At 39.6% G+C, this 144,179-nt stretch overlaps 2 protein-coding genes across 7 annotated transcripts; both read right to left on the bottom strand.

Annotated features, from left to right (window-relative positions):
* Positions 1–17,602: 17,602 nt before the first annotated feature.
* On the bottom strand, positions 17,603–27,042 carry AQP4 (aquaporin 4). 3 transcript variants are annotated; one of them, XM_030486300.1, is made up of 5 exons: positions 26,685–27,042; positions 22,277–22,691; positions 21,192–21,356; positions 20,742–20,822; positions 17,603–18,180 (listed from the first exon to the last, which is right to left on the bottom strand). In XM_030486300.1, exons 1-5 carry the CDS (start codon positions 26,714–26,716, stop codon positions 17,902–17,904), a joined length of 972 nt encoding a protein of 323 aa, XP_030342160.1. In that variant the 5' UTR covers positions 26,717–27,042; the 3' UTR covers positions 17,603–17,901. The 3 variants fall into 3 exon arrangements, with proteins under 3 accessions (XP_030342160.1, XP_030342170.1, XP_030342179.1); XM_030486310.1 differs by having other exon boundaries at positions 26,798–26,982; XM_030486319.1 differs by having other exon boundaries at positions 22,277–22,694; positions 26,800–26,982.
* Positions 27,043–45,079: 18,037 nt separating this feature from the next.
* Positions 45,080–131,548, bottom strand: CHST9 (carbohydrate sulfotransferase 9). 4 transcript variants are annotated; one of them, XM_030486268.1, is made up of 6 exons: positions 131,495–131,548; positions 130,707–130,838; positions 126,026–126,085; positions 123,839–124,046; positions 61,427–61,464; positions 45,080–46,613 (listed from the first exon to the last, which is right to left on the bottom strand). In XM_030486268.1, exons 4-6 carry the CDS (start codon positions 123,936–123,938, stop codon positions 45,525–45,527), a joined length of 1,227 nt encoding a protein of 408 aa, XP_030342128.1. In that variant the 5' UTR covers positions 123,939–124,046; positions 126,026–126,085; positions 130,707–130,838; positions 131,495–131,548; the 3' UTR covers positions 45,080–45,524. The 4 variants fall into 4 exon arrangements, with proteins under 4 accessions (XP_030342128.1, XP_030342118.1, XP_030342137.1 ...); XM_030486258.1 differs by lacking the exon at positions 131,495–131,548 and adding an exon at positions 130,949–131,231; XM_030486277.1 differs by lacking the exons at positions 126,026–126,085; positions 130,707–130,838; positions 131,495–131,548 and having other exon boundaries at positions 123,839–124,089.
* Between the last annotated feature and the right edge of the window lie 12,631 nt (positions 131,549–144,179).

Here is a 144,179-nt window from a genome sequence, read left to right as displayed (position 1 = left end):
ATGGGGAGAATGACATCCCTTGCCCAGGACTGCATTCAAAGGAGTACAAATGCACGGCATGATCCACACACCCTGATGACCAGCTAGCTGGGGGTGTTTGTTGCCAGAGCGTTTGTAGTGCACCACGTGCTTCATCTACCCTGTCACAAATCTAAAGCAAAGAGTGTGTCTATACAGCACTTGAAAGCATTATGCAAAGATATATAAGCAAGCTTTTAGTAACTTTGTTCAGGCATTGGGATCTGCTATTTGCAGTGGAATAAGTTCACAACAGTGCTGCTGTTAGACTGTCCTCATCACCTGAGTTAGGTCTTTTAAAACTTGTTGCTGTGTACCTCCTTCTCTGAGGCAGCTAGGAAAAGATGGAGGAGAGGTGGAGGGACTGCGTGTGGCCTCATTTCTGCCTCACAGAGGCAGACAGTTACACTGGGCAATGCTAATGGGGTGCTGTGAAGCTTCCACGCTCCCTCATTTATCCACAGAAAATCTGTCCCACATACTTAAATTTTTTCTATTCTTGCTTTTAACTGCTGAACCAATGCAGGTAGGATGCTTTAAATATCTTCAAGATCTTATCTTCAACAGCTGCCGTGATGGCTTATACATTATGACAGTATTCCTGGTTGGTGGTGGAAATCAGAGAACTTGCTTAGAGTGATAGTTCCAGAACTTAAATATAATGACCCACTCTTGCCTGAACCCTCACTATTTTAATAAAACTTTTTGGATTTCCATTTTTTATTGACATGTCACTGCAGATGACATTTTGCTTCCTAGATGTACACAAATCCATAGACTTCATTACTAAAAGAAAGGAAATTTGTAGGTAACCTCAGATAAATTAGCATAGTCAGCATCATGAATGAACACAGATCCATTATAATGCGATTTTCACAGCAAAATGTCTTCAGGATAAAGCAGATCTTTGCTTAAAATGAGCATACACAAGTGGAACACACACAGAGAGGCACACACTAACCTTCATTGGTTTTAAAAACACATAGGCTGCATCTAGTAAAAATAAAAAATTAGATCATGATTAATCTGCAACATTTGTTGAAGTTTGTGAGGCACCATACCACCACACAGGTGTGATTACAGGACACATCACCTCTCTGGGCCACAGTTCATCATCTGAAGAACTGTGATGTTTTCTAGAAAGATGCTCTGTGAATATTGACACAAACAAAGAACTCCCTTGGAACTTGTCAGTGGTGCGAACAGTTGAGGACATGGAGCCAATGCAATGCTCCAGCTCAGCCATAACACCAAAGTATCCTCACTGTGTACTCCCCACATCAGTATATTTTCAAACAGCACTTGGCCCTAAATTTTCTCTGCTTTCTTCTTAAATTCAGAATTGCAGAGGATTGTTTTCTTCATGATTTTGTTAAGAACAGGTCGATGCATGATTTCAATTTTGGATGAAGTCCTTTAGCAGGCCACGTATGCATATTCTGCAAAACGTTCTTCAACTCTCATAGAACATACTAATTTGAGTGTTATCCAGTATCAGCTTGTTTATATCCCTGCAGATATATGGAGAGTTTCCCAGCCTTGAAAGCAAAAATCAAGATGCTAGAATTGGCAGCTATTGGCACTCGTTTGGGTGAGAGCTTTTCCTGTTCCTTGCACAGGTCTATATTATTTTTATCCTTTTAGAATTCATCCTTTTATTTTGGGGAGCGCTGGAGGGAAGCTAAGGAAGAAAACCAGAAGCCTTAAGGTAATGATTCAAGAAAGAGCACTCACATCTTCATTTTCTATGTGTGTTAAAACAAGAAGGAAAAAATGAAGGCAGGCAAATGCAGTTAGGGAAACCAATAAATGCTCACCGAGAGCTGCTGGCAGCAGAGGCAAGAGCAGAGTGATGGGCTTCCTGGCTAGGACACAGCCCCTTCATTTTATCACTGGGGTCGACAACAGGTGTTGTCACACAGATCCCATCCCAGGGAGGGAGAAGGTTGAAGGGCTCTGCTTTGTGGGTGAAGCATGGTCCCCACAGGCAGCAGGTATACGGGCAGGGTGCAGGGGGAGGCAACCGAGAGGAGGACTCAAGGATGAACAAGGAATTTCACTGAGAAGGATAGGGAGGGTATGATGAAACAGGAGGAAGAAGAGGTATTGTAAGGCAAGGTCTGTTGGTAAAGAGCAGGTGAGTGTAAGCTAGCCAGGAATAAATTCAGGCTAGAAATTAAGAGAATTTTTCTAGCTTTGAGACCTGTAAGCTCTGGGGCAAGCTTCCAATTAGAGCAGCTACAGAAAAACCACTTATAACCTTAAGAAAGGTTTATGTGTTGAGTAGAAAGCGCTATGTTTTATGGTTACCGGAGACAGTAAAGGACTGGGCCCTGTAGCCTACAAGAGTCTTTCCTGGTCTGTGTTCCTAATTAAATGAAGCATTTGTTTGCTGTGTATCAAGCTGGGGATATGTGAACGAACACCTCAAAGACACAGAAACCTTTCTGTTCCTCCTAGAGCTTCCCCACCAGCACAAACCTTGCAAACAGTAAAACAAATGTGAGGCTTGAGTAGCAAACAAGCATGCACCAGGGGGAATGATGTTAAACAGTGAAACTCTCAACTGCTTCTGCACAGGTTAATATGAAGGGCCACATTCTGACATCCTTGCTCCCTATTTACCAGAAAAAACATTTCTTCTGACATAGAAAACTGCAACTTGGTGATGGAAGCTGACTTAATTATAAAATTCCTGTCAAATTGTCGAACAGAAAGTACAAAAGGAAAATTTAAGGGTCATTGAACTGCGTTCCCAAGTGCTGGGCAGAAGTGCTGTAACTAGACAGCATCACCTTACAACTCCTCATTTCTAGGGCAAGCAGGAGCAAGATAATTGTCACATTTTGGATAGCTTTATCACAGTTTTTCAGCACCATTCCAGTGGGTTTTGGTTTGGTTGAAATCCAAAGTGAGCCTGCAGGTTGGTTTCTAGTTTCTAGATAACCTCACCTTTTTGCAGCAAATATCATTGATCTTAGTGTCAATAATCATAGTTATTGGAACTGCCTGATTTTTATATTATTGTAAGGAAGGACAGATTGTAGGAAGATCAACTGCAGCAGAATGAGTTGCAGCAGAAGCTGCCTGATTGACAGAAAAAGCATTTAGACCATTTTCTTATTTGTGGTTGGTTTTTTGTGGTGGTTTTTTTTTTTCTTCATGTTAAGGTGAATGGGCATGCTGAAGTAAATATAAAAGGCAATGAGCCAGAGGGAAAGTAGAAACACAAATACATTGCAGTCAGAAAAAACAGGGTGTGCGTGCATGGCTCCTGGGCACCATTATCAACCTGCACCCCAGCACAATGGGTCATCCCAAGAATAGTGTGTGCTTGGAGCATACAGTGTCATTGGCAAGGACTTGCATGTACCCCCATGTGGTGCCAGGTTTTATTGTGATGGAGAAGCCAGGAGCCTGGCAGGGGAATGTATTTATTTTCTTCATGCACATAAGGTTAGCTCAGCTTTGGAACTGGAAACATGAAGTGGTCAGAGTATATGGGATCTTCAAGGCCTACCAGGAAATTGGGGAAAGGTAGAATTTGCCCCATGCCTCTGGTTTTCAACAGTGCCAAATCACTGCATTAAAAGATATTAATACCACAGTTGTAATGCTTGCCTTGAGCTCTCAGGGACTTCTGTGTGATTTTAAACAGTCTGTGAGAAAGGGAAAATATCAGATAAGCAAGACTGATGTTGCTGTTCTGATACAAAAGACATGAAAGGATGAGCTGTATGAGTCACAGAGTACTCCAATGATGATTTTGTGAGCTGGAAAATGCCATGAGATGGGGACCATCTTCAGTGAGCAGAGGAGGAGAGTCCTGCTGGGAATACAGGGGAAGTGTAGGAGTGCTGCATTGGATCCCAGGTAGTGGAGGGGGAGAGTTTGAGAAGAAACAAGGGAAAAACTTCAGAGGAGAATAAGGTACCAGAAGCAGAGGAAGCCATGGGAACACAATCTTCAAAACAGGTCTAATGACAGAATATTTACAAAATAATGACAATACTTTAGTCATCCTCTTACTCGAAATGCTGTAGTAACACAGAGGAGCATGAGCAGAGCCTGGCTTGCAATGGAGCCAGCGTAGAAACAACTTGATGTTTTCTGCTAAATGCAGCACCTTTAACTGACAATCCCCTTTCACTTTATTATGTGTTGGTATGAAAGCCATATGCATCATCAGCAAATCCTAAACTCGATGACATTTAGCCTTTCTTTCAGTTTTGTTCACTATTTCATCTTCTCTGGCAGAGGGGGCACTGCTTGATGCTCTGGATGTGAAGCTTCAAGCCTATTTTCTAGACATGCCACAACATACAGATTTAATACTTTTTTCTTATGTATCTTTTGCAGGGAAAAGTAAAAGAGAAGAACAAAAAAATCAAAGCAACCCCTGCATCTCTATGCAATGCCATTGTGCAAAACTGAGAGAGAAAGCAACTGGTGTTGCCATGAGAGGGCACACTGCAGCTGTAGCTTCAAGACAACCCAGCAAATCTATCCCAGGAATGAGAAGTGCCAGTTGCTTTCCTCCGAGACTGTACAGTGTGTGTGTGTACTGAAGAAAGTGTAGAAGGCTTTCTATTAAGTTTCCCAAACGTTTGCTTGTCTGCTGGCTTCTCCCTCTCAACCCTGCCTCTCACCCTTGCAGTCTTTCTTTGCACTGCTTTCAAGTGGAAGTTTCAAAGTTTGCAGAGTTGTTGTGTTTAAAGTTAGTATTTCTGGCCACGGTTTTAATGAATCTGTAGTTTCTCTTGGTTAGTGTATTACATCCAGGGAGCACACAACACTGTTTTGGAGACTGTACTGTAGTAAGTGAGCAGAAGAGAGCAGGCATATGCAAAGACATCCTGCCTTGGGGTAAAGAGAGGTAGATCTCTCAGAGTATACCACAGGTGCCACATCAACAGAACTTTTGCAATGAGTCCTAAGCCTTATATCACTAAAAAGATTCAGACACTATCCATATCAGGAGTGTGGACAAAACCAAAAGAAAACAATCAATGAGCTGAAGGGATCAATGTGTAAATCAAGGACAGAAGGTGTTCATTTGGTTAAAATCATGTTAACAGAAACCCATGATATTTGTAGGCCATAAACTTACAGGGTAGAGAGAAGCTGCATAGCTTAATAGAAACAGGGTATAGGAAAATCAAAACAAGAAGAGGCTACTACAAATCTACTTCTGATTTTCAAAGCAAGAACAGTTACAGGTAGGATGGAGGAGTATTAATACATGAACTGTGGGAAACAATCTGTCCCTGACAAAGTACATTGGATGTACTCAGCATTTTTTCCCTACTTGCTGAGTTGGATAAGTGTACAAGGAAGAGTTTAAGGATGAATTACCTTTGGATTCAAATGGTACTTTGCATTATAATAAAGGCTACCTTTTTTTTTTTTTTTTTTTTTTTTAACCAACCAGAAGCCCAAACACAAATTCTGTGTCATTCCCTTTTCTTTTTGAAAAAAATCTGGAAACATACCAAATTCTCATGTGTGTCCATAACATACATACTAAGCTTAAAAGTTCAATCTACTGGGAAATTTCTTGTCTCAGTGAGGCATTTAAGAAACTTGAAGAGAATCTCCTGCAGCTAACACCTGGTTTGATGTGACCCTTGTTTTCCTGGCTGTCTCTGCACTGTTTCATATTCCCTCTGCTCTCTAGGGCTGTTTGTTTTATCACCTTTCTAGCCAATAGCCCTATAGTTTGAGTGCCAGGCTACTGGGACAGACATGATTTTTTGTTATACCTCCACACTCTCTAGCACAATGAAGCTCCAGGTCATCATACTGTTTTTAACTCCTAATAATGATAATCTGAGCTGCTGGTACAGAATTGCATGTAATAAAATGTGATAAACACGTCAAGGACCAAAATTCACAGCCTTCCTAAACCAGCTGACAAAGTTACCTCATCTCTGATTGATTGCTAGAAATGCTACAGCTCCTGTACAGTGTTATCAGCCTGGTTGTTGTCAAGAAGGTGAAACTGGTGTTCTATACCAAGGGTCCCCTAAAAATACTTGGGTAACACTTGTTGCTTGCAGACACTGCATGATATTAGCACACACTGCATGTTGATTTTCTATCCAGCTGACTGTAGGAATGGTCAGACATCCTCCTGAAGAAGAGTCTAAGTGTTACTGGGCATCACTGCCATGTTGTCCCTTTCCTACCTCCTGAGCAAAGCTCCTAAGACTGATCATGTCGATGGTCTTCAAACACATCAGTGCCAACTCTGTCAGCTTGGAATAAACAATTGCCATAGACCACTTAACCAAGGTTGCTTTCCACAGAGGAACACTAGCTCTTCTCCAGGTTCTGTGGGAGATGGGTAACTTGGAGCAAAGTGAAGTTATACACAAATCTACTCCCACTAGATCTCTGCAGACATGTCCAATTATCTCCTGAAGTCCCTTAGCAGCAATTTCCATTCATATGAACACTAGAAATATTTCAATCTTTGGCACAAGCGAGTGCACTCAACAGCAGCATACACAAGGATAAATGGCTTAAAACCAATTGCCTGAAACCCATGCAGGTGAGCACAGACTGTGCCTATGCTTGTGAGAAGGTCAGTCATTCAAAACATGCGTGTTGACAGATTCTTCTCCAGATCCCACAGCCTTTGCCTGTGTTGATGATAGAGGAAAGGATTTGCAGAACTTTAGGTCCAGAGCCCTGACATCTAGTTTCAGGAGGTTTGCTTCTCCTAAGGAGCTTGGCTGCTTTATGGAGCACACTCCAATTGGGTAACCTCAGTTCTGGTAATGAGAACATAGAGCACATCGTATTGTCATTTGAACAGTTTATTTTTGCTGTTGCTGGACAGGGTACTGTCTTATCTTTGCAGCACAACATTACAGCTTTGCTTCCATACTTTAGTTTGACTGAGTAGGAGCAGCAGAAGAAGGAGATAATTTCTTAACAGATTAGAACAACTTATTGCTGCCTCTGGGACTGTGAGCTCATCTTTGAGTCGTCCTTACTAATTAGCAACATAAACTTTTGCTTCCCTTATGAGGTTGCTTTGCAACTGGATTTTGACAGAAGCTCTGAGGGTCATGTAAGAATGTTCTGAGGGACTACTCAGGATGATAAATTAAAGAAAAAGAACTAAAATACAGTGCAGCTCCTAATGTGAAACACTTAATGTGAGATATGGTTTGCTGTGAATGTCTTTTGAAGTGCCTACTTTCATTGTCTTTATTTCACCATCTATTTTTAAAACAAATTTTATTCTTAACACAAACATTTTTCCCATAGTCTCTTCGAATTTATGTTAGCAGGGTCACACTGTACAGAAAACACACCACCACCACCACTATTGCAGCATCTCTGGCAGTTTATATTAACCATTGTCTGAGACAGCTTCCGAGCCACCTGAGGCTACCTTCTATTATGCAGACCAAGACTTCTGCTATCAACAGATCTAGCCCTATCTAGAGGCTTTTCGATCTCCCTTCCGTTGCTGTGAGAGGCATAACCACCCTAATCCCATGACAGCATTTAATCCCTGAGTCATTCCCAGTGCAGATACTTTGCATGCTTCATTTGTTACAGAAACACAGTATCATTAAGAAGAAAGGGCTAATGCAAGTGTATAGCACTATTGCTGCTCATAAATTGTTTCATTATCAGCCCAGGTGCATACTTTAAACCCTGGAGTTTCAGATCATGATGTTTCCAGCTCTCACAGTTGTAACAGATGATTACATGAGGTTTAAGAAAACAGACAAACAAAATGTTTTTAATTTAAAACTCATCTGACTTTAAAAAGAAAATATTGCGATTCTGAGTCCTACCACACAACTGGTAATATTTTGGATTTGGCAGTTATTGTAAGGCTTTCCCAATGCTATTGCACATCTGGTCTTGCCTTGTTTTCACCAAATGGACAGCACAAACCAAATTAAACCAAGACAGACCTAACCTTCCCCCTGTTTATCCGCAGCTATATGTCCCCAGGTACTCATTAATGATCTCTTTCAATCCCAAACTCAAATGTGTGGGTCTGGGGCAGCTCAATAATATCAGAACACCCTCTGCAGCCTTTTCAGTTAGGAGAGCTGGCAGCACAGAGCAAGGGAAGGGAGCCCTGTCTCATCAGCCAAAAAATCACACCTGTGACTGAGCAGGTTTTAAAAGCCCTGCTACTGCCACTAAGGAGGGACAGCCACAATGTGAATGTACATAATCAAGATTGTACTTTCGGCATCACGCTTTCTTTGGGTTCCTCTTTAGGTCTGTAGGAGAAAAACAGCTGACCTACAGAAAGCACCATGCCTGGGTTATGCAGATGTATCTTAAGCATCAACCTCACTAGTAAATTGTGGTCTGAAAAAAAAAGGAATTTTAAAATATCCCTGTGATTATTTTTGTCAGTGGGTTACCACTGCCAGAGGTACTCCAAGCAGACAGAATTCATACACACATGGGGGGGGAGGGGAAAGGGAGAGAAAAAAGAAGGAAAAAAAGAAATGTCTGTATTAGTTCAGTTGATGTGCTGAAGAAAAGGATCTGGCAAGACCTACAACCAATGGTTGGAAACAAACAGGTTGATCTTCAGGACTTCCTGACCTAGTTTGCCTTCAAGAAGGTATAAAGCAGGCAAGAAAAAAACCATCAAGTTTCAGCAAAAGCAAGTTGTATTACTTTTACTCTGCAGGTGTAATTATTTGATACTTATGGAGATCATTCGTAGCTTTATGTTAAATCAAACCATAAGGAAAATGCTTTTGGTGTAACAGCCATGAGAGCAGACAAGACTCCCCCTTTTCAGATTTATCTGCAGAATACACACTTTATATTGGCTGGAGAAATATTAACACTTGTAAGAGAGAAAATTCCAATGTTCAGAAAAGAGGGATGGAGTCAGGGTGACTATGTTATCTTTCCTGTTAAAGTTTACTATTAGATCTGTGGCATAACCAGAACATTTCAAGACTGCTTAACCATTTGTAATGTATGTGTATATATCATTTACATGTACATACATGTGTGTATATATATGTAAAAGAATGTATAAATATATATATCTATATTATATACATATATATAATGCAAATTTTAAAACTACATATATATAGGCATATATAAGTGTAATAGTAAAAACAACTTTATTTCCTCAGGACTCAGTATTTGAAAGCTGCTTTAGCTATAGGATTTCCTTCTGAGAATTGGAAAGCTTATTATTACTTAGATCCTTCTACCACATCCTTTCTTGGAGGTGGGGGTAAGAACTCTGTTTGCATGGCACTACAGGAGATGTCTCTGGAGCAGCCCAGAGCAACACAGGTCATTTCTTGATTTGTCAAGTGTTCGCCCCCTTCTTTGCCTGCCCTCAGCTTGCCTCCTCATCAACTCTGGCCCCTCAGACACTGAAAATGAGAAACAAATGGAAGAGAATATGAGAAACACAAACGTTATTTAGGCAATTGTCTCAAATATGGAGATCTAAATGGTAAATTCTAAATAATTAGCAAAATGCTGAGAAAATGAATAAAAAAGGTCTGGACTCTGCAGAAAAAATTAGGTCCATCATGAAATAAAGTTCATGGAAACTGTGTGTTTATTATGAAAAATGCCATCTGAAGTGAAAATGAAGAACCTGATTCAGAAATTCAGATGCTTAGAGCTTCGCTGTAAAAACCTCAGCAGTTGCCATAGGGTCCCACATTCATTGAAGGGACAGCTGTCTAGGCAAAAAATATAGACAAATGGAGACCATGTGATGGAGAGTGACATCAGATCCTGCAGAGCAAAGATATCAAAGATCCAGAAAAGTTAAAGCATCCTCAGATGACATTCTTTGACAAAGTTAAAAAAAAGGATAGTGACTTTGCTAGATAAGAAAACGAATTATTCTACTTCCATAAAATGTTTGAGGATTCAACCTCAGAAAAGATAAAATAAATTGTGGGCAACCTGAAAGAAATAGAGCTCTGTAAGAAGAAAAAAGACCAACATGCTCCCTCCCAACAAACACACAAAGCAATTCTTCCAACTGGGAGTGAATAAAATTATTTTGCTTTGACCTTTTCCTCACCACTCAGGCACAATAGCAATAGCTGCTATATATAAACCTTAGATGCTCTTCAGCTGCGTTCAACCAAAGGATATTTATTTGAACTCAGAAACGCTTGTGGTAAATGAAGTTGGGGGATATTTTATTTACGCAGTGATAAATTAACGTATGAATTGTTTCTCTAAGGGTAGCTCTAGGAATGATTAGGATGCAGATGGATCCAGATGGACTTTTTGACCTCCTTTGTTAAAGCTCCCTCCATGGTGTTTGCTGGGCTTTTTCAAAGCTAAAAGGTTGGACGACACAAAGCTTCATTCTCACATTTTAGTCTTGAGGCTAGAGAAGCTTCTGCCCTAGCAATGTTTGCCTCCAGTAAATCTGAAGTATGTTGGGCAGCTGTGGAAGGAGAGAGGAAAAACAAAAGCCTTGTGTATGAAACATTTGTGTTTGTGTGCATCTTACCCTGTACAGCTGGTCTGACTCAGCTCTGAGAAGATGCTGTGCAGCTGTTTCTCTAGAGCAATACCTGTGGGCAAACAGCAGCAGAGTCCAGCATCTACGTATATCTTCCTGATCTCCAGAGTTCATTTTGTCCCTACTCTTGTCATCTTTAATCATGAAGCATTAGGCTTTTTCTTACTGGATATTCATGTGCATATGTTCAGAACTTACAGGGCCAATCAACCGTTGTTCCAGTTTTCTTGCAAATCAAAGCCCAGGGACTTGCCACAAGCTGAAATGCCATCTTTTCAAAATTGATTACTTCTTTGCTGGGACATTGTTTACTCTACCACAATTGTCTAAGACTGGGTTTGGCTGGTGCAAACCAATTTAATCTCTTCTGTGAAGCTAAGACAGGATTTAGACTGTGTACTCCACAGCTCCGGCAAACCAACGCAGATGAGATGAGATGAGATGCCTAGAGAAAGTGGCCTCAAGTCCGAAGTGGCAGTAGCATCTTGAAGAAGCTCAGAGGAGGAGGCTCTAGAGACTAAGCCATCTCATTCCAGCTCTGATGAACACATTTGGCTGGAAAGGCAGGGAATACAGCTAAACAAAACAAGCATGCATTCCTATCTGAAGATGGGACCACCAGGCAGCTAGGCACTGAGATACCATGCAAATGGAAATAATCAAGCACTGGAACAGAATAGTGGAGATATCACTGAATTATCAAAGGAATTTTTTTGAGGAAAAATGAATGAATATCCAATGCCCTGAGATTTGCAGTTCCAAAGTAAAGCAAAAAATCCCCACAGAATAAATGGAGCAAAACCTAAGGTAGGGTGGGATAATGGTGAAATGTTTCTCATGCTAGAAGGTTCCAAAATGTGTAAGGTAAAACCATTTTTTAGACGTCTTCGGGGTGGTGAAGGGGAAAGCCTTATGGCAAATGAACCTCGTGAGGAAGAGCAGCAGAACCCAATCTGCTGCATGGCAGTAGGAGACAAGCTGAAAGCCATATGGCTCAGAAATAAGTGGAAATAAATGACCAAGTCATTAGGATCCCAGTGGAGCATGCAGCAGTCTCAAATGGCAGCTGATCTCTCATGGTTTTTCCCACTGATCTTGTCCACTGCTGGGAAGAAGTAAATGCAATGGCTGTGCAGAGTTATGCATCTCTGTGCACCTTTTGCACACATGTGTACACACATAGTCTATTAGTACAAACTTTTAGGCATACTGTGAATTCCAGAGCTTTTAATGAAAATTCATATGAAAAAGGAGGTAGGGATGAAACATCATAGGAAGGTCACTGCTGGGTGTGAGTGGAGAAGAGCAGTTAGGAACTCTGTTTGCCAGCCACACGTGCAGATAGCCTCTACCTCTCCCTACCCACATGGCAAGGTGAGAGACAAATAATGTAAGCTCTTTTCACTTTTCAAAAGAACCTTGTGATAGCTTTTTAAGACAGATTATGCCACAGACTTTGTACTTGTAAGGATTGCTTTTCTAATGAGGCAAGAAAGGTCAAAAGAAATTAAGAGCCAAGATAACAGTTATCAGTCTGATATAAACAAAGCAGCTTATAACGTTTGCAATACACCACAATCTGCAAGAGATAAGGAGTCTAAAGCTAAAGGAGGATTTAAAAGGATGCCGATATTGGGAATATCTACACTCTGAGTTCTCTTTTGAAGTAGATGACTGGGCCACAGTTGCTGATTGTAGTTGTCGCTGCTGAAGCCATAGTTGCCAGAGAAGTTTAGAGTAAGGGTATCACTCACCCAGTATGGCTCAGCCTCTCCCATTCGATGGCTCACATGTGATCCACAAGCCTACGTGCATGTCCTCATACAACAGGGACCATGTTTTAATCCCATAAGTGACACCACAGTGCCAGTAACCACTGAGTAAGAGGTACATTACAAAGATCTCCTTTGCTTGCACTGCTGCTTTCCTGTTCTTCACAGGACCCTTTTTCCTCTTAACCCTGCAGGCAGCTACATCACTCCTTGTTTGTCTTTCTAACTCTTCAGACAGCTAGATTCCTCTTTGTGATTCCTGAGTGTATTAAAATATTAAAGTCACTCCTGCCTTATGTAATTGTTACCCCAAAATAATTTTACCAGTTCTGCCAAAATTCCCACAGGAACTTGTTTCATCAAGGTACGGACCATGTGTGTAGCAAGTTATATGCCATGCACAGAGGCAACACCCCCCACTAAGCATCTTGAGAGATGCCTCTGGAGCTTGGATATGAAGAAGCTGAAAGCGAAGAGCCAAACCACTGTGAGGGGTGACTTTCTGGTGTGAGTCTGCTCTCAGCCCTTCTTGCTGATTAGATGCTATCCTAGGTGATGGGTTTTCATATTGACGTCATTGTTTAAATCCAGCTGGCAACAAAGTACCAATGAGGTTGAGATAAGACCCTGCGGGTTGAGATAAGAACAGTTTAATAACTAAAATAAAGTACAATATACTATTACTACTAATAATAATAATGATAAGGGAAATAACTAGAGGAGAGAACATAAAACTAAATGGGCAAAGAAAAACCAACAGTAAACACAAGTGATACACAATACAATTGCTCACCACCTGTTGACCAATACCCAGCCTGATCCAAGCAGCGATCGGTCTCTTCTGGGTAACTCCCCCCGGTTTATATACTGGGCATGACGTTCTGTGATATGGAATACCCCTTTGGCTGGTTTGGGTCAGGTGTCCTGTTTCTGCTCCCTCTGGGCTTCTTGTGCTACTCCTCACTGGCAGAGCATGAAAGACTGAAAAGTCTTTCATCAGGGTGAGCACTACTGAACAACAACTAAACCATCGGTGTGTTATCAGCATTGTTCTCAGACTAAAGCCAAAACACAGCACTGCACCAACTACTAGGAAAAAAATTAACTCTATCCCAGCCAAAACCAGGACAATTAATCATTGTCAGGATCCTAGTTTAACTCCAGGAATGTCATATGTGTCTTAAGAGCTAAACTTTGCATTCCAAGCAAGGTGCCACACAACCAGAAATGTAATTGCCACAGGACCCAATTTCCATTGATGAAGTAGCTCACGGGAGCTTGGTCTCACAAGCTGTGCTTTAGCGAAAGAAGTCTGAAGTACCAGTATTTTCAAAATCTTAGCTCTTCACTAGTCCTATGAGTTTTAAAACCATCTGACAAAATCAGTGATGTACATATACCAGGAAAGTTTTTGCTCTAGCTAGTTTAGCTCATTGCCATAAAGATATTAAATCTCTTTCACAATCAACCTCTCTTCACTGACAAATATTTTTCAGCAATAAATCATTCATTCTTAGTTGCACACACTTTTAGTTGCACACACTTCCAGACTCCTGTTAGACGTGTTCTATTGGCTGGACTGGGCTTTTTCCTTGTATTTCAGTCCTGAGCTTTAAGATCATTAAATGTTTCCAATGATCACATGATGCCTTTTTTTTTTTTTAACAGAAATTTATTTGCAACAGTAGTGTGAGATGTAGAATACAAGTGGGAACTAGATAATCATGTATTATTTCATAGTGTATTTTTCAGTAGGTTATTGCAAATATTAGACATGGAAATTTTAAGTACTATAACATTAGTTCTGATATCATGGTGACTAAGCATTTCAATGAGCAGTCCTGTGGAAAAATCCATGTACATAGTTTGCTTTACCTCATTTGTCCTAAATTACAGACTGCAACAGTACTGTTTAGATCATATAAGTTGGTAATAAACAGTTCAGTCTATATTTGCATCTTGTCTATTTACTAAGTCATTGAGAAACTCCGTTACACACAGGTTGATTTGAGATACAAAAAAAATTGCGTATGGTGTTTTCATCTCTCACCATGGAAAGAAAGGTTCACAGTGTAGATTCTCCCATATTTTATTGAGATTAAAAATACTGGATGGTGTATTATATCCTGAATGTGTTACACAGACTGCAGATAAAATGCTGCAGAGCACAGCAGCAACTGCTCTGCCACCAAGCATTAGAAAGGTAGAAATTTGAAGGCTTTCTAAGCAGATACTCTGACACTTATTAATAATCAGAAACAAAGCACATTTTGAAAAGCTCATATGCAAATACACGTGACAAGCCTAAGCAGTACATGAGATGAATCTCACTCCTGCTTCCACTGAATGAATGAAAGACACAGCTCCCAGCTACTACAATAGGAAAAGGGTTATGATGACAACTCAAATGCTTCAGGGTTAATTTTTTCTTTTCCTTTTTTTTTTTTTCCTGACAATACTTTGAATTTGGCTGATGAACTCTCAGAGTTCACACAACCCTAAAGGTATTTGTATACCTCAGCGTAACCACCTTTAGCTTCCAATCTTTCTTTTCTGAAATCCAGTGATTAAATATTTTGAATGTGTTTGTTAAAGTACAAATATAGCATTGGAAACAATCATGCCATTATGGAGGAGTACAAGACTCTTCCACTGATTTTTTAGTACCCCAGAATGCTGACATGCCTGGCAGACTTCATTGATATCCATCCACCATCACAAACAAAAGATATTTACCATTTCCCACCCCAACCAAGAAATACAATACCAAGAGAACACTAAGTTATGTTATGAGGTGCAATTTACAGCTGCATGTCTTTAGAACACTCAAGCAGCATTAAAATACGTCTCTTAAAATCATATTAAAGCAAAAGACTTTTGATACATAAAAACGTTATGCTAGTCTGTTTTTTAAGCAAATGTGACTATTGTACAGTGATGATACCACTGCAAAACAACTTAGAGAAGCACATATCCCTGCAGGTCAAAGTTAAATGAAGACCTAAGTGATACTGAAGGATGATGCTCCCTTACATGAACGGTGATCTGTTGGAGTGGGGCAACACCATCTGTCATGATGGCCACTCTAAGGATTTACTTTAGGGTGGGTCATAAAACTCAAGTCGAACACAGCTCCTTCCAGAATTCAGTATCTTGCTGAAAGACACGGATTTTGGAAAAAATACATAGTGAAGTGCATGACAGAAGCCACTGGGGCCCCTCAAAATCTCATTATCATTTCCATTGTAGTCAATGAAAAACTCCTCCATGAGTCTCAGACTATGAGAGCAGGAGCAGACCTTCCATATTTTGCTTTCCCAGTAACATCCAATGGCATGGCAACATCCTTCACTGTCTAGTGGTCTCTATTTTAGCGTTCCTTATTTTCCCTAATCTTTCCAGAAGCCTCAGTATCTTATCCCTGATACTCTCTGAGTGAGGTCTCCTGGGACTGGTTCTGAGTGTTTGCCACACTTCATTAATACAAAGTGTTTCAAGGAAAGATATCTTCCTAAATGAGGTGGCTGGTGCTATGCTCGTGTTATGCTCACCTCAGCAGCAGAATCAGGCTGGTGAGGAAAATATGCATCAAGCCATTTGTGTAAAGGACCCTTAAGCATAGAACAAATCACAGCTTCTTATTTAAATAACACAGTACCATGCAAAATTCACAAATTAATAACTTCTAAGGAGTATCTTTAAATACAAAAATGCAAACCTTTGCTTAAAAATCCACCAGTGGTACGTGCATTGTTCCTTACTTTACCTGTTTAAGCTATGCAAAAAGTTTAATCTGTGCCCCCTTAATAACTACAATATTTGAAGGGTAAAAAAAAAAAGGAAAAAAAAAAAAAAAGCCAAATGAGTATGGCAGGACATGCTGCGACTATACAGTGCTGCAAGTTGGGACAGTAGAATTGCCCTTGGATTACAGTGCACAGATTTGAGTGTAACAGTGGTTTATTATCTCATTAGAAACATCTAATTCCCTGTAATAAAGATTGCATGCAGAACGTGTCAAAGAACAGACAAGTCTATTACAGCCCACAGTCAGGAATAATGATTTTCTCCCCTCTTATTGCTAAATAGGCAGGAGTACCTTTCCAATTTCAAAATAAAAACTATATAATTACAGTAACAATACCATGCTCCTGACTGCTCTTCAGCTGCATATTGTAAAACTCAAAGCCACTGCTCAGAAACAAAAGCAGTAAGTCAGTAACAGCTTTACAGAAATGTTCTGCTGGGGTGATTATGTCTGTCAAAATACTTCTATAAGGGAAGGACTGTTTACAGAACATATTTCATGTCCCTTTACCCCTAAAAACCCCTGCAAGTGCTTGCATCTTTTCCTAACAACAAAGAAACCTTTGCCAGAGGTGTAATTAAGACTATATGAACACCGTAACAAGCATGGATCCCATTCAAATAGTTAGGCATCAGTTACAACAAAAAGCCAGAAGGAGTCTTATTTTTATCATCTGTTATAAAAAAATATTTCCCAATCAGTGTTTCAATACAGTTAAAAGTTCAAAACCCTCTACATTACTAATAAATTAAAAAAACTGTATCTCCAACCATCTTGTAAGAAAATAGGTAAGTAATTTAAACCTTTAGTTTACACAAATTAGCACAGAAATGTGTGTTTGAACAAGTGCACTGAAAACAGATATGCCTTCTTTTCTTCTGATATCTTTTATTTGAGTTATTAAGTAACAGGAAAGCCTTTATATTCTTTGCATGGCCTTGACAGTCTACTAACACTAAATGGCCAATAGTCAAACCCCAGGAGAATGGTTTGCCAGATAGACAATGACAAGAAGGAGCATAAAGTACAGTCAAATGCTTTGCAGCCTTATTACAGTAGACTTTAACATTCAATTTCAGTGAATTTACTCTCAAAGGGATGAAGGGAATATATTAATATTGCAAATCACAGTGAGTGAAATTTGAAGGGGTGATAGATTTTTTTTTAAAATGTATTAAAGTACCATTTTTTCAGAGGTAGGTAGTGATGTACATGAGTGGAAACAATACTCCTTTGCTTGACTGTGGATGAAACTCTTAAATACTGTTGCTGCTGTCCCTGAACCTCACAGAGAATGCTTAATGGATGAGATGTTCTAATCAGAGCTGACAACAGCCAATTAAGTGTCAGAAGAACAATCTGATAAGTAGGTCTTCGTGTCTATAGGCATTTCCTGATATGTCTTAACTGTCAATCTGAATGTTGAACATCTCTATCTTTATCTCATTATTGACTGATTTATTAAAGAAGCATGCTTCCATGTATTTTCCACTTTTTTTTCTTTTTTTTTTTTTTTTACTTTGGGGTTGCTCCAGAAAGAAGGAAAAGGAAACACTAGGAACAATTCTTAATTTGGAATAATCGATGGGGAATCCTAATTATACAAAGTCCTAATCTTCCAACTGAGCAGGAGCATGGTTTGGTGACACCACTACCATTCAGCTGCCCACACCATACCTTTTCAGGAATGGCAGATGCTCAGTCTAGAGGAGATCTGTTTCTTTAATAGGTGGAAGGATATCTGTGGATGTGCTTGGAGGCTGCTCTCTGTTTTCAGTGCTTCTTGCTAGTCATACAGAAGACAACACCTCACTGGACGCATCTCTTCCCTTCTTGTCCTCACCCCTGTCGATATCAATCACATGAACTATGCCAGGCTTCAGGATCAGGTCATCGGTCTCTACATGGCTCCTGTTATCATCCACCTCAATGTACTTTCCTTTGGATGGCTGGGTAGCCTTACTGAAGACATCTTTAAAATGGCGCTTGAGTTCAACATCTGGGCAATAGACATACTCATAAAGAGCACCAGCAAGGACTGCTCCTATTATTGGTCCCACCCAATATACCTGCAAAAAGAGGCAGGAAAAAGACAGGCATTAGGCTCTAGAGCAAATAAAGAAGCCAGGGTCTCAAGAGAAAAGCATGTCACTACAGACTTCACCCAGAAAATTTTCTGCAAAATGCCCTGGCCCAAATGCTAAACCCAACTCTCCAGAATTGCATGGTCACATAGTCCCCTGGCTTTCATGAACCAGGGGACTATCTGCCATCGTATCAGTTTATGAGGCAGAGAAGTTTAACTACCATAGGTACTACAGATGGTGACCTGGAGCTCAGCAATTAAGTGATTGCTGTAAAATCACATATGAAGTTGGTCAAAAGGCAGTCTCTTAGACAGTTACTGCCATTAGTCCTAGGTAATTATTTTTTTCTGCTTCCTCCCAGTCTCTCTGTCTCATTTCACCCCCTTCAGAAGTACTTCCTAGTCAGTTTAAATCCAGTCACATCCTCGGTGCGGCTCTTCCCTAAAAATTCTTCTCATGCCAGAGTTTAGGGAATCACCAGGCAGTGGACCCCACAGATTAGAGGAGAAGAGGGACTTATGCTGACATGTCAGTGAGGTACAGTTACTACTTCTCTGATGTCTGAAAAAGGTTTCAGTCTACATGCCTGGTTACCAAAGTTCTGGGGCAGACCGGCTGAGTGGCAGTGAAACTATGGACACCTCCCATGGATAGACACACAGGCATCCTTTCTGGCTGCCCTACCTTTTCCTGTTAATAGAAAGTAGCTTTTTTCCCCTCTTTAAACCTTGTCCAGTAAAACAAAAGTACAGGTCCTTCATTATCCTTATTTGGATCAATGATAGCTGTAACATTTCTTGAGATAAAGAAAGCCCACAGAGCCTAGTTGGATCATGTGTGACTTGTCAAATAAAGCTCTGTAGTCACATACAACATATAGTTGGTCTGGCATAGCTTTGCTTTCAAACTAGCAGGGTAAGATGATCGAGAAGCAGGCCCAGATCTTCAAAGATAAATCGTTTTGTCAAGTTTTATTGATCCATCCCTTTCTAAGAGGCCTCCTCTAAATTTTAGTCACTCATTGACAGCTGTAGACAGCATGTATGGACTGTTTGCAAGATGACACGCAGAATAAACACCAATGTAGAAAAGTGATTTTCTTTATGCATTTTCACTCAAGGTGACAATGAACTTTTAAGGAAACAACCTTTCCTAGTATATACACAGATCTAGTTCAGTATTTCAGACCTACATTTCCTAAAAAATCCAAATTTGGCTTCTAATCCCACAGAATCCAACAGGCAGTCAGCTGCCTGATTAGATAATCTGAATAAGCAAATACAACTGACATACACAACTTTGTAGGGTACCTATCTATTTCAGCATGACATGCAGTAGGTGCAGAAGCTTCTGTCAATGGCATGCTAATGTCACTGCTCTGGAGGAGGAGAAATGGCCATCTTTCCAAGTGGCCAGGACACTACCTAAGCTTCTCCTACAAGTTTCTCCATGGTACATTTGTTTATTGTTTATAGCTTTAGTTATAAATTACAGGCTCCCTCAGAGTATGGATAATTAATCTTGTGAAAAACTACAGCAGTGTTTCATATGAACAATCCCTTCACTGATAACTGGGGAAATCTGCCTCAATAGGATAACTCTTGGGAACAAAGTTACACATGGTATCGTGTTTGCAGAATTGAAGCCTTAGGGCCTGAAGACAACGCTATTTCTGTTATTAGCTGCAGTGGGAGTAATGTGGGCTTCATACTTTAAAAATCAAGGAAATCCATACATGCACTGTAATATACAGCTCTTACAGTTAGTACTGAAAGTGCCCCTAGAAGTGCTTTCCCTGTGTATAACTAGGTGAGGCTGAGCTGCAATCCATCTCTCCCTTATAAAATGTGAATATGTGAATTGGATTTTAATAAGTTTAATAGTGGGATGCTATAGAAAATCACTGCATCATTTAGAATCTGTTTATCAAATAGTTTCCTCCACAAATACTCCTAGTTAAGCTGATGGTTTCAAATTGAAGCAGGTAACATCTGGCCTGGTCTGCAAAGACCAGACTGCAACCCCTTCATCTCTCACTGCAAGCATTTGCTGAGACAGCTTGTCCCCTGGGAAGCAGATCGCAGAGGGTCCCTGCTCTCATTTTATGTGTCTGCCCCAGTTTGCTGCAGAACCAGGTGAAACGTGAAGCCAACAGAACTACTTCCATAACTTCCCACCAGTGTGACTGGGGGGGTTGCAATCTGCCTCAGAGAATTTTTCTTTCTAATAGTTCAATTCTTTCAGTCTCTCCCTGGATTGCTTTTTTTTGTGTTTTGAATTTTTGATATGATTTCCTTTCTACCCCAGCTACTACTGCCACAAAATGGCCCCTGAATAGCAAGATGCTGTTCCAATGTGCTGCATACTGCATTGCAGTCCTAGGCGAGGAGCATAATTACACCTAAACTTGTGGCAGGTCAGCACCTGTCTTCCTCAGGGATGGTCTCTATGGGGCGTACTGGGATAGGTAACTAAGAGCAAATGACGTATGGAAAATCCTGACAGCTGTCGCTGTAGCGAAGTAATCATGAAAGCAAAGTTACCCATTGGTTTTCCCATTTCCCCATGATGACAGCGGGTCCAAATGATCGGGCAGGGTTCATACTGGCACCGGTGTAATTGATCTAAAGCAGAGACAAAATGTCACCTATTATTAAAGTCTTGAAGGGAGCTATTCAATTTCTGTCAGTCCTTGTACTATGGGAAACCTTGGTTTGTTTGGCTTCTCATCTTGACATTGGGTATTGTCACTCTCATAAGTCTTATCACAAAATTAACAAAGTCATTACGTAAAGAGGCAGAAAAGTTCTGATGCAATACCCTACCCAAGGAGACCCCCACGCTACTCTAAATGGTTTTGGTGTGGATCCATAAAGAATATAGCAGCTATATAGCTATAGCATCTATAAAGGCCACAGAAGTTTGCATTAACTTCTGCAGTAGTCATAAAGAGAAAATAGGTCTGTTTTTTTAAAGAGAAGCCATTAACTTACAGCAAATAAATGTCCAATTGCAACAGAAAATCCAATTGCTAAAGCTACTGAACCAGTGACATCACTTCGTTTTGAATCACAGCTGGCAAAAATAGTAAAAACCAGCTGGAATGTAATTATCAACTCCACCAGGAGTCCATGGCCAGCGGAAAGATCTCCATGTACCTGGAAGAGGGGAAAGAAACACCAGAAATGAAGAAAAGGTGATATTGTAAATAAAAAAGCCACCATGTACATTAATTGTATTTCAATTAAAGGTATTTCTAATGGTGCAGAGTGAAACACACCAATGAACTTCTAAAGGTACATGTCATCCCATCCCTTTCCCCCCTTAATACGTTTTTTTAAATTGTTTTATTGTTTTTATTTTGTGAGCCATGGAAAATTACTTCTGGACAGAGAACAGAAGGCTCAACAGTAACATCCAAAAAGAACTTCAAAGTTAGATTGCAGAAGTATAGTTTATTTTTACACAGGGATTTGCAAATGCTGCACTTCCTCTTCACCATTTTTTTCTTGGGAGCACTGTAATTTACTATTCAATTATAAGTTCATTAATTAGCCCTGACTTAATTAATTTAAATTTCAATTAAAAATTAAGCAGTGTGTGGCTCAAGTGCATTTTTAATAAGTCCTGCAACAGGGCTTACTGATGGCATTCCTTATTAGTTTAGAACAAAGCTGAAATCTAAGCCACAATCTCTTTCAAAAGTATGTCATTTTAAATTGATGGTTTTTCAATCCCCATCATAATGGCATAGAATTAATTTCCCCCTCCCCAGCCCATTAAAAAAAAAAAAGGCATTTCATGCATATATTATTTAAATTTTGTATGTAAATTAACATTACCTGCTGTCATCAGATTTGGGGAAGTTCTAGGAAAGAGAACTTCTATAAAAAGAACAGCTAAAGATATTATGCTGCATAAACCCATCCTAAGGAGAGATTTAAGCCCTGTCTAGATGTTGTAAATAAACCAGCAAACTCTCAAAAGCTCTACTTGAGCTCTCTTTATTCTGCATGACACTGATTGCATTTTCTTAGGCTCTAAGCTAGTCTAGTTTACGAGTCAGAGAAGTGATTACCGCAGTGACTCCCAGGCCTCCTACCACGCTTGGTGGTGTGATGAGGTAAAGGATGCCTGCGCCTACGATGGCCCCCAGACACTGGGCAAGAATGTAGAAGACGGACTTGGCAAGGCTGATCTTCCTTGTGCAGACCATTGCCACTGTCACAGCAGGGTTAATGTGGCCTCCACTGATGTGTCCAAAGCACTGCACCATGGTTGCAATGCTGAGTCCAAAGCAGAGGGAGATAAGGACCATGTCTACAGGCAGGGGCTTCTCTGCTCCACCCCAGTTGATCGTGGAGCCGAGGCTGAGGAGGACAAAAATGAGCATGGCCAAAAATTCTGCTGAAACGGCTTTCCAGAAGGGCTGAGTCCAGACCCCCTTAAATGCCACCATGATGCTCTCACACTTGCAGAGACGACCACACTTACTGAAAAGGAAAACAAAGCTTCATCAGGAGTCAGCAAATAAGCCTTACGTGCTCCTGTTAAGGGTTGCTATCCAGCCAGCTTTCGGAGAGAACATGTTGAGCATCCTTAGGCTGGGACAACCACAGACTGCACTCCTGGCGCAGACTGCCCTTAGAATGTGACCACTGAGTGTCTGCAGCTTCAGTTCACACAAAAACAACCTCTCTATCTTTTGAAATAAGTGAGTATTAAAATAAGTATATTCTTCTACAATAGTTGACCTCTGCCTGACTTAGAGGCTGTGCAGCCGTACCACTTCCAGTGGCCTGCTAACTATCATGCTCATTAAATGAGTGGGTATCCTCTTTTTCTACGCAAATCTGTACTTTTCACAAAGCAGGTACAATAATTCAATAAAAAGCAGTATCTTAACCAAACCCTAATGCTTTTGATAACAGTGTGGTGTTGGGAGGTTGTCCTGCGAGCTATAAGAGAAAGTCTATTTGTTCGAACACTTACACAGACTGGTATTTCAGTTTATATTTATGCAAAGAACATTTTCTTCACTGTGGATGTAGGGTAAAAATTGAATACAGCCAGGAGAATAGATGCAATCCTAAATTCTGGCCTTGAAATCAATCATGTAATCAATAACGCGTTTTCCTTTGGGCTGAGGGTGCCAAGCTGTGGAATAGCGCAGTATTTTCTGTATGTGTGGTGTTTAGAACTCTATGTGGCAAAGAAAGAAGAGTCTTGATTTTCCTCTCTGTCTGGAGATGCTATTTGTTAGTCTACACTGCCTTCCTGACGCGTTACAATTTTGCTAGATGTTCAGATACCTATGAAAGTGGGTCACCAAAGAAAAGTTATTTGTGGTATTAATAAATTAGGAGAATAAGCCAAAAGGGAAGTATTTTAATGAGTTTCTAAGGAATGCTAACAAGATTCTTCTCTAAAAACAAAAGCAAAAAACCTCCAACCCCTCCAAAAAGTAGAAAACAAAGGAAAGAATATTCAGCTGCTACATTTGGGAACTGAATTTCAAATGGAAGATAGATGATTTTATGCTCAGTTATCTAAGGTAACTGAGCTAAAATGCATATTTAATACCACTTAGATAAGAAAGAAGCACAAAAGGCATGTCTGCCCTTTTCAAGTTATTGCAAGAGGAATGGCCCATGAATTTCTTAACAGTTGCACTGAGTTAGGGAAAGGCAATTTAATCCTGTGACTGAAGCAAGTGATTTTTTTTCCTGTCTCATTTCTTATGCTAATTTACTGAGTATTTTGTCATTATTAGGTCATTTGAACTCTGTCTCAGCTCTCTAGACTCTCAGATGAGAACAAGAATTACATTCTCTCCTACAAATGGCTGTTGCAAAGTGCTTGTGAAGTAATCTGAGAGACTTGAGCAGGACTTGCTTTCCTAGAGAAGAATTGAAGCTAGAACCTCAAAAGACAATAAAATCACCCCCAAAATCTTTTGATCTTGGGTCAAACTCGAGACAAACAGAAAGATGTTTTTGTAAGATCTTATATTAACAGTCAGTTAATGACCAACTATGTAGACTAGACTTTTTGTTCAAAATGGCTCCAAAATCATTGCCTTCCCAATGCTGAAGCTCACAGGTATTTGGTCATCCTTACCTTTGAATTCTATGCCCAGATTCTCACTGAAACCTAAAGGCTTACCTCTCACACCCTTACTACTTCCTCACTAATAATTTTAGTGGCCTAAGACACAGGTGCTATATCCATACTGAGAAAAGCTCATTTTCCCAGGGCATACCCCAAGTGAACATTTTATATAGGGATGAAGTGCATCCTGAAGCCCACGGAAAAGAAACCTGGATGCACAAGGGAAACAGCACTCATCTACCCTTTCAGCCCCAGCTCAGTCGCACAACAACCTGGATTTACCTAAGCATTCACTTGCTAAGCAAAATGCAAGCTCTGGAGTTATATTACAGACTTCTGCAAAATTCCCAACCAGCAAGGGCTCTATGGAGGGAATGTAGGTTTTTGGAGCACGAGATAGAGGCACATGGTGGCTCTTGACTTCTTTGAGTGTGCCTGGCCATCTCCTTCTGTACACAGAGAAGAGTGAGATCTGCAAATTACTTACACCCCTTCATCCCATAGAATTGGACAGAAAAGGGTTTTTCTATTTGGTATTATAATTTGAGTTAGCTTCCCTTTAGTTATGGAACATCATGAAAGAACACATTAAGAGTGAGTGTGTGTGTGCATGTGCACACACATGTACGAGAGGGACGGAGGACCCAGAAGATCATACCTGCTGAACTGCTGATGGGCTTGTCTAGCAGGAGACTACCACTAATAAAGAGTAGATCTCACACTGTTTACCCAGCTGAGATGATGTCCAATGAATTCAGACAATATTATTTACAGCCCTGAAAGTGCAAAACTGCTGCATGCAAGCCAAAAGCATAACTCAAACACAGAATCTTGCTCACCAACATAAAGAAAATTTCTGTTCTTCTAAAACAGCATACTACATGGAAAAAAAAAAATCAAAATGGCAGAACTACACCCTCAGCCATACTTTGACAGTTAATGATCTAAACATCTATTTTTAATGCACACATGTTTCTCCGAAGCAGCCTGCTTTTCCAAGATTTCAACACCCAGCAAAATACACAGATGTCATGGCCAAATTTTTCTTTCTAAGTGCACACCTTTCTTCCCCACAGCAACCCCCTCTACAAAGGTTAATAAAAGCTTAATAGTTGCGTTTGAGCCCTGAGTCCAGGTTTTCACTTACATCCAAAGGCTATCAGCAATTCAGAAATCAACACCAATATCCAGTATTTTAGCATGCAGTCAATTTAAAGGCTTGAGACGGAAAGAGGGTGATGGCTGTGCCACGTCTGCAACCAAAATGGGACTTTCCAGCAACTAAGATTTGCAATCGAAGTTGCAAAACAATTTCTTTGCCTTAAATACAACAGAAAACCAGAAAGACACTTCCATGTTATGGTCACACATCAATTTCACATGTGGCCACACTTGAAATTCTCTGGTCTAGACTAAAAAATTACACAGCGGATTGTGTCCGATTGGATGCAAGGTGGGTTTTTACAGGTCAGGGTGCCATCAGGGCTGCAGGCGTGATTATGACCTCAAAGCCCTAACAATATAAGTAATAAAAAAGTCTTCAGCAAAAAAGTCAAATGGTATTCTAAAAAATCTTCCTTTTCTAACTGGTATCATTTCAAGGAGTGGAGCAAACAGCCTGGACGGTGGCTTGCAGCCAGCCACTCCACATGACACTACTTTCACACTGAAGGTTTGAGTGTGCGGCAGCTATTTACAGTGGCATCTCCACAGCAAATTCACATATGCCCCGACCTGTGCTGGCACAGCCAGCTGTAGCTCAAATGGACATTGAGCACTAGCTTGCCAGCTTGGGGGGAGAAGAGGGACAAGCTACAGTTGCAAAATAAATACACTATCGCAGAACTTGCTTATAACCATTATGCCTCATTTTCCAATATGATGTTGAATGGGTGACTGCCGTGGGTATCTACAGGTCGTGGGAGCCTTGGGAGCATGTTACTGCAGTTTTTTGGTGGTGCAGGTGCTGGACTTTTTGCACACACGTCTGTCCATCACAGAACCGCAAGTAGCGAATAACACAAAGTTTTAGGGTGTGGAAAACCAGAGATATTTACAACCCTCTGCCCCGCTTCACGGACGAAGGACTCCAAGGACGACCGAAAAGCTCCGGCGGTGCCTTCGGGGAGGGGGAGCCCGGTACCCTGGGAGCCATCTCTGGGTGCAAAACGCCGGGGCAAAGCGGTCCCGGCAGCGCGCTCTTCCCGGGACCGGACAGCGAAACCGGGCGCGCAGAAGGTCCCTCCCGCAGCCGTGCATCCCGCTCCCCTCTCCCGAAGCTTTCCCATAAACTCATCTTCGGTTTTGGGTGCCTGCCCCGCTGCCTGCGTTCCCTCCTTCCTCCCCCAGAGCCCCGCGGAGGGCCGCGCACTCACCCGCGGCGCGGACCAGCCGCCCCGTCGCTCATGCCTCACCGGAGGGCGCGGGTGCGCGGCTCGGGGCGCGGGGCGGGGGTGGCACCGCTCCCGACCATGCGGCCCTCCCCTACCTGCTGCTCGGGCGGGCCAAGGCTGCCTTAGAAACTGCTGCCGCAGCCCCAGCCGCGGGTCATCTGCGATCATGTGGGTATGCAGACTGATTCAGGGGCTTAAAAGAAGCCCGAAGCGAGCCCACTGTGCTTCTGCAGCACGGGGAAGCATTCCCAGGTTTCTCACTTTTTTCTCTGCCACGCACTGTGTGTGAAGGAAAAAAAAAGGTCTAAACAACTCTGCAGCCAGGGAGCTTTATTCATCTAAAATGCCTATTAGGACCTTACTAGAACTCTACTGGTTACAGAAGAGACAAAGTGGTTCTATTTGTTGGAAGCTGCTAAATTCAACAAAGTTTCGCCTAGTGAGGAAAGCTGATGGAGGCCACTGAAAACTGTTGAAATTACACAGGAAATTCAGATGGTCGCCACATTGAGAGAGACTTTTTACAAGGGCATGTAGTGATAGGACAGGGAGTAATGGCTTGAAACTGAAATAGGGTAGATTTAGATTAGATATTAGGAAGAAGTTCTTTAACTGTGAGGGTAGTGAGGCACTGGAACAAGTTGCCCAGAAAAGCTGTGGCTGCCCCACCCCTGGCAGTCTTCAAGGACAGGTTGGATGGGGCTTTGAGTAATCTGGTCTAGTGGAAGGTGCCCCTGCCTGTGGCAAGGGGTTGGAACTGAATGATCTTTAAGGTCCCTTCCAACCCAAGCCATTCTGTGGTTCTATGATTCTATGACCCTGCAGCACCAAAACAATCCAATGAAAAAACAGCCCTTCACATAAAAAGAAAAAAGCAAAGTTGCCCAAATTTCCAGGCACAATTATTTTGTTAGACAATGCATAGAAACGGTCACTTGAAGAAGACAGGGGTGAAAATGGAACAAAGTATCTAGATTTTCCCCCTCCCCAATGGCTTAGACCTTTGCATGCAGTAAAAGAATCTTTGCATAAGTTATACAAAAACATTGTAAGGGACATGTTCGAGTGTTAAATGAGGTTAAAATAGCACACACAGAGAAACTACATCTACTGCTGTGCATTCATGCAGCAACAGAGAAAGAATCAAAGTTTGTCATAATGGTCAGGCAGCCTGTACAGGACAGACTGTACCATATAATCCTTCTGACCATTAGAAAACAGTGCAAGATCTGAAGAACTACTTTGGCCATGGAAACCATGGACAAAAGGCCTTGCTTTGTAAGGGATTGTGGGTAATAATTTACACCAGGGAAAAACAAGTATAATGTATAACTATCAGTTCAAGATGCCCTAGACAAATTTGTACACACAGCAATAACAAAAGTCATGCCCATGTGTTAAATACTTTCCAATCACAGTTTGTGCTAAATGCAGGTGATCATAAAGTGCAAAAGTAGGTGTTTCTCTAACGTTTGCCTGCTCTTCCGCTAAAGTCATGTCATAAAGGATACCAACTGACATTCACAGGAGGTGCAGTCATCATTACACAGCTCTGTTCTTTCAGCTGGTGCATTTGTTTTTCCATCTATGCCCTTCACAACCTGCTACAGTGAATCCAGAGACTTCAAGTCCTAACACTGTCTTATTGACACATAAACCCATTGAATCCTTCATATACTCACAGACCAACTTCGTCCATCAAGGCTGCAGGAGGAGTTCCTTGCAATGAAAGGATTTCAGTTAGGATGTTCCTCTGCATAATATTTTTTTACCCCATTCCTTTTTTCCCTTCTGCTACTACTGTATAAAAAGCTTATTTTCAGTGCTCTGTTTCAAACACCTGTGGCTTCCCTTGATGTGGCTTGAATGTGCCACATCTTTTCCCACCTGCATTTTGCAATGTCATTATCTGATTATTTCAACCTTTTATGCCACAGCTACCTCTGCCACACAAATCCTTTCCTCTGTTTTTCTAAAAACTACGAAAGGTGCCTATATAAACCTCAAATTTCTTTCCAGTTTTGGAGCTGGCTCTTTCAAATCAGGGCTGAGTTTGCTTTTGTAGCTTTGCCCTGACAACACACTTATTCTTTGGTGCTTTGTGGACTCTGCTGCTGCAGCTCGATAGTTTGTTCACAAACAAAATTCACTTAGCAAAGCTAATAATTGCTTTTCCTTTTCTTGCAGATTGCATATATCTGCTCTTTTTGGTCCGTAGAGCAGATCACTGCCACATGGAGAAGCCAGAACATTAATAGCTTCTGTCACTGCTACCATTCTTATTGTGATAGATCTTCTGGAGGATTAGACAAAGGTTGTGGCCACATAAACAGAGAAAGGCAATGCTTCAGGCACAAACCTGCAGCAAACTGCACTGTGCCAGCTTTGATCAAACAAACAGACTATATTCTGTTGAAAACAAAGAAGGCAAGGAAGACAGCCCTTGAGATGGCACTGAAAACCAGAGGAAAGCTGCCCCAGTTTGTCCAGGGATAAATTTGTCAATTTTGGGAGTTGGAAACACATAAGGTTTTTTTTTTTTAATTATATGTTTTGATCTTTGCAAAACCTGGGTTAACTCATTTTGGACTTCTGTGCAAGGTTGAAATATTTCTTCTGCTGCTGTGCTCAACACAGTTAAAGAAATAACTTACAAAAGAATATATATGAAAAATTTAAAAATGGTATTAAAGCACAATCATGCTGGGGAAGGGCAGACAATGTGGGTATGTGTAGTGGAGTCTCCCTGTCCCTCTGCTTCTCCTTCACTGAACATTAAATCTTAGTTTCTACAGTAATTTTTAGGGCATCATGAATTAAAGATCTCTGTAGGAACACAAGCCATGGTAAGATGATGCTGCAACACGTAAGACACATCCTCGTTCTGAACTAGGACTTCCCAGACAGTTGAAGCGTGTTGGATCTGAGAATTCAGTTTGGTCTGTTATGGAGGAGAGGGCACACTGCCAAAGGCGGAGAGGAATGTGCAAGCAGCTAATTCCAGTTAAAACAATATGAGGGCAAGAGGCAGAAAAACTCCCTGCAGTAGATTCTGTCACCTCACTGAATAATGGTGTGGGAAGTGTCCCTTTGCTTCTATGGCAAGTCTCATGGTTATCTACCCTGGTCAACTCTGTCAGACTGCGGGGTTTGTTAGACAAGACTGAAGCAGAGGAAAAAAAAATCAAAATTAAAAAAAAAGGACATAATTTAGAAGCACTGTGTGTTTTCCCAGTGCCTCCTTTTCCACTTGTACCCAGCAGATCTGGACTGTTCTCCCTTACGCTGCTGTTGCTAAGCTTCTCAGCTTGCTCTGCTCCTCTCTCAGCACCACTTCAGGCTTTCAGTTTCCAAAACCAATGAGGCTTACATGCATGCGTTTGCTCTCTTCCTCCCTCTTTCTCTGGATATTCCTGCCCTTTCCACCAGGTCTTGAACCCATCAGCCAGCTTCAGCTACAGCTGATGGAGGATCAAAAATCCCAAAGCTGTTTAGGCTCCTGCCAGCCCCAGAAGCACAAGTGGCTGCAGGCAACCATGGCAAAAGGAACGCCTGCTGCTGTTGGCAGGAGAGGCTCCAGGAGGATTTTCAGAAGTGCCTGAGTGATGGAGGGACTTAGTTGCTGTTTTCAGAGTACTGCAGACTCCTAGGAGACTAAATTCCTTTGACCTTCCTTGGCTCCTGTCGACAAGAGTGGGCTATAAGCCTTTCAGAAACTGTTGACGCTTGCAGAAACTCTCAGACTTTCTTTTCTGGCTGATTGAAAGATTCATTCTGTTGCCACTAATAAATCCCCCTCCCTTCACCAATTTATGTTTTATAAGTTTGGGTTAAGCTTTGTCTACTAAAAGGATCTTACATAAAACACCGCTTACTGAAATGTGATCTTTGCACATTTCTGAAGTTTTAATTTTCCTATGCTGTAATCTTATTACTTAGGTCATTCATTTTGTCACGCCCTGCTATCAGCGTGGTCCAGGTTTGGCTGCAGGGCTATGTTCTCCTGACATTTAGAGCAAGAATTCCCTGGGAAATCAGTCAAGAGATTTGACATTGCTGCTGGCCAAGCTCCAGCGGGTTTAGTTTTACTCTCCTTCCCTATTTATTGTGGAATCTGTCTGTCCACAAGCTGCACATTGAGTTCCGTGCTAGAGAAGGAGAACTGAAAGGGACAAAATGGCCATTCATGTGGGGATTCATTCAGGCTTTTCAGAAAGGTTTTACAAGAAGCTGTGACGACTGCTGAGCTTCCTTAGCCCTCTATTACCCCCCTTATGAGACAATTTGGATTGACTGCTTTTTCTTTGCTCTCTCCCCCCATCTCAATAGGCAGCAATTATTGTTGGAAAAGCCACATTAAGACCTCGGTAGTGTAGGAACCACCTGGGGGCTTTTCATCTTTAGAAACAGTTGAATTTCACCACGGCATGGACAGGCCCTTTGCTGGGAATATGAAAAAAAAAGTCTTTGTTTTTCTCCCCTCCTGCCACAAACTGCTTCAACTCTTATTGCAAAAAGCTGCATCAGTGGCAGAGACAGCCAGAATTTGATGTACTGGAGGGGTGGATCAGGAAAGCGGTCCTGGGCACTCATGTGGGGTACAGGAGAGTTGGAGGAAGAATTCCAAATCAACTGGAAATGAGGGAGAGAAATATAGCTCTCTTGTGGAGAGGGGCAGTGAAATGCAGCAGCACAGGCCAGGGTGCAGGAGGCTCTGCATGTGCTGGGAGGGACAAGCAGCACAACATGGTGGTGGCCTGTGTCTGTGTGCAGTCTTAGCCAGTGGGGCCAAAGGAATTTGTCTGTCTTTTCTAGGTGAGACACTGGAATTCAGCTAAGTGCTCATGGATTTTATCAGCCACATACAGTGTGGCAGTCCAAATATACCACTGTTGTACACTTTTTAGCATCTACCCATGCTTTCCTGGCCAATCTGAGTTACAGTCCTGCTGCTGTTTCCAAGCTCCTCAGTTCCAAATACTCAGCCTCTTTCCTCACTGCTGCTTCAGTTTCCTACAGAAACAAACCTCAAAGAATCAGGGAGTTTAAGACTAGATGGCAACATAGCTTTTTCTAGTTAACTTCATATATTATAGACCACTACACTTTACCTCATGACACATTTCATGAGTTCAATAATTTATACTTGGTTAAATGTATTTTACAAAAACCATTCTTGCTTGATTTGAAAACTCATGGGATAGAAAATCCACCCGTTCCCTTGGTAGCTTATTCCCAAGACTAATAATTTTCATCACCAGAAATGATCTTTGCCTCTAAACTGAATTTGTATGAATTCATCTGCCATGTAGTGGTTCTTATTATGCTGTTCTCTCCCAGATTAAAAAGCCTCTTCTACTTCTACTGTCTCCCCATGAGGGTACTTATATAATGTGATCAAGTCATCTCTTCATCATACTTTTGATGAGCTAAGCAGACTGAGCTCTAGAAGTATTTCACTCTAAAGAAATTTCTCTTTGGTTTTTTCTTTTCAGTTCTTGATTGTGCCTTCACCACTTTTTCAACATGCTTTTTAAAATGCATTTTTAATATCTGACTCCCAGCAGTCATTTTCTGAAATAAAAACATTTCTTGTAGCACACCTAGGAATTGAATTACCCATTCTTCTTGCAGTATCACATCGAGGAAGCATTCTTCCTTGCATCTCCACAGTAACTCCTCAGACCTTCTCTTGATATAGCCCTCATTCTTCAGGTGAGTCTTGTTTCATTCTGAGACATGAAATTTAGGAGACATTCTGTCTGACAGAGATTACACTAGAAGAATCCATTCTGCTCTGTTTGACCATCCTTTTCTCAACCTACTAAGTCATGTTCAAACTATACTGGCAGCGATTTTATATTTACTTCCAGATTTACTCACTGATGAAAACCCTGAAGCACATGAGGCCTTGCAACGATCCCTTCAGATCCCTCCCAACTGCTGCCATGACTAGTCCATTAAGTACTTTCAGAGATCTGTCAAACAGGTCTAAATGCATTTACTGCTCCATGGCTAACGTACAACAGTAATGCTTTAGCAAATGTCACTCAGTATTGTGGTAAAGCCTCTAGAAACACTCAAACACATTGCTCTGTACAGCTACCTCTGTCAAACCGTGTGTAATTTTAAAAATTAGATCTGACCTGTGTTGTTGGTGGTTTTCTTGGGGTTTTTTTTTTTGGCAAAGATGAGCCTCAGTAGCATTGTATATTTGACATGTGTCCCAGTGCTAGAAATTTGTTTTGTCCAAGCAATCTGCTGTATGCAATATAACAATATACATATATAGCTTCATATTCATAGGATTTATACACCTAGTGGAAATGTATGCCATGAATGGGCTTATGCAGCATGTTTTGAGAAAGACAATTTTCCTTCAGATCATTCAGGCTATCTTTGTAGATTACAATAGTAACTGTCTTCTTAACACTATGTGTTTTAGAGGGGTTTTCTTCCCTCTCAACATAAATACCTTCTAAAAGCTAAAACCTCAGGCCATAGAAATGAAGATGTTGATCTTTTTTCTATGCAAAGGTTCATCTGATAAACATCAACTGAAAAGCAGGATCTGACTATGAATATTTACAAGTTCAAGCTTTTTTGTCCATAAGCTTCTAAAAAAAATCTGACAGCATGTTATTCTTGAAATCCTTTGTAGAACATTAGTTTCATTTCTCACATTTTTTCATGTTTGCAGCTTAAAAAAAAAAAAAGTCCAGTAACTTTTGATACAGGTGCCACGTTTTTACTTGACTAGGAGAAAGGCTTTAAACTTGAAATGGAAATTGCAGTTATTCAGTCTTTTATGGTAGAAGCTGTGCTGCTTTAGGGATTTTTGTGTTGAATCAATTGTCAACAAAGATAATAGAGATTAATACAAAGAAACAAACACTTCTTGATGCCATTTTCAGCTTTACTGACACCAGCTTATATCCATTGCATGGATGGATGGACTATTGGTTTGTGAACATGTGAGAATTCATCAGTTAACAATGCTTTGTCTTCAGCTACTGAAGTCCAGTGAGCATGTTCTGGGTGCACATACAGCCACAGAAAACAGTCTTTTGAGGCCCATAGCTCTAGTCCAGTATTCACACATGTTGGCACCTCACAGGGATGGAGGCTTAGTGAAGGACGCAATCCTCAAAGACTCGATGAAATCAAGCACAGGGCCATAGAGCTCTCCTGCTTTATGCTTTCAGATCTTGTGTTTCTTTATAAACAACATTTTCTAATCTAACCTTCATGACTGCCTTCTATGATCACTTACAGATTGGCAAGCAGCTCTTTTGCAAAGCCAAGTGAGGGAAAAAACCCCCCCATGAGCTGTGTGAATAATTAAAAACAATACCCGAAGACATTTATTCCAGAAAACTTTGTTTGCAGACTTATCTTATTAATACAGAGCAACCAAGATCATGGCATGGACAAGTGTACTGTTTGCTGGGTACAAAACTGGCTAGATGGCCAAGCCCAAAGAATTGTGGTGAATGGAGTTAAATCCATTTGGTGGCTAAAGAAGAGCAATGGAGCTGATGAAAGGTCTAGAGAACAAGTCTTACGAGGAGCAGCTGAGGGAACTGGGGTTGTTTTGCCTGGAGGAAAGGATGCTCAGGGGGGACCTTATCACTCTCTACAACTACCTGAAAGAAGATTGTAGTGAGGTGGGGGTCGGTCTCTTCTTCCAGGTAACAAGTGATAAGACAAGAGGAAATGCCCTCAAGTTGCTCTAGGGGATGTTTAGATTGGATATTAGGAAGAATTTCTTCAGTGAAAAGGTTTTCAAGCACTGGAACAGGCTGCCCAGGGAAGTGATGGAGTTGCCATCCCTGGAGGTATTTAAAAGACTTGTATTTGTGGCACTTAGGGACATGGTTTAGTCGTGGACTTGGCAGTGCTAGGTTAACAGTTGGACTTCATGTTGTTAAAGGTATTTTCCAACTTAAATGATTCTATGATTCCATGAGCTAGTCTGAGACCATTCTTCATGGCTTACTTTAGACTCCTCAGCCTTCTCCTTTTCCTGCATCCAAGCTTTGGATAGACTGTAGATAGCCCTGCTGTAAGTTGCTGTTTATAGTGGATTTTGTGAGTTTTGTGGAGAGAACTATTTTTGTGAAGACAGGTATTATATTAATTTGGTGTTTATAAAGGAGGCAGATATGGTTAAGGATACCTCTTCAAGAATACAAGCCGAAATAGTTGAATCCCTGTTAAAAACAGATCTACCTTTATAAGAGTGCATGCACAGAAAGGGAGATTTCTGAGGGGTTTACAGTTTCACACCCCTTTTGTACGAGCCAAACATCTACAACACACATCCGATTTTCAGTTTCACCTGGCATACTTGACTAACATGAGCACATTTCTCTTTCCAGCGGTGTGGCAGAACCAACACGCTGGTGAAAGAGATTCTGTTATCTGTGGGGATCCTGCCACAGCATGGCCAATCCTTGGGGTGCAAGAGGGGGCACAAAACCATCCAGCCTGGTCCTCAGTGTTGCAGGGTGGAGTTTAAAGAATAGGCTCTTTGAAAATTATTTTTTACTTCTAAACTGAACCTGTTTGGTACAAAAGGCACAGAAAGGCACTTCGATACAGTCTCACCATGCAATTTTTGCTGTCCAATGTCAGAAACTTGTAATTCATCGTTTTTTTTTACTCAGTAAGGATGCTGAAATAGAACAAAGGTCAAGCCTAGGAGGGGAAAATAATCACTTGAGTTAAAGATATGTGTAATTTACTGGAAAAATTGAGAATTTAAGACACAAACAGAAAACCAAGTGAAGGTAAAGCAATAGGGATCGTAGTGTAACCCAAATATCAAACAATTAGAAAAATGCATCAGAGGTTTCTATCATGCTCCAGAGCAAGGAATTTTTAGGCAGGACTCTGTCCTGATTAAATAATTAATAAATAAAATATACATATTTCCCCACTGTTTCTTTGTGTGTAGAAGATACTGAAAGTCTTAGACGATTTCAGAAGTTTGGGCACACCATTGATTCACTGGGGTTTTGTGATTAGGCCAAAAAGAAAAAGAGAAAAATAAAAAAAAAAAAAAAAAAAAGCCTGGGAAACCCTATAACTGTCCAGTCTCAGTGGTTTTGTTACTGTGCCAAAATAAGGGGTCTAGGCATAATAGCACTAGAAAAGCTCACTTGGTGTAGATTTTACTTAATGAGTTCCCAGCTTCAGTCATTCAGCCTGTGCTTGGTTCTGCAACCATGACAGCACAGAAAGCAGATTTCGGCTATAAAGTTGTCAGTGGGAGAGCTTATTTTCTACTGGTAAATTGCAATAAATTAAACGAATGCCTCCGTACTTGCAGGAGCAGGGGGGGTGTGTGTGTGCAGAGCAGAAAGCAAAACTGAAAGTGCTAAAAAGAGTCTCTCAAAAATATTCCCTGTCTTTCTCCATGGCTTGATCAGAAAGGTATGGGTTTGTCAAAGTAGCCTGTGCTGCTTCCAGCTAAAGTATGTTTAGGGATCTCTTTTTACGTGAGAAAGATGTTAGGCACACTTTCCTAAGAATTGGTTTCTCCAGCCACACTTAGGTGTTTCCTTTAGGACAACCTGCTTTTCAGAGGTGGCTCTTGCAGCCCCTAGTGATGTGCGTGGCAGCAGCAGTAGCTCAGCCTACCTGAAAAGCTTTGCCTGCTATCTCCAACTGTCGACTTGTGGACTGAGTAGCCTAATGTATATCAGCTTAAGATGGAAATTTGAGTCTTAACATCACTGCTAAGTAAAGCAAGGCAGAAGATAAATTGTGAGCCAGATTCAGCACTGCCATTAGGAGAGTTTCTATGTGCAGAGGCAGCACAGTGTCCTGGATCCACTGCAATCACTTGGCTGGAGAGAGCCAGAAAGATGCAGGGAGAAATGGGAGAGTGGAATTTGTTGGCAGCATGGCTGAAGCACAGAACAATTTCATGCAACATTGGTTCTGTGCTGGTGTTTTTCCTGCTATTCACGAGAATCTGCACGAGGATTTCAAAAAACACCATCCTCCCTTGGAGCGGAGCTTTTGCTGTGAGGTAGTCTTAGGGTCATTTCATCAGAGGTACAACAGCAAATCAGCAATTTCTTATTGTGGACTGTCACCTCCAGCTCCAATTAACATTTCTGCTTCTCATCAGAGGTTTTCCTTCTGTGCCTTTTCTGGTTTGGGTTTTTTTTTGTGTGTTTTGTCTTGTTTTGAATAATGGAAGTCACAGCAAAGGTGTGACTTTGCTGGTGTCTATGGCTTGGAGTGCATTATAGGTGGTAACACTGTAACTTCCTTGAAAGCACAGAGATGCTGCAACCCTTGGCCACTTCTCACCCTACCAAGTTCCCCGCCAGGCAACCTCCTGCCAAAACATCTAGTAGGCATAGCTGCCCAAACTGCAGACCCATACACCTGACAGCATCCTGTCCTAGGCAAGCTAAAAAAGCAAAAAGAAAACCTGTGCAAGAGGTAAATTTGCAATTCCTGCATGTAGCTCAGGTTCATTTGAATAACATCGTGGCTCTGCCACATGCTAATAAAATGTTAACCTGCCTATACAGCATATGATACCTTTGCATATACAATCATAGAATCGTATAATCGACTAGGTTGGAAAAGACCTTTAAGATCATCACGTCCAACCATTACCCCAGGACTGCCAAGACCACCACTAAACATGTCACTGAGGGCCTCATCCACATGGTTTTTGAACACTTCCAGGGACGGTGATTCCACCACCGCCCTGGGCAGCCTGTTCCAATGCCTGACCACTCTCTCTGTGAAGAAATTTTCCCTAATATCCAGTCTAAGCCTCCCCTGGCACAACTTCAGGCCATTACCTCTTGTCCTATTGCTTGTTGCTTGGGAGAAGAGACTGACCCCCACCTCACTACAACCTCTTTTCAGGTAGTTGTAGAGAGCAGTAAGGTCCCCCCTGAGCCTTCTCCAGACTAAACAACCCCAGTTCCCTCAGCCGTTCCTCGTAAGACTTGTGCTCCAGACCCTTCACCAGCTTTATTGCCCTTTTCTGGACCTGCACCAGCACCTCAATGTCTCTCTTGTAGTGAGGGGCCCAGAACTGAACACAGTACTAGAGGTGCCTCCTCACAGTGCTGGGTACAGAGGGATGATCACTGCCCTGGCCCTGCTGGCCACGCTATTTCTGATATGCTACCATATTCATTCTCTGCAATAGCCAGAGATGAAAACAGAGTTAATCTAAGTTCTGTCTGTACATCCCAAGCGGTGGGAGCTCTGTTTCTTTAGAGAGCATATGTCTTAATACACATTTAAGATCTTTAAAGTCAAATGCAGGAAGTAAGCTAAGTAGCTGCCACTACCATTGTGGAGAGACATTTGGCTGAATGTTATGAGACACATATATATATAGTGTGTGCACATATGCATTTATAAAACATGTGCATGCATTTATGCATGCATTAATGTAAGTTTGTAGGGAGGGACCTGCCATGTAATTGAACTTGGCTCTCTGAACATACATTGTTTCTCAGATGAACTGTGATTCGTAATTCCTAAAGCTTAAAAATCTGTCTCTGTGTTTGCTTTTATCAAGAATGAGAAAATTTAATAGGCAGGTGCTATTCTGCCTACATCCAGTTTGTACACCCAAGTAACTAGCTCAGGAAAATTAAACCTTTAGCACATAATATCCTACTGACATGTATTTACAATCCACTGAGTGTTGATTTACATCTTTGTGTGCTGAAATGCCCACATAAACCTGCTCTGCTCCTACACCTTATGTCTCAAAATGCTGTTTCTTGAATGCGAATTATATTGGACATCTCAAATTTGCAAATCTTGGAAAATTTTCTGTGGAAACTGGTTTCTGGAAGTAATTTGAGGAAAAAAAACGTGAGATAGGAGGAATTTCTACATGAGAAGGACAAGACAGATAGGTGTGCACAGGTGGTGACTGACAGTACCATGCACTCTGGCAGGCTTATTAGTGCAGCCTCAGTGCCATGTTAATATAGATGTGCTGGACTGGAGCTGACATACTTGACTGAGAGCGAACCGGCAATTGGTGTCACCCATTTGTGCCATCATACTTAAATAGGGTGGGAAATTGTATGCGAGAAAACAGAGGAAAGGAAGCAACAATTATATAAACCAAAAAAGAAAAAAGGTTATTGCCATGACTTTGAGATTTTCCCCTTTCCTTCTGTAAGGACTCTTTCCACTCATCACTTTCTGAAGACAAACAGAAGGCGTCAATGCAGTCTGTATCAATACAGTCACCTTGTTATTAGTAGCCTCCGTAGAGCCATAGAAAAAGTGGCTGTGCTAGTAGGAGATAAATCCCGAGAATCCCTAGCAAGAGGAGGCTGCCACAAGGGTTGGTAGGACCTTGGGAAGGGCTGGGGGAACACAGACCTGGGTGCTGGCTTATGCAGCCCTGGTGTTTGGGAGAAGGCAGGAGTTTGCATACATAGAAGGGATCCACTTCTGCAGAACTCTTGAGCATCATTTTATTTAGGGCTACTGCGCAGAAATAAAATAGCTTATCTTTATTTGGGCTTGGAATAAAATGAGACAGCAAGATTCTCATCCTGTCTCTGTCTGCTCTTCTCTGTACAAAATGAACTGGAGGGGCATTTTCCCCTGTTCAGACAACCTGGCACTCATTTTATGTCAAGGCAGTGCTTGGGCAGGCTTGGCAGAGTCACAGTGTTTTGAAACAGAGCTTGCATTCTGAAGGCTGCTGGCTGCCCAGAACAGAGCTGAATATTCCACCCTTCTTGTCTGGAACAAAGCTGGGAAGTCCCCAGCTTCCTCCAAACCACTGGAAGTAAAACATAAAGAAAGGCCATGAATATCCTATGAATTAAATTACATATTAATACATAATTTCTAACCACAGCTATTCATCCACATAGTTCAATGATTTTAGGAGAAGGCACGTGATATAATCACATTTCATTTACACGACCACTTTACCAATGGGGAACTGAGGCAGAGAGCAGTTCATGTTTGTCCAACATATTCATGAAGTTGCAGAACTTGGAGGAAGATCCAGGTCTCTGAAGTCCAAGCCTGTTACTCCAGGCACAAGCAGAGCTACATCTAACATACAAGAAACTTGTGGGACTCACTTCAGTAAGCTACAGTGCCAAGACCTCAACGGTTCTCCCTCAAAAAAGATATTTTTAGGAATACCAAATTTAATCTAAGACATTCTCATTAAAATAAATATGACTGTTTCCTCCACCCACCCACATCACACATTTCAGAAAGCAAATCAATCCCAGGTATCTGGGGTTATGGACAGATTCCCTTTGTTGAGTCAGTTAGTTGCACCCCTCAGTACTCTGTGTTCCTGCCTGGCCCTCTAAACTGTAAATGAATTGGTTGATACAGTACAGGCGCATCTGTATTTTTTATAAAGTGGAATAATTTATGGTCTGATTTCAGATATTAGGTTCTGAAGCCAAATTAATTTAGTTTGAAAGCATCACAGTAGGTTATACAACTGATAAACTGGTATTAACATTACAGTTAAAAAGACTCACCTGATATATTGTTAGCCTGCAGGGACATACAACAAAGACTTTTCTATATAACCTACATATACAATACAAAGCTCTAGTAAAATATTTTCCTCTCAGACTTTTGCAAAGTGTCATAGTGTAATTTTCATTTAAATTTAAACTACATTTAAAATTAAAGTGATGATCTCCAATGACACCACCAAGATAGAACAGCCCGAGGCAGGAGTAGCTCCAGTAAATTTGGCCTTTTGGGAGAGTTACACCAGAGGACATTTCAAGAGGATGTGCCACGTTTGATTGCACTGTGGCTGCACACCTCTGACTTTCAGCAAGCAACAGTTTACTGGTGTTTTTAGAAGAGATGAGTGTAATGGCTGTGTCGGAGCTTTGCAAGCCAAATCCTACCTAGAAAAATGAAGCTGACTTATGTTGACAAATATATCAGAATTTGAGAATACACACCTATGCAGTTTAATGTATTTTTATTTTTAATTTATTTTCTTTATTAAAATTATTTTTAATTTTTGTTAAATAAAATAATTTTATTGAATTTAAATTAAAAAAAATAAAATTATTTTATTTATCAATACTGAATCATTTTAAAAGAAAGGCAAATATGGAACATTAGCTTCCAAAAATCAAGTTTTTGTTTCAGGAGGGAAGTATGACTGCCTGGTGTTTGGAACAGACAAGGGAGCACTCTTCTCCCACTCCCATGGACACACTGTAATGCCTTTACAGCACATTTGACTTGCCCTGACAATCAACCTACATTAGAGAAGTGCTTAGAGATCTTCAAATGAAGAAAAGTTCATAACTAAAGAGCTTTTACTGTAATGAAGCCCCTCTGCATGCCACAGCTGATCTCTACTATAAGTGTAATTGCACCGAATGTTGTGGAGTGTATTTTCATTCCTCTTCTGCATATATTCAATATAATTTTCTGAGTAAAGCAAACATCTGTGCACAGTTGTGGAGGTGGGATTTTATATTACTTACAGTGGGTGACCTTCAGTTTTTGGATTTGCCTAGCAGCCTTACAAAATATAAGCCAAGTTACAACCCAACCTCACAATTTGACCTTTTAAAATTTACTTTTAAAAATAGAGGTTATCTTTTGTACTGCAAATTATGCCTTTATCTCATATAATCCCATAAGTCAGATATCACAGTCCCACTTCAATTATGCTAAACTCTTATGTTAATTTTAAATCATGTAACTTAATTCCTGGCAAAGCAGGCTGGTGATTTTCAAAATGTGGTTAATGAGGCAAAGTACAATCTAGATTCTGCTACTGAGATCATCTGAATCCCCTAGGCAGCTGAAGATGACTATGGAGATGCTCTTCTTTACAAAAGTCTGGGTTAGATGTAAAAGAAATGAATTTTTAAGTGCAGTTAGTGCCTATGAAATTTGAAGTTGAGCATACAAAGAAGTTAAATTACTTTCACTAGAGCCGTAGAACAACAGTGCTGCTAAAACAATTACGCTTCTGTTCACATACATGTTTATGTAGTGTCCTCCCCTTTTAAATCACAAATGCAAACCATATCAGATTTTCAAGATGACAGTCCAGGGACCTGATGTCTATGTCCACAGATGCATGCAAATCAATGACATTTTCCCTCTCATTTGCAGAAGCCAAACATTTGCTAATAACTTCTTTCGCTCCTCTTCCCTGACTCTGACAGTAGCTTTATCTAAGATCAGTTTCATCTCATAAGATTTCATCTTATGAGACTGGATAACTTTTTCAATGCAATGGTGTCCTCTCCATTCCTAAATCTCTATTATTCCTTGATCACACAGGCTGAAAGTTTGTCACTAACGCAAGTTCAAGGTGAAGGTTAAGTTTTTCAGAGGCTTTACCGTTTACTACTATTTATTTCTCTGAATTTAAGAATTCATACAAAACTCATATATAAATTGGCCTCTATTCTTTGTTAGCATGTTAAACTTTTTTTCCTCGTGTTTTGGAAACTATTGGTACATGAGCCATGTTTTGTCTGTAAATTAGCAATTAATTAACACACATCTACAACAAACAACCCACCCAAAGCAAATACAGAGACATCCAAAGGTTGGTGTACATTTATTTTTTATGTAATATCTTCAATGGCCTCCCTACAAAGTAAGGGAGTTCATTCAGGGCTTGAGGTGGGATTCAATACTCACAAGAGCAGAGGATCTAGAGGGCTCTGCTGCATCCATGGAAAAGGTGTTTTTTTGCACCAAAGGCAAATCCAAATGAAATCTAAGGCAGTTTTCACATGAGTTAGGAGGTTGGATGACACAAAATCAAAACTCGGGGAGGAGCTGCTCTTTAATGTCCTAATGCATAGTCGTACTTGAGAGCAATGGTAATGAAAGTGCATAGCCAAATAAATAAATAAATAAATAAATAAATTGTTCTAGGTAAAGACACATGGGAACTCAGCAGCAGACATTAACCAGCATGGTACACAACAGTGGAGTAGCAGTGAACTGGTGTCCAACATGACAGTGGCTGCAAGGAACCACCCCTCCAGCCCAGTGCCCTGGGCCCAACCATACAGCTCCGGAGCTCCCTGCTCTGGGACACAGCCCACAGGAGGGATTTCTGCCGGGGAAGGTGGGAGTCAGACACCATCTTGAGTCTAACGTGGGAGATTTAGGGACACTGTTCACCTGAGGAAAGGCATACATAGGGGCAGTTCAATGACTGGATATCCTGTTTCAAAATCTTCTGGTGTTAACACCTATGGGTCCATCTATGGCATCTATGTTGGCACAGCAACAGCTCATATAAGTAACTGTAAGCATTTACCTGTCCAAGCCATCCCTGCACCTCCTTGTCAGTGCTGAACACCTGCACCTCTCCACACCTTATGGTGATGATGGCTTATGGGCTTTTTCCTTCTCCTTCCTTTTGCTCCATGGCACAAGGGAACAGGCTGGTACTGCTGGGCACATACAGCACCACCTCCAACTTGGACTGCCCATGCCGTGGTTTGAGCCCAGCCGGTAACTTGTAACCACGCAGCCGCGCACTCCCTCCCTCCCTTCTTCCTCCCCCCGCTCCCGGAGGGATGGGGAGGAGAATCAGAAGAATGTAACTCCCACGGGTTGAGATAAGAACAGTCCAGTAACTAAGGTATAATACAAAACCACTACTGCTACCACCAATAATAATAATGATAAGGGAAATAACAAGGGGAGAGGATACAATTGCTCACCACCCACTGACCAATACCCAGCCCGACCCGAGCAGTGATTTGGGCCTTCCGGGTAACTCCCCCCAGTTTATATACTGGGCATGACGTGCTGTGGTATGGAATACCCCCTTGGCCAGTTTGGGTCAGGTGTCCTGTCTCTGCTTCCTCCTGGCTTCCCCTCCTCCCTGGCAGAGCATGAGACTGAGAAAGTCCTTGGTCGGAGTAAACATTACTTAGCAACAACTAAAAACATCGGTGTTATCAGCGTTGTTCCCAGGCTGAAAGTCAAAAACACAGCACTGCACCAGCCACTAAGAAGGAGAAAAATGACTGCTATAGCTGAATCCAGGACAGCATCCACCCCTTATTCCATACCATTCATGTCATGCTCAGATCCCACATCTCTCAACACACCATCGCCCCTGTCCCATATATACACATATATATACACCCCCCCCCACACACAAAGAGAAAGATATCATTCGCTAGTCCATGGACCAATCCCTATGAAGTTGCTGAATTCATCCAGTCCATGATGTCAGGCTCCATCTCTTGTAATAGTCTTTCAGGGCAGGAGGGACGGTGTGTAGTGTTGGGTTGTTGCCTGCTGATGACACTGCTGAACTCATCTGGTCACTGCTGAGCTCGTCTGGTTTTGTCAAAATTCACTCTTTGTTGAGGTGATGATCGGAGGGAAGTCAGGGTCAGTTGCTGGCGACCTGAAGATATCTAGCTGGTGGGCTATAAAGGTGTTATAGAGCAGGCAACAGCGTACAATTTGGTTCATTGGCTGTTTCCCCCCAAAATTAAATCCCCTTGAGGTACACATTGGACTTCCCCATCTTCCTGCATTATCCACCAAGTATATCCAGGTCCCTGAGCAAAAGCAACCCCACGAGTGGGTTTGCCTTTACCTGAAGCAGGAATAACCCAGACTGTCTTCCCCAACAAATTCTTTATGTGCATCACAGGAACTTTATCCCCCTCTACAGTACATAAAAGTTCTGATTGGGCTGGGCCAGCCCTGTTGGCAGATCCCCCAGTGTTGACCAACCAGGTGGCTTTTGGTAAATGTGTATCCCAGTGTTTGAAAGTCCCACCACCCATTGCTCCCAGTGTAGTTTTTAACAGCCCATTGTACCGTTCGATTTTCCCAGAGGCTGGTGCATGGTAGGGGATGTGATATACCCACTCAATGCCATGCTCTTTGGCCCAAGTGTCTATAAGGTTGACAGACCAAGAGTGGTCACAGCAGCTGCAATGAAGCTGCTTCTCAATATAGATGTTATAATGTCCCATAGCGACCACCCAAGACTTTGCCCTATCACCAAAGATTAAGACTATGTTGAATACTGGGACAATGGAATGCATGCAACATGTGGTTGACTCCACTGTAAATTAAAACGTTAATTTTAATGTATGTGGCAGTTCTCTGAAAGGAGGGTCATATTTGTCAACTCTAGTGCATCAATCAAAATGTGGTTGTGGACAGGGATTTAAGTTCACAGGCTTACAAAGATTTACTCTGCTCAACAGTTGAGCTGCCATGTTATTTTTAGTTTTATGCATTTGTATTCAAGAGCATCCTTCAATAAAAAACAATCAGGTCTAAAACCAGCTACAGTCTAACGGTAATCAAACAACCAAACCTTGCAACTGAGAACACTGCGAACATTTTAGAAAATTAGCCAATGCTTCTTTATTAATAAGTGACAGAAAGTAAAAAATACATTCAAAAATAGTTTCAAAAACAATTTCTAAAGCAGGCACACCAAAAAAAGAATCATGCTTCTCTGAATGCTTTTTTTCTTAAACCATTAAAAGAACATTAGGTAAGCTAATGCAACAGCTGGCTGCACTACCGCTTCCACAGTGTAATCCATAATGGTAAAAGCAGCTTTTTCAGGCATTTTAGTGCAATTTATGCTGTTTACAGGTCTTTTTTTGTGCATTCTCCTATAATTTAATGTCAGTTGATATCACTGCAGCTTATAAAATCCCCACTAAGTCAAGAAAACTCCGCTTAGCAGCAACTTTGTTTCCTTTCAGGGCTAATATCAAAGTAGTTGTTTTGAATCCCAAAATGATAAATATCTAATAGAAGCCTGAAGCTATTCTGGTGCTATACAATTGGTGATGTATAATTGAACATTAAGTAATCCAAGTAATAGAAGTCGTAGATCAGCTGTCTTTCCTCCTTAGACAATTCCTTCAAGTATTGCCTCACTACTTCTGCACTCGTTCTCTCATCAGAGGAATGTCTGTCTTTGAATTTAGGAAACTTCAGCTCGGCTGGAGCACCTACCAGCTGCAAAAAGTAACTGGCGTCTTCTTCCAGGGTTTCAAACTTTCCTATAAAATCATAGTTGATGAGGCAGGGATAGCAAAGCTTACTGACTTGCTCCCAATGAATGTCCATTCCTATTGGGCGATGGGAATCTAACAAATATTGGACAAATTCCTTGAACTTAACTCCCGATCCTGTTTTCAATGCCTCTTCATTTGCATTATGTCTATACTTCTTAATTATTGCCTTCCCAAATACTGGGTGGTAATAGCTGTTTGGATGTTCAAACTTATCCCTGAAGGCGGATACCAATCTTTCCACAGGATCACGTACAAATATAGCCTTGGTGTATGTATTCAAGCGTGTGTATATCTCTTTTAGGTCATAACTGTCCAGTTTCCTTAGATGCTTCCCATAGTGTACATCGTCATGGGAAATGTTGTGTGCTGAAGCAGCGAATCCATTGAGCACCATGAGGACTCTTTTCCAATTGGAGCAGCCTGCTTTAGGCACTTCACAGTACAGGACCTTGTGCCTGTCCTCCACGTAAATTCTTGACACCAGGTGCACGAGGTGGGTTTGAAGCTTCTTTCTGCTGTTGTATTTCTTACAGAAGTCACGCAGGAAGGACCTGCGCTTTTCCTGGGTGCTATCCACATCCTTCCACTTGCCACCCTTGACTAACGTCTTATTTAAAGGGTGTAGTGCAGGAGGTAAATACACCCCTCTGAGCCAGCTGAGAGGTGACTCGCTCATCTTCTGCTGGTCAGACAGCTGGCTCACCAAGGAGGCAGCCACCACACCAAATGGGTCAGCCTTGCCCTGCCAGTGCCTGCCACCCATCTCATGCTTACTGAGGTCAGGAGGAGAACTTCCGCTCCATGCTGCTCTCCTCTGCATCCTCGGCGTTGGGAGTGTGAAATCCTGCAAACACGGAAAGGAGCAGAGCTTAAAATGCAGCAACAGCCCAGACCATTCACATTGCAACAGCAGCAAGGATGGCAGTGCATGTTCGCAATGAAGCCACATTTAGTACTACTACAAAGTCTCTACTGAACCACTTGATATATCTAATTTAGGAACAAGCTGGGCTAATTACTGAAATACATGCTTCTGAAGCTTACCTGTTAGCACACAGTAGGTGTTCCTGCAAAAATAGCTAGCTTATACCACACCTTTTAGGAAATCAGAAGAGGTTCACACAGGGAGGCTGATAGCCCTGGTAGGGGTAGCCAGGTGCTTTTCTCTACTGAACACATTTTCCCCTGCGACAGCACTGTTTGAGTTGCACAGCTGCTAACAGCTCTCTGCAGCACACTGGCACAGCCACACTAACAGCTGCTTAATCTGCTTCCACCACTGTGACTTGGAGCAGGCCCTGTCCCCCAGTGGTGGTAGGGGACAAACCTAGGGCTTCTAAATAGCTGACATCAGTGGGTTTGAGCTGGGTGTAGTGACTGACGAAATCCTCACTCCAAAAAGCTCCTATTCCTGCTCCTGTTTGCAACACAGATGCCTGCACCTGAGCTAGGTGCTTTCACAACTGTTAAGGCAAAACAGGTGCCTTTAGAGCCTATTCCATCTGACTTATTTAAACATCAACATTAATTACATCAACTAACTAAACATCAACTAGTGACCCTGCAAAGAATGTGAAAAGATGAGACTTTCCTCCCAGACATTTCTTTTAATGGCCCCAGCCACTCTGCAATCTACAAGCTGCAAAAATGGCAAAGCTTAGATCTGTGTTCTGCCATCAAATTCTTCAGAGTCTTGTATCATCTAAGTTGATTGAAGAGTTTCTTGCAACTGAGGTATTTCTGCTTATTCCTGAGCGCATTCTCATGTGTCTGCTAAGGTTTGTAGATTTTTTTCTCCTGCCAATAGGAAAGCCTGCTGCACTGGGACATCTATATAGCTGCCTATTTTCATTACACTTCTGGAGAGGGGGGATGCTCGTCAATAGGTTTTTAGACATCCTGTTGCAAACACCAGATAGCCAAATAGATGGACACACATTGGACACACATGCACAGACTATGTGACTGCTTTTGTAAGTCAAACTTTTTTTGGAAACTACATAAAAAGACTCTTCTTCCATAAACTGATTAAACATTTACTGGAAAGTTGATTTGTGGACTGGCAGACCATAAGTGTGGATTTGGGGGGGGATGGGAAAGTTCATAGGCCGACTCAAATATGTTAAAAATTCAGAGGAATAATGTAAGAAATGGTAATGTAGGGAACACAATTTAAATTCCAGTTTGTAATGAAGCTAAGGAAAAACAAGTGGTTCCAAGAAAAGTTAGCCTATCTTGCAGTGTAATAATTTCCAATGACAAAACCAAAGCTGTGAAATCAGGCTATTCTGTCTTGCTGCAAACCACAGATGATCAGGTCTTTGTTTTCACTCAATTGAGTAAAATGTTTTTTGTATTGGTGAAAGCAAACAAAAGAACAAATCCATGCAGGACTTGCACATCTGTGAGAGAGGGCGTGTTGATGTGGTCAGTTTTTCTAATATAATTTGTTTTTTTTAATTCTGTTGTCTAATACTTTATTCTTTAAAACAAGTGAAACACAGATTTGTGTGTTTTGAAACACAGAGATTTATCCCTTCTGCCCTAGGATGGAAAGAATTCAGAAGCATAGTTAGTGTATAATAACAGAATGTAGTAATAGTGGTAAAATGGGATGACTATGAGCCTAATGGGCATTTCAGCATCACAGTGAATGGTGACTTACAAGTACTACTGCAGAACCAAAGACTTACAAATAAGTTAAATGCTTTGAACTTAAAAGGAAAACCTGAAACTTAAAAAAGTGAAAATGCAAAATATGGGATACACAGAAATCAACCACACAATACCAGGCTTAACAAGAGTAGGAATAAAGTTACACTGCAATGCTAAAGTAACCAAATATTGTAAACTCATTGGTGCAGCTCTGGGGAATTTTATAGTTTAGAAGACAGTCTCCAGTGATATGTGACTGTACTGGTGTTCCCCAATACAGAGAAAATTCAAGAGGGGGCAGCAGTACTTCATGACTTCCTATGATACGTAATCTGAATTTAGCTGTGTATTTCAGGAGATATTTCACTGTAAAGATGCTTAAACCATCTGAATTTCAAACTAAAGCCACTAAGATGGCTAGAATGATTAATGGTCTGGAGCATCTCTCATATGAGGAAAGGCTGAGGGAGGTGGGCCTATTCACTCTGGAGAAGAGAAGGTTAAAGAGGGCATCTGATCAATATATGTAAGTATCTGAAGGGAAGGTGTCAGAAGGATGGGGCCAGACTCTTCTTGGTGGTGCAAGTTGCACCTGAACATAAGGAAGAACTTCTTTACTGTGAAGGTGATGAGCATTGGAATAGGCTGCCCAGAGAGGTTGTGGAGTCGCCTTCCCTGGAGATATCCAAGAGGTGTCTGGACACAATCCTGAGTAATGTGCTCTAGGTGACCCTGCTTGAGCAGGGATGTCAGAATAGATGACCTCCAGTTGTCCCGTCCAACCTCAACCATTCTGTGATTCTGTGATTCTGTAAAATGAGCCTTACATTTCAGAGGAAAGTTCAGCATTCTGAATTCAGCCGGCCATCTTGAACTAGCGGAAGATGCCTCGCTTTCAACAAGTCAGGAGGGAAAAGGACAGACTGAAAGGTGTGCGGTCTTGATTTTGTTTCATTTCATTCTGCTTGGGATCCAAGACCAACCTCAGGGGATAGCCCAAGGAGATACCAGAAAAGGACTGCATTTCAGTCTCAGGAACTGTGAATTCAGTTGTAGGAACTACTACTGAAGGATTTTGCATGGGATTAAAGACTTCAGAGAAGGATGAGTAGAACTATCTCATTCTTCTCTGAAGGAGTAAACTATTTCATCAGAGAAATCTCAGGTAATACCCTAAAGGAACAACATATGCACAGTGGGAGTCACTTGAAAGCGGCTTCCTCCAAGTGAGATGAGAAAAAAGAAGAATCTATCAGGGAAAAAAGAAGCCCAAATCTGAAAGGGGTGAGGGGAAAGAGACCGAGGGGAAAAACAATGACACGAGAAGTTCTGAGGACAAAAAATTTATCTCAATATGTAAAATACTATTAGTTGCTTCCCCTCTCCATTTCCCCTTCTCAATGAGACACATATCCTACAGGGAATACAACAGTATTGGTTAATAAATGTTATTATAAGTTCCACAAGGGATGGTGTCCTTGCAGTAAATGCTGGCTGTAACTTTATCTAAGAATGGGAATGGATAGCGGTTATTTTCAAAGGCATAAATGGCTATTACATTGCCATGGAAGTTTTCCAACTCAAGATAAAAAAAAAAAGAGAGAACAAACCTTCCTATACACTTGCCTAAGTAACTAAGCTAGTAGTTAGTAAAGATGCGATGAATGAAGGGATGAATCAAGCTTTATTTTTTATGAGAAATGTTTAACCAGAAAGGGATTTTTTGGAAACTAACAGAAATTGTTGAATGGATAGTGCCTTATTTCTTAAGCAGAACTGCTTGACAGTCTGGTATATTTAGCTGCTAGCACTCTTAATGTGCATGAGAGAGCTGAAAGCCACACACTGAAAGGATTTAAATGTTTTATGATACCATGCTTACACAAAGTGAGGTGCCTTCTTTGGCTTCCTCTTGATGCCACTGACCTTTCAATGCCTGTTTTATGACACTTTAAAGATCTGAACATCTCCATGTTATGTTTACATTTTTTTTTTTTTTTTCACAGTAAGAACAGGAAAAGAAGAAACTTGCAAAAGCAATAAACATTTTTTTAAAGACCCTTGTCCATTGTAGCAGTGTTCCTAACAGTCCATCCCACAAGCTGCTGGGCATCATTATTTTGGAAAACACATGAACATACACCAACAACAGGCAGCATGCAGGTAAAATGTTATCGGTCACTAAGTCTGAACCCAGAACTTGCCATGTGAACAATCCTTACCAAACTCTTTGAGCCAAGTGTCCAAGTGCAGGGATGGCGATTCATGGTTTTCCAAAGAGCTGCTAAGTTTGGGAACCTGCTGCCTGGCATGGGAGATGAACTCCATGGTCACCTTGGAGAGATGCAGGGCTGTCCTCGAGACATGCTGAGAACCTGTGCAGCAGGTCGTGTACATTTTATCTGAGAATTAAAATCCAGTGAGGTGTTGCACCTTTGCCAGTAATTATGCAGAGTGCCCTGTTCTCCATTTGCATTGACACATTTAAAAAAGTTAAGAAATGGCTGTGAGTCGATTTTAGAAGAGTGTGAACATTGCCTCTGTCTCCTTTTAGCTAAGCAGGAACTGAAGACATTTAAAAATTAGTTTAAGTACAAGGGAAAAAGAATTTAACAGAGTGTTAGTGTGGTATTTGGCTACTGTCAGGCAACTCAGTGAAGCTGCTGAAACAAAAGGCATTTTTGAGTCATTACTAGTTTCATGGTTTTTTTTTTTTTTTTCTTTTTTTACATTTTTATTGCTGGAGATTCCCTGCTCCTTCCTATTCACAAAAGGATTTCTCCCCACTGTAAAAACAAGTAGCCAATACCTTCTTTTACACACATTGAAGCTGTCCTTTCCTTTAATACCTTCACAAGCCACTGGGGTAGAAGATATTGACTACTGCCAAGAATGGTTAAGACTCATCCAATTATGCTTTGTGATGGTTTTACAATGCACGGGTGAGATCTCATCTAGACAGTTTGCAATTAGAGCAAGCTGCCATGCAAAGAGATAATGATGTATTGGAAAGGATGATATTCCAGGGCTGATTTACAAAGATTTAATGGCCTGCAGTGCAGACAGTTGTGTGCTTCCTAAATGCTTTAGTGCTGGATCTTCATTTTTACGAACAAGGATAATAAAATTAAGTGAGCCCAACAGAAAATGTAGGATAAAGAATAGTGGAGGAAAGCAATATTCTGTTTTATCCTGGTTTTCTGTGCTACCAAATAGCTACATTGTAAGGATTAGTAATGTATGGTTTGGTTTTCGATATCTAGCTAGTATGTCTTCTCTCCTCAAACATGCTTCCTGAAAGAGTCCTCTAAAATGCTTCTTAGAAGCAACTGCATGAATCACCTGGGAGCCTACTGCACTCTGCTTTTTGCTTTGGCTTGCAGTTGTGTGTTGCAGGATTGAGTACCCTGAGGACCCTCTCAGCACTATTGTACTAAATAGCTAATATGGTTGCTCTGCAAACACATGGATATCCATCATCCAAAGATGATAAAAACTTCATTTCTTAAGACAGCAACAAGTTAAAATATTTTTTTTTTTCCAGATGAAATTTATGAAAAACTATTATTTAGAAGGACAGAGCGTTTGAATTTTCTGACCAATCCAGGTAGGGGTTCTGCAGTACATACTCAAAGAAACTTATTCATGAGAAGCCCAGGCCTCCCAGTGATGAAATGACAGGAGTTTGAAATACATGCTTGGAGTATATTTTATCTTCGCTTACATCCCAGTCCTTTGGTACTAGATGTGTTCAGCAGTGCTAAAGTTCAGCATGAAATGAAGGCATTAGATACTCTATTTCACTGTATAAATGTAACTCTTTACATTGCTTCTTATGTGAGGATTGTATTATAATGACCATATAATTTCAAGACCATATTTGTTTACCTAGGATCTATCTGTAGAAAACAGACAAAGGCTTTTCTGAGACAAGGTTCATTTTCCAGTTCACTCTCTGATTCTATATTGATCAGTCTCTTAATTTAGGTATTCAGATGAATGTACCTTGAATACTGGAGGGCTGTAAAACTAACGTATTCTAACTTGGATAGTAGGTACATGTGAGTCTTTGAAAAGGTAAGATATAGTTTCAGCCTAAAACTTATTTCATTAAAATATCAAGTTTTTCACATAATTGGGCACAGTTAGAAGGATTTCTTCAGCAGAGGTCCATGATTATGGCAGATGGCTCAGAACTGATATGTAGTTGAAATATGACGAAAAGTTTGCATGAGTCCTATCTTCAGCAAGCCAGTGAAGCCTGGAGCTATTACCACCTCACTTTAGCTGCAAGAACATGTAGAACTATACTTGCACATGTATGTGCAAGTTTTCTTAAGCCTGCCAAAAGGAGTGATTATCCTTAACTTTTTCTTGGGGGGCTAGAAGACTATTTGCAAAGCATATTTCAGAATGGCCAGGCTCCTCTACTACTATTCTACATGAGCTAACATATAAACATGCTCACAGCTTTCTCATACCATAGCAGCTGTGTAGAATAATGTTGGTGAGCTAAACAAATCCCTACAGGAGCTACTAATGGAGAGAATATCCAGGCTGGCCGTAAGTGACAGGAAATACTTGCTGATGAGGTGCTTCACCTTCTGTGCAGAAGAGATAAACCTCTTGATTCATCACTTGCGCTTAAAAGAGCTACTCCAGAGACAGGCACCATTAACCTCTTACCTCTCAGTGGAGTAATGAATTTTTGGCTTATCTAATTTATTCATGGCAAATCACCACTGCTACATTCCTCACAAGCCAGAGCTGACATATGTATTCCTTATGAACCCTGCAAATTTAGTGGAGGTACTTCTGTCAGAGATACCTTGTGACCGATACAGAATTCCGTTATGGAAGAGGAAGAATGAAACAACTGTGCTTTGAACTTTCACAGTTCTTTCTGTCCCTAAAGTTCTCAAATAAACCATAAAATAGCAGCAAGCTTATCTTTCCTCTGGATTAAGATCTAGAAATATTTTGTGTGGAGCCATCAGTCCTGAGAGGCAAAACCTTACTATAACAGACACCACATTTTCCTATGAAATATGTATCCCCAAAACACATGCACTTGTACCAAGCATCTCTAAGATTACTAAATGAGTTGGGGAAAAAAAACATTTGTTTTGTGCAGGGCTCACCCATGCTAACAAGGCAAGACAGCCTGCATAAGCCACTTCCACAAGCTGATGCGTATGGTCATCAAATTGGATGAAGGAAATTAATCTCTAATTTTACTTGCCAATTCTTGTTCAAATCTGGAATTAATTCCCTCCTGTTTCTGCCCGCACAGTCAAAACATTTGGTTTCTCCAAAACATGCTCAGAATGGGAAGGGTAAGAAAGATCAAGGCACGCTTAATAGAAAAAGTACCAATAAAGATGCTATTATTATCAGAAACTAAGCAACATGTAAGATTGTGTGACAGATTAAAGATTCACCAAGACAACTGCAACTAAGTACTGAAAATAAAAACAAGCACCCCACCTCCTTATTACTAATAAAGAAGTCATTGTCAAGGTCAATCAGTAGTAATGATAAATTGGCTGCTGGTTAGTGCAATGCTCATGCTGCTTCTCTAGCTTTCTGACAACAGTATCATGGCGCTGGTTTATTGCAATATAACTAAAAAACTTTTAAATAAGCACAGAGACATTGCAGCCCAGACAGCTTGCGTCTGGACAGAGCCTGCTGCCAGTTTGCATGGAGTGCTTGTCTCTAGACGTGTAGCTAAGATGCACTGTTAATAAAAGACAACTTTCGGATCATGGACCACTTACTGGTTGGCAATATTTAGCCCAACCTCCTTCCTACGCAGTTACACTCATTTTTGGCACAGGTAAACCAGAATATTCAAACAACATTTAATTCTGAGCTCAGTCTTCCTCCTCTGTGTATACTCTGTTAATAAACCTAAATCAGGCACTGCAGTCAGTGGCCATAAATCTTCATCAGTACTCACTCTTATTTCTGTATGGAACAATGTCAGAGCAAAGCAGGTTAAACAACCTGAAATTCAAAATGGACTCAAACTAAGCATGCAATACTCATTTTATGAAGAATAATATTTGAAAAAGACTCTTGGGTTCCACTGACTAGTAGGTTTACTATATGTATACAAGGAATTTAAATCAGAAGACGACATTTTCAGGTAATCTATATATTACATATTGGTCTCTTATTTGACTTCATTAAGTAATGTTAACATGCCTACTTTTTCATAACTTAAAGCACAGAAGCCAGTCAAATAACCTAAAAAGTTTCCTCTATGGATGAATAAAATTCTCAAAATTGTTACTTCCAAGTGCATGGTAATTCATATACACAGTCATTTTATGAAGAAGAAAATAAATAATGCCTCTTGTATGTTCACAACTCAAGCCAGGCATGCATTTTTGATCACATTTCATATTTTAAAAAACATCTATTTTCTGCTCCAAAGACAACGGCTGAAGCCTGAGGCTAGATGCCAACATCTTTTTATCTAGAGGTATTAGGGACCATGTCTTGGCTCTTTCTGATCAACACCAACCCTGCACAAGGAAAACATGTTCCCCATTGCCCTATCTGTATGAATAGACACATATTTCCTGGGAAGGTGATCTACTTGCTGGTAATAAACCCTGGAGATTAACTAATACTGCATGCTGGGGCTGAAACCCTGGCTCCCCTCCTCCAGGGAGTGCTGTAACCACCAGACATCACATGAACCTCTCTCTCTAGTTCACTTTTACATACAGGAGGGATATAAGATGGATATTACAGGTAGTAGAAACTGTAGGCTTAAATCTGCATGGGCAAAGGAAGAAAACAAATCTAGACTTCCTTATTTCAGGGAATCATTGACTTAGTTTTCACAGATATCCCAATACCATGTTAAGAAAACCACCCAGCACAGCTGTACTCACATGGTCCAATTTGGCAGGTATGAACTTTCCTGGTGAGATGGCCATTTGTGGTTTTCCACCACACTGAGATAAGAAATGCCTGGGTTGGATCAGTCCTGCCAACACTGGCGCATACTTATACCCACAAAGGAACAAGCCTATGAGGCTCAGCTGACTCCTCTGGGAGGTGTTGAAGGAGCAGAGGACTTGAGCTGAACGTAGGCACTTCAGTTTGCTTCCAAACCTGCCCCCCGTGAACTTAAATAGTTGCTTTGCTGATTTACTGAGTAGCCAAATGTGGTGCTTGGATGCCTATTAAGATATTTGGAATAAAACATATCAAAAAGCATGTGTTATACAGGGAAACAATGTGATTCTAAGCCCAAAAGGTTTTGAGTCGGGTACTAAATCCTTTCCTCAATTACTTTAAAAGACTACTTCAGCTGCAAACATCAAGCTACAAACAAGCTGTTCAACAAAGCGTTCTTACAAGTGATAGTTTAGTTTTGGTGGAGTTTAAATCATGTTTCCCCATTCCATCTCTCCCTAGCTAGCACTTCCAGTTCCTGCCACTACCCAACTGGCAGCTGTAGTCTGAGCTCTTCTCTTATAACTGCAGCAAAGTTGGCTAAAATTATCTCTGGCTTCGAATGTTACTGCAGGAGGACTGAGAGGGAGATGGCCTGGCAGCATGACTAGACAGGTCTCCCTAGGACACCTGGGGCATTTACAACCAGTAAAATATAAAGATGAAGATGATAAACAATTGTACTTCTTCCCCACAAAATCCACTATCCCTTTTGAGAAGATAGGCCTGTAATGTAATGCTGTGCTTCTGCATACATGATAGTATTTCTCACATTAGTGGCTGTGGTAAGATCCACAGAGAGTTTTTGCTGGTAAACAGAATCCATTTCTCTCTCGTCTGCAGGTAAACAACACTTATCTTCTCACATAAACAAGACATCTTGCTCTTTCAGAAATATTAAGAAAAGTTTCAAATGAAACTAGGTACAGCTGAAGAATATTAATGTATATTCAGGCATGAAGAATTCAATTTCCCCAAAATTGCTTTGGAAGAGACAGTAAGATCTCTAGAGGTCTCAAAACATTTTGCTCTCAATCACAATTAGCATTTAATTCAAATTAGATGACTTTATTGATAAATAAAAAACAAATAGAAATGCACTCTAGATTGGCAAATATCTCAAATCTGCTTGCCTGTATTCATACATTTAAAGCTAATTAATGTGTTAAATTTTATTTTTTTTTAAATTAATACTTGAGAATTGCTTGCATTCATAAATTACTGTAGGACGAAACAGTCAGTGAATTTACAAAGGGGATTATCCACTGCACACCCCCTCCTCACACTGACTTAAAGGTAGCATACCCCATTTTCACTGATAAGGGCTAACTCATGTTTGCCATAGATAAAAGAAAATAATACCCTAGTTTATTCTGTAGCAGTGTTTTCGTACAGCTATCCATTGGGTATACATTAATCTGCAAGCAGTGCTACAGATGATCAGTGTGCCATCCAAACACTAACTAGTTCAAGCACCATCCCTCCTTGAAGCAGAGGAATAATGAGAAAGAATGGTGCCATGGTTAAGGGTAGGTGCACCAGTGTTTTGTTTTGCAACTTTGAGCAACTCCTTTGACCTTCACACTTCATTTTTCCATGTCTGCAAAACAACGAAAGATGATAATTGCCCACCCCATGAGAATATTGTGATTCCTAATTTCTGATTAACACTGGTAGAAACCCCTTGCCATTTTACAGAATGAGAAGGGACACTCGGAAATCTGAAAATCAGGATTGCAACCCAACTTCCCAGCCCATACTGCCTTTCATTGCTCGAACATCATACCATTTCTTTTAATACTTGAGCATCCAGTCTGTTGCATTCTACAGTGTTTTGGTTTGGGTTTTTTTTTTTCGCAAGAAGAATCATTCTTCATAAAACTGAAGATATTTTTATCTTCACACACTGCATGTATGTTTCTGTCTATACAGCCTGAGAAATGGTTTCCTTCAAAAGGTTACTAAAAAGGTTCTCAAATAAAAGTGTCTGCTATTCTTATTTGAATTAATCTCAAGCCTCTGTTACAACTACCACTTTGGATTTCTGTATCACTCACTACTTAAGTGGTTTAAAAGCAATTATAGACTAAGTCTTCCACAGTCTCTTGGAAGGAGAATTTCCTACCCCGCTTGGCAGAGAGAAATGGAGCATTGGAGAGGATGAGATCCTGGTCCATAACATCCTGAGCACCCACCTCCATGAAGTGCAGAAAGGAGGCTGCTCTGCTGGTAATTTGGCCTTGTAGCTAAGTTAGTGAGGTCTGTATAGTTGGAGAAGCAAAAAGAGGCAGAGAAGCACACGGAGTGGGGAAGGGAGTGTATGCAATAAAGTAGATAGCATGTGGTTAATCCTCGTTATGGGTGGAGAGCTGGAAACAGACTATGCAGTACATATATGTGGCTGTTGTACAAAAACTGGACAATATCAATTTAAACAGTGTTGAACATGAGGGGAGACACGGGGTGGCTGTGAGAGTACAGGCTAAGTAAGTGTTCAGTGCTACTCAAAGTAGTAACACTTCGAAGCTGGCGTACATGGACTGAACTTTCCCTAGCTAGGTCATGTGAGAGGGTGAAGGGGATAGAGGAGACTACTGAAGTAAACTACAGCAATGCACAAGGAAAGCCAAAGAGTTTGGGCTGAACTGGCTAGTTTTTGCTGATATTAATAAAGGTTTATTACACCATGTATACTTGAAGCATCCTTCAGTATATAAGTCATTCCTGAACACGGTCTGTTTAACAAACTTACATTGTCATTTAATAGATGTTTGAATTTTCTTTCACTTCTTTACTTTGGCAAAAGGTGTATACATATGACAGTACATCAGAGTTATCTGTGGTCCAAGCCTAGCTCTAGCAAGTACATTGCTTCATTACAGTTCTTTCTGTGTTACTGTTTCCTCAACCCTATGAGCAGAAAGGGAAATGCTCCCTGACAGATGTCAAAAGACTAAGAGATGTATATGCCACAGCAAGAGAGTCTGCCTTGAGGAAAGAGCTCCTCAGGGGCAGAACAGTAGGGCAGATATTGTGGAGTACTCTCACCAGCATCTTGACCCAACCTGCAGATTCACTGTGGAAGGCACAGGCTCAAGTTTAAGCTGAAACACAGCTGGGATTTTAACCCACAAGTCTGACTGTGCAAACAACTTTAACTTCTAAATGCAAGTATTCTTGTTAGTCCTTCAGAAGTTCTGAGAGGCACTGGGCAAAACTACACATAGGAGTGTACAACACAACACAGACAAAGCTGACTGGTAAAGATGAAATGAAAAGGATTGCCTTCAGACACATTTTGATTGGTGGTCTGTAACATGTTTTATAGCCAAGACTATTAAACAGTTAGAAGCACAAGGTTTGTTCTTGTTTCCTTGCATTTCCCTTAGCAGTAGTTAACATGCTACAGCTACTCACACTGTACATCGATTATAGTATTTACCCTGAAGTTGCAAAGGTCCTTAAAAACTGGTACTGAAAAGCAGAGCGCATACCATTACTGGATGTCTTTGCTCAGGAAGAGTGGTAGATGACTGGTGCTGTTAAACAAACACGCATAACCATATACATAAATGATAAAAGGTACTCAAGGAAAACCAGCAAATGTCTTATGATCAAAGGGAACAAGAGCTAGTCAAGATGGTAACTGTAGTCAAAGGTTTCTGGAAGTACATGCTACCTTAGTATTTTATCTATGTCATATTTCACCAAACTTTGCTTAGGCTTTAGAAAGAGCTAAGCCTCACACAGAAACAACAGTGGTCTTGAAGACGTGAGAGGTTCCAGATACCCACAGATAGTGAGGGGTTTACCTAGCAGGAAATCACTAGGAAAGCAGCTTTACCATATCCCCTTCCCCTCTCTGTTTCACTCACCTCTCAACAAGACATTTCCTGCTATTTGCCCCCTTGCACTCCTGTTGCTGTCAAGCTGTAACACCATTCATCTTCTGCAGAGCCACTTCTCCCTTCACTTAAGGTTCTGGCAGCCAGTTTAACTCAGTGTTGTTGCACTGACTTAAAGGGGACTACAGGATCCTAAGCCAGATACGTATCTTATCCTGCATATAAAATTTCAAGTAGAAGTATTGAAAATAAACTGAATCCTTCTATGGGAGAAATTCCATTAGGATCAGCCCCAGTTCAAATCTTTTTATTGAAATAATATTACTACAAATCAAACATGCTGTGCCTCTGCAACTGTGTCCTAAATTATAGACTTGAAAATGAAATTGATTTCTAATCTGAAATATTCTTCCACTTCTTGGAAGTCCAAAGGAACTTGTATGGAATGGAGCATCACCAGCTTCTCTAGTATCCATTTAGAAGTGAATGTCTACGATTTGTCGCCAAATCAACTTTTTACAGCTTCATTTAGATACACACTCCACGTACCAAGACAATGCCATTTTCCTGCAAAATGAGATGTTCTTAAGTCAATTGCAGAGAGACAGAACAGGCGAGCAATTCAAGAAGGGCAAGTCAGTGGCGTGGAAGAAGCGGCAAGAAAAGACCAAGACTGGACACACAAAGTACGGCACCTAATCCACCTTTAGTAACTGTGACAAATGTCCTTTTTATCACAACGCACTCATCCTCAGAAAAGGGCAATGTCATCCACAGAGCTGATTTTGGCACACAGAAAATGTGCAGAATTAGGTCTCCAATCAGCCATTCACTTCCCTGTCAATGTAGCCTCAAGTTGTGTTTTAAAAATACAACTGCCCCCTCTTCTGGCCAATAAGGACTCCCAAAACTGGCTTTGTAAGACATTTCAGGCGAATTTTAAAATCCAGTTTAGTTTATAAAGTTAATTAGACTTGTTTTGGGATATAAACTCTCAGTCAAAGCACAGAACTTCCATTAAGTTTCAAAATATTTCTACACTTATTTAGAAAGAGTGAAGATTTTCCTTTGCTTCTGTAATGCCATATTCTGGGCTAAATATGTTCACCCATCAATTTCTCAAGAAAGATTGTAACAACTGTGGATATTATTTGGTGTCACAGGACCAGGCTTCCCATAGACCTCCAGATGCACAATGGCTTACTTGGTCAGGAGGGGTGCCAGCTCAGGCCACTGAAAGTGACACAGTGATACCGGTGCTGTGCTCTGCCACGGCAGTGAAACACTCTTAGACCCAAACCAGGCTGCTTTAGGTGGTGAGTCACCTGGTGGGTTAGTCCTCCGTCTAGATGATCAATTCACAGATAACATTAATGTAAAGACCTCAAGGCCTCAATTTATAGCTTGGAAGCAATATACCCATTTATAGGACATCTGGATAACAGCATTCAGTAAGAGGTCAAGCAGCCAAGAATGAGAAGCAGCACAAAGCTTCTGTACAAGTCAGGTCCTTTCAATCCAGAAAAGCATGTAATTTAAGAAAGCAAACTCTGGGTTTCCTCCTCTCTTTCTAGTTAGAGATTTTTTTTTTTTTTTCAGTATAGTTCCTATATCCTTTTCCTGATGCTGAAATGCAAAACTGTAATATAGAAAGGTTTTTTTCCTAAATAATTACTCCTAACTAATACAGTAATGAAGACAAGACAGAAAATGCCTCCACAAACAATGTCACAGTTTAGTGAAGCCTCAGTGAAAATTCTTGGCAGAAATTAAAACCGAAGCAACATGTGCTGTGCACGTATTTCGTACTGACAGCTTTCTGTTTTTTAAAAGGAATACTAGCAAACAGGAGAAATATTACTTTTAAAAAAAAGAAAAAAACATAACTTTCTGCTACAAAATTTGATACCAATGAACAAATTACCTCTAGGCTTTGTCCTCACCATCAACACATTGAGAAGTAGATGAACTAAATTGCTTAAATGGCAAAACTTAGGTTTAAATCAAAATGATGGCTGCTTTTATGAATTCGACATATCTGCAGAGCCAAGCATTTGTCTGATACATGTCCTTAGCACACCTACATAATTAATATTATGTCCTGTGAAGTTCTGCCCTTTAACTGCTACAATTCTTCTGCAAGAAAAGTTAAGTAACAAAAAGCATGAAAGTGTCTAAATACCTGGTTAATTATCTGTTGTTGCAGTTTTTCTCCAGACTCTGAAAGAAAAAGAAAATAATTACTTTGTCCATATTTTAATGAATATGACCGTGTACATACAGAACAAAAACCAGTGAATTCAGGAAAAAAAAAAAAATCAAACCTTATAATTGAGAAATAGCATTTGACATGTACAAATGACTTGAAACTTCAAATTGGAAATCCACCTAAAGTAAAAGAAACACAAGCCCCTCTTAATCAATATGTGATAATAAGAAGAATGAGATAGGTAGACAACCTTGCTAACCTGGAACCCCACAAGAAATTACAACATTCAAAATGAAGAACAGATTTCAAATATGTGCTATGAATTATCTTAATGTTGTGAGATGTACTGCTGCATGTATATGTGCCTAAGAGACTGTTAGCATCCAGCTCAGGATTTGACCATTGGAGGAGAAAAGCAGCTTCTGCAATGACCCTAGAATAAAATTACATGCCTATGTCAAGACTGAGGTTAGGCACCAGCTGGCTCAAAGGAGAAATTCTATCCTGATAATATTCACAAAGTGGCAAGTTGAATTATGGTCTTGCTTCCTTATTCTGATCGCCTTCTGTAGTGTCCTTCAGTGTGCTCCTGAAGACATGCTCAAAGCCTGGACAGAACATTGCTTTTCTACAGCCGTCTGGGACCCCAGCAGCAATGACACCTCAAACCTATTCTTTCTTTTTAGATCAAAAGGGACAGTAATTTTGCCTCATTTACTGTTTCCATGCACTAGTTGTCAAAACGGAGTGCTGGTATCAGTTACCCTCCCTTTGCTACTGGAGACCATCCACATGTATTGGGGAAAGTCAAGAATTTCACACTTACCTATCCAGCTAGGCTACATGTACCCAGAGGGTTTTTTTAAGCAATAATGATAGGACACAGTTTACAAGCTGTCAGTATCACTATTAACTCTCAGGGGACCCTGCCTAGCATGGGTGCCTGCCACCTCCAGCACTGGAAATGATACTCCATTTCAACAGGATTTTTTCATTCAAACATCTGTGGCACAAGACAGAATTTTTAAAATGAGTTGAAAATATTTTAAGTAGTAAAATACAGTGTGAAGACCCTATTTAAAGTAAAATTATATTCCTTACTTGTCCCCAAGAACAGTCCTTCTCTCAATGAAAGCTTTACAGATAATTCAGATAAAGATAATCACTTTAGGCTATATTATAAGATTGTCTCTTACGATAATTATTTCCTGCATGTTTGTGTTGTGCTTTTATTTGCTAAATATAGAAAAAAACCCCAACAAATCCCATGCTTTTTTGGCTAAAAAAAACCCCCAAATCCACACAATTATCATTTAGGGGATACTTGTTAAAATGTATTTCCTTGTTCACTGACTTCATCTTTGGGAGAAATGGAATTGATTCTTATAACTAATATTTTAACCAAATAGATTGTTGGTAATAGAAGATTAAAGGAATATGTGTTTTTAGCATTGTCTAATGATATACAAGTTGCCAGGAAAGCACAGTGTTTGAAATCTTTGGTTAGATCAACACTATTTTGCTCAAAGGTTTGTGGACTTTGAATACTGATGCTTTCCTGTTTCCCAGTACATTTGTTTTTAGGCTATTTTGATTCACTTTAAAGGAATTTTAATAACTTTCTGTTGACAGCATGGATAGCTGGTCTTGAGAATTAGTGAAAATTCACTTGCTGACTGAGGAAGGAAGTGACATCAATGAGTTTCTAAAGTCAGCCCTGGGGGAAAAGTGTGCTCTGCCAGAGTAGCCTTTCGTGCCATTGTATTTCCAGTGATGCCTCGAGATGCAAATTGCATTATCAATCAAACTTGCGGTTTCTACCTCAGACAAATACAAAAAATGAAGAGAAGACTGGGAAAGACCTTTGTGGCCATTCCTGTCACTGCTGAGGAAAAGGTGAAGAAGAATTTATGATAATTCTTTCCTTGTTCACTCTTAGTTCTTTCTTTTGGTGATTTAAATACTACAGTATCAAGGAAAAGGCAGTTGCAAAAGTGTCTGTATGATATACCAGTAATGATGATATCAGTTAAACAGGACAGAGATTGACTAGGCTGTTAAGGCCAGAAGAGAGATCAAATTCAAGGTCACTAGCAAATTGAATACTGTGTTCTCCGTTTATTCGCTAGATGATCCTTGTCCTCATCACAGAACAGCTATGTGAATTTGGCATAGTCAGCAGTTGTGCTCAGAAGAGACCAAGGTTTGTAATAAAAGAGATGCTGCAAATTAAGGTGGAAATACATTGGCACCATTTTATGAGGAAGCCTGCAATGTCCTGGTGTGTACTGTACTTTTGTTTTAGGACAAAAGCTACAAAAGCAGTGAAAAAACATGAACACTACCTACAGTGCTGAAAGCAGGTTCAGTTTCCAGCTGATGGCTAACACTGGGGCAGTAGAAAGTTCGTCATTGAAAGTAGCCAGAATTTTGTTTGTCCTGCCTTTTTTTGTTTTTAATTTTTTTATTTCCCAGAATTCTCTTGCAATGATTAATCACTATTCTGGTTTTATTTATGCCACCCTCAGTTTCGAGAAGGATGTTTCTCTTTACGTACCTTGTGTTCACTTGTAGTGACCATCAGCATTCACTATGCGGATTCAAGAGAGAGCGCTCCAAATTCAAAGGACATGAGGCAATGGGACACTGATAAAACCAGAACTGTCAGAACATGTATGTCAGTCCCACAGACAACACCTGCATTAGTCTCATGAAATGCAGGTAATTCTTGAGACAGAAGCTTCATTACCAGTAGACCTACACATGCTAAATTCAAAAGTTACAACAGTTTTTTCCAGAGCCACTGCAGTGAGGTAGCAGCTTATGCAAGATGAATGGATGCATGAGCATCAAACTAACTGGGAAATTTACTGCCATGTGGACATGTATATGGAAGCTGTCCAGCAGGTAGCATAGTCCAAGAGACACATCTTCTGCAACTCAGGCCGCATGTGAATGGCTTGCTTGTCTCCTGTATTTCTCTGGCAACTTCTTCTTTTCTGTCATCCAGAAAATTGTCCCTAAACGAGCTCAACAGTGCCATATGACCAGCCTTGAAAGTGCAAGCAAATCAAAAGACCTTAATTATAGACAAGTATACTTCACGGATACTTTGAGTCAAAAGATGTATTTACCAGCAGAAACTATGATTCTGATTTGCTGAGGCTCTGCTCTCCTGCCGCACTGAGGCTAAACTGGTGCAACTGGATACCAATGATTTTTTTGCATCAGGACTGGAGAAACAGACCTCTCCCAGTTAAGTTTTAGTGATTTTCTCTTGTCTCTCCAGTTGCAAAAAAATGTAATGGATGGTTAAGATGGTTGAGATAAATGGCTTTCTTGGGTTGACCTCAAGCTATATCACTTTAGAAAGAAAAAAATTACAGCAAATATTCTTTAAAGGATTTATCTGTACTGCCATACACTAATTAGTATACTAATTCCTGTTTCCAGGGCAAGTTGGGTTTTTTTAAATTTTTTTTCTTGCTTGTTCTTATTATAAGCGAGATTAACTTATTGAGAGTCTTAATGTGCATTTTCTAATGTAACTGACCACTGCAAGACACAAGAGTGTGCCATAACTGATGCTGCCATGAGGATCTGCAACACTGACTTCTCAGCCTTACACGCACAGCCTACATGAGAACAACACGTAATTATGCACACTATGCCCTGCTTACCTCCATACAAATGTATGTGATATTTGTGCAGGTTTACAGATTAATCTGCTGTAATTCCTTTTAATGTTAAACTACTTCCAGCTCAAATATAATTAAGATCACCAGGTACAAAGGATTCAGATTGGAAATATGAGTATACTCCAATAGAACAAATAACAGCTTGATGCTGTTTATGTTCAAATAGTTGGATACATTAAGGATTTCGATAGCATGTTTGTTCCGTAAGTATGTAGCAGAAGAAAAAAAAAAAAGGGTTTAATTTCAAAAGGCAAAACACTACTACTACATTTAATTAGAGTGTAAAATCCCTTCAACACACAGATCTGCCAATTTATGTGACGTGACTGCTACAAGTCCTAGCAACAAAGGGTTTCTTTTTCTTTTTTTTTCTCCCTAAAATAAAATCCGAATTTACACTTTAAGCAACCATCAGCAACATCAATAAAATGAAGGCTTTGGAATAAAAAGTTTGCTTCCTAAAGTCTTCAGACAACCCTACTAATATTTGTGGCATGGCAGCAAGGCAGGAGGTGAACGGAATAGAAATTTTGGGTCTATTTTCTTGTTCCCAAGTGTCTAAGGATTTCCAAGCAGACAGAGAAATGCGCGGAGAATCCCACAGGGCAAAGGGAACCATCAGCCTTGCTCTGGAACAGCCACGTGCATAGTCTGAAGCAGTCATAGGTCACTTAACTGGAAGTAGGCACGGCATTACTAAGAAACCAGTTTTGAAGAGGGAATTTGATACTCTAGTATCAGTTTAATTTTGTTTTCCCAGTTCATGACAGAAACACTAACAGCTCTGGATGTTACTTTATTTTTATAGACCTAAATAAACACATATGAAGCCTATTTGCTTATGATCCACCCCACTTTCATTACTGCTTTCCTAATCTACCAGAGCAGATTCTGAGAGGTGAAAGGAAACCAAAGCACTCATTCATGACAAACTTTTGCAGCAATTTCCCATGATACCAGAGCCGGAGGAAGAAACAGATTTGTTTTTCAGACTTAAAACAGACAAGGTGTGACACTAACAGATTATCTTCCATGAAAGCCTGTAACATGGCACACAAAGATTAAAATATTTAGGACAAAACCATACATTTCCTATAAATTATCCTCAGAATTTCCAAGATCTGTAAGCAATACAGCTCCTGCAGATGTGCATAGCATTTCCTCTTTCTTTTAACAAGGAATTCAGAAAACTGAAATTGCTCATTTATAGCACTGCCTTCAGAACCTAGTTTAGCTCACTTTTGCACCTCTGTAATAATTATGCAACTGAATATGATTACAGTGGCCTAAAATGTATTAATCACATCTTCACAGTATTGCATAATCTTTTTCAGTTGTCACAACGCCAACTAGTAAGGCGCCCTGGCAGTAGGAAACATAAAAAGAAATCCAAGTTGATACTGATTGAAGCAAATGAAGGAAAGTTGGCCATCTCAAAACACTGAAACTCTCACAGCATTCCAAGGTCTTCCTAGCTAATTTTTCATTATTACTTTTGATATGAAAACAGACCTTTAATTGTCAGTCTCTAATAAGGATGCAGAACTGTTCCCTGGGAGGTTCAAAGGACCCTGGGAAACTAAACATTTATGAAAGCTCAAGTAGCCAACTGTCTTGTGTCGATTAACATACACCATTCAATTTCCACCTAACAAAGTCATAACAAGAAGAAACCCCAAAGGAAAAAAAAAAGACTGACAAAGAAATATTAGTCTTAATAGGACTCATTCATTAATTCTGTTGTGTGTAAAAAGGAGGTGGGGGTGTAACTCAAATCCATTCCTGGACCAAATCCTGCACTGACTAACATTATATAACTATAATTACGACAAGGAGATGTTAGAATATAAGTTACTAAAAAATCTGAAGCTTTACCTGCCCTCTGCCTCATCAGCATTGATATTTTCAAATGAGACAGAATTGCCAGGATTCCCACAAACAGAATTAGTTGGCAGGCTTGTTTGCCAGTTTTTTCCTAGAAGGTTGTGCTTTATGTATCTGGGGAAAGGGAAAACAAAAATTTGACACCTTTTTTCTGTAAGGATGGAAGATTTGAGATAATGGAAACATGTCAGGCAGTGTATTTAGTTTTAACATTAACACAATATTGTTACATATCATGGTTTGGATGGTTTCCAGCTGAACATCATGTGTATTTTCAATGTCTATTTATTTGGCATTCATCCTGTATCTAACAACAAGAATGTTTTGTTTGAATTTTCTTTTACAGCTCCGTATTCAACTGCTTTGAAATGCTTTTTCCTTTTATCCAACTAATTCATGACTTTTTCAAGATTCCTGCTCTCTTAAGAAACTGAATGGAGGCGTCATGGATTCCTACTCATCTGCAATTAGGCAGGCAAAGATCAGTTAATTATGGCTTAGCAGATGCACTTCCTCAAACTTCATCGCCATGTGATCCACATCCTAAGGTAGAAATTGCCTCAGTTCTCACACTGCAAGGACCATTGCATTTTTATTTGAAATCACATGGACCACCAGGCTCCATTTTCATGTTACTAGTTATGTATGGTGCTTTATGGTGCTTTATATTATGATCGTCTAGAGGATAGGTCACATCATCTGTTAAAATGCCTTTTTGACTACGCTCCAGTATCAAGCTCAATTGCTTATGCAGTTATCTTCCACAAAATAGGTTTCTGGACTTTGACACAGAAGAAGCTGTTTCCACCCATCAGCTGGTCCATTTTCCTATATCAAGGTTCTTAGTATGCGTTAAATGAAGAATGGTTGACCTGATTTTTTTCTTCTGAATGAAAACTATCTGGCATTTACTGTAAGAACAGCATGTTAAAAGCTGCCATGATGGGAAAGACCATAGAAAGCAACTAGACCTTCAATTTACACACTCAGAACCCATGCAGAAAGAAAGCTTTACACATACATCTGTAACTTTAATATACCTTATTATGGTCTTTGGCAGCTGAAGATTTGCACTGCACCCAGAGTAGGGCTGAAACATTGCAGTAGTTTGGCTTTGGTTTTGGTTCCTGCTTGGTTTCTGTCCATATTAAGAACATATTTTTACCCCCATCCAGATGAGGAATGTGACTGCAGTTGGAATCTGCTGTCAGATTTAACCATGCTAAAGCAAAGTCACTTGGAGTAATGACCATTCAATCTAGTATATTGTAAAGAAGGTCAGCTGTTGTTTTTTTACTTATAGTGAAGATGAGTTGATATCCAGCTCTGAAGCACACTATCCCAATATAAGCTTAATTAGAATACCCTGGAAATGGCATATGAAAATGAAGGCGCCAGTACCAATGGCAAGCACCACACAAGCTCCTACAGGGTTAGACCCACACAAGCTTATTTTGACACACCTGCTAGGACAACTGCACCACAAACAGCTGAGCTACAAGGCTTCTCTGGTGTGAATCAGTAGCAGTGGTGTGTGCAAGATGAGCATGCAGCAAGCCCAAACAGGGGTGGAAAAATACAGCTTCTTGACACTAATTAGAGTCCCACAGCAAAGTCTCCTTCAGAAGCCTTAGTCTACAGTTTCTATATTTCAGAAATAAAAAGGAGATGAATTGTCTATACAGCATAAGGCCAGGAAGTGACCAGTAGTGATGACAGCAAATATTCTTTCGATTTACTACCCATTCTGAGTATGCCTGCATAAATAAGCTATAATTGTTTGAATCTGCCATATTTCTTTGTTTAAGGTCTAAATGTACCCCTCTAAGGCATGCATGCTCTTAGCAGACTGGCCTCAAGTAACTTCTCTGAAATTAATCCATTTGGAAGTAAAATATCCCCATTAAGAATGTGACACTTACAGAAAGACGCTACCCACATATTACAAGGTGATTCTGGAATTAATACACTAGTAAAGAACAGAGGAGAAAAGAAAAAGATGAAATAGGAACCCTTTAAAATAAAAACCTCAAAACCCAGGATAATTTTATGGTGAAAGAAAACCAGAAGAAGAAAGGCAAAGAGAAACAAAGCTAGAACATAACCTTTCCAAATGCATGGCTCTGAATTAAGATTCAACAGATACAAAAAAAGAAACCCCACACCCTACAGCAATCAGTTGCTGCAGGCAGTATAAATTTATCTACATTTTGTATAACTAGAGCATGACCTTTCGCGACCAACTCTTGTGCTTGAATTCATCTGTAGTTATTGGAAGTCATTTATAAAAGGTCATCCATGACTGAGAATATAATATGAATCCAAGATGCACAAGGATCAGGTTTGTGCTGCTCAAAAGAAACTGGGGAGAGAGGGAGAGATATGGGGGATGGGAAGCTCAACCATTCTACAGGTTCAATTCTCAAATAGATTTGGATATTGGACAAGAATATTTAATCTAAGTAGTCAATTTCCAATATGTGAATGGGAATTATTAGAGAACACACAACTTCTACATTTGTCATTGATGACTGCGTTAGTGAAATGTTACCAAAGGAGATTATATTACCAAATAAGGCTACTTATTTGTGTATTGCAATTTGAGTCAATATTTCATCTCTAGAGCATGGTAAAACCTCTTATTCACACTGTTTCTTCTAACAAAATATTAAGGATGCTCAGTTTTTATTGGTATAAAGAAATAGCATTCTCAGGTAAATATAGCTTATAGCCCTATTAAACATCTATAGGTGACTTCCTGCATTAACAACATTAGTACTGTTTGTTTGTTTGTTTGGGGTTTTTGTTTGTTTTTGCTTTTGTTTTCTTTTTCAAAACAGTACTAAATGGGTGATATTTTAAGGCATTCCTTACAAGAAGAGCCTATAAGGATGCGTAAGCAATCCTCAACAAGAAAAGTTCAATAGACATATAAGAGCATTTTAATCATGTTCTCTGAAAGTGTTCTTTTACCATCAGAAAATTCAAACTGTACCCTCCATACTGACAAGGTAGTGGACTAGGAAGAGAAAAAAGGATACAATAATTTATGGGTGGAAGTAAAAGAAAATCCATATAAGAGAGAACTGACAGTAGCTATTTAATCAAGATCTTTTGAAAATGCCCTCCCCATAGACCCCAAACCAGTTCCGAAGGCCAGTCTGTAAAAAATTCATGGCCACTATATGAGACCATATTTAAGCTTTTGCAAATAAAAAAAACCCCCAAACTCTTGTATGCTTAATGTCTTTAAAGCCAAACCTGCAGCTCAAGCTTGCAATCTGCCCTACCACTAAATTTGGCTAGCTGAGCAGCAACTGAGTATATATACCATGGCTAATTGCAAATGCCACCTTTCCCGCAGTTGAAATACCCTGATGCTCCAAGCCTCACAAACAGCACCATACTCTGCTTTGGCAGGAGCCTTTTGCTTGCTTTAGAAATGCCCATTGTGCCTCCCTCTGCTTGTCATCTCTGCTATGCCAACTTGGATATTGGCAGTGCTCAAAACTGGAAAGCAGCAGGGGTGATGAGCAAATTCAGCTGGAGAAATCATGATGAGAATTGAACTCACAAATGTCTCTGAAAACATGGTTAAATGTTTCATTTTAATTAAAGAGAGACTGAAAATAACAGCAGTAAGGTGTTATCCAGTACCCAGAAACTACAAAGTATCCCAACACCAAAAGCATAAATGATGCACTGTATCAATCCAATCACTCAGGCATAGGCTATGTAGACATTCTCAGGTAGAGCACACCTTTCCACAAAGAGTAAATTGTCAAATGGGCTTTTAAGCCACACCTGCAGGTTTTGTACACACAAGCATTTTCTGCCCACAACATATACAGCTGCTGCTTGCAAAGGACCATATGTACACACCAAAAGCTGGTACCGGGGTACAATTTGCATTCATAAAATGTGCAGGTGCAGTTTTATGGAGACCTATGAGAAGAACGTGACCATATAGCACACAACTATTATTTACACAGCAGCCTTCAGTCAACAAGCTTAGTAATCATCCCACAGGACACGTCATGCCAAGCACAGCAAGGAGAGGTACAATTTACATCTGAAATCGCAGCCCCATTCATGACTGGCAGACTGATTTAAGAGACAAGTCTTCCCAGTCCCAGTTTGCAAACCATGGGTATGTACTAATACTGGTAGTGATGGCAACACCCCAAACTGAGGATAAGATTAATGTGTCTTCTTCAAAGGTGAAAAAAGAACTCTGAGAAAGTCCTTAGCAATAAGTGATTAAAAATATTTTTTTGTAACTGAAATAAACAGTTTCTTCTTCCCCTATGAATAGTAATTTTTTTTAGGCATTTAAAAATAATCTTGCAGGCATGACACAAATCAGCATGTGAATTACTAACCAAGTTAGCTTCAGCAACTACTAAGTGACATAATCATAATATGGTGCATTTACTCATGTAAACTACCAATTTCTACTGAATTGAGCACTAAGACTGGAATTGAGCACTCAGGATGAGACATTTTTCTACTGACAGGTGAACACAGTCAATATTGTATCTGATTGTCAGCAAACTTTGTTACTGGCTTCTTGCTAACTTCAGGAGCAAGGTCTTCAAACATTTCCACAGATTAAGGGGAAAAGACATATTTCTGTTTAGCTTCTTAGCATTTATTTATAAGGAACACAATTCTTTAAACAAAATTTAATTAAATAACGTGAAAAGAAACACAAAGGAAATATGGAAAAAATTCTCTTCAGATTAGAAAGTATTTTGGACTAAAGCCACATCAATTCCTATTACTTAAATAATTAGTGAAGAGTAAAAAATCCAATTTGACAGGACTGAATTTCCTGCCTTCTGAGGGATCTAAAAAAGAAAATGTGATAATTGAGCATCCACCCCCTAGACAACTTTTGGGCATCACTAACATATTGACCTACTGCTGTAATTGAAGTGATTTGTGTGCTTTGGATTGCTTACAATATAAAGGCTACATCCAATTATTGCAAGTATATGAGAAGCAAATCTTCAAAAAAATGAATTTTACATCTTGATGTTGCCGGCAGGGAGTGAAAGGAGTGGCCAGCATTTTGAAATGGATGGTTAATTATATGTACAGCCAGAGACTCTGGAATAGCAGAGGTGCAAACAGCTCAGAGTTTCACATTTCTTCTGTTCACACAAACATATCCGTAATGTCCTTACTTTCGACAATACTTTTTGTCCCTTGGATTACAGATAACTAGCTCCCAGGGTCAGAGCAAAAAATTGGAAACATCGCTAGTTGCTACTGTGTAACACTAAATTTAAGTTAAACATAATAACAAACCCACTGGAATAATGGTGGCTAGGCTTACTGATCACAGGAGGAAGACACACATACACAAAGGAAACAAATCATAAAGAAATTCCTCAGGTTTTCATTCTCATTTCTGAGAACAGAATAAACCATTTCTATTAATGCATCGTGGACTCCTCCTTCTTTGCTGGAAAACAAATAGGATCATGCAACCATCTACTCATACTCAACACCTAAATAATCCTAGCTAAAAATACCACTTCAGACAAGCTACAGAAACACAGCTTTTCTTAGGGTTTGGTTTCATGGTTGGCTTAAGCTGCTCAATGGCTGGCAAAAACGGACAGTCCAGCTCTTGCTGCAGCTGCAGTGACATGCTCTTCTTCCTCTCTCATAACAGCACTAGCACAGCTGCATCGTGGGGTCAAGACACATCGCAGTGCTGATTCAGCTAAAAATCCTCATTTTGCTTAATAGGCTGATTTTCAACCATATCAGCTCGGATCAGCCACATTAGCTGTGCAGGTGGAGATGCATGGCTGGGAACAACAGTGGGTGCAAGAAGTCCCCTTCTGGGGAAGCTCACATGTGGATCAGCATAAACCTGCCATAAAGCCACATTATCTGAGCCCTCATCTACCCAACTGTTACTGAAATATCACAAGCGACTGAACAGTTCAGATGAGCAACAATAACCAGTCTCCTGACCACCTGCTATTTTCTTTCAGGGCCCCAATTGTATGGGACTCCATTTTTTAATAGTCAGATATATTGTCTATTTGACTTTCCAAAAGGTATTCGATAACATGTCTCTCACAAGATTTCTTAACGAAACTTAACAGATACAGAATTAGAGGGAACATCTTTGCACAGATTTAGAAAAACAAAATGTCTAAAAGATAGGAAACAGCACAGGAATATAAGAGAAAAGAGTCAACTGTGGAAGAAAGTCACCAGTGAAATCCTGCTACCTCATGTTGAGGACACCCATGCTCTCAACATGTTCTTAAAATCACCTGAGAAAGGGACCAAACAGGAACATTTGCTGATGATATTATTTGGGGTAGAAATGATGGAGGCTAAAGAACTTTTTCCAAGAGTAAGCTGATAATAAAATGACATATGAAGTGCAATTTATGCAAAGTGATGCTAGGAAACTTTTAGGAGAAAACTTTTCATTTACATTCAAAGGTTGTGGACTCTGAACCGAGGTCTGAGCACAGTCAGGAATGAGGTCTTGGGGTGGTAAAACTTCTGCATAAACATCATCTCTGTGCTCACAAGTGAAAGAAAGCAAATTGAAGTATAGAGAAAAAAAAAACCAACAAAAAGAAACCATTGTATTTCTGTATATACACACACTTGCATCTTAGCATCATATGCAATTGTGATCCTTCTACTCATGTACAGAACTGGAGAAGAACAAAAGAGGGTAAGATGGTGGACTGAAAGTATAGACTGACTTACAAGGAGCAACAGCTATGAAGCCTGGCAAAGCAATGATTCGGATGAGATATGATAGAGATCTGTAAAATCGTAAGTGATGTGGAAGGGGTGAATCAGAATTGACTGTTTGCCACCTCTTCTATCACAAGGCTGGAGGCATCTGATAAAGCAGGCAGATGGCATGTTCAAAACAAACATGAGGAAGCAGCTCTCCACACAACTAGGAAAGGAAACTCGGGAACTCTTCGCCAGGGGATGTTATGGCTGCTAAAACTTTACATGGATTCAGGAGACAACCGAACAAGCTGAGAGATGGGAAATCCTTTAGGGACTGATAAGCAAACAAAAACCACCTCTGGCACAGGAATTTCCTGAAACACAAACTGCTGGAGTTTGGGAAAGTCACGTGAGGAGGTTTCACTTTGCTGCTAGGATACTGAGCAAGACAGAGCTCTGGCCTCATCCAGTATTGCTGCAGTTATGTGCAACAACACAAGATGCTAAAAAAAAGGTCCAAGTTTAAATACTTCACAGTCTGGACACAGCTACCTCAGTGACTTCCAAAGTTACCTGGAAAGTGTGCTGAAAGCAAGGGATTGACTTGCAGTATCCTAAGCCACATGCTAACACCAGACCATTCTTCCATGCCACAGGCTGGAAACATCAAGTGTTCAGGAGGTATTACAAGAATTTCCTACCACCTGTCAATTTGCTGGTTTTCAGTTTTTGCTCCTCCTTGGAACGCACAAAAATCACTAGGAAAAACAAACAAGCCTTCTTCAGATCTAAGCTATGTTGGATTTTTGTTCATAAAGCAGATATTCATTTAAAGAATACAAATAGCCTAACAGCCATAGCTCTTAAACACTATTTCTAATTATACTGCATTGATTAAATACAATTATATTTTAATTAAGCTTTGTTCATATAGTAGTCCTCCTATGGCTTTTCTCTTTCTAGAGAAGGAAATGAATCTCTTCTAGGGATTTGTGTTCAGGGACAATAATGCTTCTAACTTCATTTATTTTAAAAGTGAAAACCAAAATCCTCACAACACACTAAATATTTCATAGGCAAAATTTCACACGCAAAATGTTAGGCAAAATCAGCTTTCAGCTTTGGAGTTCACCTCCATGGAGAACCCTCATGTCAACTGCTGCACTATTTTCATTGCTGATTCTTAAGGCCTACCAGAAGGCCCACTTTTAGCCATCTATGATGCTTCAAATCCAGCTGCTGAGTTGTGTTAACAGACTGTGCGAGTGCTCCCCGTCTATTTCGGTGTAAAATCAGGTTACCTACAATCACAGCTGAAGACCAGCCAAGTGATTTGCCCAGCATCGGTAAAATGAAGAAGATATCCTGAATGTTAGCACCTACTGCCCTCTACCTGCTTCACTTAAAACGCCTAAGCAGCAAAACCAGACGAAACCACTTTCCAGTTTTTAGAATTCTCAGTCTTATAATTAAGCTGGTCAAACCCACTCTGATTACAACTGATTTCTAGTCTGTTTCTTTTTGATTACAAGAGTAAGAAGTGATACGGCCCTGGAATATTCACCCTTGGCTCCAGCCTCTTGCTACAGCTGATTAACTTGATAACTAGCCTGTCAGACTACTCAGACAGCTAAAAAAACCCCAGGTAACACTGGACCAAGGCCTTTTATGGCAAGCTTTGGTCAGAAGCTGAGCACAACGCTGACAAACAGACACACTACAACTGCATGCCATGCTTGCTGAAAGTATCTGTAAACTAACACTTGCATTCTGCATGCCTCAGCCTTAAGCTGGCCTGGCAGGCACAGTCCCTGTGTACCTTGTTTACTCTCTGTGATTGGCAGTAACAGGCAGAAAAAAAATACAGCAAACCCCATCTGCTTGGGACACCTCCCCCTAGGTTCACTTTCCAGCCCACTGTGATTGTTTATCCATCAGAGGGGTGTGGATAAAAGAGGTCCCATGGCAAATTCTCATGACCATGCAGCTGGTAGGTAAAATGCGTTATTTCTCGACACAAAGACAGCTTTACAGGTGTACCAGGAGGTACCAATATGCCTTTGTGTGGCCAAGATGCCAGTGAACCTCAAGAATCCCATCAGGAGATCACTGAGGGACACTGGGGTCTGGCAAAACAAACCACTGGAGCATAATGAATCTAGGTGGTATGCAATGAAGTGTCAAGGACTTTAAACCCTTTTCTAAGACTGCACTCCACTTGGTATCTTCAGCACTTCATGATTGGTATGTGTAAATGAGGGCTCTGATTTGTTTGTTTTTAACAACAGGAGGTTTTGCACTTGTAAAATTACAGCAGAGAGATTTTGATACTCAAGGAATGTATTTGTGTTTGTGATAATACCACCCTGCTAAATATGAAAATTTGTTCCACTTCAGGTTTTATTAATTAAGTTAATACTAATTGAGCAGCCTTTTGGCATATTTTTAGCCTGAGTGGGTTCTGTGCTAAATCCTGTACACTGTAGCCTCTCCTTAGCCTTCTCCCTTCATCTCCTCTCCCAGAGGAAATGTTTCACTTTAGATCACTGCCCTGAAACTCTTCTGTGTTTGCAGATATTTACAGAATCATAGAATCATAGAATAGTTAGGATTGGAAAGGACCTTAAGATCACCTAGTTCCAACTCCCCTGCCATGGAGGTTGCCTATAAATGTCTCATATCGAATCAATAATGGGGGGAAAAAAAAAAAAAGAAATCCACAGATATTTTAGAAGATATTTTAAAGAAGGAAACTTTTACAAAAAATTCCTGAACCCAAACATAGCTAATTTTGTGTGGCTAAGTGCCCTCTAGTGACAAAGCCCAACTCCAAATAACTTTCATAGCCGCTTCCAAACCTTACACAATTTTGTATCTTAGTGTCTCTAACTGTTTTATTTTGCTTTGTTTTGTTTGTTTGTTTTTAAGAAAAAGAAGAAAAACAGCCAACCAAACCCTATCTAAAAAAAAAAGCCCCAAAAAAACCCCAAATAAAAAAACCCTCCAATGAGTGTGTTAGCCTAAAACCAGCCTTATACATTGAAACATGACTCTAAATGCTGAAGTCTTTTCCTGCAGGTAGCAGGAAAGTAGGTACAGGAATATTCACATTGACTTTGATGCTATCTATAACTCAAAAGAGATGCATAGTCAGCTTTATGGTGGATTGTCTAAATTCCACAACATCCAAGAAACTGATACACTACCTAGATATGTCTGCCACTGAGTGGTGAGGTTGCAAAAGTAGAAGAGAATTAACTCTTGGCTAGCCCTATAACTCTTGCCTCTTTCTACAAATCCCTCTCCCCACACTGAGACCCACCTCAAATCAGTCATTCCTCCCTCAGAACAAGTATGTCTAGAGGGACATGTTTGGAGCAGACATGTCTAAAGAGCATGTATATAGCTTCATCTGCTCAGTTATGGTCCCTGAAGATCTAAGTGGAAAACATGTACTTAGGGAAGCTTGGCTTACAAATGAGCTCTTACAAAACAAAAAAAAGCACCTCCAAAAGCAAAAATCCTATTTTTTTTGGTCTTTCAAACGTTTTAAATTTGTGAAATTAGAGAAGTCCCAGAAAAGATACCGACTCTACTTTCAAACTGTTCTACTTTCAAACAAAGAAAACTGTGTGTGTGTGCTCCCCTGCCGCAGATCTGTGATCAGATCTGTCGATGCCACTTCAAAACTATTCATTGTTCTTCTGCAAATAGGAGTTCTTCCACGTTTTTCAAATATTGTCTTTACCTTTTTAACGTGGAGAATCTCACACTGACAATTACACTTCAGTTTGTAAAACAGCTCTGGGTAATTTTTTAAAAGACCCACAATGACTTACTCAAATAACACTGTTGTCTGCTATGCATTTTTTTTTTAAGAGAATGTCACTTCAGTGAAAACATATTTATTTGTCTCCACACTTAATAAGCATGAATTATATTTTCCAGTTTTTCTAATGAAGTATTAACCTTACCATATTAATTTGTGTTTCTGCACTCACTGTCTGCACTATTATAATCACTGATGTTAGCTAGAAAAACAGTTAGCCTGTGTGCTCCCAAATTACTGTAAAACTGGGGTTTTAGTCAAAAGTACTCCTATATTCCTCTGGAACATTAAATCAAAGGCTTAAAATACAGCTTTTCAGTAAGCAATTTCTTACAGAAGATAAAGAACAGCTCATAAAAAAAAGACATGACAAAGAGATAAATTGTTCAAATGCAGACAGCATAAAAACGCACTGAAGTAAGTTCAAATCTTCTAAGGAAATTCTGCTTCCTTAAAAACAACAAACAGCAATACTAAGATGCTCTAAATCGCAATTTGGCCTTTCAAATTACTGTCAAGAAATGTTACAGTTCTATTGTTAGTACCTGTTCTCTAGTTTTAGAAGAGTACATACATTGCTGTCTCTTTGTTCATATGGGCTAATACTGGTTAGAATTGACATATAATATCAAGGACTGTAAACGCAGACTAACTATCTACCCAGGGAAAGGAATAAACCACCTTTTAGTATTTTCTCAATCGTGACAGAAAAATCCAGTGCCTTCTTAAAGCTAATAAAAGTAGACAAGAAACATGCTCCTCTTACACTTTCATGAGACATAAAGCTCTGCAGTTCAGTGTCTGTGGAAATTTCTTCTGAACATATTAAAATGATCTTAGGGCTCTACAGAAACCCTGCTCATAAAACAAAAAAGCTAGGATAGTTAAAATTAATACACGATAAATAAAACATGCCTTTCAGTACATATTAAATGACAGGTCTCAGAAACTCCACTGCCATGCACACGTTCACAAAGCAGTAAGAACACACGCAATTCATTAAACCTACTCAAGTGTGCTAGTTCTTCCTGGCATTATTCATAATTGAAACATTTCAATTTTAGTTAACAGGAAAAAAAACCCTAATTTAAAAGTAAAACAAGGAAATTAGTTCTGTGTTTCTGGATTACAATCCCATAGTGCCTTCAACTAGCCACATTTAGCCTCAGGGGGTTTAATTAAAAGAAGGTTTTTTTATAAAAGAGGCAATGTAGCCCACTCAAAGAGAATCCTTTGCAGACACAGATCTCTTAAATATTTTTTCCAGTATTCCAGACAAATCCAGGCAGAAAAACAATAAGAAAAAAAAAAAGTCTCAACTTATATTTTAACTATACACATTGAAAATGTTGTTCGTTAAATATGAATGCTCTTAAATAAGCATAAGGAACAGACTCCCACAGATGGGCTTTATGTCAGGTCCTCACAGAGAAAAATCTACTGCTTGTAGCAAAAAACAGGGTAAGAGCAGTGTATCCTGCAGGATATAGTACTGAAGCGACAGACGATAGGATGGGGGTGACAGTCTCCCCCCACTTCTTCACCTACTTTAACCACAAAAGCTCCCTGCCAAGCACCTCCATAGCCCCTAAATGGTCAGAACACTTCAACTGGACAACCTATATGAAAGGAGACAAAGCACCCTGAGTGAAAAGGATTGGTTTCTTACAATGAAAATGAATGGCTAAGATTTAGATTTTACATCTCAGACTCAATATTCACAAGCCAGAAGTGCACACATCACAAGCTCTGATCCCCGTCCACCATTACGCAACATTTGATTTGACTTTGTTCACAGAAATTAGCACCTACAAAGCACATTCTTGAGCCGTTTTAGTGGCTCACTGGGGCTCCACACTGCTGGCCTCAGACACAGACCCACTCTCTGAAATGAAAAAATCACACCAAGATATAGACCCCATGCACAAGGCAGGCACACCCTGCAAGACTAGACTCTACAATGCCTGTCTCATCTCACTGTGTATGTTAATCCATTGCACTGGGGCACCAGCATGCTGTAGGCAGAGCTGCCTGCACCTTTCCTAAAGCCCTGCTACATTTCAGTGTCATTCCCATAAACCATACTAACTTTCCTACTCAGTAGGCTCTCCAAAGAAGGAGGATAATTTTGGGTTTTTTTAAAGTTATTCTGAGCTCTCATTAGAGTATTACCTAAGTGGAACTGGGAGAGTCCTGGGGGAAGGGGTCATAATTTTTTCCTTTATTCCTGCATTCTTCCCTTGCAATCCGCTTCTGGTTACCTTCTGGAGACCAGATAACTGTAGTCAGCAGATTTTCTGTCTGGCCCTATGTGGCCTGTTATTGTTGGGCAAACAAGCAACCAAATTATGTCCTGCTTATATAAAACAATGTGAAAGCTATTCCAGCACACCACCAGATGCAGGAGGAGATTGTTATTCCACTGCAGCTGATGAATTCCTGAAACGTTGCTCTGCACTGTTTCTGTTACCATTTGTCAAGGTAAAAAAGAGAAGGAAAACCTCAGCAAGTTCCTTGTGAATATCCCAATGTCCCTAAAAACCTGGTCTAGCTTCTTCATCATCTCTTCTCTATAGATGAATATTTTCATGATTTGTACAGTGAGGCAAAAGAGCTGTACACGCTTTTCTATTTGCATGGCGAAGAATTGATTTTACATGAAACTGGGGTTATAGCAACACTTCATTTCATCAGTCACATGGGGCTAGAAAAAAACCCCACAGCTACTATGTTAAACAATTCCAGCTTTTAGGTTTTGGAAAATTAATTATTATTATTATCCCTTAACACAGCAGTATCAGTAAATCTTTACCCAAATGTCTACAAGCCTTTCTAATTTTTCATTCGGGAGAATAAATCATTCTGAAAACCAAACCAGATAAAACAGTTATCATGCCATTGTCCAGATAGCTCCCACTATAAAATAAAAATGTGCTGACAAGCCTACACGTCTAAGGTCCACGCCTGCGTAAATCAAAAAGACAGGTGAAAGCCATTCTATTAATTTAATAGTCACAAGATATAAGAAACCCCATACAACGAAACCCCATACAACAAAATCCCATACTCTTAAATTTTGCTTTGTTTCCCCATAAAATCATCCTCATGAATCCAAATAGCAAGCAGTTTACCACTGGCAAGCCGGGTAAGTATCTAAGTGCCATGACTACAATACACCAGCAAGGGGAGTAGTAACACTTTGAGAACTTCTGTCTTCAGCGATAGTAAACTAGACATAAATGTAATAATGCATAGAATAATGATGCCGGGCTGTATAGACAGTGGAAGGGACATTTATTCTACTGAAAGCCTGAGAAATTCAAAAAAGAAATCCACAAACAAAAAACCAGAGTCTTGCAACGTTATTTGATTTTGAAAAGAAGGTGGAAGCACAAATAAGAGATTCTCAGATCAGCCCAACATAAACCTCAGGGCAGCAAGATAAAACCTTCTCGAACCCGAGAACTATTTCTAATATATTTTCTCCGTTTAAACAGCAATGACTACATATTTCTATGGGAAAAAGAGACGCTTCCTAAGAAAATAAACATGTGGCACTGCTGGGACTGGTAGGTAGGAGGGCTGGGGCATTCTCAAGCCTGAATTGCAACCCCTGATAAGGAAAGCAGAAGGTGATATTTCTTAAAGCAGGCTTTCAATCCTGGATTTCTTCATTTGGGACAGATAACTGATCTGGTGCTTTCACAGAAGAGTACATTTATAACTGATGGCACAGTGACCTTTTAAATGCTTGTGCCCACAGTATGGACACAGACTTGCCCATGGGGTGGTATGGAAGGAAGTGCTGGGCATCCTAGAGCGACCACCACAGCAGGAGAAGGAGAAAAAGCACCGAGAGAGCCTCTTCACTGCATTGTGCCCACTCTACCCTTTCAATCCTATCCTATCGTATGCTATAGATATCGCTGAGCAGTGACATTGCCCAACACAACCTACAGCCCAGCCACTGCGGAGCAGAGGAACTCAAGTCCCAAGCAAGGAAATGCTGGACTAGAGAAGCAAAGCTGAGAGGAAAAGCTGCTGCTTGCACCTGCTTCATCACTGCAGCCAAGGTTCCCGCATTCATACCTTTGCTAGTGCACTGAGAGGTTTTAGAAAGAAACAAGAACCCCCCTATCTCCAAAATGCTAGAACACTGTAAAAACTGCTATGCAACTAGGTAACCAAGACATTTAATCAACTTGTAAATACCCAAGTGTGAAGGCATCCTAAGTACTTACCATGAAATTACTATGCATGACAAAACTCAGAATAGTGTGTTGCTGCAATTGTGCATAATTTAACTCAAAAAAGCAAGGGGAGTTATATTTGGATACTGAAGAAAGAGGTCAATTTGATGAGGGGGAAAAAACACTGTCATTTTTACTAGTCTGATAGAGAAATTCTTCACACAGTGTAAGAATTTTAGGATGTTGTTTCTCCAATGTCATGCCAGGAGGTCAGCCATCAACAAAGGGTGTTCCAGATCCATGTTTTTAACAAAAGAAATACACTTCTGTTACCTTAAAGGACCCTTATAAGCTGCTGTTTTGGCCATTAGAGGCAGACAGAGACCCGTATGTTATAATCCCAGAGTGCAGCTGTTATAATAAGGCAATATAAAATTTTCTTTCCATCTGATAAGAAGGACTGGAAATATTAGATAAAAAAAAAAAAGGAACCCAGACAGTCTCAGCAATGATTTCCTAATGTTTCTGAACAATGGTTTCAGCAAATTTCCTACTTTTGAGTTCGTAAGTGGATGTTGAGGGGGTCAAGTCCAGGACTGGCTTGGACAGTTTCTTGTTTTTCTGTAATGGAAAAGATACGGGACACAAGGTGGCATCCATCCTTGACACAGTACAACTGAGTCAGGAGAGGCTACATCACCTACTCGGAGCCTCCCAGGATGGGTTTTCAGCTTCCCAGAGACAGGCTTCATTCTGGGTAAGTGGCTGTTCAGCTAAGCAAGTCTGCGTATGAACTGCCAAGACCAGAGGCAAGGATATGTGGGTAAAGGAGTCTGAAGGCCTGCCCAGCCCTGTCATGTCAGCCTGTGTCCTCCTAAACTCTGTTAACAGGGAACCAGCCCCAAAGAAGAGTCATAAAGTCATTCCTCTTGCAGCACCCAAATGCAAACTTTGCCCTCCTTTTGTGCCCTTCCCTTCTTCAGCACCAACTCAAAACAATTACATCTAATCCCTTTACCTGCCAGAAAGCTGGCAGACAAAAATGACCTGGTGTCCAACCGCAGGACTTCAGGACTTGCATGACAGAATCTTGCCCCACTATGCCTAAGCAGTCTAACCAATGTTCTCTGACAGTATCCTGAGGATATCACTCCTTGGGGCACAATTTTGGGGCCAGAGATAGAAAGAATATGAGAAATTTGATGTCCTAATGTCAGGAATAAGTGCCTTTTCCAATTAGAAAGCTCAGAAAGGGTGCAGAGAGCACAGAAGGTATTGTAAGAAACTGTTTTGAAGCTAATGCAAATGGTTCTGGTTTCTTCCAAACACTCCAGCACTTGACCTTTAATGCATACCTTTCCAAGAAAATATTCTTATTAAATCACAATCAAAATTCCTTTAGATTTATTTTAAATACAAGTAAATTGCATTAGCATAAATGCATCTCCATCTTAAGAGGCAGACTCCTTGATAGGTAGCTTTCAATGCACATGGATTGTAAAACTATGAGGATAGCTTTAAAGACCCGTTTTCAAACTTGTCAAGATTGCAGCTGGGTTGGTAACTCTTCCAAAGGTAGTAAAAGAGGTGTATTTTTCCACTGAAGGTGTATACATTTTCAGCTTTTGAAGACTAAATATGTAATTCATTGATTTTGAAGACTTCTGGAAAAATAGCCCATTTTGGTTTATTTGGAAAAGGTAATAACAGGATATCCTTTCAAGAAACAAGTATGTGTAAATGCAAAGTTCTCTATACAGGCATGATATACACCACAGCCCTGCCTCAGATCTCACCTGTAGTCTACATCAACATCATTCATTATCTAAGATAGATCTCACAATATTCATGTAACCACAAAGGGTTTGATTTTTTCTCTGAAAGGATGGTGGCTTTAGACACTGTGCTAAGTAAGTTTACCTGCGCATCAACAGCCCCATCATAGATAATCCACTTCCTTTTGCAAATACCTATTTGGACCCATGGCTCTGGCCATGAGCCTTGCTGGGTCAGCCCAGCACCAACAAGCTCAGGCAATCCCACACCCTCAGATGGGAAATGACAAGCATGACTAGATCGAAATCTGCTAATTCTTCTTTTTGCCTATTTTTATCTTCTCAATTTTCAGTCTCTGTGTCACAAAGAGGCTCATGGTAACCCACTTTTCTCCATGTTATTCTTTTTCCTTATGTAAGTGAGCCTGAAAGCATAACTTAATTTTCAAAAAGAGAACAAATACTCAAACACATAAAAAAAGACAGGATGCTGGACAGAAATGCTCTGGGATGAAGCTATAATATGAAAATGAGCACAGCCATGGCTGGCCTTTCGTCTTTCAATCACCATAAGAAGAGAGACTGCTCTCTTTCTGAGCCCCCTAGCTCTGGAATTTGTGTATACATGCTGTATCTTCTTCCTTTAAGATAGCAGAAACTTTTATCTCTAATGTCCTCCTCATCTGCTAGACACAAAAAGTCCAAATTCAATGTCTTCATTTATTAAAAAAAAAGTATTACCAAGAATGTTCCTAATTATAAGTTACCCTGATGGCTAAGAGCAATTTTTCCTATCCTGGGAAAATATTTGGGGTTTTTCAAAAGCTTTTCTGTTTCAAATCAGGAAGAAGAGTCTAAGATTACATTTTATTTTATAACAAAAAACCCCACTTCTGACTAGCTGAAACTTCCAAATAATTTCAAAACATTCTGTCCTTTTTCTTAGGCTGGAGACTCTAACAAATTCAGAATAACTAAGAAAGGATCCTTTTATTCAGAAGATGTCAAACCAATAATGTCAACACACTTCTCCAAATAAATGAATTTAAATAGAAAATTCATTTGAAACTTTCTTTCCCACACACTGTTTCACAATTGCACTGGATCAGCATTTCTTTCTGAAGGAGAACATTCTGTCAGAAAGATCCCCACCTTGCTCTAGGGCTCTGTGCTACTTGTATTTTAGCACCAGGAGAATCAAGGCCTGAAAAGATGTTTTTCTGCATAAGTACTGCAACACTCCTCTTTGGGATCCAGCTGCCTGTGATCCTAGGCCCAATGCCAGTGTGGCAAAACTGTGCTACCCTGGCTCAGATTTTTGAGAAAACCACTAAGTTTTGAGGCAAGGATGTGAGAAAGCACACGGGCTAGAGCCATGCAAGGTAAGACTGGCAAAGCTGCAGACAGAGGTACAGTTCTTGAGCTGAGGATGGATGCTGATACAGGCTTCAAGAGGAAAATCACTGACATGAAAAGGTACAAAATACTTAGGGGAGTGGAATTAAAATACAGCATCTTACCTGCTTCTTTCCGTTCTCTCATTTCCTGAATTAATGAGTATTTAAAAGAAAATGCACAAAATAGACAACTAAACTGACTGTAGTGAAAGCTTAGTTATATTCCAAAGTATTAATTTGCCTATATAATTTTAACTAATTTCCCACTGCTAAACCAGATATTCTCTACATATGAACGTATAGAACAGCTTTTATTATTACCCTGAAACAATCTTTCGGTATCATAGTTAATTTTTTAGCTTCATGCTTTTATGTATCAAGGGTCTAATTTTACCTGGTTATTCCCATTTTACTGCATTCTTTACCCTGATCTTCACTTCATAGCTTGGAATGAATTATGGTAAATCTGTACATCTTGTGGCTTCCTAATAAAACATATTTTCCAAAATTATTTTCAAGCACTTACAATACACTGTGGCTAGGGGCACTATGCTGTGCATGCTGTGGAATCACCAGAGGTTTGAAGATTACTGGATTAATTTTATAAAAAGTGTTATACACATCTCCATGACCTTCTTAGTGACTGCATTACTGTTTAAGTGGTTAGGAGACAAGTTTCTGCAGGAATAAGCGATCAGTGGACGTTGCGGATACCAATACCAGAAAATGCAGGTTCTATACCATATGCAGAATAGTATTCTATACGTATTAATTAATATTTATTAATATGTATTAATTAATTCTCCCATTGCAGAAGACAGGTGACCTCCTCTTGACTAAGCATACATGTAGCTTATTTATAACATGTTTTCTCTTTTCTGAATAAACTCTTTTTTGCTTTAGGAAAGCCTACTGGTCACCATGTAAACCTGTAATTTCTGAACCTGGTTTAATATAAGGAAAGATAGGGCAGGATGGGCAAATGGGTTGATTGCCACCACACAATCCAGGTCATGAGACATCTAGATTTAGCTGGGACAGCACAGTTTGTGGGTCTGAATGGGAGATGCTGTTCTGGCTAGGGCTCTGGAGCATGTTCTGCAAGGAAGGAGATACTTCAAGGATGTCCAGGGAATAGGGCACCTTCCAGATGACCAAAAGCAGATCAGGTGAAAGGTGTACACCACAGCCATGGTATCTCATTCACAATCCTCTCTAACCTTAAAGAAATAAAGAACTAGCCTATGCATTAATGTGTATTTCAGTTTCTTCAGAAACCATAAAGACAGAGATTCATTTGCTTGAACAGCATCATAGACAACACACTGCAGTACCGACTTTGTAGGAGACAGAAGTAATTTCTACCTGAATTCAAAAAGATGCAAGGGATAGACATACAACTGGACCACATCAGTTACACTCTGCTGTTGGTATGACAGTGGATAATAATTGGCTTAATATCCATTAAAAATAAAGCAAAATGTTCATGCTGATTTATCAGATTAGACACGAAGTTGTTGTTTGAATTATAAAGCCATTGAAAAACTGTTTCTAATGGTGCCAGTGTAAATTATCACAAAACAAATAATTTTTTTCACAACCGAAATTGTAGAAGTGTACAGTACTATAAGATATACTTCAAATACAAAACAGTTGTCACTGTCTGACAGTCTTTCAAACTAATTATTTAGTTTCTTTGTGGCATTATAGTGATGCATAATCTCTATCCAATTCACATATTTTACTACTCTAATTGTATTTTCTTCCTTTTTCTAAATTCATGCTATACACACAACTAAAACTATACTTTCACGTCTGATTAATTTCATAATCATTTGTGTCAAGTCTGCACCAACTCAACCTAAAAGATATGGAGGAAAACAGTTCTGTTCTTTTAGCTTAGATTTAAGAAGACAAGCAGCAGCAGCAATATGAGAAATGTAATAGGGCTTAATTACATCCCATACAGGTTTAATTACAAGAAGTGGCAGAACGAACCTGCAACATTTCATGGCTAGAGAAAAGTTATCAACCATGTTTCCCAAACTTTTAGAAATGCTATTAATTGTTTACTGCCTGCATACAGGATTCATATTTGCTATTCAGGCTCATATACATATCACAACTGTCACAAGAAATGGATAGTAAAATTAGTTTGATGCATTTTGTAACAACAAATGTAGAATTTCCTCAAGATGATTAGGGAATTGAAAGCCTGCATTTACAAGTTCAGATTTCTGCAGCAACTGTAACTGTTTCTCCCTCTTTTTTTTTTTTTCAAATTCAGGATAAAACATTGCTGTTGTTATGTCCTTTGATATCCTTGCTTAATTCCCAATACATAGACAAGATATTCTATATGCCAACTAAAGTAAAACAGTCATTTCAGAACTAGTTGAAATACACAATTTCATCCACAGAGGAAACTTTAAACAAGCTGGTTTCTGGGCATGGAAACTGAGGATAAATTAAAAAAAAAAAAAAAAAAAAAGGGAAAAATAAATACATATATCTGCAGTATCCCATATGACAATTTAAAGAAAATTTTTATTGCCAATTTCAAATTTCCATTATTTCATGACATCTCAATTGCAGTTGTACACATTTATTTAGGTGCAAGTGATAACCTTTCATTACAACCTGAGAGTGACAGATTTAGGTGAAAAAAAGCCAGTACTGTTTTGATTATTGTATCATTGACAGATTCACACAAGCTTTTATCTAGATCACTTGTAACACACCATTTATGTGTTCACCTTATGTTATATATCATGTCATTTATAAGGGAATTATTAGCTATTGCCTAATAGTATTTTGAAGATACGAACAAATTACAGAATAATTGAAATCATTATTTCAACACTTGGTGGCAATCTGGAACAAAAAAAAAAAAAACCCAAATATTTTTCCAGCAGTGCTGGTTTTAAAAAGAACACTTTCCACTGAAAATAATCTGACAAAAGAATTCAGAGTGGACCTAGTCCATTCCTGCCTGCTTTGACAGTATTTAGTATGGCATCATTTTGTAGACGTTCTGCTATATTATTGTTGTTAACATCTTTGAACAACAGCACTCCAAAACTGGTTATTTAGCCTAAGCTATTTCCTGGTCATTCTTCATAACACAGCTGAACACTTCTGCTATGCTGCAGAGACTGTGTATGAACTGCTAACTACATGCTGACATTTTCAGTTTCATTCCATGTTTTCAAGAAAGAAGGTGTAAACAGCAGGGGAAGACCATCAAATACCTCTCTGCTATAGGGTGTCAGACTGTGGCATTGAGTCATCGAATCATAGAATATTTCGGGTTAGAAGGGACCTTCAAAGGTCACCTAGTCCAACCCCCCTGCAATGAGCAGGGACATCTTCAACTAGATCAGGTTGCCTAAGACCACTTCCAGCCTGGCCTTGAGTGTCTCCAGGGATGGTGCATCCACCACTTCTCTGGGCAACATGTTACAGTATTTTACCACCCTCATTGTAAAGAATTTTTTCCTGCATGGAGGATGGGATCTTTGCGGGTGGAAGCTGGGGTAGGGGTAGCACTTGCTATATAGGACACTGTCGGCCAGCTATCTGGGGGGTTAGATGTGTAGACAAAGACTACAGAGAGAGAAGCTATTCACACCATCTTCCTTCATGAAACACATTTTATGGCTTTCTTCCAGTGCAGACTGCAACGTCTCAAGCAGCAAAGCTTTAACTAACTTTCTTTAAGCTGATCAATAACTTGCAATACACCCCTGACAGAAAACTAAGTTCCCTTTAAGGATTCCTGGAACCCAGCTGAACACCCAATTGTTTAATCCACTATTCATTACACCTTTCTATGGCTATCAATAGTAGTACGAAGTTCAGACCCTTCTTATGAAATTAAAAAAAAAAAAAATTTCTTTAGCTTCCTTACTACTTGATTTTGCCTTCTGTCCAGGGCTAATCCCTGTAAATGCCAGTATTTTACTTAGCAGTCTCACTGGTATGTTTGACAAAGGCAAAATCAATAGCATGCTGAAAAGATGCTATAATAAAGATGTTACAGAATAAAAACTTAAGATTAAATCCTGACTCCTGCAGAGCCTCATTAGTACAATTCACCTGGTTTCAATTAATCACTATTCATCACTGCTCATTATTTACAGTCATTCAACTCATCTACAGTCTGTATGACCATGTTTCTATCTAAGCCAACATGTATTAGTTATTTGTGTATGCTTTGGCAAGATGGTATCAAAAGGTTTACTAAAATGCATGTATTATACCACTTGCCTTTTATCTGCTTATTTTGTAATCTTATCAGAAAGGTAAAAAAAGCAATCTGGCTAGATTTAGCCTTTCTAAGCCTATTTGTCTTACTGCTTATGGTTCCTTTATTAAAGCTGAGGAAAAATAATCTTCTTTACTCCATCTCTCAATGCATTTACCATTTGCCCGTTTTTTATGGTTCTATTTTCACTAGCTCTTCCAATTATAGTCACAAAACACTCTCAAAAATGGACCCTGCCATGGCAAAAGAAGCATCTGCACAGTGGGGATAAGGTTTGTGGAAAGAAGCACAGAAATAGAACCTAAGGTACAGCAACTTTTGTTCCTAAATCTGCCTCCTCTGACCTTAATAAACTGTGCGTGCTAAAACTTAGTTCTGCAGCAAGCAGCACAAATCAACCAGGCAGAGCACTTCAGCACTCCCTCAGCTTTAACCACATGAAAAGTCTCTCTTGACTTCAGGGTCTACTCAAGTGTTACAAGCTAAGCACAAGCTTTACAGAAGGAAAAAATCAACTACAGTAAATCACAAGCCTCATTTATTAGCTCTGAGGGCTTTACCTCCTGCCGAAGGAGGAAGTGAGAATACAAAGCACGGATGTTGGTGCTGCTGAGGAGCTCTGAGGTCCTCACTCTGCACAAGTCAGTTCTTCTCATGCCTTTTTCTGTCACAGCTGTTGACCAGCATTCATTCATATTCCTCATTCTCTTTATTATTTACTGTCGGGTTCTCGAGCTTTGTTTTTGCCACTCCCTAATAGGACCTGTTTTACAACCTCCCTGTTATACTCTGCCCTTGCTACAAAGTTGACATGCACACATCCCTCTCTGCACTTACAAATGGTAGAAATGGTTTGAGATGTTATCCCGTACATGGCAGATCAGAGGTTCTTCAGTTACCAAAAAAATACCAAAAAAAGAAAAAGGAATTGGGGGGCTCTGTTTTAAACAGGCATGCTAACTTTCTCCACAAAACTCTATTCAGTCAAATGGGGCTGATAGTTAAGAACTACATTTTTCATATGTTACTTTGCAGGTCCCATTAGACATTGAGACTGAGTATGCCTATAACATTTTTTCTTAAGTATATTTTCCTTGATCCAAAATATATCTTCCCAGCAAAAAACAAGCCACCTCCAAACAAAACCCCCAAAACCACTAAAACCCTCACCCCCGCCCAATAGTCCAAGACAAGACCAACCCACCACTACCACACTGTGGTACCATGATGCCGCTTCTCAAATGGCTAAGAAAAGTAAATAAATCACTTGTTATAGGCTTAAAAGGTAACAACATCTGCTAATTCAGTTTCACATGAAAAAATAGCTTCTCCTGTTGGCAGTGGAAGTTTGATGTTGTTGCAGGCCAGTTAGAGGATCTCTGACCGAGAGCTGGATTTTCAGCAACGAGAGCAAATGATTGGAAGTGTTCACCACAAGAAATGTATGAACACAGCTGGCAAAGGAAAAGGAGAAAGAAGAGTGAAGAGATGAAGTCAAAAGAGATGTGACTCTTAATATTAAGACATTAAAAAAAATAACCATATTAAAAATAATCATGATAGGGATTGATAGAAGAAAATACACCCAAATAAAGGAGCATAAAGTACAGGAACAGTTGAAATCAAGGAATACTAAAGCAAATGCTAATGAAGAAGCAGTAACAAAAGAGGCACAGCAGTGTTCAGCCTGAACTGGATGCAGAAGCAATTTGAACCACTGTATTTACTTCCTTTCTCTTTTTTATTTTTTTCATTTGTTCATTAAATAAACCAATTCTGCTTACTCCAAGGAAAAAGAAATAAAATATTCAACATTTCAGACACCTGTGAAACTGAAAACTCTGCAAGGCCATCTAGAAACACTGTGGATATGTTGAACAAATGGATTTGCTCAGACTTCTGTGAATGTCACTGACCTCCACAAGTATGAAAAGATTAATAATTGCATTGTAAATGTTACACCATCAAATAGATCCAGTGGACCCTTGAGAGATATTAAAGAGAGGAGCAGCTCTAATTCTGTCTCCCACTACTTAAGACACATGGACTGTGGGGTCATGCTAACCAGTAACAAGCAATTTAGGAAGTGAATCTCCTGGCTGGTGCAAGACTTTGTCAACAGCAGAGGGATCTTGAGGGCATTTTGCAACACAGCAGTTGCCAGTTGAAACATAGGGACACCTGTTTCCCTGATGGAAGTACAGAGCACTTCAATGCTAGGCAGAGAGATACATGCTAATGTGTTTTGGCAGCTGCGGTAGAGGGCAGGAGGGGCAAAACACACACATGCACGCACTCTGAGAATGCAAAAAGTTCCACTTATAATTCCCTCTGCATTTCTTGGCCAAACAAGTCTCCTCACCCTTTTCAGTTCTGTAAGGAAAAAGGACTCACAACTATGATTCACGCGAAAAGACAGAAGGGATGCAGCTTCACGCACTTACCGCTTCACCTCAAAGTTCAGTACTTGCAAAAGGAGGTTCCTATGAGGTGTCTCAGTTGAGTTACAGAAGAGACAGAGATATTCCAGGTTGCACATGACTTCTGAAAATTTAGACTGGGTAATGTGTAATAAACAAGTAATTACTCTTTCATTAGTAATTACTCAGGGCGCATAGAATTTAATTACAGTCTATTACATTGATGGTTATTGCATCCACCTATTCAAATATAATAGCTTGTGGAGAAGAACTACAGAGAAACATTTTTGTATCTGGCTTTAGTCAATGTGAAGCTATGTATCTTTTTTTTTTAAACATTAGTAATTTTTAATTTCAGAACAGTTTTGCTTGTTTAGATATCCTATATTTCAGAGTTGCGTTATACAACAAAATCCTATGCATTTGCAAAATTGCAGTGCGCAGCTGTTTTGTTACTTATACTCCATCTTAAAATTGACTGGTTGGAAAATGAAGTTTGTCTGAAAACAATCACTTCTGGTCTCATTTAAGCTTACAGAACTGCCTATGAAAGTCCCTCTTCTTTGAGCTGAAAATATGATTCACCAGCAAAATAAATGCTATCCTGAAACTGCAGTCCAGGAAGAAAGGGGGATTTCAGTTTCATTCTTTTCTTATTTGTTGGTTTTCAATCAAAAACTTACAAATATATTTCAGAGTAGAAAACCCAAGCAAACACAGCTGACTTGAAATAGAAGGTCAGTAAAGCTGAAGAACAGCTGCATGAGTATCTTGCACTGACTAGAAGCTGTAATTCTCAGAAAATATATAATTACCCGATATACAAGTCAAACCAGTTCTGTGAACAGTCTTTGCTGAATGCTGTTTTAAAGAAGTAAAAGCACCAAAAGTTGTTTGCATAATCAGTTAGTTAGGATAGGTTACAAGCAGAGATCTAAAAAGATTTCATTCAACAGAACTAGAAAATAAGGGCACTATCTTATCTCAGATAAGTTAGTGGCACAACTTCACAGTAATTTCAAAAAGAGGAGTCTCAGATCTCAAGATTAAGTATGGTATTTGTTCCTAATCAGGAATTCTTCTCTCTACTAATACTAGAGAGACATGTTAAAGAAGTCCCTCAACAATGATGGGTTTGGTGTTTGTTTAAGCAAAGAAAGAAAAACTAAAGATATGCCTTTGCTCCTGTGTCATCACCATGCAGTCAGCCCACATCCTTACATACAATATGCAACAAAATTAGTGTTTGCCATGCAACAGGTAGATGTAGATGACCGATAAAAGGATCAATGGTTTCCAGTTCCATATTCAAGTGGGCACAAGGAGTAATACTAGGCAGCATTTAAGAGTGTTTTGCCCCATCATTTAGTCCTGTGATGTAATTTGGCAGCTAGCAGCTGCAAGCCTGATGGTGCCAATTCAAAGGCAAACAGACCTACTCTTCCACGAGAGTCTGTCACGCTCCTGGTGCCCACACCAGCCGTGATGGCTGAGGAGCTGCAGAGCCACTAAGTGACATGTTCACCGAAGGAGATGTAGCAGGCAGTACATGGAAAGGTACCACTGTTGGTCTCAGCTAAGCGCCAAATGGATTCAGGTGATGACTAAAAGATGAAAGAGGGAACATCAGCTAACTAAGGAAGGAGTATAAGATAAGGCCACAGCCAGGATTTTTTTGGAAATCTTACAGGAGTTTTCCAGCAGAGAATTAACAGAAGCCAAATACTGGGGCCTGACATGTTACAGGAGGGCATTTCAGCTAACGAGGAGCAGTCCTCTCAGTTCTTTACAATGAGGGTGGTGAGGCACTGGAATGGGTTGCCCAAGGAAGTTGTGAATGCTCCATTCCTGGCGGTGTTCAAGGCCAGGTTGGACAGAGCCTTGGGCGACATGGTTTAGTGTGAGGTGTTCCTGCCCATGGCAGGGAGGTTGGAACTAGATGATCTTAAGGTCCTTTGCAACCCTAACTATTCTATGATTCTATGAGACAATGATTCCCCTGCTACACCCCTAAAACACCATAACACCTATGCCAACAACTTTGAACAATAACTGGGGGTTGCAGCTGTTACAAAAAATAGCAGCAACTTTTCTTTGAGAAGAGTCAGGGCTTAAATAGACCTACTTGCTAATTCAGATGAACAATGATATTTTGACAACAGGATGCCGAATCTGAACAAAAAAGTAAATTCCCTCTTAAATGCAGGAAGTCTTCCCTCTGTTTCAGCAACAAAACCTGGAATCCCACCAGGCACTAAAGAATTACACTGTATAAAGAAAAAATAAGTGAAGACTGAAATGATTGCTGGTGGATGTTAGCTCATGAAAATATGTCAAGATAGTTACAAGGAGCACGATCAACAGCTAACCTTTCACAGTATTTCCCCTACAACGTCTGCAATACACTGAAAGGTTTGCTTTGTCATTGAGCAGCAAATACAAATATATACCATCTGATGAACTCAAAAAAACATCTCTACTGATTTCACACAGAAGACAGAACACAATCAGTATAATTAAGTAATTTAAAAATAGAAAAAAGCAGGTTCTGCAGGTTTTGAAGGGCAGGACAGAAATCTGTGCTTCTGCATCGAAATAGGTTGTTTCTCTAAAGGTAAATATTTATGATTTTATGCCAGTTCATGGGATTGTCTCAAGGTAACTAGATCTTCTACATTCAGCACAGAAATACATTACTCCATTTTATTTCTATACAAACAGCAATTTTGCACTATTACAAAATGAGCATACAATGAATCTCATAGTCACCCTACTCCCACAGCACTTCTTCTTTGTACAGAATGAATACAAAATGGGAATGAATTAAACATGTGTGGCCAACTCATATTCTAACAGTTGTGCTTGAAAAGTAAATATCTCCAATCTTTTATAAATACATAAAATTCAAATATAGTAATAAAATTCAGATTCCTTTGATTTTTTATATATACATACACAAAATTTTAAGGAAAAACTAAATAGTGTAGTGTAATTTAAGACAGAAAGCCCATAGCATCTTCCCCTTCTTTTCTCTGCTAGAAAACTTTAATTATAAATTGAATGCCATATCCAATATTTAGTATGTTTTTTAAGTACAGCACTCAGTACAGAAGTCCATTTCAGGCCTAAAAACACTGGTATGGTACTGTAAAGCCATTGACTGTTTATTAAATTGTACTACATTTCATTTATACTAGATTTCATTTTAGCTGTGATGGCCCCGTAATTACTACGGATTTGTTTCTTATCTCTCACATATGAAAAAGCATGGCTGGTAAATTAGTGATGATAACCAACAATAAGAAGCAAGGGCATTTATACTTTCTCTTAATACACCATCTAATTGTTATTAAAAAATCCATTATGCCTTGTATTTTACTCTGTAAGGCAGATCCAACCCATTAAATATATCTTTAATTTTCTCTCCTTTTTTTAACAAAGATCACAAGATATTATTATATTACTTTTTCTCTCTCACTTCACCGCCAGGCTCTGGCCAACCAATTGCTTTCACTTTCAGACATTTATCTGCATACAGTTAGGTGAAAGGTACTATTAATCATATCCTGTTGCTAGGCTACCTGGAGATGTTCATTTAAGCTTAATGTTTCTCTTGCTAAAAAGTGCCACGAGGAACACACAAATCTGAGACAATAAAACTACCTTGCAGAAACCGATTTAAAAAAAAAATAAAACCAACACTCTCAGAATATGCATTAACAAGAAAAATAATGTTAAAAACCCCAGCATAGTCTACAGTTTGCATAATACAGCTTCGTTTGGAACATGGACCTTTTGGATAACTGAGATGCACAATAACGATTAAAATCAAAGTTCAATGTTCAGTCTTATAACTGCCAGAAGAGCTTTAAAGGCATGTCTTTATTAAAAATAATTTAGCGATGAGAGTACTATCTAATATTCAGTGAAATGAACAGTAACATACTACATATAATTTGAAGAAAAATATCATATATATGAAGTAAATTTAACATACTGTTTATAAGTTTATTGGTATAAGCTTATGTGCCTATAAATTCGTATTCATTCTATGCCTTTCTGACATTGTAACACAAGACACACATTTCACAAACACATTTTGTGAAGTAAAACAGCTTGATGAAATCCCACTAGCCATACCCACCAGTCCACATGCACCCCCTGAGGGGTACCATGTAAAACGTAGCCACTCGTTCCTGCAGACATCCTGCTTGCGTATCTGCTATGTTTAGGAAGAGTTACCAATGACTTGACTAGGGTTTAAGTTATATGTTACAAAATTCGGTGTAACAAAAGAGGTTAAGGAGCACAAGAGCGGGATCTGACTTAAATGGCTCTTTTCACCTAGTGAGAAGCAGTCATTCAGGTGAATTGGAAAATATGAATCAAAATCCTAACACAGACAAAGCTTTGCATAATTTTACTGCATGATAGCAGAACTAAGTTCTCTGACTCTCCTTCTTTAATACAACCTGCTCCCTCATTTAAAACTCTGCAAAAGACCTTGTTTATGTTACAGCTTAAATCACCTTAATGAACTGAAGAAACACAGTCCACATTGTTTCCCTTCCACTCTGCCCCAGTTTGTCTACACACAATTAAAGGCAAATTAACTTACACCATGAAGCTGGTGTACACAGTTGAAATACATCACTCTTACTTAAGAGGACGGGCTAAAAAAATTACCTTCTTGAATGACTTTCCAAGAATTTTGGAATACTGATACCCATTGCTGTTCAAATGGATGAGAATAAATTCCGTCTCTGTAGGATCCCATTACATTACTGAAGACAGAAAGCATCAGCTTTGAGAGTATCAACTTCTGGTATATTTGCTCATCTAGAAATTTGGGTGGTAGCCCTTAAAAACATAGAAGCAGCAGCACCTACTCAACACAGCGGGCACTCAACATCCTAATTCATCCATTCCGTTGAAATGCAAAAATTATGAATGTCAGCATACCCTGCCAAATCTTCTCTGTTTCTGGGGAATGTAAGCCTTTTTCTGAAGTTCTGCCCAAAGCAAACACAGCACTTTGACAAAGTGACAGTAAACAGTGCTACAGAATTTTCAATACAGATTCTTGGCTTGGATAGTGGTTATCGCAGGAAACACACATGGGTGCAATCAGTACCATCAACACCATAATGAAAGTAGTTTTCACCATCTCCAGAATTAAGAAACAAAAAAATGACCTCCAGAGACCAGCAATGACACTGGACTCATTTTTTTTAAATCCTGCTACCTAATGTTTTGGTGCCTTCCAAATAACAACTGCAAAGAGTTGCTTTCCTGATTCTTCATGCGAAAAATGGATGCAAAATACTTCTGGAAGACATTATTGCAGTGCATTCATGTCTCGCCAGAAAACAATACAAAAATGTCTGGTTTATGAAAGAATGATTTGTCAGTTTCCTTTTTAAAAGAAATCATTTCCAATTAACTTTCATTTCTGTCTTTAAATTACTAGCTTGGAGAAGTTTGTATTCAGTATTTTCAGAAGTACTAAGCACTGGATTCTTAAGTGTCTAAGTAGATTTTTTTTTTTAAAGTTGGGTTAAGTCATTCGGGTTTTGAAATGTCTACTGGTTAGTTTTAAAAGAGTTTGTTTCAATTGATATTCAATTCTATTTATTCTTCATGGAAAAAGACATGAAAATGTTGTTGTCCACAACAAACCTAAAAGCCTGCAGGCATGTTTTGGGCACCAATTCTGGTGTAAGATTCCTAATTGTAGTCATGTTTTCCCTTGTGAAGGCTGAGATGAAGCCAAAGAGGCAATGCCAGGGACTAAGCTAGTGCTGGTGATATTATAAGAATTCTGACTGTTTGATCAATGGAAAATTACTTCATGCCTTTAAGAGCAGCAAATATGAGGACAAGTCAGATGAGAACTTGTCATAAGGGGGAAGAAGCCTTCTCCCACTTTTTGGAGACATCCCACCCTAAACACAAATGCAGCTGCTCTTGCAGAATAAAGAGAACCATAGCAAACAAAACTAGGAAGAGAATGTCCTGCTCATGACACTATAAACTCTCTAGTCTAAGGGAAAGAGAACTTTAGAAACCTGGGCCAGTTTACAGATATGCAAATTGAGCATCAAAAGCATTAGCCTGGTGTCTTATTCACAGCAAGAACTCATCTGTTGTCCTAGGCTATGTTTAGTGACCAATGTTAGAGAGGTATTCACATCATTCCATGGTCAAATTCTCAGATGTAAATAGCATGAAAAACACAGAAAAAGGAAATATTTTTTACTTTGGATACTGACATTCAAAAACATTGAGTGAAAGCATGCCATGTTTGCACAAAGCTAAGACTGGCTGCCTGACACGAATAGTGAGGTGCTGCTTCTCTTCCACACTGCAGAAGTGGCCAGCAGGACAGAAGCCATGCCAGTTTAGTGAAGGAGACTTAATGATGTCATGTTAAGTTTTTTAGGAAAAGATGAAGAGGATGTAATATAGGCTCAACAACTTACAACAAGTTGGTTGTCTTGAACAGCGGAAGAAGTTCTGGCAGCTCAAAAATCCTGCTTAGAATATACAGAGGCAGAGCAGCAATTTCTAAAGACTGAAAAATTACACTGAAGTTGTATCATGCCTACAACTTAGGGAAGGAGGATAAGTCATGGGCTCTGAATTATTTCATGCTGCAGCAAGACTGCTACTTACACACAAATTACCTGGCTTGAAGCTAGCCCAAGGTGTCTCTGACACAGTGACGTTGCTATTTATAGATGCAATTTAGAGCACACAGTAGTTGCCAAGTATCTAGTTCCAAACAACATGGTTGTTGCTTTGTAGCCTTCATATGTATTTAAATAAGTTTTGCAGCCTGAAGTAACACAAACGTATACAAATCATGTAAGTGACTTGTGCCATAGAAAAACTATTTTACGTACAATTTTATAAAGTTATCACTAGTTAGACTGAAAAAAATGTTAGATTTAGTTTTAAAAGTGGAACATGCCAACCTCAAAATGCTTTACTGATTAAACACTTATATACATCATTACTGACATTGTACTTAAAGTCATATTGATGAAGGCTTGTACCTCTGGCATTCTTTTTTATGGTGTACCATATAGCTCTTTCATCAACGAAGAACTATGTGGTTTAAAATCTTACAAATAAATTGTTCTGACACTACAGCATTTGTTTAAAATTCATTCAAGGAAGAGGCAGCTCAGTTTCATTTAGAAGATCAAGCATTCAAGAGTTTCCACTCTCACTTTGTCTTTAAAGAAAACTACTTGATAGCTTACCCCTCCTTTTTGGCCTGTCCGTCCTTTCCTGAATTGCCTCATCCATTTTTCCCACCACATAGATCAGCTGAGCTTTAAAAGCCAAAGAACAATTCAGTCTTCTTACCACTACAGTGGGACACTTGCCTGGATCCAGGCTAAAACTTTGTGAAGTTTTACAATGCTGAGTTAGCAGCTGCTCTTCCACACTTCAGTAGCACTGTGCTTAATGGGTGGGAAGAGCTAAACATGGCTTTTATTGGAAAGGATTTACTGGTTTGGAAAAAGGAACCCTCAGATTTTGCATGCAGATTTTTCTCTCATTCACTAAATTTACGTTTCCTGCTACCATGCTCTCCTATAACTGTTGGTAGCTGTCTTAGCAATAAGTTATTAGGATGGCAGAGATAGAGGTGATATGGACACTTCAAAGAGTACGTGCAGTGATACCCAAGCTGCTTTCCCAAGAAGCATCAGTCTGTCAAGAGGCAGCACAGTCAAAGGGGCAAGGGATCAAAGTAAAGAGACCTGGATCCTGTTCTATTTAACAGCTGTTCTTCTTTAAATGCTTGCAAAAAAAATCCTAGCCCAAAACTGATTGCCATCTGTCCCTCCTATCATTTGTATGACAGTATTTGGAACTGTGGCTGTATTTTAAATAGGTAGCATCTTGTTGTAAGGAACTCTAACTAAAGCATGCAGGGCAAATTCACTAAAGGACATGTTTGCTGCAGCCTCAGCATCCCCAAATACAATAGCAGGAAGTAGTGAATAACTTCCTCCCCAGCTACAAGATAAGTTCCTCTCATCCTGCAGTCCCCGACATGGGGACCACACCAGTGAAGCACTGCTATAGACAGCATCGCACGGAGTCTTCTGTAGCCCATAAACATTACAGTACAGTTTTGGAGTACAGCCCTCCACAACTGCTCGATTTACATCCAGCAGCTCCTCAAAACAATATCTGTCAATCAAGTGCCCGTGAGGGTGATATAAAACTAACTGAAATTACTTTCTCTCCTAATGAGCAGCTAGTTCTTCAAGAACCTAAGCACACCACACCTACTATTTGACCTAATGAGATGACTCATGAATATGATTAATGAGTAATCCCCCTACTGTTGGTGTTTTGGATGACCAGACTTGACTTGAATTCCTACAGACTCATCTATGTGGTATTAACCTCCTTATCCTACTATGCTGAACATGCAGGTTTAGTGCTCACTTCCACAATTTGATGTCCTAACTGCAAGTAAATTTTGTGGTAACACCTAGTGCACTGAGGTTCTCCACCTCAGAGTAATGATGCCTTATTTTCATGACACACTTCTCATTTTATAACTTCTATTTAACTTTTTGCTGTTCAGCTTAAAATGCTGACTTGCCCTTTTTCAAGTGCTAACAGCTTTTGTTTCACAGACATCATCAAGACATCTTTCTGACTTCACTGCTCTTTGTACTCCTCATTTAACCAATCAAACAAAATCTGCTTCCTGTAACAATGCATTCAGTGAAGTCCTTTCTTTACATGTAGGCTTTGTCTGAAAGATTATCATTTCTCATACAGTACAGTTCAGGTCTGTTCCCTTCACTGTTTCCTCAGATATACAAAAAAGCCCAAACACCTTCTGTCTCGCTAGCTTTGTGCATGCAGCTCAACATCTCAAAAAGTTCCAGGTTCCTGCAACAGGAGTAAAATTTCAGTTAATACCACAAGTGTACCCCAGCTACAGGCTGGGCAGAGAAGAGATTCAGAGCAGCCCTGCAGAAAAGGACTTGGGGGTGTTGGTTGACGAGAAGCTTAACATGAGCCGGCAGTGTGCGCTTGCAGCCCAGAAAGACAACCGTATCCTGGGCTGCATCAAAAGAAGCATGACCAGCAGGTCGAAGGAGGTGATCCTGCCCCTCTACTCTGCTCTCGTGAGACCTCACTTGGAGTACTGTGTACAGTTCTGGTGTCCTCAACATAAAAAGGACATGGAACTGTTGGAGCGAGTCCAGAGGAGGACCACGAGGATGATAAGAGGGCTGGAGCACCTCCCGTATGAAGACAGGCTGAGAGAGTTGGGGCTGTTCAGCCTGGAGAAGAGAAGGCTGCGTGGTGACCTCATAGCAGCCTTCCAGTATCTGAAGGGGGTCTACAAGGATGCTGAGGAGGGACTCTTCCTTAGGGACTGTAGTGGTAGGACAAGGGGTAATGGGTTCAAACTTAAACAGGGGAAGTTTAGGTTAGATATAAGGAAGAAGTTCTTTACAGTGAGGGTGGTGAAGCACTGGAATGGGTTGCCCAGGGAGGTTGTGGATGCTCCATCCCTGGCGGTGTTCAAGGCCAGGTTGGACAGAGCCTTGAACCACGTGGTTTAGGGCAAGGTGTCCCTGCCCATGGCAGGGGGTTTGGAACTAGATGATCTTAAGGTCCTTTCCAACCCTTATGATTCTATGATTCTATGATTCTATTTTCAAGAGCTACAGTCTATGCCTATCCTACAGCAACATCCAGATACCTTGGAGTGTTCCAAGTTTGAGAAGTGGTTCTTTTCTTCTACCTTAATTGAAAACGATTTCTCTTACATAGAGTTTGTCCTTCTCAAGCTCTGTTATCCTCATCCCTCATAAAATATGTCCCATGATCTGGAAAACTCATTCCACTTGAATTCCACTCTGGTTCCACCTGACAGCATCCTTCTGTACTATGTCCAAACAACTGCTGTTCCTCTGGCTCCAGAGATCTGGCCTCAAGATACTGCATTTGATATCTGGTGGCCATGTACCATCAGATATCAATTGTTCTGATCATAACAGAATAATTTCAGTCTGAACTGATGATTATAATTTAAGCCACAAATATTTGTTATTAAGAGGCAGAGAAATATAATGGATCTCTCCTCCATAGGAAAATGAATGCAAAAAGATTTTTATCTTTGGAGTACTCTACAAGTTTTAGGACATGCTTTGAAACATGCTTTAGATTCAATTATTGTTAATTGCAAAACATGAAGGTCATAGTATGGACTACACATCTTCAAAATGCTTATTAAAGTAGCACTGATCGCTAACTTAATTAGTTATTATCTGCAATGCTATTTTTCTCCCACTACTTTCCTTCTCTCCAGAGCTTTTCAAATTCACAGTATTCCTCTGTAGCAATTCTATAATTCATTAAGAGAAATGACAATACAGAAAGAGCAAAAGATTTCACTTTTTTTTTTAGGAAGAACTAGGCTGTAATAACATCCAATCATTAGTGCAGCTATTAAGTGAAAAACATCAAAATAGGACTCAGTCTGATTAAAAGTGACTTTTAAAGCAAATTTCAAGAATCAATGTCTATGTTGTTAATACCTGCCTTAAGGTAATGTTTGAAACTTTGTTGAAAATCAAATATACCAGTTGTAGGTAGATGTTATCATCAAACTCTTGTAGTGTCCTGCAGATTCTTCCAAGCCAAGAGCTTTTACTGCTGCTACAGAAAAAAACCCAAAGATCTAGAAGAAGAAAAAAACAACTTTTAAAAATAAACTACTGCAAAAAGACAGCAATAAAAAAATTACATATATAAATTAGAAGCAAATTTTCCAATATAGGTAGTTCCCTATAGACTGTCAAAACCATGCCAATAAGTAAGGGGGACACACAACAAAATAAGAAAAACAACTAACTGAACATCAAGGAAACCACCTTTTATACTATGGCTTAGCTGTTCCTCAGAAAGAGAAAGGGGTGTGCCACCATCTTCTAAAGGAAAGAAAGAGGAAGACTTAAAACTCCATTTGTATTCTGAGGTCTCAACATGCAGTGAGGAATTTTGCAATCTAATAACTTTATGTTCCATGTATAGGAAAACACAAACTATGTTGGTTTTGCCTCTCAGGTTTCTTTTAAACCTGAGAATGATCTTTAAGATGATTTAGATATCAAATGTCATGGAAAACTTTAATCACTACTAAGATGTTTTATCCAATTTACATATTTTTAAGATGCCAAAATATTGAGTGCATAAGCTATTTATATTTGGAATCATAAAAAGAGTAAGAATAGCACTTCAATTGCCTTGTTTCTGTGTATCCTCACACTCACACTCACATGAAGTTGCAGGGAAGATCAGATATCCATGAAGAATGCAGTATAATATAACAAAGCATCTGTGGATAACTCCACTTCCATTTCTTGCTCTTTTTTTTTATAAGTAGTCACAAAAATACTTTATACTTCATTATTTTCGTAGCACCTATGAGCAAAGTGTACTCTGTTTTTTTATGTCAGCCAAACAACCACTGAACTACCAGAAGTTTAATCTTTTAATATTCCAAGTGTCTTCTTACATTCAGTTCTTTCTGCTCCATATATAAAGCAAAGGTGTAGGAGGGTGTTGTCTGCCAACCTCTAACTCATACATCACTTGCAATACTTCCTAAGTTCTACTAAAAAAGTTAAAAGCACGGGTGAAGCTATCTAACTCTTGGTAAGGAATAAACACTTTCCTTCAGTAAGCACGGCAAGATAATGAACTATATCCACTTGTATATAAAAACAGTAAAAATAAAACAAATCATTGAACAGCATTAAGTTATGGATCCACCAGAGAAAAGAAAATGAACCACAAATAGCTATGCTTCGTATTTTTCACTACAAGTAAGAACAGTTTTACCCTACTCTGATTATTGGTACAACTGGACTCCTTTTTCACTTTAGCTTGTATTATAAACATTTTCTTTTAAAGTATTTTTGGTACAAAAGAACATCCTAGCAATAAAGCATTACAATGTTTATGCAAAAGGAGGAAGTAGTCTGAGGCTCTTGGGCGCAGATGAGAACAGCAACGGAAGCTAATGCGCTTAAGCTAACTTGCTCTTCTTTATTGGTTCTGAATATTTTTCTTCGCCTTCTTTAATATAGCGTATTATATATAGCTGTTGGAATTAAAATAATAAGAAAAGAATATTCTGCCTGAGGGATTGCAAAAGAAATTGGAGAACAAAAAGAAACAATGAATCTGTCAAGCTCAGATAAAAAGAATACTCAAAGAAATACGGGTGATAGTTTGGGCATTGACAGAAAATTTAACAACTTTGTTTTGAGAAGGTGAATCCTTCATAATAAGAAGTATCTGTCCAGTTGAGGTGTTAAACGCCACAAATTACCATCTCTACCACTGTAAGATGCATTTTCCACTGTCTTTGCTCCAATACTTGCCACTTTATGACAAACCTTTGTTCAAGTGAACAGTTTACAGCTCAAGTATGAATCCATAAATTTTTCTGTATTAGGCTCAGAAAAACCCATCAAAAATACATCTACTTTGCTTTTGATAATGAGAGGCAACAAAAAGGGAAATCGAACACAGTAAAAACTTACTTATTATATGCAGAAATATTCAGGCTCTATTAAGACTTCTTCTACTTGACGCAAAATGCTTAAATATTAACATTAACCTTCTCCCCCCAAAGTAAGCATACAGTATAGATCTATGATGTGTAAAGAAGCTTATGAAATATCTGGCTTCTGAAACAACTCTTGTTAGACCACTGTGATCAGCTTTAATAACTTTAATATAGACTGGTCTGAAACATCTTCTACCACCACTCCTTTGGATGAAGTGGATGCTGGAATACAAGACTAACCTTTGTATGTGTTTCTAGTTTAAATTAGGTTAGTGAACTATAAATCTTATTTTTCCTCTTCTTTTGGCTGTTTAATATGTGAATACTTAAGTTATACACGGCTGCCTTAAAGATATTGACATAATATTTATTGAAAGTCCAATTGTGAATTCATTAGACTTGAGTTTTTAAATTTGTTTTATTTATTAAATTAAATATTTAATATTTTAAACCAAGCATATATATTTGTTGTGGGTGTTTTTCGTTTGTTTTTTTTTTTCTTATTTTGCTTCATTGGGCCAAATATAAAAGGACATACAAAACCAGAAAATTTGAGACAGGTAACAGAATTGCCTTCTAAATGTAATAAACTAAATATTCATACTGACATACCAGTTACTGACAGTTCTTAAACTAGGATAAATAAGAAAGTAAAAAAAGTATGACCAGCAGGTCAAGGGAGGTGATTCTGCTTCTCTACTCCACTCTTGTGAGACCTCACCTGCAGTACTCTGTTCAGCTCTGAGGTCAACACAAGAGGGAAAGAGGGACGTGGACCTCTTGAGGTGACTCTAGAGGAGGCCATCTAGATGATCAGAAGGCTGGAGCACATCTCCTATAAAAGCCATCTACCTTAATAAAACAGAAAGAAGCTTCCTGAATGTATAATGGCTCGAAGGCGCAGCACACAAAATAACCCATCTCCTCGCATCATTTTATGTTGCAGATTTATTTTGCATTATTGTTACCCTCTTATATTTACAGAGGAGCATCTGCATTTCATTGATTAGCACCTGAACTCATCTTTAAAAAGGACCTTTAATATGTTAACTTGAACTTGCCCTGGTTTTGGCTTGGATAGAGTTAATTTTCTTCCTAGTAGCTGGTACAGTTCTGTGTTTTGGATTTAATATGAGATTAATGTTGATAACACACTGAATTTTTTAGTTGTTGCTAAGTAGTGTTTATACTAAATCAAGGGCTTTTTAGCTTTCCATGTGCTGCCAATGAGAAGGCTGAAGGGGCACAAGAAGCTGGGAGGGGACGCAGCCAGGACAGCTGACCCCGACTGACCAAAGGGATATTCCATACCATATGACATCATGCTCAGCATATAAACTAGGGTGAGAGCTGGCCGGGGGTCCCTGCTCAAGAACTGACTGGCCATTGGTTGGCCAGTGGTGAGCAATTGCATTGTGCATCACTTGTTTTGTATATTCTAATTCTTTTATTGTTAGTATTATTTTCTTCCTTTCCTGCCCCATTAAACTGTATTTATCTCAAACGATGAGTTTTCTCACTTTTACTCTTCCAATTCTCTCCCCCTGGGGGTGGGGTGCGGGTAGTGAACAAGCAGCAATGGGGTGCTTTAGCTGCCGGCTGGGATTAAACCATGACAGAACTATACAACATAGAAAGTGTTAACTAAGCTGAATAACTAGGGAAGAATCTGGCAAACGCTTGCAGTTTTATATAACCTAGCAACATGAAACCTCTTTCTATTCATGGCTATGTTTCCTTTGCATACCCTCTTTAAGATGTTTATATATAGAGAATGCAAACTGTAGTACCTCTAAGGGGTATTCACAAGGCTAATTTTAGGCAGAGGAAATCAGCCTCTTTCTAGACTCTCTCTTAAGCTCCAGGAAAGACAGTGGCTCCACAGGAGGTGTTCAGAAATGGATAATTAAACTGGATTTGTAATTGCAACCAGAAAAAAAAAAAAAGAAAAAGAAAAAAAAAAAAAAACCCAAACAAGCAAAAAGGAAAAAAAAAAACCCAAAACCCCCAAAAACCTCAAAACACAAAAACCCAAGAAAAAAAAGAAAAAAGCATTGTTATTTTGAAACTTCAAACCAGTGACTCACCTGTACCTGTCTGCTCTCAACCCATTTTCAGTTTCACCCAGACAAATGTTCCTATTCCCCCCAGTCTGCCCATGCTCCAAACAATAAATATTACCAACTCTCTGGCTAACTTTAGTCCAAACCAGTGTGTGACAGCAACCTCACCGGCACTACACCACAGGAGAGAACAAGATCTGAAGTTATCTTGGAGGGCGAAGGGAAGCATCCCCCTCTCCATCAACTGCAGTGGTCAAGAAGATCAGCCTACTGACCCTAACATTTCTTTTCAAACTCCCTCCTACACATCTTGTCTCCTTCTTTCTCCTGTATTTCATGACTCATGTACCTAGGCTTAAGATATAATTCATGCCTTGAAATCTCTTTACATCTTCCTCGATTTATCTCCATGCAAAATTCACAAAGCCTTCCATAATCCCATTAGACCAATACAAAGCTTCTCCCTTATTCCTGTGTCATCATCATGCTTTAACAGAGAAACTGAAAATCTCAATCTTCTTCAACTAAATTGGGGGTCAAAAGACTCCACAACCATAATGCACTAACGTCGCAGGTTAAAATACTACAGCAAATCTCCATTTTTATTTTTTTACCTTGGGACCTGTAAGAGGAACGGCATGTACCTGAGTAGGGGTGGGAGAGCAGTGACATCCATTACAGGACTATTTACACCCAAGGGCATCTAAAGATACTCATTTGGGGATTCTAAAATCAAGAGCTGAAAGCATTCAGGTGTCTTGGTGACAACAGTCATGTCACGTTCAGTACTATGTGGGAAACGTTACAATGCATTACTGCTCAAATCCAAAACAGCTCAAACTTCTCAGTCTAAAAGTGAGCTGTGAAATTGGTCTTATTTGCTTAAAGCACAAAAAGCATAACACTGAAGTAAGCTGACATTACCCTCATTTCCATAAACCACTGCAACTACTGACTGACAACTTGCAATTTAAGCAAGAGAGGATTCAAATTTATACTGGCATTTCTACTGTCAGGCAAAAAACCCCAACGTATAAAGCATGCATAAACCTGCAGTCGCATCTACCGCTTGTCACTGTATCAGTGAAAAGCAAGTGCAGATGTCACTTTCTCCTATCCATTTGCACTATACATATAGAAGGCATGATGCTCTGCATCTTTCTCAAATGCTGTTTTATATTCAACAGTGAGCCTTTACTGTTTCAGTATAGCATGCATTAGGACAGGCTGATAGAAACTATCAGGTTAGAAGTCATGTGATCAAAACAGTTGCCATGTGCTTAGGCAATGGCTATAATTTTATTTTCTTTTTAACTGAACAAAGTGTTTGAACTTCTTCAGCAGAGATTCAGCAATCTAAGATACATACTCTTGTCTCTCCTAACTGGACAGTTACTAAAACCAGACTTCTTGCGGACTTCTTCCCCAAGAAAATTTACTCTTGAAGAAGGATATATTTTGTTTACAAACACAAGGTTTCTCGGAACAAAAAATGCATAAAAGAAAGGAATTACAGAGTGAGAGGGCTTTTACTACTTTCTGAAGGCTTTCAAATGTTAGATCAGATCGGCTTTGGAGATTATTTAATCTGTGACTGAATGTTGCCTTTTTCTTCATTTCAGGAATTTACTTAAAAAGGAATGCAGCCTTTATCTAACAGTTCCAACAAAACACAGTACAGTTTCTATCAGAGAATGTAACTTAGTAGAATTAAAATAAGCCCCCCACAAGTTAAACAAAGGACAGAAAAAAATTATTTATCAGACTCTCCAACTCATCCCTCAATAACCTACACAGGCAGACTTTGCTCACAAAATTCTGAGATCCCTTCATCTCAAATCAAAACTTAGTCAATTGCTGTTACAAGGTCTCTTTATGAGAAATCATTTTTTAGAGGACAGTCTGGAAAATGTTTGCTAATAGTCTATGCAGTACTGTACCTAATTAAACAAAGCACATTTGTCAAATAAATTGATACTTTATCATTTGCCTTCTCACTCTTAAATTCAAATACGGCAATCTAGAATACATCTCCAATATATCAGCAGAAGTTTAAGGGGCCTTTGTTACAGCTAGTAGAAACCTCAATTACTCTTCTTAAGGAAAGTCTGACATTCTAATTTTTTTCCATTTTTAACAGGATAGTGAATTTAAGCTGTACACCACATATTGCTTTAAATCAGACAGTTCCTTAAAAAGCAAATCCAGAGATTAAATAATGTAATTTTTATTTTTATTACATTTTTCTTTAAAATAAACAAGAATCTATTTTTCATTTGTATTTAGTTCCTTCTTTGACAAAATGATATTTCCCAGTAAATTTTATTCTGAAAGTTTTCCAGATAACCTTAATCTTAATTTACTTAATCATTATTCTTCTAGGATGCAAAGAAAACTATGTCCTTACAAAAATATGAAAAAGGTTTTATAATTTCATTTTCCAATTATTATGTTTTCAAGTGTAAACTCTTGTCAGGAAAACAAGTGAAAATTTTTATGAAAGTTAATGTTACTTGCATCTATTTAGTATTAAGCATAATTCTTCTTAGAGCCTGTCTTTGACTCACCAAAGCTCGTGGGCTTTTTCCTCAAAAAAATTACGGTTATTGGTGTTTAGTTAAGTTGCTTCAAATTATTAAAGTTACTTTTTTCCATTCATGCATTCCTCACATATGAAAACCATTTGACGCTACTGTCACCTTCCTCATTAATTGTCAGCTAAGACAAGAAAATTGAATTTTTGTCTGCTAAACTTTAGGCAGCAGTTTCATAGCTAGCACACCCTCAGATACTGTCATATGCTCAGTTTCTCTAAGCTGAAGAAGTGAATTGGCATACCTATCTCCACGAATGACAGACAGCTCTTCAGTGACGAAATGGCAGCAGATCAGCTCCTCTAAGCAGTCACAAGGGTGATTGCAATAGCTTCACAAATACTGTTTAATCATTATTCTGCTCCCAAAGGTGTTGCAGCTGATTGATATACTAAAATTTCATTCTAAATGATGATAAAAAAACCCAAGCTATCCTACTATTGTATTTGCTATCCATACACTGCAAATGTTTTGCCCAACTCAGACTGTCAGCTCCATTTCTAATCACTGTACAAGCAACGTTAAGCAAATGTGGCATTCAGGACATGATGTTTTCTACAAAACCCACTGAAATCCTCACTTATTTCTTTCTCCCTCTCAATCTTAGGCACTAGGAGATGCATGTTTTGTTAAAAGCATGGAAAAATATCCTTCTAATCAAAATCTAATCATTATTTCACTCCCTCATTGGCAGGGAAATGCAGTTCTACCTGTTACTAATTTTTAAAATTTGCTAATCTTCCTTTTATGGAAAAAATGCTTTATACACAACCTCCTCTCCCCTTAAATGCCTATCATATCTCTGACCTGCTCTTATCAAAATTTCACTCCTTGAAAGCCAGTTTATTTACGTATGTGGGAGGTCAACCCCAGAACAGTCGTGAGTACAGTTAAATAGGCATCTCATCCCCTTTTTAAAAAATAATTGGCAACCAACATTCTCCAAGTTACTGTCCATTCTTTGATAAGCACAAAGCTGAAGTGATACACGCCATCATTCCCAATGTAGAGTTTTTGCTAGAAAAAAGCCCAGAAAAATACCAAGAATGTAAAAAAAGTAGCCAGGATGTTCTGCTGAGCCAATCATTTGCTAGACATTTTTTTTAATTTTGTGATGACATTCTTGTTTATGGTGGAAAGGTGGAAAATGTGTTTTAGCGATCCAGTGATATCAAGCTCTGATGAATATTTCCATAGAATTAAACAGCATCATTGGAAAAATGCTACTAGGAGTTTCCAGTACACTCAAGCTGGGCGCTCCCCAGCAGTGGAATCCCAGAAGAAAGGCATCAGTCAAGATGACATTGTACAAATTGATGGAAGAAGGAATAATCCAGTGCTACTGAACACATCTCCAATCCAGGAAGCCTCTAAATTATAAATCACAAAGGGCAAAGACAATTGTCTGAATCATTATTATAAACTTGACTTGTTTTTACACAGTCTGCTCCAGGCACTGTTGCAGACAATATGTTAAGCTTGAGAGACCTTTGGACCTGACCTGGTTTAGGTTTTCTTCACATCAGAGGAAAACTACAAGAATCAAAGAAATAGAGTATTTAGAAAGAAAGCAGGAGCAGACACTTAAGTACTTTCAATTGGTGAAACTTCAGCATTCCTTGCATGAAAAAATTCTTTGTTAATTCTACTGATCACTTGAATGATCAGCAGAAGCATCATTCTTGGAAGCACAGAGTGATCTTCCCATGAGGAAGATATTTTTACTTCTCACTATAAAGAAAGGTGATGCTCCTACACGTTCACCCACCCATTGTAAGCCTTTACAAACTGCAGCTGCATTAGCTTCTCCCAGATATGAGAAATAGCAGTGAGAACTGGAGTTCTGGAAAAAACTGAAATATCATAAGTTTCCTCTAAGCGAAAAAAAAAAATTTTGGCCAGGTTAGTTAGGCCAGGTTAATGCACCTGCAATGTTAATTCTTCAATTCCTACCTTTCAGAATGGCTGCGCAATGACAGCAGTCTTTTAACAGTGTCACTGGAATATGATTTAATGATAGAGAATTTAACTAATGGTTGATATGTGAGAAACAGCGTTGTCAAAGGGCAAAAATATTTTAGTGATAGGAACTGCCAAAAAATGTTGCACCAAGGTAAGGCATAATCATGAAAAACATTAACATTTACAATAAATATATATTTAGCACATTTCTTGTAACAGAAGTCATAACAGAAGTTAGAAATAAACAACTGTTATACCTGGCTTACCCTCCCTTCCTATTGAGGATCAAGAAAGCATTCACTTTCCTCTGCCGTTTTTTGAATTTTTTTTCTGTGGCTTACCTCAGGTGGTAAACATTTGCAAAGCACATTTGTTAGTGAATGTGTCAACTTCAAGAAACACATTACTGAACAGACTGAATTAGCTTTTTGATCCTTTCTTGGATCTTTGGCCCTTGTAGAGGGGACGAAACCAAAAAGGTGCTGTGTTACCAGCTCTGGAGTTAGACATTCTGGCAGTCCTCTGACCCAGTGGAAATACCTGGTCTTCAGGCACAAATGAACGCTGAAAGGATAGCAAAAATTTGCAAAATAAACAGCTACCCTCCCCCAAATAAGTAATATGATTGCCATAAGTTGATACTAGTCCACATGTACTAGCCCGTTTAAAATACCAAGATTAACCTCTAACTTTCAAGAAAGTCCATTATTTATTTGGTGTGTGGCATTGGTCATGCCAGACTAGTCCTTGCTTAAATTGACTCCCAGCTGTCGTTCAAGTATGTTTTATTCACAGCATATTAATGCCAGCTATACAATATACATATTTTGGTATCAGGAGAGGCAAGGCTGGCTCTACTTGTCTAGAATACCTTGAAACCACCCGTCAGTCACAGCATCTGGCAGTTTTATCTGGGTTATATTTATATGTACATCAGTCCTAAACCTGATGCTGATAGAGTTTTGTTATATTGCATGATCAATCATAACTGAAGAGGTAGCATACCACAGCTATTTGCAGATTAATTCTACCAGAAGGGAATTTCTGCTCAAAGGTTAAATAAATCATGAAGTATTTATACCTCACTGCAACTACCTCAGCCTACATAAGCCCAGCCTCATCTGCCTGTTCATCTTCAACACAGACACACTGAAGTGAAAAATTGTAACAGAAAAGAAGTAGGGTGAAATTAATTTTGCCATCTGTAAGAGGATAAAGCAAATTAAAAAAAAAAAAAAGCCAAAAAGTACAATAATCATGCCTGTATTATTTTTTTATATTGCACAGTTGTGTTGAGTTGCCTCCCCCAGTCCAGTGAAACTAAATTGAAAGTCAGGGAAAAACCCAAAGGTTTTTGAGAGAGTTTTTTTTCTTAATCATCTCATTTTCTCTGCCACCAGTCCCAAGACTGCAATAGCAAATCATTAACATAAGATCACAGAAAGGAAGAAGAAGAAAAATCATCAAATAATTCTTGTAAAAATACTTTTTTTTTAAATTTTGTTGCTTCACTGGATATCATTTAATCAGGGGCCAGTCAGCCAGCTCTCACTCTAATGATTTTGCTCCTACAAGTAATTTCTTTAGTGATTAGGAGTCTATTCATATAAAATGGATTTTATTATTGCATAATAATTCAGCATCTGACATAGCACAAGTGATAAAAGAGAAAACCACATCCAAGTGAATTCCAGCCTCTCTACCAACCTGCCTGTACTGTTTTTCCCTCCCATCACAGAACATGACAGATTTGTTTCTTCACCAGTGTCAGTATTTTATGTATTCAATGACCTCTTCGAGGATTGCCAGTAGACAGAATAGTATAGACATCCTGAGGATCTTATATTCTTGTGGAAATTTCAGTTTCTAAGGAAAACAGATTTCTGCTGCCTTTATTAATAAGTGTTCAGTGGAGCTACTCAGCTCAAGTGTTTCTAAATAGCTTATAAATCAAGCTGAGATTTATGAGAAGTCTTGAGTCTTCGGCCCTACATCAACAACAGAGATGAGGATCTTTCTCGGAAGTGTACCATAGTTCTTGACCGTAATTGCAGAATCATCTTAAAGCAATGACATTTAATGAAAAATGTACATAACATGTTTAAAGTAACAGGCTGCATTTTACACACAATTCAAGTGTGATGACCTGTGTCAACAGATTGTATCCCATTAGTTCTCAGTAGTGGACAAGGCACACTGTGCACTAATGAATCTTTAATGATAGCAAGAAAGAGCCAGAAAAATAGAAAAGAAAAATTAAATTAATGCATCTGTATGTGTTTTATTTATTTTTCTTGCCATACTTCACTTGAAATGTGTACTGTAATACTTTAATATGTTGTAGTATGTTTTTTCTTAATACAACAACAGTATTGCAATGCAGATTCCTCTGCATTATTTGGCCATTAAACATTTTTCCAGGAATAAAGGCATAATTTTGCATAGATTAGCGGAGCAAGAAGTGAAATTCTATTGACCCAGCTTTAACCTTTTGCTAACTCAAGTCTCTCCTTTAGCTGCCACTGTTGTGACTCCAAAGTCAGGAAGAATAAATCTGAAAAGTAACAGGGCACAAGGATATTTGGTGGAAGAAACCAAAAGCTTCCATGAGTAGTAGCCATCCTTTACCAAAAGAGCTACATTTTTTCTTACTCCACTGTTGCCTCCAAAGCCCTCTACAAAGGACATAAATGGTGGCCTTTTCCCTGCCAATCCCCATCAATAACAGCTTTGTTGCTCTGCAGAGTTTGTCCCCCTCATGATCATGAACTTGATGTTGTGCCCCCTTCAGTGGAGCATAGCGGAGTAGCTGACCCTCCCACAAAGTCTGCATAGTGTGCATGCCACTCTGTTTTCATTCCCACTGGAAAGCTGCCAAGAGTGGCCACACCGGACAGCTTCCCAAGCAAACCAAAATGGTGGGAATCATGCTGCAACTCACAGCTGTGCAGAGAAAACACCATTTGTACATCACAGCAAATAGGTGTTACTGGATATCCATGGCCCCCATCCCAATACAAGAAAGCAAGACCCTTGCTCACATCAAGACTTGCACAGATGTGTGTTTGGGAACCATCCTGCATGACAGCAGGAATGTTCTTTTCTTTTTAAATGTAACGTTATCTCCTATCTATACCATTCTCTGAAAACACAGTATGGTTATGCAAAGTCAAAGTAACCTCTCATGGCATACACCTCTGAACAACAGAAAAAGTATGAGGTTTTGTCAACAATGCAGCAACAACTGTGCCTGCTCTTTTCAAAAGTTAAATCAAGTATGATCAAAAGTCAGAGAGAAAACTGCCTTTGTACGCCATGTTTACTACATTTATTATTTCCTATTAGACATATTTTCTTTCCTTAACAGATCTGTTTTGTGGATGAATGGTGAAGCATCAGGCACTGCTATTTTCCCTGTTTCTATTTAATACAACTGAGTGCTTCCAGCTGCAGCTAACAGAACTCATGTACCACATCTCCCTAGTTGACCATAATCAAAACCAAAAATCCCCAACCATCTTTCCTCTTCCAATAATTTACCAAGAGGTAATATTCCCATAACTAGGCCACAACTGCATGACTCTAAAAAACCCCAAGTTCACTTGAGCTGTTTCTAAGTGTATGCTTGTATTAAGCCTAGATTATAATATATCTGTACAGAAAGTATTATAAACCTTTAATGGCTTCTTCCTCCATCTATACCCTTACACACATACATACAGCTGGGCAAGTTCTTCTATTGCTAAATTATAATCAGTACTGAAATGACCTGCTCCATTCCAATCACATTAAATATAAAATCAGTTAACATCTCTTCTTTCACCTGGCATTTGCTCACAGTGAAATTTAATATTGATTCTGATTATTCTTAACCTTAGGCTGCTGATCTTCAGTTACTTTTCTGGATGTTAGCCAGTGTCCATGACACTCAGAAGACATACCCTGAGGTGCATGTCAAATTTTGTGGCTATTAGGCCATCATCCGTTACATTTGAGGGCAATGAAACTCTCCACCAGGAGACAAGTATTGCCCTGCTATATCTGTTTCTCAAGAAACTCAATCTTCCAAGGCCAATGACTTTTTTCAAGTTTTCCATCCCATTGTCTGCTTGGCTCACAGCAGGTTTTTGCATGTGAACTGAACTTATTACAGCCACTGCCTCACACCAGTTACCCCATATCCTGCTCCTGCCATTCCAGGAGCTTCTGCACTGCAGCATCCCTGAGTCAACAAAAAACCCAAACCAAACTAAACGGACATAAACCATAAAAACCATAAAAACCCAAACCATAAAAAGGACATGGAGCTGTTGGAGCAAGTCCAGAGGAGGGCCACGAGGATGATAACGGGGCTGGAGCACCTCCCGTATGAAGACAGGCTGAGAGAGTTGGGGCTGTTCAGCCTGGAGAAGAGAAGACTGTGTGGAGACCTCATAGCAGCCTTCCAGTATCTGAAGGGGGTCTATAAGGATGCTGGGGAGGGACTCTTCCTTAGGGACTGTAGTGGTACAACAAGGGGTAATGGTTTCAAACTTAAACAGGGGCAGTTTAGATCAGATATAAAGAAGAAGTTCTTTACAGTGAGGGTGGTGAGGCACTGGAACAGGTTGCCCAAGGAAGTTGTGGATGCTCCATCCCTGGCGGTGTTCAAGGCCAGGTTGGACAGAGCCTTTGGCGACATGGTTTGGTGCGAGGTGTCCCTGCCCATTGCAGGGGGATTGGAACTAGATGATCTTAAGGTCCTTTCCAACCCTAACTATTCTATGAGTCTATGATTCTAAGAGTAGTAGTTTGGAAAGGACTAACTTTGGCCGTGCCTTGCTTTTATTCTTAGAATATAAAGGAACTGGAAACAGGAAAATTATTATTAAGTAGGTGAAGTCTTGAATCTTTGCTTACCATCTTAGTCACCTCAAAAAAACCCAAAGGAGATTTTTATCATTGCTCAGACATTTTGATAACTCATGTCATCGTCCCTTGTAGATGGTGCTAACCGTAGCTCCTAAGAAGCCAGAAGATTAACAGACAAAAACTGTGCCTACTCAGCCTGATTTTGCTAGAGCTATGCCCTGTGAATTACTGCAGGAACTGCGTGATATAAAGCTTCATGGTTATAATATAAACTAAATCATTTGAAACAACAAAGCTGTGAGGAACAAATTGTATTTGCTAGCAGGTATCATACAGGTTTAATAGAGGTCAATGATAGTCTTGGATGTTGTTACCATGGGGAGGCTCCCAATGTAGTAAGGAAACAATCATTTCTAGTGGATATGAGTGGGACTGGAAAGAGTGGGAGTTCCTAAAGAACTACTGTAGGGAATATATTTTATAGGTTGCAAAATACTGTTACCACCTGCTGCCAACTACAGGTTTCCAGGCAGCACAGGGCGCTGCTCCACATCTTTGCTAGATCAAGATCAAACCAATCAAAACCCAAAGCAAATGAAGTGTGTGCTATTTAATTCCCCATCATTTTACATCAAGTGAGGCTCATACATGCCTGGGAACAGTTTCATCTTTATACAGGGCAATGCTTAAAATACAGCATATTTTTCAGTTACCTTGAGTAATGAATATTTACAGTTTTACAAAAAGAAGAGCCTTTAAGCTGACTCAGTCATTCACCCCAACTTTGGATAGATATGAATAAACTTTTGAAGGTTTCTTAGGTGGTTTTTTTTGTTGTTGTTGTTTAAACATAGCATTTGATAGTACTCAACTAATTCTCCTTTGTGACTAAAGACAGTAACATTGACTCCTAAAGATATAGCCATCAGGCTCAAAATTGGAGGAGCTGGGAAGGAAAACACTATATGCTGATGTGACATGAATCTTCCCAGTTTCAAACTGACAGTCATGAAATGTCTTCCACAAAAATACTGTAAAAATGCAGAAACATTCTTTTTCTTTAAAAATGCCATTAACATAAATACAACACCCCCCCAAAATACAAGTGAGATAGTTGTCTGAGGCAGCAGAAACCCAAACTTGAAAGCCCAGCCAATCGCCATGCTGCCACGCAATATTTACCTTAAAATTAAGAATAAAAGCAAGCAAACAAAAAACTGCAAACAAACAAAAAAACCACCCTAGGGTTGTTTGTTTGTTTTTTGGGTTTTTTTTAAAAAGCAAAGGAAATTTTCTTATTTTCTTCTTCCCTGAACCCTTTTCTCTGAAATGTACATCACATTTCTTCCAGCTAAATCATACATGTCATCTGTAGGACATTAATCCCTTGTACACCGAAATGCCTCCCATTACTTGTAACCTGTGAGCCTCTTGAAGTGTTTAATTTCACAGATGTTGCAAGATGACCAAGAATTATGCCTAATTTATAGCAATAACCTGTTTGTAGTAAATGAGTAAAATGGAAGCAAAAATTTACCAAATGAGTAAAATGGAAGCAAAATGACAGAAACAAAGGCTCTTGAGACTGAGCACCAAAACAATTCTTCCATATAAACTGATCCTCATGTATCCAAATACCTGACAGCAGTGAGGAGATTTCTCTCAAAAATATTTCTCCCACCAGCAGTCCCTACTCCCACACAAAGAAGGGAAATAAAGAGGATACTAAAAGTAAACATGCATGCATACATATATGTATTTACTCACACTAAAAACAAATACCAGAATTTCTAATTTAATTGTAGTGAGAAGCCAAAGGTTTTTGGCAGAGACCACATCACATGCTCTAACAGGAATGTTTGTAATCAAGCGACATATCAAAGCAGTTCGACATCAGACACAGAAGTAAGCAGCCCTAAATGTACTCCAGCAGCAGTCGCTTGCTATTCTAAAGATGTGCTGTGCACTTAAGGAAAATGGAACAAGTCAGAAACAGAGAAACTTTCACCTCAGAGTTTTTCTACCATTACTTCTAAATGACCTGCCAGGTAAAAATTACCTCTACAGTATTCTTGCTGTGTAAAGCTATATGTATGTCTTAAACGGTACTGCATCATACAATCAGCACACTGAAGAGACAAGACTGCAGGGCTTCATTGCCTGAATGATCAGCTTCTAAGCAAAGGCTTTTTGGAACTGAAGAGGTGCTATGAACTGAAAGTTATTAAAAGCAACAACGCTGGTGGACAATAACTGAAAATTGACCACTCAATGACAGCACATCTGTTAGAAAATCAAACAGAAGTTGAATAACTCATATACCATGTAAACCAAAGCATAGCTGCTTAATAGAAATAGAAAGAATGATTGCTAAAAGCTCCATGTAAAATCACATTTACAAATGTCATATAGATGTTGTGCTCCAAGGATCTGAATAACTGGAAAATAGTGTGAAGACTATCTATACATGTTTCATATCCAACTCAAAACAGCCTTTTGAAGACAGTATGACTGACACTCAACCTCTCCAGGGAAGAGGGCACCCCACTATGTAAGTGTTCCAATATCAAGCCCAAACCCCCTCCAGCAGTAGTTACAATACAAATTCTGAAGTAAGATCAGTTACATACCTATAGATACAAGAAAGTTATAGTAGTCTCTTTCGAAATTCATATTTTGAAAATAGGCAAGAAAAAGTATGTTTAGGTGTCCTCAGTACAGTTAAGGTATGTGCTACACTTTTCTAGAAGTAGACCTCTGTGGTCTAGGTATGAACAAGATTGAGTGGGTTGTCAAAAGCTTATACACAATAATAAGTGAAATGTCATCAGCTTCTGCAGAAACATGTTATTGAATCTATAGCTGAGAGGAGCCCCAGAAAACTCATCCCATTTAGTTTTTGTTTTTTTTTTAAATACCACTGGAAAACAGAAGCTAAATACCAAAGGATTAAAGCATACCATCAACTCAGACATGCTCTTCCACAATGCCCTCAAAAAACCATCATGGCAGGAATTTCTGTTAAGAAAGAAGGATTTCTAAAATTAGATGTAATTTAGCTACAGGAATGATAAAAGTAAAGTGAATGAGATGCAAGATTGAGGGCTGCTAAACAGACAGATCTAGGAAGAACATCCTCACAAACAGAAAATTACAGTCTTAAATGTTATATGCACCAGTATGAAAATTTAAATTATTTTTCTTAAAGCTTCTGGGTTTTGCAACTGCTGAAGATGGTGTGAGACTCTACAATCACTAGCTCTGAAAACCGTAATTTCTTATATTTAGCTTTTACGTATATTTTTACATCATTATGGTTTGACAAAGTATCAATCTCTACCTGTTTCTAAATAGAGATTTTTGTGCAGACAATTGTTCTCTCTCTACAGCTTAAAGGTGGGGGCCGGAGGGAGGGGGAAGGAAACTCATTATATGGTGAAATTCACCTAATAAAATCTTGTAGTATTTCTGGGACTTTAACAACTCTATAACTGGTCACCAAGCAGCATTTACTGATCCTACTGAATCCTCTTTTTTATTTTTTTTTTTTCCTTCGATCCAATAATGAAGCGGTTTTTTAAAAAAGCAAAGAAACAAAAACACTTTTTGACACAGGAGACATCATATTCTGATGGGAAAGGTAAAACCTAAACACACCCAGCCTCGTTAGAACAGCCTCATTTTAGTAACTGGACATTGCAAACCAGGAAGATATGCTTGCATATTATCATTCTCCAGCAGAGAAGACTCCCATGAACTACACAAGACTTTGACAACAGAAATATTTCAAGGTTACTAAAAGAACTAAATAATTCATGATTAATAACTATTATTGAGCAGTGTCCTTTTCTCCTTTACTTACAAATCTGGTTTCTACAAATATGTTAGTTTAATGCATTTCCTGAAGACTGCCTAGGAAAACTATGACTTCTGTGTAAACAGTTGCCTTTGCAATGCATTACGTATGATCTTTAAGCCATATCAATGTTGCTCCACTTAGGCAAGGTTTAAATAAAAATTAACCCACAAAAACAGTGAAGATTTTACAGATTATTTTGTAGTCACACTAAATCACATCAGCCCATCCAAAAAAGGAAGAGTTTCAAAGTACAAAATCAGAAACCTTAACTTGAAATTAATTTCACATCTATAATACAGCAGGATTAAAATGCAAGTGTCCCTTGCACCTCACACCCCCCTAATTCAGGTGATTTATGTTATAAAACTCCACACCAATTCTGGAAGACCCAGCAGTTCACTTCCCCTGTGTAAGATTAACAGTGCTGGAAATTACTGAGCATGTAATAAATAGTAATGGCTTTCTAATCAGTGCCGCAATATCTGATGCTTTCACTGAAGAATGCAAGATCATATGGAGGGCTGTCAAGTAAAGCTTTAAGACCTAGGTGAATTCACATCAGGCTTTATTTATGTATATGAATTTATATGTAAGTGAATATATTTATATATGGAGAACCTGAAGTGTTCCATATATATTGCATTATCAGCATTGATGTCAATGAATTTTTCAGCCAGATAAAGTCATGCTGGACTCTTCTTGACAAGTCTGTTCCACACTGCTCCACTGAGGTGAACTGAAGACACCCAAGCAAAGGGCTCTGCTACATCTGAGTAAGGATAAATCATCCTGCCTTCATGAACTCCATCCACAGAGCCAAACCAAGAAACTCGCCCGTTCTCGCAGTCTGCTAATATCTCTGAAAAGCCATCAGAGAGGACCACTGTACAGATACCAGCTGTTTCTTAGACACCTGTAAATGAAAGATTTTCTCTTTTTTAACATCTAGGGATTACGAACATGACTAGAAATAATCTGAAGAGTCCAAGCACAGTGGGAGGGAGCAGAAGACGTGGCTGTGCTGAGAAGCGTACCCAGCTGCTGAGCCTGCAGGTGCATCTGAAGTAGACAGACAGGATGAAAGATTAGGGAAGGTATTCCTGGGCTGGATAACTCGAGTGATGAGGGAAGTAGTTTGCAAAAGTAAATGAGGAAAAAACCCATGTTTAGATAAAATCAGGTCTAGAGGAAAATAAGACAAATGGGGGAATCAAATCACAGGATCCCAGAGGTATGAAAAGCAAGTAGAAAGAAGAGAGACATAGAGAACAGAATCAAACTATGAAAAAAAGTGACATTAGGTCTAGTGGGAAAAATTATGAAGAGCTAGAAAGAGAAAAGGTAGCAATGAGAATGGTGAATGTGATAGCAATAGTCTGACTTTAATATAGTAGGACAAACTCTACTAAGGAAATTGTAAATTACCATACAATTTTTCGATTCCCTGGAATACCTACATCTAATTGGGAATCATTCACACCACAGCTAGAAGAGCCTGAGAAATATGAACATTACAATCAAGTAAAATGTACTCTCTCTTCTGGATTTATAAAGACTCCAAGTCAGATATTCAGAGGAATGCATGGCAAACAGCAGCACCTCATTCGTGCACAACAGATACTTTCCTAAACTCAAACACATCCAACTTTCCATTCTTCAGCAACTAAATACAAACATGAATGCTGTAGGTCTCGTGCAGGGTACGGTGGAAGATAAAAATAGTTCTGCATACAACACACACTTGTCTCTACAGGCTCATAGCACGGCAGTTGAGAAGCATGAGGCACAGTTTCCATTTCTTAATAGAACATCGAATCACATGCTCAGGCACTTGCAGATTAAATCTTGCTGTCTTACAGCTGTGTGACTAGTGATACGATTAAAGGAACACATAAAATCCTTGTAAAGATACTTGTCAATTTGGGATTTTCTAGACACAGCTCACCCCAAAAAAAGCCACAGTGCACAACACATGGCAGTATGAAAAACACAGCAGAATAGAGGAAAAAAAAATAAAAATTGCAAAATGCCCATAACTGAACTAATGTATATTGTGAATATGCAAAAACATTTTATTTCGTATCGGCTCTTAAGCAGCATACAGGGGGCAACATTAGAGAACTGACCTGCAGAAGGTTTAGAGGAGATACAGGTGTTTGAAATAAAAAAGAATGGCTCTCCATGTTAAATTGGAAGAAGAGGCAGGAGCAGGCACCAAAGAGTGATTTTTCACCATGATCTTTGTGACGTGCAGGACTTAGTGACTATAGAGAATGCCAAAATTCTTCTTTTTAGATCTTGCTGAAATGCTGTCACAACAGCAGTCCAGTAGGATAAAAGGGCACTCAAAATTGCAGCCACACTTTAAGCTCACTAACCATTCTGTTGTTCTCCAAAGGTTTCCATTTTATTATGGAAATGTTTTCACATGGAAATGACTTACCTGTGCAAGGAGAAGCCTCTCTCCTGAAGAAGATTATGGCAATACATCAAAGAAAACCCCAAAGAAAGCATCTGGTTGCCCAAAAGAATGCTCTGTGTTCTAACTTCCCTTTTATTATATTTTTTTTCCTGTTTCTTTTTAATGGTAGATAGATACAGACAAAAAGAAAGGAAAAAACCAGTGAGAAATAGGAACAAGGAGCACTTCAAGGAAAGAAAGGTTAATTGCAACACAAGAAAAGATGCAAGGAATGTGAAGAATGTCAGCAAGTAAATAAATCAATAATCTACAATTCTCATCTACATTCCTGAACTACCTTGAAAGCAAGGATATCTGCCCTTAACATTCCTGACAAGGGTAGAGATTTTCAATTAAGCTTCCCCCCCCCAGCAGCATGGTCTGTTTCTGCCAGCACCCTGGTGTCAGGACCCTGGTGCTGATTACAAAGGAACCTTTCCCAAGGGAGTCTGTACTACCTCTTTTAATAGATTAACAAAATTAACATATATTAACAAAACACAAGGTTGCAAATATCTTGGACCAGCCCAAGGACATTAACAACGTGAAATTAATGTTGTGATCATTGCAGTTTAGTTGAAAAAAATCTCAAGGTCATTGTCAAACAATTGCAAGAGTGATGCACTAGATTCTCCCCCTCACCGCTGCTCTCTAAAACATACTGGAGCCTAGCAGCTCATATAGAATAAAAGCACAGATCAATAAAGCCAGAAGACTAATGTGGTTTTAGAGGTGTATTTCTTCACAATGGTATCAGCATACTAAAGAGTTTTACAGAGGAAATGGAAGCTGAGCAAGAGATGAAAGGACATAAATGTCAGGACTTCATAACAAGTTGGGAATATTCTGGATTGCTAATGGGGAAACCTGAACAAACAACAAACAAACGAATAAACAACAAACAATCAAAAAGCCAAACCCTAACAACCCCAAAACAAAAAAAGTATACAACTAAAATCAAGGATATGACATCAAGAAACACCACAAAAATAAGTAGACCTGCAGAGCAAAACAATGGGTGTTAAGGACCTTATTGACATCCACCCTACTCACATTTCCAGGGGGTTTACTTCAGACTAACTTTAGGCTGGTCCTGTGAACTAAAAATCTGCTAGAGGCTGAGATAAATAGCATAGTTTAATTTCATCCATGAAGGAACCAGATCAACCTGTGGTGCGAACCAAAATACGGTAAATGGGGAATAACAGAAATTCAACTCAGAAGCATGATCCTGAGTGCTAGAACAGATTTACCTGAAGTTGCAATATGACTCTGATGCTATATATAAAAAAGTCTTGTAAGTTAAGTATCTAACTCTGTCTCAAATAACAAAAAAAATGGGATAGGATGATTCCACATGAGCATTGTTGCTTAAAAGATCACTTTTGTCTACAAGACATAGCAGTAACTCTCAAAGAATTGCTTTGCCACATAAATGTACAAGACCCACAGAAAATCATCATACAGAACTATTTCTAAACTGGACTTGCTTGGCTTCACACATACACAGTATGCTTTTGCAACACTTGCTTTTGCAAATGAAGCTGATACAATATGATCAGGTAGCTGGGAGCATCTTATATGACTCAAGAAATCTCTTAATGCTTATGAAGTGTAGCAATTACAACAAGTCTGTTTTCAGTGCCATTCTACTGCCAAATGGGGGGACTCCCCCAGATGCCCACATGTATTCAACAGACATTACAGTCATCTTTTAAATACAGGACACAACTACATTAAAAAAAAAAAAAGAAAAAAGAGAGAGAGAAAGTCTACTATACCTGTATGTTGTTCTTCAATCCAAACTTGCAGATACATGAAGAGGAGTAGACCAGCTACTCCAAATATCAGTACAGACACAAAAACTTGTCTTAGGTTCATGACCTTAGCAGGGAGCTACTTTTCAGCTTTCAGAAGGACACATGGCCCACTTCTCTGAAATCTTCAGCATGCCTGCATCTTCTTCAGTATCTTCCCCGAGACGCCAACCTGGAATAGCAAGAGATGCAGCTAGTTCTTGTGTTAAATTTTTATTCTTCACCAGAGACTGTGCAAACAGCATACTATATACAAGCCGGAACTCCTACAAGCTGTTGCTTTCAATGCTTAGGTTTCTGCTCACAATCTCAATGCTCCTTCTACCCCTGGATGAGTTCCAAGTGTTTCTCAAAGTGGCTGCAGAGAACAGTCCACCTCCACACCAGCAAACATTGCCTGCTGTTGTTAACAGAGGGAGGTGGCACCTGCAGTGAGACGCCCAGGTGTCACACCAGTATGCCAGTGCCCACCAACTGTCACAGTTGAGCTGCTACAGGAGCAGCTGGAGGCATCCTGGGCAGCCAGGTTGCACCCTGGTGCTTCCAGTTACTTGTGATGGGCAACCCAGCGCCTCTGCTTCTGGACCACAGGACCCTGTGTGCCTGAGGAAGGATGCCTGCAGTCACTCCCACAACACAATTCCACTCACAGTGCCTTGGCATCAGTTCAGCCTACGCTTCCAGGAGTCATACTTCGATATTTACCCTCAAACATGAATCTAAGTTGAGTTTTGCAGATGTCACTGTAAGATGATACCAGTAATGTTGCAGAAAGGAAATGAATGGATTGTCTTTTTACTCAGCTATTTTGCAACTTGGGAAGGACTTGCAAAAACCCAATTGTCTCCACTAAGTTCAACAGAATGAGATTGAACGTGAAACCTTACCAAAAAGATCATTTTCTTGCACAGCAGAGAGCTCAGAAAAAATAAGTATTTTACCTGATGCCCTGCATCTGCCAGAAAAGGGCTATAAAATTAAGTTTATAAGAACAGAACATAGAAGACATTGTGTGTCATAAAAAAGCCAACTCCTTAACATGAATCAGAATGCTGGAATGATGTTACCAGAAGCTGAAAAGTAGCTGTTGAAACTGACCTGGTCAGCAAAAGGAAAAGTGTTAAAATTCAACAAAATGGAAACCCTTATAAGTGCATATCTGATAGAAGTGTCTGGTAAACTACTGCAAAGAACACAAGAAAAAACTCAAGCTTTTAAAGGAAGACATTTTACTGAAAAATATTTGCAAGAGAAATCTGTTAACAGAGCTAAAGTACACATGCATCCAAATAAACAGAAAAAGAAAAATGCAGACATTTAACAGTTATTCTAAAATGTACAAGTACTGCATGTTCCATAAGTTTGTATTTTTAAATACTGTTAAATACTCAGCACTGTTACATCTATAATTGCTGAGTTTCACACACATACACATAAGGCTTAGCAGGAACTCTCCTTAAAAAATAGCTGTTGAATGAACAAAGTAACTGCATTCAGAAGACACAAAAGATTTCAAGAACAACAAAATTGCATTCAGAGCTTTAGAGGTTTTTTTCCCAATTCTGTGCCATTAAGATTATACACTTCTCTAAAGCAATACACTTGCCTGCAAAAAATGTAAACCAGAGTTTAAATATTAATGCTTTTATACTTAATTGTTCGGTAGAAGACAGCTAGACATTAACAGAATGTAAATGCTCTGTCTGAAGTTTTCTGCATGGGCATGAAGTATCTGGTTTGAATCTGGAACATGGAAGGAAGATGACTAGGTGCTTTATTGCATCTAGTTCCTTCTGCCTTGATTCTGCAAAGATAGCATTTCTTACATGTTATATACACGTACCTGTTTGCAGCTACTGTGATGATGCACAGGATTGGAAGGAAGCAGTAAAAATTGGGCAAAAACAATAAAAATGCTCTTTGCTAGCTGTTATCTCTTGCACAGTTTCCTACAGTGCTCTTAGCACTGCCAGACTTGCAGTCTTCCTTTTCTATGTCAAAAGGTTTACTTAGGTCTTTGCACCTAACTTCAGTCATGCAGCAAATGCACTGTTCGCATGTCTTTAGAAACTGCTCTGTTGACAAGACAGAAGCTTCCCAGCATAAGCAATGCTTCAAGAACCATTAGTCAAAGGACCAACAAATACAAACCTCTTCTGTTTTCCCCCAGACAAGAGCTGTGTTCTTCATGTAAAAGGACATTGACAGCATCTGGAATAGAAACAAAAAAGCCAAATAAATAAGACGTGGACGTATGAATGAGTATCTTTGAAAGAAATGAATCAAACTGGAGGTACTAGAAAGCAGGAATCAGTTTCTTTTGGGAAAGTTGTTTGGGATTCATAACTTTCTCACAATAAAAAAGCTAGTGATCCAGACACAAACCGTGAATAGTGGCATGCTTCCAAATAAGCCCGCTTTTGTGATTTTATCATTTGTTTCCACCTCTGACTACACAAAACTCTTGCATTATCAGCCCTTCTTTCTGAAAACTAGTGTCTTTGAGTGGGTGAGAAAACTTTTCTCAGGCCATATGGATGACGCTGAAGACAAAGTATCTCACACCACACCTCCACGAACTTTTCCAACATGTACAGGCTGGCACTGCTGCTCTCTCCAGCCACTTGCTCTCATCATCCCCAATTGTCCAGCTCTTGCCACTACCAGGAGGGCTTACACACCTGCACTGTAACATTCAGATAGTTCATCCAGCTAAAACCTGTTCCAGGAAGAAGGAATGGGTACCTTACTGCCTTATGAAGTCAGAAAATGCTGGTTTAATCAAACTACAGCCCACAAAGGATTTACCTAAGGAATAGTGCTGATGGCTTTTCCTTTATCTGTACCAGCCATCACATGCATCTATAATACATGATGACATACGATATATAGCTGACCTTGCTCAAACACCATCATGGTTGCACGCAGCACCATATATCAGCCCTGCATCATCAGATGCACATAAAATCAAGAGCACTTCCAAACAATTCCATCTCTGATAATGGAAACAGATGTTTCTTCTACTAGGGTAGTTTCAGTTTTGTGTGGATAGAAGTTCCTAAAAGGCAACAGCAGTTCAAGATGCTTTTTTTTTAAAACTATCAAACACCCTACAGCAAATTTACTCCACCATCACAGTCACTACAATCATATTTGTATCAAGAGTTTTCATGCTGCTTGCAATTACTTTATTTAAATTTAATTTATATGAAACTGTATTCTTTGTTTATGTGTTGGCTAAGTTTTAAGATTAATTTTAACCAGGAGTAACATCAGTTTTAATTAAGACTACCTATTTTAGCACAGGTTAGATTCTAAATACATCAAACCCATCCAAAATCTGAAGGTATTCTGCTACCTTATCAGATCTTTTCAGGCTTTTCAGCTTGAATAAGTAGTTTAATTTATTTAAGGTAGTGATTTGTAACCCACATATGAAAAAATGATAGTGACATTAAGAAAAGTCTGTGTCTAAGAGTCTTCTAGTAGGACTTGAAAAATGGCCACACAACACTGACAAATTTGCTCCTTCAGTATTAAAAAGCAAAGGTCATGAATAACACTCCCTAGCATCCTGGCAAAGAGGAAATACCTGCAAATATTCTTTAATCAAGATGAATGCTCTCTTGTGACTGTGAAGGAAGAGGCAACAAGCAATTACTTTCAACATAAGTATTTTGAGAAGAGATCAGCTGTATCCAGACATAGGTTCAGCATCCCTAGTTAAGCTGTAAATCTTTCCTTGCTTCCAGCCCTGCGCAACATGGCTCCATGGTGTGGTAACTTGACCATTCTGCTGAATAGGATGCTTGTGATGGGGAAACTAATGTAGCCTAAGAAACTGCTGTATCCCTCTTACCCATGCTGAACTCGATTCTTACTTCAGCCTGACTTCCCTCCCATCTCTTTTGGAAGTATGGACCCCAATGCCCCACATGTTTCAACTCATTTTCACAGAAAATGTCATAGTGACACAAACACCCCAAAACTTCAAGTCCTTTTGGAGTACTGGAAAGAAATTACTACCTATTGTTCTTATTTATCATGGAGAAATGGTTAATTTGGCAGACAAAACCACTATATGCCTTAGATGACAACACAGACCTCTTTGCACCAAAAATTTCGAAACTTGACAAATTTATATTCATTCACTTCTGAGGCCAAATTGTTTAACACCATTGTCAAATTTAAGCGTTTCAGGAATCCACATTCCTTCAATGTAAAACCCTTGAATTTTTCCAATTGTGTTTTGGGTCCAGCTGGAAGAATTACATTCCTGCACCGGGCCAACACAAGCAATTGAAGTAGAACAGCCACCCAAAAATGGGGAAAAGTGCATCTCCTGCTTTCGGCATGATTCCTCATTTCAGCACATCATCCACCTTTCTCTTCCTGGCAAGCAAACGCACCTGCAGCTGAGGAGAGGCACCTCCAGCATTCAGGTACCATTACTGGCTTCTTCCTATTCCAGACCACACAAAACCAATGTCATCTGTTTGCAGTATGTTTGGCTAACTTAAGATTTCCTTGCCACTGTTACCCACACCATCACTTAGTCCCAAAATCAAAACCATATAAAAGCAAAACATTAGATTGCCTCAAACTATTTAGAAACATTTTTGTTAATTCCCCTCCACATTTTTTCCTTCACCTGAAAAAAACGATGATCTAGACACGTGTCTTAGCCAGCAGAATACTAATGGAAAAAACAGATGCTCTTTATAGTGGTCAAAGCATTCATGTTACTGTAGGTTACCACAAATTCCCACCCTCTCAGCATCTCCTTAGACACAACTGAATTAGTAAAAGCAAAAGGAGGAAAAGGACACTGCAATCCCACCCATGTATTTTTTTTCTTCCCTCTTTCCTTCCTTACCTCAAGAAGCAACACGTTTTCTGATGCCTCCACTGGAGAACCACAGCAAGAAAATTTTGTATCGAGGAATGTCCTGCTGGACACTGGCCCAGGCTACTTCAGCCAAGTCAGCGGAAGGAGGCATAGATATCTTCTCACTTCAGCGCTCCCCCTCCTCCCTCACTTCTCATCTGTTAGCTTCTGTCCTACTTCACAGCAGGTAATCCTCCAGGATCACCTTTCCACTGCCCACATCTCAACTTTCTGGCTTCACAACTAACACAAGGCACAGCTCCAGCTCTCAACAATGCTTGTGCAGTTCCTCTTGTCAGGCAGTGCTGCTCTTCATTCTAGTTTGTGCCAATATTTGCTAGGAATAAACATACAATATTTGCCATTTTCTTTCTCCAGCAAGTTACGCTATTATGATTGGGTGAAGCCAAAGTCCTTACAGAAGTTTGAATTACGTGTGTAACCAGATCAAGATAACCAAACTCAGTGCTGCTGAGAAAGTTTGTTGAAATAAAAATAATAAAAACCAAACCAAACTTCCCATAATGTAGCCCTTCCTGTCCATAGGAATCTACTGGGCTGGATCAGGGGTATGGTAAAAAATCTGGCAGGCCTCGCTACAACAGGACTGACAACAGACATGGCAGTGCAGTGATGAGTTTCTCTCTCAACGCATGACAGACAGTATTTCAGTACCTGGTGCCAAAGAGGAAGATACCTAGCGTCCAGGCCCACTAGTACATCAGTGTTGCTGATAACTCAGCAACTTCTTCACCTGAAGAGATGCTTATAAGAAGGTTGTGTCAAGATGTAACTGAAGACATCATCTGGCCTGCACAACTTTTATTTAGCAGTAATGGAAGGTTACTACCTACCAACCTTGCAAATCAAGTCAAGAGAATTTTGTCAGCATTCCTAAGACAAAAACAATGAAGTATTTTGTATTAAATAGGTAGGGATTTCTTGTCAAAGGAGAGAACTGTTTAAACAAAGTGAGCATCCTTCACTCAGCCACTGAAAACCCTGAAACAGTAAAAACCCTTTAAAAAGATAGAGCTTAAAAATTTAAAATTTCAAGAGCAGTCAGGAAATTCCAAACACCAACACCATCAAAGTAACTTCCCACTCAGCCAAGTTGCACATATTTAACATTTTTCTACTTCATTGTCCCTTGTTACATTGCAGACCACAATGTTGTTATAGCAATTATGTTTTGTTATTAATGCACTTTAAAGCATACAACACGTTATGCAAAATTATTGTGGCAAAGAAAATATGGTTTGCATTTGATTTGGCCATTAAAGTCGCTAGTTCCTCATTATCCTTTCAATATATTTCCAAAGGAAAAAACCTGCTTTTAATGAAGCAATGGATATAAACAAGGCTCATTTTAGTAAAGAGGCATATGTCGATTTCTGGTGCCATTAAATCTTTCCATAGGGATCATACTAGGTGACTCAAAGTAGTCAATAGCACCTGCACTGCTTCTGAGAACATGCACAAATACAACCACTTACCTGGTCCTGCTCCTTAACCATAAATCCTATTGGACTTCAGACTGTATTAGTTTAATCCACATGTCAACCTTCAGCCACTTGTAGGTTAATTTAAAGCTGAAGTTCTACTAATTATTCTTCAGAAAGAAACAGACAAAAGCTATGCTTGTGTTAACAACAGGTAAATGCAGAGTTGTCCTATCCATGAGCACATAGGTTAACACGCCAGTGTCATGAAAAGTTTTGCTTACTTAAAGAGAACAGAGAAGACACTCCAGCACTGAAAGCACTGGGATTGGAACTTCATCGGTTTACCAGACTTTTCCATATCAAGGCTTTCATTCTACAGCTGCAGGACATCTTGCTTTGAAAAAGGAAAAAGCATTTTTATTCTTTGTAACAGCTCCCAGTCAGGAATGGGGACCCCACTGCACCTCAGCAGACAAAGATTGGCACGCGTAGGTCTTACCTGCCTGAAGCACTGCTGGAAGTCAGCAAGCAGTCCCCATGGAAGTCACCTGGATTTTGGGAAGTTGGAGTCAACAGGAAGGCAACTTGATGGCTCTCAATCTGCTGGCAGGGTTGCAGGTTTCTTCCTCATCTTAGGATAGCAAAGAGTAAGAAAAGGACTGTGTCAAAGCAAGATCTTGCATTTTTTAAACTGGTGAATTTACACGATGTTGTTTATTGACTGCAGCAAACAGAACTCACTCTACTGCTTGAAAACGCAGGGGCACCACTAGGCAGTTTTTTTAATTTTGAAGACCTGTCCCGAATTCCCGATTCCCGCAGTGTGACGGTGCGCGAGGCAGTCGAGGAGTCAGCAGAAAAGTTGGTAGCTCTGCAAAGCAGCGGAGAGCTCAGCAGTATCCGCAACTTCTGGGGACGCCCCGCAGTCCCCTTCTGTGAGAGGGGACGACGCTTGGCGGCCGCTCCCGGGGCTAGGAGCCCCTTGCCGTGGAGAGCCGGGGCGGACGAAGCAGGGGCTGACTTTGCTTCACACACACACACACCCCCCCCCCCATCCGTCTTCTGCGGGCGGTCCGCGATAAACGTACCTGGGCGGCGGCGCTGCCTCCGCCGAGGGAAGTCCCGGCGCCTCGGGGCTGGGCGGTGCCGGCAGGGTGCTGCACCCGGGGAGCCGCCGCTTGCGAGGCCGCGGAGGACATCACGCAGCAAACCCCCCAACACGCCGCACCCGCTCCCCCCCCCATCCTCCCTCCGCCCCGGGTGGAGGCCCGCGCAGCAGCCCCTAACCTGCCCGCCGCTCCCGGGAGGCGCCGGCGCTCAAACTTTCACCGCGAAACTTTTGGGGCCCCGGCCTGAACGGGAGGCCTCACCGAGGCCGGGCGGGCGGTGCGTGTCTCCCCGCCGGGTAGGTGAAGGGAGCGTTTGCCCGGCGGCGCGGTGGCTGCAGAGCCCGCGTGACGGCGCGGATCGCTGCTCGCTGCTCCTGCCACTCTGAGCGCGCCGGAGATTAAGCGCTTTGCTAACAGGTTTTGTTTGCTGTTTCAGATCCGGAGGTAGCCTCTCCCTGTGCGAGCAAACAAATATATCTAAGTTGTCAGGTAAAGGCAAGTCGTAGCTGTAAATTAGCTACTGAAACAGGTAGCATAAAAACTTTATTGTCGTCTATGGGAAATGGGATACATAGAAAAAATATTTAATTAGTACTTATTAGCACTTCATATGTGCCTTGCAAACGTAATCAGCTTATTCTGACAATAGTCTAGCCATATAGATAAATAACGTTATTTCTCTTTAACAGGCGTATTGCTTTGCTTATGTTTCTTCAAGGAAGTCCTAGAAGAAATAGCTCTTGCTCTTGCTAAAATGGGGTAAGCACAGAGGAGTTTGGACTTCCCAGAGCTGTGCTCAAACCAATTCTCTCCAGCCATCTCCCCTTCAGTGCTACATCCCTAGAATTACTCCAGCACACACTTCCGACATGCTCCAAGTCACTGCCCCATCGCTCACTTATGGCAGAAGACCTTTCTTGAAATAACAGTAACGTAACACTTCATGTTTTCACATGTTCTACCCTAACAGGTTTCAAATCGTCTCACACGCTGTTACAGCAAGCACACAGGGATCGCTTCTCCAGCCAGCAAAACATAATCACCTTCTGTGTGAAGCTGAACACTGCCAACCAGCTCAAGATGGTGTTTCAGAGCAGAGAGCTGTGTGCTGCTCTGATTTCCAGAGGGCTTAACTAAGCAGAGTGTAATTACCCTGACCAGAGCTTAGACTTTGGGGATAACACATGGTCATTGAAAAGTGCCCCGGGATCTGCAGCAGCCATAGGCAGGCAAGACCTGGGCACAGGGGAGTCCCTGTGGATTTCCAATCCAAGCAGTAAGCCATCCTGCTCCAGTTTATGTTGGGTTATGTGAATATGTATAGTTTCACTATGGTGCTATAAATTCGCTCTCTTTTATCTGGAGTATCTCCTTAGTCACAGTTCATTATAGGGGTCAGCAGCTCAGAAGAGACCTAGAAAACAAAGATTTTTCCTTCTTTTCCTTTAAAACCACCCATGGATTTACTTCTAAAGTTCTGGTGAGAAAAGTCTGCCCCCCCCTCCCCCCCATCTGTAGCTTGTCTGGTTCCCTATTAGAAATAAAAGGGGATGAAGGAGGGAGGGAAGTAGGTTTAACAGCAGAATATACTAGTTTGCTATTTCACAAGATTTGAGCACACTTCTTGTTTTAGACAACCTGGCAGGCATGTGATACTGTGATAACCATATGCTCTCAGAAAAAAATGCAACCTCGTATTCAAATTACAGATCTACTAGTCCCTGATGGCCAGTGAGATTTTAGAGAAAAACAACATGCCTACTGGATTTTAGTTTCCTGAGGTAATGCACTCAGAAGATTGTAATGAAAGTCACTGAAGCTTCTAATAAGGGTATACAGATTAACCTTCTGAGTGTTGTAGATTTAATTTCACTCAATAAGTACATGCTGCAAACATATTTCTTCAGATTGATCTGCACAGGCTGTACCCATTGACTGATTGAAGTTATATATAACAGTGAAAAGATCAGATTTCTTGATTTTTTTTTTTTTTTTTTAGTTAAAGGAATAAATTAATTGCTTTGGGATAAAGCCAAGTCTTGTTTTACAACTTAATAAATACCCTCTCCCCTCCAATTTCCTCCCCTCTGTGCATTTAGCTTATATAATGCTTGTTCCACCACAGGTTCTTCCAGTGCAGAGGGCATATTCCAGCCATGGATTTAAGTTCTTTACAAGACTAAAAATTCAACATGCAGGTGAAATTGGACACTGGATTAGGAAGCTCATCAGCTACGTAAATGTAATCAGCACCTTCTGAAGCCTGACATAGAGCGAAAATGAAACGAATTACGAAAAGGTGGCGGCAGTCTGTCTGTGTCAGAGGGATTGGTATGGAGCCAGCGCCTGCATCAGAAACCCTATTCTTGGCAGGTTTCTGCATGTATCTCATGGCTTCTTATGGTAGACAGGCAACTCAATGGTTAAAGTCAGCAGCGTCATCTTTTGCAAGCAGTGAGGCAGCACCTGGGTGGTGATGCCTCCTCGCAGTGACAGGAGCAGTCGGTGCAGTTGGAGAAGAAAGGCAACAGGCGATGAATCGAAACTGAAACCTGACAAAAATTACAGGTCAATTTGTAGAAATAAAACCACTTTTACTCTAAAGTAAGATCAGTTAAAGCTCTTTAAGCACATTTTCTGTGTAGATTTTCAGCTAAGCTTAGCAGCAACAGCCATGGAGGAAAGTTTGGTGTGGAGAGTAAGTCACAGTTACCCATGCTTGCAAGTGCTTTTCTGACGACTGCTAGTGCACACTGTGTAAGTCCCCTAAATGTCCTGTGGGCACTTAGACCGTTCCCTGGTGTGAGGTGGGATGGAAACCACATGTGCCATTGCTGTGAGCTGTTAGGAAACCACTTGCTCTTGCTCAGCTTTCCACACAGCCCAGGTTTCCATCTGACATTTTGCAAAGTTTGCAGCAAAGCTAGCTCAGCCACCCACACAGATATACACATTTAAAGGAGTCAGAAACTGTGATTCTTATGTTTAAAGAATAATCTAATATGAAAACCATGACTCGGGTAGCAGCTGGGACAATATTGTGCCTGTTTGGCCTGATCCTTTTCCAAAGGTGAATGATTAGACCTTCAGAGGGTTTTTTAAATTAGGGAAATTCATTCCAAGTGCCATTATCATTTACTGCAGTGAATTTTGGGATGGGCCACACTGGCACAGTTTCAGTGCTGTGTGTTGTATATCAATATAAAGCCGATTAAACAAACCTTTGGTGATTAAAAGCATTTTATCATTATGAAGGTGTCTTTTGCTCCAGGGCATAAACCATTCAGCAAGTAGTTTCATCTTATTTCCTTGAGCTTTTTTAATTTTCAGCTAATTAGCTAGAAATACACCACCTACAACATGCTCCTTTTCTCAGTTAGGACGCTAAAATTTGCCTCTACTAAGCATTACCATGAGGCATTTGCTTGTTTCTTTAAAAAACTGCAAGCAACTCGGTATAAAAATCATTTGCTCAGTAACTAGCATGCTGGGATAATTATCAAAGCCTTTCTAAGCAAGTTGTGTGCTCATTCAAAAATATTAGGCAATTCAGAGTGTCTGTTGTTCTTCAGCTATTACAAAGTTTTGTTTTTAAGAAGTCTCTAAAAACAAACCCAACTTGACTTAAACACTTCAGTGAGTTAACTGTGAACCTATTTTATTCTAATGGGCTCCTGTCTCAAAAAATGGCTAAAAGAAAACAGTAGCTGCAGTATTTTTTTCTGAAGGTGTGTATATTATCTTACTGCAATTCTAAAATGTTCTTTAAATGGCAACCACTACTCTGTCAAGCACTGCAGGGATAGAAAATGCCTCAGGATGTCCTGAAAATTGATTTTCTGAAAAAGGGAATTCATTCTGTATTTAAAAGGCTGGTGAGGTCTTCCAGTCACAGGTGTAAATGGGAGGTTAAGATTAGCTCCCCTTCTCTTACTCCCTCTTCTCTAGCACTGGATAATCAGGGTATATGTATGCTCTCATGCTATTATATGATACATTTACATCTTAGATCAAAGTACTAGATTTGCAGGCTCCATGCATGGAGGTTTTCCAGACAAGGCTGGATAAAGCCCTGAGCAACCTGGCCTGACCCCATGACTGACCCAGCTGTGTGCTGCAGATCAGACTAAAGGTTTCCTGTGATCCCATCCTTTGTGAGTTTTGTGTCCTGTGCTGTCTTCCTAGATAGTGCATCTAAAAATCATGATGTCATGATTTCACCAGAAATATCTCATCTCACTCCAAAAACGAGATCTGAAGACTGCTACCCTACCACAGATGAATGAACAAGATCCTTAACTAACATCAGAAGGCTTTCTGTTGAAATGTGGTTTGTAAAGCAAGGAGGCAGTTCCTCTGAAAACCTTCATCACTTCCATGAGAAGATTCTGAAAGAGATCTCTTTTTCCAGGGCTTTTGAACAGTGTTTGTAAAATCTGTGTAACATTGTAATTTCTAGTTTGCCTAGTTCTAGAGAAGGGGAAACATTTATCTTTTTTCCGCCAAGTAATGCTAGATCATGGTACCTCCTGGAAAAGAATAGCCTATTGTGTTAGAATGTCTAGCTGGGAGACAGTTTCTTTGGTGTTTCAGTTATCAGTATCACAATGTTCACCACAAAATTAATTGTGAATTTCTTAACTGTTTGATTTAAATACTTTAAAGGCATTCATAAAGATCTTGAAGGATATGTTCTTCATGCTTGTCTTTCAATTTTGGTTGAAGAGATCTTAGCAGATCAGTCTTAGCAGATCATCTCCCTCGTTACTGTGGAGTCTGTATTTCTCAGCTAAGACTGACTGCTCTTAGGCAATACACAGACTGAACTCCTTTTCCCCCCCCCCCAGACCCCTCTTAGACCAATTTTACTATCTTTTACATAACTACTAAATGTCAGAAAATTAAAATCTGAATATTGTGCTCTGACCTCTACACATCCCCTGAATGTGAGACAAACAAAATTCTCTCACTCCCAACAGCACTCCTGGTAGTAGAAAGTTCTTCACTGATTCAACATCTGTTGGCAAGCTGTCTGTATAAATCGACAGAGAAATGAACTGATACATGAAACTGAGTGTGCCTCTAAAGTGATTCACAATCTGTTGAAACAAGACACCATACCATTAAATATGTAATTCGAGTATTCTAGTTTCCCTTCTAGACTAAAATACCTGGAATAAAAACCAGAGATATGGTGACATGACAGTCTGGCAGCCGCCCCAAAGCACAGATAAAGGAAGACTGAAATAAAACAGTACAGAGTTCTCTTAGCCAGTGCTAGCATTGTGCTACATGTTGAGTGTTTGCATTGCTTACTAGAACCGGTGGACATATTTTGAACCCATTCTGACAGACTGAATTCAAACATTGAGCAAACTATGACATTATGGTATTCATATGTGCCAGGAAAAAAAAGTTACTGAGAAATTCTAGGGCACATGAGGGTAGAAAGTAGAATAAGGACTAGGCAGACTGACAACCAATCTTTGTATAGTAGCAAAAAGACAGAAAGAGAACTACATTTTCTTTCTTTATTTCTTTATTTTTTTTAATCTAGTGTGGGCATTAATCCCAAGTGTTTGGTCATCATATAATGATTCACATATGGCCATGTGTCGGTACTGTCCTATGCCTTGCAGCTCTATAAAGTACCATTACAAGGACAGTCTAAGGAAAACAAGGTCAGATACTCTGTACTGGATGTAGTTTGTTGCATGCTGGCTAGCCTAAGATTTGGAAGCAATTTTACTGCTCTTTACACACTTTCCTTTAGCTAGAAGTTGAGATACATATAAAACAACGGATAGCTTTTAAGGGGGCATAACCAAAAGGTTAACCTATTATTGCCTGTTTGCCAAAAATATTCTCACGGCTGGGTTTTTAGGTGAAGATATTACACGGAGACAATGGTAACTGCTCTGGTACGCCGTATTCTTTTAGTTATAAACTTTTAGTCTAATTACTATGCTAATGTAGCCAGATCTGTTGGCAGTATTTGATGGAGTTGACTATCATGTGGTGCTGCTTTGCATAGGATCTAGCAGGGTGGATGAAGCTGCACATCTCATTGTCTTATCCCTCCTCCTAGCTGGATCACTACTTGGAATTATGTGTGCTCCTGGTTCTGGGAACAACCTCACATACTAAGAGCTCTTAGTTAAGATTGGGAGATGAGATGGATTTGGGAGCTAGCAGCATGCATGGGCAATTAAACTTTGTATCTTCATAGAAGCATAATAAAGCTTTCCAAACACTAAAGTGCATAACTTTACACGTGAAAATGAAGAGTAGCTTGGGAAAACTAAATATGCTTCTAATATTGGACTGTTCAGAGAGGAGGAGATCTGGAAGAATTGTTTCAGCTCAGGCTGGTAACTAGGCTTAGAGCTATTCTGGAAACAGGGCTAGTGGCAAAAAGTTCTCTAGCTAAGGGGATATCTCTCCTGTCGCATACACACAGCTGGTTTTCCTGCCTGCAGGCTCCACTGCTGCAAAATGCTGTAGAAGTGCAAGTGAATGCCAGGATGGAGCCCTGGAATCATAAAATCTAACACATCTCACAGGTTTCCTGCTAATTTCCCTTGCCTCAGCTCAGCTCAACTGTATAGAAACCATGCTCTCCAGGATTTGGCTTACTTTCTTTCTAGTAATTAGGTTTCCCAGGAAGGTTTTTCTTTGTTTTTAGGAAACTTTTCCTCATAACCAATCTAGTTTTCCCTAATTGATTTCATGCCCTTTTCTTCTTTTCCCAAAGGATGCAGAATAGCTCACTGCCTTCTTTGTGGCAAGCTCTTACGTGGTAAATCATTGCTTCCTACTAAAGAAACCACGACCCAGAGCAGATTGTTTCCTTAATAGGAAGCAATCATCCTTTACCTTGTGTTTGAATTCTGCAATGAATTTATCTCACTCATTAATTCAGTGTAAGTCACCTTCTTTCTGTCTCTGTGTCGTTGTAAACCTGATGAACAAAGGTAGTTTTCTCAAGGATGCTTTAAATGACCCACTCTCCTGGCCAGGGCTTTCTTTAGATTTGTGACTATTGAACTCACCTTTTCCAGATGGTATCATTATCTTCTCTCTCTCCATCTTTGGAGTGAAATTTAAGAATACTCGATAGGTAGTTTGGGACAGACTATGAACTTCTGCAAATGTGCTCCTGCAGGGCTTTCATTGCTGGAAACTTATTCCACATCTGAGGAGAGGAATGTGATCTATCACCCCATCCATGACAGAATCTAAAATAATTTTAGGGTTCACCTTTATGCAGGAAAACATCTCTATGTGCAGTTAAGCACTTGCTAACAACTAATGAAATGTAGCCTATTCTCATGTGGCTTTCCTAGTGCACTAATACACACCTCATCTGGGCTTCACAAATAGAATGATCGTTTATACTTATTTTTAAGTTTGGTGGGGTTTTTTCTGTTTTGTTTGTTTGTTTGTTTGTTTATTTTGTTTGGTTGGTTTTGTGTTTTGTTTTGGGTTTTTTTTAATGTGTTCTTGGGAATTTAATCAAATTTTGGCAATGGAAAAGCTTAACTCTTTTTTGTTGTTTTGTAATTTTGGGGGATATCCTAATTACTATGGGAAAACAGCTAAAGAATAAACAAAACAGCCTGTTATTCTTTTGTTTGCTTTACAAATAAATCCTTTTCTTTATAATTACCCCTTTAAAGCTAAATGCTTAGGTACAAAATATATTGTTTAGGAAAGCTTTACAATCATCGTGGCAAATATTTGTCAGTAAAACTAAAGCACAGATAAAACTATTTATTGTGTTGTTTATAAACTGCAAAGCTCTCTGTCAGTTGTGATTGAGGTTTTTTTTATTTGAATGTTAAGAGAAGAAACGGCAAGAAATGTGGGCCCTGTACACACTTACATCCTTAACCTAACATTTTTGAGTTGTCATAGACAACATTTTCCACCTACAGCTGTCTTAAACTAAATTTTGATTATATATGTAAGGTCAAGACATGTTTAAGTTTACATGCATACATGATGTTGTATACTCTTTTGATTTATAGATATATTTGTATGTTCCTTTGTTTCAAATTTGGAGGTCATCTAAAAAGAGCTGAGCCTCTGAAACCAATTGAAACTTCCAGCAGTGAATTAAAGTAGCAGGAATTTTTTGTTTATTTTCCTTAATCTCTTTTGCAGACACCAAACCGGTGTTAGATACACAGTTGCTGCTTGTGTCAGTGTAATAAAACTGACTGCCAAGCTGTGTTTTCAAAAGCAAATAAATAGAAATAGTCAGGATTTTCAGGATTGTCTGCTGTAAAAAAATCCTCTATGTTAGGTAGCTGACAGGGAAACCATTATCAGCAAATCCTATTGACATCCTGCTGTCAGAGGTCCATACACCACACGGAACCAAATACATTCTCTCACTGCAGTTCGGATTTATTAACCTAGAAGTCCAGAGTCTCACAACATGAAACTTGGCTCCCATTGTGCCTGCAGCCTGGACTACACCAGAGTTTTCACTTGTGATTGCTCTTCTCACACCCCAAGACCTGCGGAAAATTACTGCCACATCCTTTCTTCCAGGTGGAGTAAATAGCCAGCTGCGAGCTGCCAGCTGTGAAACAACAGATTTTATGAAGGACTGCCCCAAAACTATCAGCAGGGACTAACAAGATGGAAAAAAATCAGACTCCCTCTGAATCACCAGTCTTACCATCACCAACTGCCGATTTACATAGTGGTGTAGAGGGAGGGGGACAAGAGAGATGCTTTAGTAAAGGAATTATATTATATTTAGCAAATGAGATAGAGGGCAGTTTCCCTTGAGATCATCTTTTCTTTCCAAGTGTCTGCAAACATGCTTTTAGACTACTTTTTTTAGTATAAGGCTAAGTTGTCCTCTACAGGAGGTCAGAGTGAATGAGTTAGCAGTGTTTGCTCAGGTCTCCTTGTCCCCAGCAAGCGTATGCATGATACTATTCTGGGGCTGCAGGTTATACTTAAAATTTCTGTTCTGCGACCCTACCAGCAAAATGGGACCTCTCATTTAGCTACATCAGATCATGGTGTGCAACTGATGGATCAACTTCAAATAAAATGTATGAAATTCACCTTATAACATAAATGTATCTTATATTCAGCACCTGCCTTCGTTATGCTGCATTCTGCAGCAGCTGTCTGTAAAGATTACATTATATAGGGAAAAAGACTTTTAAGCCATCAGAGAGGACTGAATATGATCCTTTAAGAAGATGATGGTAGTGTGAAACCTGGCTATTTCCAGTAAATGAGTTGCAACTCTTTTCAGATATTACATTTGCCCCTGAGCATCCTTTTTCATTTCTGCATTGTTACGATCACACTTTCCGCTTCAGCAAGGTCTTTTTTTCCCCATCTTAGTGTTAGAAAGCCAGAACTGCCACTATTATCTCTATCGCCATCACAACCAACAGATGGAATAATTTGACAGGAAAAGCTGCAATATCAACTACATGCAATGTAATGTCTTGAAGTGTACAGATAAAATAAGTTCTTCATCTTTTTAATGTATAGTAGCTTTGCATGTGAGGGTAGGTTGAACAGTCAGACAGAATGTCTTTCATCTAGTAAACAGGCCTACATGCTTAGCATAACATGTTTAGTTATGATTTTGTGCATAACACAAAATTTTCCTTTAAGAGAAATAATGAAATATCCTGTATTCCAGGAATGCACACTTTTTCATTTGAGATGATATTAATATCTTGATCAGAGCAGGTCAAGAAATTTCACATTTCTGATTTCCACTGCATACAGTGATCTTGTAAATTAATGTAAATATTTGCAAGTATTTAAACACAGCTATTGCAAAATCTATGGAGGATGCATGTCACGGCAGAAATAGCAGTTCATGGAGCTGGGTGTTTGAGGTTCTGTTGCCAACTAATAGCTTATAATGGGCACAGGTAGTGCATTTTGGTCTGACATGTCCAAGCTCTCGTGCTTAAGCATGAGTAATTGTCATACTAATGCTGCCAAAAACTTTGGGTTGAGAGTGCTGAAGGTAATGGTGGCTGCGGCTCACTGTCATCACCCAAGCCAGTGCCTTTCTCCATATTCATAGAGGCTGAGCCATTATTTCCACAGAGTCTGACAGCCATAGCAATTCCTTGCTTCTTTCCCTTTGAGCGCTTCTAGGTCTTTATCTGTGTAACTCCTGGTGATGCTATGACTATTTAGAAAATCCCTTTAGGTGTTGTCAGTCCCTTGATCAAGCAGTGAAAGAGCAGCTCCTCAGGGTCTCTCTGACAAGACAGAGCCCAGCCAGGAAGCCAGTGCAAAAAGTCTAGAGCTTCCCACTACATGTAGCAATCAAATGTTTCATGCTTGGAGGAACTGCAAGTGAAAAGGTAGTTTATCTGTAAATAACTAACCCCACATTTAGCCATATCTGCATAAATCTGCAGTGACTTTCTGAGTGCGGATCTAGAATTACCTCATTTAGCAGAGCCCCATGTAAGAAATGGGTGCATGCTCAGGAGGGCAGCGGCTCTATCCAGAGGTTAAGGTACACAAAAACATTTCAGGAGCTTGAGGAAGAAAATTAGTGTGTGAACATGAAAACCTGAGGAAGGAATGAAGAAATTAATTACCAGACTAAGGGAAAAACAAAGAAGCATGAAGAAAAACAATTAGTAGTTGAAAATGCTCTTGAGTCCAGTAACCTTGGAGAATGCATTGAGCTAGTAATGGTGGTTGCTGTCACTTAAGGCAATTATTGGATATCATATAAACGTTCTTTCAAACCAAGACAGAATTGTTTGTGTTTTAGGAAGCAGCCATCAATAGTGAAATTAAATATCTGAATGAATGCAGGAACATGTTCTAATAAAACGTGAAGGAAGTAATCAAGGAAGATTATCAGTCTTGTCAGCCTGATATTTAGCAGTGATAAAAAAAGAAAGCCTGGTGCCAATGTACTTTCCTTTTTGCAAGCTGAGCCTACCTAGCATAATATTAAATGGCAGAGACTCCTAAAGAGTTTAAGAGCCTCTCTGAAGGATGGAGCTGAAGACATGCACAAAACTGAGATTTACACTAGATTATTAAAATGGCTTACTCTCAATGCCAAACGAGGGCATCCTGGGATCAGCAGTAACTTCCTGTGATTGCACAGACCAGCCTCTAGTCACGCAGCTGACCTGAATAGGAGACTGATGAGTTGCAAAGAAGTGAGGCATTGTACTCTGGCCTAAAGGAAAGCAAGACTTGACCAGCCCAGGACAGGACCCACTTGCAACCCACTGATCTTTTTTTCGCTGTCCTCAGGGAACAAACGAATGATGGCAGTGCCCAGCTGCAAAATGTTGTCTTGGCCTGGAGGTGCCTAGTACAAATCCTCAAACAGGCGGCTGAAAAGGAGGTCACCACTTGCAATTACAACCTTACACTGTACCGTTTATACAAATAACACCCAGTGATAAAGTATGGCCTCTGCCTGCTACTATAGCTCAACAGATGGGATAGCTGCTAAGCTTAGCTTGCAGGATTGAGAAAAGGATTTTTTGTTTTATAAGCAAGACCATGTGCAGATGAACTGAGGATCTCCTACAGATCACAGATATAAAATCTATTACTTAGCATTTTTTTCTAGGTCAACATACTGCATGTCATTCTCTTCTCTCATCTCTTTCCTGTTTATTTTACTCCAGAAAGTTGTTTGCTTGCTTTTCTCTCATATTCCAGAGCTGAACTTCAGCAACTGAAATTGGTGGGCCTTGCTCAGAGAGCCTCCTAAATTTATTAATGCTCATCTTTGATGAGACGGCTTAAGACAGGTTGCACAATATATTTGCATGTGGTTTCCCTTTTTTTCTATGCTTTTATTATAATTGTTAATGCTCATTTTTGATGAGGAGACTCAAGTCAGGTAATAAAATATATTTGCATATAATTTAACATTGTTTTTCTGTGTTTTTATTGTAAGTAGGATTTATATTTAAAAAAACCCAACATAACCAAAAATGAAGCACAGAAGCTTGTGTCAAATTTTGTGTCAAAGCTTAGCTGTGAAGCCATCTTGACAGCTTTGGAAGCTGCACACTTTGTGCTTAAATTCTAATCTCTTTCTTCAAACACCCAAGTTTGTACCATGAGGTGGTGATCACTTCAGCTACCTTCTGCACACCTCTATATCCACTACAGAACCTGATGCAGCTTTATTCTAGACCAGGCTCCAAATCCCAGATACACCAACAAAACAATTTTTGTGAGATGACATCTTCAGACTAACTCTTTGTATTTACCTTAATGATTAGCATAAGTATTAAAGCAATCTGCTTGAGTGAATTTTTTGATGGCATGAACAAAGTTGTCTCTGTCTATCTGCTGCTTTGTTTTAAGTTGACATTTTTCCTAAGTTGATCAGAACATTAAAATTGCTTATCATGAGTCAAATTTCCACAATTAAGGAAAAAATGTCAGTATGGCTAGAAAGAGCTCTGTGTGCACTGGGTAGAGTCCCACAGAGGGAGTACAAGTGAAAGATGTAACAAATTGGAAATCTTTAACGTATAAAACAAGTTGCCTTCTGAATGTAGCCATTGCAATTTATGATTTCTGCCAAACTATATATTGATTTCTCTGTCTTAAGAGTCAGCAACTTTCTCTGTTGATTGAATTCTAATTACTCACTCCATAGTTACATTGATTTTAACAGACTTCTGGACAATTTTGTACCAGGCTGGTTTCAAATTACATTTAATGGATTCATCATAGTATAAAAACTTCCATTCTACAGCAACTTGAAAAAGAAAGAAATTGTTTTTCCTCCCTTCTGCACAGGCCAAACTTGCCATCAGCTTGTACCACGCTCACTCAGAGTGGTCAGCTGGACTGAGGCTGCATTC

This window comes from Strigops habroptila, chromosome 1 (assembly GCF_004027225.2).
Source record: "Strigops habroptila isolate Jane chromosome 1, bStrHab1.2.pri, whole genome shotgun sequence".
NCBI classification, from domain to species: Eukaryota; Metazoa; Chordata; class Aves; order Psittaciformes; family Psittacidae; genus Strigops; species Strigops habroptila.
Note: the sequence above shows the minus strand (reverse complement) of the source record. Positions and strands in the feature narration are given on the sequence as shown.

Excerpts from the sequence above, each read along its gene's own strand:
- AQP4 (XM_030486319.1), bottom strand. The coding sequence starts at position 26,870 with ATGATCGCAGATGACCCGCGGCTGGGGCTGCGGCAGCAGTTTCTAAGG. Across the intron at positions 21,357-22,276 it reads GAGGCCTGGGAGTCACTGCG|GTACATGGAGATCTTTCCGC; the intron begins GTAATCACTTCT and ends CCCCTCTTCCAG. Across the intron at positions 20,823-21,191 it reads CAATTGGACATTTATTTGCT|ATCAATTACACCGGTGCCAG; the intron begins GTAAGTTAATGG and ends TCTCTGCTTTAG.
- CHST9 (XM_030486268.1), bottom strand. The coding sequence starts at position 123,938 with ATGAACCTAAGACAAGTTTTTGTGTCTGTACTGATATTTGGAGTAGCT. Across the intron at positions 61,465-123,838 it reads GATTGAAGAACAACATACAG|AGTCTGGAGAAAAACTGCAA; the intron begins GTATAGTAGACT and ends TTTTTCTTTCAG. Across the intron at positions 46,614-61,426 it reads AACAACAGATAATTAACCAG|GATTTCACACTCCCAACGCC; the intron begins GTATTTAGACAC and ends CCGTGTTTGCAG.